General features: G+C 53.1%; 1 protein-coding gene across 1 annotated transcript; it reads left to right on the forward strand.

The window, feature by feature from the left end:
* The first annotated feature begins 61,510 nt into the window (after positions 1 to 61,510).
* On the forward strand, positions 61,511 to 119,938 carry ZFHX3 (zinc finger homeobox 3). Its single transcript, XM_063313282.1, has 9 exons — positions 61,511 to 64,208; positions 68,257 to 68,753; positions 81,414 to 81,645; positions 101,000 to 101,107; positions 104,961 to 105,091; positions 105,326 to 105,526; positions 109,701 to 109,794; positions 110,318 to 115,807; positions 118,060 to 119,938. Exons 1-9 carry the CDS (start codon positions 61,592 to 61,594, stop codon positions 119,511 to 119,513), a joined length of 10,824 nt encoding a protein of 3,607 aa, XP_063169352.1. The 5' UTR covers positions 61,511 to 61,591; the 3' UTR covers positions 119,514 to 119,938.
* The last annotated feature ends 1,958 nt before the right edge of the window (positions 119,939 to 121,896 follow it).

Here is a 121,896-nt window from a genome sequence, read left to right on the forward strand (position 1 = left end):
CTGGAGCGCTGCCGCCGCCAGCCAGAGCAGAAGGCGTTGTGCTCGCTGAGGTAGGAAGCGCGTGCTTTGCTCGAAGCAGCAGCTCAGACCCGAGAAATTGCGAGGCGGCCTTTCTCGTCCTTCCGGGGAAGAGCAAGTCCAGGGACTTCCCTTAAAAATCCCTTGCGAGGAACTGCACAAGAATTGCGGCACTGATTTCAGGGGCCAGTAGTACCCCCCAAGCACACACGTTTCAAATTCTGCTTTGGAAGCAGTTTAACTTTGACCCATTTTTGCTGACCCCCCACCAGGGAGGGGCCAGTCCTGGCCGGGAGAGGCTCCAGCAGACCTCAGCAGCAGGGTGCCCAGAAGCGCCTGCCCAGTAAACAAGGCTTCCTGTTTGTCAGAGCTCCTTCATAGCCCAGCAATGTGCACACGCATACCCACACACCCCGCCTGTGCCTGTTCCACATCATAGTTTGCTATGAGCCAGGAAAAAAGCACTTTTGCATCCAGATCTACAGACGGACCATGCAGTGGACAAAGATGCCTGGCATCTCCTGTCTTTTTGCCCCACATAAGGCAGTGCCTTGCTCCTTGTGGCACTGGGCCAAGACAGACTTGGGCAGAAAATTCCTTTCCCTCTTTATTGGAGAAGGATTGTTTGGCACATAGATCCTGCTCCTTACTTCTCCCTGATTGCTTATTTATTTAGACTGATATCCCAGTCACTTTTTTCCCACCTTTTACCCAGGCGGTCAGGGCAGTGCCCATTGTGCCTCCCACTCCGGTTTTTCCCCACACAGTGAGGTGGGTTGGGCTTCGAGAGAGCAACTGGCCTGTCATCACCAGGGAGCTGACTGGAACCTGGGCAACGCTTGACTACCAACACATCCTGGCTCCTGGTTCTGTTTCTCAGAGGTGCTCGTCTGCCACCAGCTTCCCACATCCCGGGACAGCGGCAAATGTCTGCCCGGCCTAGCTGGCACAGGTTCTTCATGGGGAGCCTTTCCCCCACCAGTGAGAGAGGAGAGATGCCGCAGCTTTGGGGGACTCACTAATTGCTCGCAGGGAGGACGAAGCCATTTGCCAGAACTTGAACGGACATCTGCATGCGGCATCTTTCAAAGATGTTCCAACCAAACGGCCAAGATCATGAAATCAGGCTGAGTGCTACAAGCTGCGGCTTGCCCAGGGCTTTCAGGAAACACAGCTCTGCCAAAGCACAAAAGGCCTTCAGTATGAGGCAATGAGCCACATCTAATTAGCAAGACCTGGTGGGAGAGCACAGCTTGGCTCTCCTTCCTGCTCAGGCCAGTCAGAATCCCAGCCTGCCATCTGGGGAAGTGCAAGGGTTTTCAGGGGCCTGATACAAAACACGGCTGCGATTTTGGTCCTAGCTGCAAAAAAAGCCAAGGATTCCTGCCCGGTCCCCCCACCCTCGGCTGCTCAGAATGGCCCCTTGACGAAAGCCTCCGAGCCGGGCCTGCGCATGGCATCATCAGGCGGAGCTGGAGAAGAAGGTCTGGTTTTCAGGTGATGCCCCTGACCCAGTGGCCCTCGCTGACCCGGGTAGGCAATCTGTGTTCAGGCAGCTGTCCTGCTCCTGACCTGCTGCCAGCCCTGCCTCCTTTGTCCCAGCCACTTACACACGGAAACGTCTCCTCTCACTTTCCCTCGGAAAAGTGGTTTTACCAGACTGTCCAGTTGCAGAGCAGCCTTGCAGCCCCTCACAAGGCCTCCTCCCGCCTGGAGAAACCCTCACCTGGCGGGCGCAGGGCCAGCCCCACACAGAAGCAGAGAGAGCCAAACTGTCGCACTGCTATAAATAACCAGGACACTGGCTATTTTGAGGAATGGTAGCCTGGGAAAGAGGTGGCGTGGCCAAGGATGTGGGAAGAGGGCTTGCTGTGGGGTTGAGCTGGGGAGGGCATTGGGCCAGGCTGGTGTCTGGTGGAAGAGAGGCCCAATGTGAGGGTGCCACCAAAACATGCCTTCCTAGGGAAGATGGTCCTGCCGTTCTGCTGGGTTGGGCATCCTTCAGCAAAACTACCCAGGGCATGCTTCCTACGTGGCCCTGGCACCATGGTCTCAAGCCTGTCCCCCATGGTTCTTGGGCCCCCTGCCCCTTCGCAGTCTGTGTGAAGGAAGCACCAGGAGGGTGTTTGACCAGACAGGCTCTGAGGCCTGTCCCTCTGCTTCCAAAGCCATTGTCCAGGCAAGGAATTTGGCTCCCTGCTTTGGGCACAGAGGACAGAAGGTTTGTGCATACAGGAAGCAGGAGATGTGGGACGACCTCTGCGGGGCCTTTCCCAGACAACACAGTCTTTGGGGGACTAAGGCTGCAACGCCACCCAAGATGGCCAACTCCCAGGCTATGGGTGCTGGGAGACACCACCAGGTTGGAGAAGGCTGGTGTATGTGTGTGTAACTGTGGGGGCAGGGGGGAGATGGTGCCACATTGGGTTGTCTTAGGGTGCAAAGGATAGATTTCCTTCACTGTCAGTGGTGCACTTCCCAGGGGTGGTTGGTTAATCTATTTCGCTTGATCTTTGTAAACAAAAGTCTTCAGAGATACCAGGCTTAAGAGTCCTTAGAGCAGTGAAAAGATAGCACGTACCCCTCAGCCGCACAGAAGCTGAGGCTTAGAGAATCCTAGGGTTGGAAGTCTGGTCCAACCCCCTGCCCAGTGAAGGAAGGCTCATTCCTTCCTGGACCAACAGTTGTCCAGTCTTAAAACCTTCCAGTGATAGAGCACCCACAGGTTTAGGAGGCAGGCTGTTCCGTGGCTTAATAGCCTTCAGAAGCTTCTGCGCATTTTGCTCTGCCAGGGGTATGCCAGCTCCACACTGCACACTCACCCAGGTGTGTATGGATGTGATAAAGCAGGGCGAACTGTCTTGAGAACGAGTGGCGGCTTGCTGGGCTAAGGTTTGCCTACTTCCCTCTCTTCTATCAGCCAGGACCAGAAGGGGGAGATAAGGGGCTCCACTTCTGTTCCTGATTAACTGCGCTTGGCCCTGTGTCCAAGCTGGTCTGTCTTTGCTGTGGTTTACTGAAACAAGCAAACTTCTAGCTTCAGCTTTTGAAGGCTTATTTCAGTGAACCATATTTGAGATTACCCCAGTGGACAGTGGAAATTAAAGCTTTCACCTTGTGACCAGCAGAAGGAGGAGGAAGAGGAGGGAGCATATGATCCTGTGGCTGTTTGCATCTCATTCCTCTTGGGAAGACCCATAGCAGCTCCTTATTCTGAATGCCACTTGTAAATTGCAGCATTGCCGGCTCTCGTGCCTTGGACATCCAATCATGCCAATCGGATACAAGATCCCAAATCAGGAGGCTTACACTGAGCATGAATCTTGGATGTGGGAAACAAGCTGCTACAAAAACGGGAGATGCCCCTCTCTTTCATCAGCATCTGGCTTGATCCCATGACCTGGAGAGCAATTCCCAATGGCTGAAGCTGCTGCGGCACCTCCGATATGTGTCAGTCTGATGACTACAGAAGCAGCGAAACACAGCGGGACCATACTACAGCAGCTCCCTGCCCCCATTCCTGGTAGACTTGGCATCCGCCAATTTGCTTCAGTTGTGCCACTTCCATGCCTACGCCTGGCTCTGAGTGCCAAACCTGGGCCTTCTAGAGGACTGGGACTACTGACCACCCTCAGCCTGTGGTCTGACAATGATGGGACCTGTAGTACAGCAGGTCTGGGGGCTGGAGGTTGGGGAGGCTTTTTTCCTCCATTTGCCCTCATCCTGCCCAGTGCCCAGATGCTGAGGAGCCCTGTCAGGCAAGGGCACAAGGCCTGTTTTGGGACCATGCCCTGGACAGCAGGCAGAAAGAGGGAAGCAGCCACCCATTAGCTTCTGCACCATGAAAAGTCCAAGCATCTGGCCAATTCAAAAGGCCGAGGAGGTTAAAAGACCATCCCATTTCCTTCATCTTAGATATCCCGTAAATATTCAGCCAAGCACTTCATCCCTACACAGTACGCGTATTAACTTCTGCAGTTCTCCTTGCTAAGGATGTAAATTGTTAGTCTATGCCAAATGTGCTGTAATCAAGTTTGACATAAGCACGTGGATTAAATATGGTTTGGGGGACAAATAAATCCCCCCCTTTTTCTTATCGCAGCCAGATCATGGATGGATTTCTAAGTACCTTCTTCTCGTTTCTTACTCTGTTTACATAAGTGGAGTGGCTCGCGTGTTAATCCAGGAGCTGCCACAGTTCCACAAGCCTTGGAGATGGAGGAGCAATCAGTGAGGTATCTGCATTTCTACCAGGGCAGCCTCCGTGTTTCGGCTTCAGCTGCTTAGGAAAGCAGCCACCCTTTCCCCGGTTCTGCCAGGGACGGCTGTCCCGCCCCACCAGGGAGGCAACAGGCGGCAGGCCCAGTGAGGAGGCACGGGCGTTGCGCAAGCAGCTGCCGCATGAGTCTGGCCAGGCCCCTGGGCGTAGCAGCCCTGAGCAAAGAGAGGGTCTCTCTCCTTTACATTGGCTGCTGGAAAGAGGGCCCAGGAGTGGGCTGCAGACGGGGGGGGGGTCCCAGAGTGCAGCCAGAGGGGCATGGGCCCCGTGTTGGCAGAGGATCTCACCCAAGGAGGAGGACGAGCAGAGGGGTGCCCCTATGATGCCGAAGGGCTCTGCCACAGAGGTGGTGGGCACGGTCAGCGCTGCGGTGAAAGTCAAGGCAGGAGGGAAGAGGGCCCGCCAGAAGTGAGCAGGCAGAGGCCTTGACTGCAGACGCCTCCGCTCCACAGGCTGAGTGGGCTTCTGGTCTCAGTAGATTGTCCTGATTCAGTTCATATCCTGCCAGACATTAATGTGACCAGAGATCCACGTTCATACCCACTCTGGATGGGAACTCCAATCCTTCTGGCCCTGATGCCCAAGGAAAAGGCCAGGTTTTGCTCTCTTTCTGGATGCCAATAGGATGGGGATCAACCGTATCTCGGGGGGGAGACTGTTCCAGAGGGTGGGTGCTGCCACAGAAAAGGCACACCTCCTAGGTCCCATCAGACGGCATTGTTTCAGAGAAAGAATGCAAAGCTTGCCCGCCTGATTGGGATGTGTGGGACAGGCAAATAGCATTGGGAGCGGTAGTCCCACAGATAACCCAGTCCTATGCCGTGCAGGATTTTGTAGGTGATAGCCAGCGCCTTGAATTGCACCTGGAAGCCTCCTGGAAACCAGTGCAGCTCGCAAAGTCATGGTGTTATGTGGGCTTTCTGAGATGTGCCCATAAATACCTGTGGCGCTGCATTCTGAACAGTTGTAGCTTCCAGTGATTTTCAAGGGGAGTCTTCAAGTGCTGCAGTAGCCCACCCGGGGGGTGACTAGGGCCTGAGTGACAGTGAGCAGGGAGGCCCCTCTGGCTTCTAGGGCCCTGCATACAGTCCTGGGGTCCGGAATGGGAGGATGACGGGCCCGCCGTTTGCTTTCTGCTCAACGGAATTGGGTTTTGCTCTGGAATTGGGGCTTTGGTGTAGCTGCTGCTGCACCTCCGGATGTCCCTGAAAGTGGGAGGCTGCCCTAGATATTGGGGGGTTCGGGATTAAGTGGGAATTTCTTCGCTTGGGGCTTCCTCCTTGAAATACCTCTGTCACCACTGCTGAACCGAAAGAAGTGCAAGACAGAGCAAGCCAGTTCTTGGCCACAATGCCTCCAGGCAGCCTTGGAGGGTGGCACGGCCACGGCAGTGTGGCCTCCCCCTGGCTCTAGAGGGGCCTTCCTGACCCGGGTGGGGGCTTAAGTGGATCTCTTCTGCTGCTGGGCCCTGTGGAGCAACCAAGCCCTCCCGGGTGGCACTGCGCACCCACCATGCAGGATGTGTGGTTTGGCTCCCCTTGGGATGAATTCTTCCTCAGTCTGCCTTTACAGGTAGCTCAGCGCTGCACTGCGCTGCTCTGCAATCATGCTGGATTCATTCTGGTCTGTACAGCCTAATGGGCTGCGTGATGCACAAGTATTTTAATGGACCCATAAACAACTCTTTTAGCTGGCAGTGGGACCTCGGATCTGTTGCCTGCCTGATCTGCAAGGAACAGATCTCCTTAAGCAGGCTCTGAGAAGAGGAGGAGGGGTGTGGGGGTGGGTGGGTGGGGGTGTTTTCACACTTTATCTTTTAGGAGCAAGACACACCTTACTTGGGAAGGTATCACTTGCAAAAGGGTCATGGCTGACACCACTTGCGAGGCAGTGCAGCACTGTGCCCACTGGGGTTCCCACCGGATAGGACAGTGATAGAGGGGCCAGTAGAAGGGGGGTGACAAGGTCACCACATAATGAAGTGGTCAGCATTGGATTTCTGTCACTCCCGCTGAGCTCAGGCAAGAGGAGTGGCAGCAGCGCAGAACCCAGGGAATCCCTGGCGCCCGGGTCCCAGGTCCCCGGCCGGCGGGAGCTGCCAGCATTTCTGCCCGGCCAGTGTCCACCGCAGCTATACCCAGATCTGCAGGATCAGAGCTTGTGCTTGATTCTAGACGCAGTCTGCTGAAACTGCCCACTAACAAGGCAGCTTTGTCCTTCCTTTGTGAAGAGTTGACTCCCTCGGCTGGGAAGATGGACTTCAGCAGGGGCGAGCGCCAAAGCCACCAGCAGTTCCCCAGGAGGGGTGAGAGCTGAAGGAGGTCGGCTGCACTTCGTTTCCCGGTGCTTGGAGCGAGGGGAGCCCGCTATGGGGGAGAGAAGAGCGGAAAGGAGGTCCTCACTGAAGACTTCAGCAGGTTAATTCATTAAGAAACTTGGTTTCTGGTTTTACCTCTGATATTCTGCATGCCTTGACATGTGAGGTGGATGGCATGAAATTAAGCAGCCCAGCTCTTTGGGAGCTCACTGAGCAAATGCACAGGTGGTCCGCAAAGTCTCTCTTCATTCGGACCCTCCTTCCCAGCTCCATCCATGGCCTCTGTCTCGGGCACCACTGTCTGGCTGTGGTCACCAGCACGCCCACCCATGGTTTCACTTGATCACAGATTCCCAGATTGATCCAGTGACCTGGGGTTGCACAGCATCCTGAGTCCCAGGCTAGCCCCAAAGCCATTTCAGGATGGCCTGTTGGGTGGACCCAACCAATGATGCAGCAGCCTACTTTAGCCTTTGTAGCTGATGCACCATGTAACCGGCTCAGTTTCAGCTTGTTGAAGTCTGTTAAGTCTCTAAACCGCTTATCCAGGTCCTTCTCTCAAGTCGGCTTCCCGTTCGTGGTCGGTGTGTCGGTTTCCCTGTATTTTATTTTATTTATTTGATTTGTATGGCCGCCCATCTCACCAAGTGACTCTGGTGGTGAACAAAATTTAAAAAATAAAAACAATTAAAATAATACAAAACTCCAAATACATGGCAGCCGAAAATAAACCACCCATTATAATGACTAAATTAACCACCGAACAGGGCCCTGCACACACTCGGGGCCCCTTGGCCCTTCTGCCCTGTTTCCGAAGTGTACAGCATCTGAGCCTCTTCCTTCTGGCAGCTCTTTTCCCACTAGCACATTTTATTCCGAGGCATCAACTTAATAAGCTTGTAAGCGAGCTGCAGCTCCCCCCAAAACTGATGCCTTGGTATAAAGTGTGTGAGTAGGAAAAGGTGCTACCAGACTCCTGATTTTTTACCACCACAGACTAAAGTGGCTCCCCTCCTATAAAGAATTTATGGGTCCCCAGGTTCCAGGTCACTTCAGAGCTGATCAAGTGGTTGATTTGAATTTGTTTGCTGCCATGGGGTGTGTATTGTGTTTTTACGGTTTTTAATTCTGTAAGCCACCTGGAGTCACCGTGTGTGACTTGGGCAGCCATATAAATCTGTTTGTTTAATAAATAAATAAATAAATAAATAAATAAATAAAAATGTGTTGGCATGCATTATTCTCCTGCATAAGGGAAGCTGGCCTCAGCCTTGAGGGATAAGGGAAGGGGCTGAACCAGACTGGCAATGGAACAGGGGTTTTTCCCATCTGCAGGCAGTCTGTCTGATTTCTCTCTTTGCTCAGTTGATGTTGAGTTAGTCAGTGATGGCAGAAGATGCGTTCTTTTATGCTTCCATGGAAGGAGGCTGGCATTTCACTTTTCTTTTTTTAAAGTACTTTTATTAAACATTACAGTTAAGATAAAAACTAGTACAAACTAAGAAAAATAAAAGAATAAAAAGAAAAAATACAAAATGCAGAAAAAAGAGAAAGAGAAAGAGAAAAAAAATTAAGGATATAGTAAAGAAAAGAAAAGAAATATATAAAGAAATGATTTCCCTCTTCATCACAAGTATAAACAATTTTAGTAACTTACCACCTTCTCTTAAAATACAACAAATGACCTCCCCATATCTCATCTCTTATCTATAAGCAAATCCATAAAACCTCATCATTCAGTCCTGATTAGCAGAAGTCCATTAAGGGTTACCAGAAATAACAACATATCTATTTTAACCTTGATCAAATAAACCAACTTTAAATTACTTCCTTTTAGCAATCTTGATCTTTAATCACTTCGAATAATGTCCTGGAACTTTATTTCTCTTCATTTTTTCTCTGTCCCTTCTCACAAAATTTTTCAAAGCTTTAACAAGTCTGTTTTGTAAATCCAATATAGGGAAGTTATCCGGGTCACTCTTTCAATTTGTTACTTGTATATCCCTTTCAATTATTAGAACATCAACTGGTTTCACTTGTATATCCAGTGTAGCATCTTTTTCCATATCATTCTTGTAGCCTCTCATTTTTAAATCCACTATCATATCAGTCTCAGTCTTCTCCAGTAAACTTGTTCCTCTTCCATAACATCTTTTAAAGACACTCTTAAAATTATCTTCTGGGTCCATTGTTCACAATTATCCTTCAGTACATCCAGTGTTAAGGTATTTTACTCCATTCCATATTAGTAAGCCAAATTTAAGCATTCTTCTCTTTTAATCATAACCTTTAATTCCTTCTAGTTCTCTCTATATCCAAACTTCAAAATCCCATCCTATTTTTTTAAAGAATTCAAAACAACAGCATTTTCCCATGGGAAGGATTCTGTGAGGTTTCAGCCTGCTTCTGACTCTGAAAACAAAACTCATCAGGAGGTACTTGGAGAAGCTGAAGCAGGAAGTGACTCAGCAGAGTGGGAGAATTTGCAGACGCAGATTGGTCAAACTCTGGAGGGGGATTTGAATTCTCCAATCAGCGCTCAAGACAGGAGAGCAGGGAAGCGCGCGAATCAGAAAGCTTCTCGATTGGCTGCAGGAGAGAAAAGGCACGGAAAGGATTGCCTTAAAAGGCAGACATGCGAAGAGCAAGCTGCCGGAGATAACTGATCCTTCGAGCTCACAGCACTTGAGGAAGAGTCTTTACCTGCGTCAGAAGCCTTGCCTGTAGCCAGCGTGGAACCAGTGCCAGCGACTTCTACCTCCGCGGAACTGCCTTCTGCACAAACTGCTTCAGTCAAGCCTCTCCTTGCCATCCCTGCTGAGCACAGTCTCGTGTTTAGCTCCAGAACTTGTTGCTGCACTTCGGCGTGATCCAGGTGTGCTTCCAGCCTTGCTTCCAGCCTTCAGCCTTGCCTTGACTCTCCAGTCCAGTCCAGCCTTCCCTCCAGAGCCAAGCCTTGTCTAAGGGTTCCAGTCCAGTCTTGCCGAGCCTCCACGTTCCAGAATGATCCCGTCTGCATGCCAGTCTATGGGAACTTGCCTTCAGCTTCTGCCTTGCCACACAATCTAGCATCACCAAGTCTGACAGCTTCGACCAGAGAGTTAGCTGAATTCTGCCTTGCTGTTCTGCCTAAGTCTGACCCTGCAGCCTTGCCTGTTCATCCACCCTTGCCTGGGTGGTCTTGATTGAGATTGCTTGCCTATTTATTCACAGACTTCTACTGTTGTAAATAGTTGTTTTAAATAAAGAGTTTTGTAATACTTCTGTCTGGCCACCTCATAGTCTGAACAGGACAGATTCTTATGATTAATTCCAAAATCTTATTTAAAAACCATCTGGACCCTTAGTCCATTTGTAACTTTCCAAAATCAATGTTCTAATCACCCTTTTGCTGTTTATTAAACAACACAAAAAGAATTTTTAAAAGTTCTTAAACTTATATTTAAAACTTCTTTCACTAAGGATTGAAGGAGACTCACCCAGTACTATAAAACTTGTTGTTCCAAAGATTCCCAATAGCTGAAAAGCAGTTAGGAAGCAAAATCCAAAAGTGCTTAGAAAAGGAGGTATGCAAACCCAAGGTCCTTTTTGAAGGCGCCGACCACGGTTTGAGCAAAGAGATGACTATTCCCTCATCTCCCAGAGCTCTAAGCCTACCAGAGACTGCTGTCTTGCAGTCTCCTTGCGAGAAGCAACTGTCTGGAGCACTTGTGGGCAATCTCTTCCCCTTCTCTGGAGAGAAATGACTAAGAGCCGGTCTACTCGTTGGCTCTTCCTTCCGCCGCGGTCGTCTTCAGTTTGCCATTCCCTCCCCAGAAGTGCTGGCGTTTCCCTGTAAAGCTCCCCAGAGTGAATGTCTGAAGGAGGCTGGAATGGTGGGACTTTTACAGGCTGAGCCAAAAGGCCTTGCCTTCCACCCTTGTGTGTCCTGCTGTTCTTGAACTGCTAGTCTCTTTGAGCATTTTTCTTTCAATATAACACAAGAATTGGGGTTTTACATGCTTACTTTGTGTTCTTTTTAGTCTCAAGGGTGATGGCAAGCATACCACTGGCAGGCTGGAGAGTCGGAAAGGACAGGCAATGAGAGAAAAAAACAAGAGGATTTCTGAAAAAGAGCCTGATCAGAGAACAGATCCCCAAAGTGATTTTAAAAGAGCAGCCTCTGAAAGAACAGACAGTGGAGGAAGCCTGGTTGTTTGTTACACCCTGCAAAAGGTGTATGAGCGAAAGAAGTTGCCAGCTGGCTCAGCCAAAGCTCTCTGTGGTCCGGCACTGGGGTGGCTATGGGGTGCCTCAAGCTGGGCTGGAGGCCGCCTCCCACCCACCACCTGAGCTTTGGGAATGGCTGGTGGCTATTAGGAGAGCTGCCAGCGGCCACCTTGGCCCCTATTAAAGGTGCCTCGAGCAGTGACAATCCGACATCTGCGGCACCCTGTTCCATAGTTCAGCTGTGCTTCGCGTTAACGAGGTATTTCTTCTTTCATTCCTGGACCTCCCCACATCGAGTTTCTGTGTTCCGAGAGGCAGAGAAAAGCTTCAGCATCTCACTGTCTACACCAACATAATTTCACATCCTCCTTTAACTATCACTCTAAGCTAAAAGATTCAAAAGTCTGTAGTCACTCCTCATGGGAGACCTATTCTAGCCCCTAATCATTTTGGCTGCCCTTTTCTGCGTGTTGCACTCAACTTAGAAAATCAATAACCCCCTACCCCTTTGTTTCACCTTCATCGTGGGTTACCAGATCTTAAGCCAATGTCATATCCTCCATTCTTGCCCACTCCTTCTCTGAGAGTTTCAAGTGATTGCCCCAGGTAGGCTTACCAGCCAGACTAACAACTTCATTTGAGATAATGCCTTAATTGATTTTAAGTTTGGTCCAAAAGAGGAAATGTTATCAACTTTAGAATAATTTATTCTGCACTTGGTGACAATAAAAAGCAGTTGAAATAATGACCATCAGGCCAGATGCCCACGTCTGCGAGGACTGAGGTGGTAGAGAAGTTGCAGGAATAAATCCAACGGATGGTGTACACCTGCGGGACGATGCTGCATTTGGGGAACACTCTTAAATAAAGCACCACATCTCTTTTTTTTCTGAAGAGGACACAGCCAGATAGAATGTCCATCCCTGCTTTTTTGATAAAAGTTTGCTTTCCATTTTTCCAGTCCTGCCTCCAGCTGTCGCTTTCTTGCTGCTGCTGCTGCTGCTGCTGCTGCTGCTGCTGCTGCTGCTGCTCCTCCTAACATCTAATCCAACTGCTCCTCTGCTTCTCCAGATAAAAGCCACCGGCCCCCAATATCCCTGGCTCCCTAACACTCCCTGCCCAGGGAATCTGCAGAGTGGCAAACATTAGCAAAGACACCAGGCTGCGCCGGGAAGGAGCCGATGTGCCTCGTTCCCCCTCCCAGCTTCTGTCCCTGGTGTGGCTTGTGTCTTTTTCTCCCTGGCAGCTGTGAATCTTTCTGGGACCCGCTGAAGCCCAGCACGTGCTTGATATCTTACTTCTGAAACTGAAGGAAAGCTCTGCCCCCCAAATATTTGGTTAGCAGCTATTCAGTTAAGTTGAATTGACTTTTTATTGGCTTTCCTCCGCCTGAGTGCCACCAGCAAAGGCTGTTTCCTCTTCTCTGCTTGTCAGTCCCTCTACATTCCTATTGGCAGCTTTTAGCTCGGATCAATACTAAGCACTGTGTAACAGCTCAGGCATGGCTGCTTTACTTTGCATCGATCAGACTGGTTTCCAACAGGTAGCAGCTCTGTGAGGCAGCGGCTTGGGATGACTCCAGGCTAATTCCTGACACAGGGTGGAAAGAGGCTCTGTGTCCTCATCTGGAAAGAGACCAGGACCAACCACCAAAGGGCTGCATTCTCTGGCTCCATTTCTGAATTGCACGCACAACCCAAATGGTGGTGCAAGGTGAAATAAAAAAGAACATTGCTACAGCACTGTGCCTATCCTGGCGCTGTTTCCATTCCTGCCCCTCCCTCTGCGGGTCTCTGAAATTGGCATCCTCCCATTCAGGCCACACGGAGAGGTGTGGCAGGGGCCGGATGGGAGCCAGTCTTCCCAAGCACAGCCCATCGCAGCAGGTCACCTCTCTCACCTTCACAAGGGACAGACACGTTCTTTGAAGGTTCTGCTTTCAGAATTCACTCTTCCTTCAAGGGTTTGTTCTGCAATTTGATCCTCATCCATTCTCTCTGTAGGACCAAACTACCTCAGTGTATTTTTTTTATGTTGGTCACTCACTTTTTCATGTGTGTGCAAGAATGATTTGGCATCCCATCTTAACCTGGAGGGCTATTTGTTGGAAGATCTGGAGCCCCCTGTGAAGCAGTTTGCTGCTAAGAACTCCAGGGGGTGAAGGTGGGGGTACCAATCCCTCAATATCTCTTCTCTCCTTGGGATGCCAAGAGCCTCCCTCTCAGACTCTGAGAAAAATCTGAACCGCGCTTAGTCTGAGAGCGTGGAGTTTTAGTTGGCTCCTCTCTGCGGAACCTAGTGCAAGCCTCCCTTATTCAAACAGTAAAATTATCTACACGTTGGGTATACCCTGACAGAGGTCTCCTTCCCAAGTAAAACTCAGCGAGGTCTTCCCCAATGACCTTCCAGTGGCTGAATGTCTGCCTCTCTTAAGCCCTGTCCTTTTCTTGAGAATGCTGTTGCTGCTTCGCGCCTGGGCTCTAAGTGGTAGCCTCCACCACGGCCTTTTTGCTGGCCTCACTCCTCTACCCTCACTGGTAACCAGGTCTGGCTAACTGGGCCTGCCGGTGGCTGAATTGGGGCTTCTTGTGTGTTTTCACTGTATGCAAAAAGTGACAAATATGTATTCCACCATATTCCTATCAGAACTGGCTGTAGCTTCCTGCTAGTGTGTGCATCAATGTCTGCCAGCTGAAATAGCCCTCAGTTCCAGAATTTATTTTGCTCAGGAGTGTGCAAATGTGTGCAATGTCTGCCTTTTCCTGCTGTCTCCCCCTGACTGCAGGTAATACAACTGTTCTTACCTCTCTACTCAGGTGAGTTTATGTGGCTGGGCAGTTCTAACCCACACTCCAGTCTCACAGGCCCATCCCTGAACTGAGAATAAGAAAACGAAATTTAAATGGAACATGTTTCAGTTAGGAAGCTAAGTAGTAGCTAAGTATATACAGGTAGAGGGTAGGGGCCTGGTAATACAGTAGTAGTTGTAAAATAATGTTGGAAGAGTAATTACTTGCAGGCTGCATGAGTCAGCTGCCCAAAAAGGAAAGGCACTTTTAGGCTGTAGCAACAGAAGTATAATTTTGAAACCACAGGAAGTAGTAGTAATCATTCTTTGTTGGATGGGCCACAGCTCACCTGTTCTGTCCTGTCCTGGGCACCAAGTTTTAAAAAGGATTCAGCCAAACAAGAAAGGATTCTGAGGAAGACAGCCAGGACGATCAGGGCACTAGAAGCCAAATCTTGGGAAGAGCAGGCTGGTCGCTTTTTTGAAAAACTGAAAGGACATTGCACAAAAGAAGGTCAGGGTCTTGTTTCTACCATCCCAGCGTGCAAGACATGGCAGGGAGACTGATCCTGTCCGAATGGAAGAGCAGGGTAACCCATTCCCCAGAGAGGCGTGGCTGCCCTCTCCAGATGTGCTCAGCTAGCAGCAAGCCACCACCTGCCAGGGATGCTGCAGAGCAGAGAGCGGGCTTGACCGCCTGAACGGCTCTTCCAGCTCTGCAGTTCTGGGGAGGAGATGATAGCCAGCCACAGCAATGCGTTTCAGTGCTTAAAAACAAGAGAGAGGTGGCATGTTAAGACAAAGCCCTTTGCTAGAGCAGCACCTGTGGAAGACCAGAGCCTCCTGCCTCTGCTTGTGTCGGCCTGGGAGCACAGGGGGGAGGAATGCGCCCACCCCGACAGATCTTGCGTCACAAACGGGAGTCATATAATGCAGGTAGTTTTGCTTGGCTACGACACTTCATTATTCATCTTTTCTATAAGGCAGCTAACAGATATCCATGGAGACCATTCTCATAGAACAACGCTTATGCATTTATCGTGGTTGAGAACAGTATCTCTGTAGTTGTTTGCATGACATACCAAGCACAGCCAACCACGTTTTAGAGTAGCATCTTGTACCAATCCAGCCAGGATGGTAAATTTACTGTTCAGTGGTATGTGAACCCAGAAAATTCAGTTACTGAATAAACCATGGATCAGTGTGTTGTGTCAAACTAGTAGGAATACGGAGCCCGGAAGAGCTCATGGATGCCCCTTGTACAAGCTGGCATCACGATGCCTTCTTAAAGAGGTTTCCTTTTACCTCTGTCTTGCTTTGGGAGAGCTACCAGATTTGAGCTGCAAAACTCTGGATTCCCACTAGATGGCAGCAAAACATTATGCTGTTTTTAATCTCTTATTTGCTATCTAGTGGTTCAGTCAATTTTTGCAGCCCGGATCTGATAGCCCTTGCTTTAGACTGACACCTGTCAGTTTCTCCAAACTAGCCTTTTCTGCAAGAGCTTTGTATAGAATCTCTTCTGAAAGCATGTTTGTTAAAAATGGTACTACATACAAATATATATGTAAATATATCTCATTTCTCTATCTGCCTATCTATCTATCAATTGATCTATCTATCTATCTAAGCTTATATGTTGCTCTAATTCATAAAGACTGAGGGGCTTAGTAAATCCTCCCCACTAAGAGGTTTAAAAATAATAAATCAAAATAACAAAGGCATAGAAAAAGAAATTACAATAATTTTGTACCAAGAGAATAACCCACCACCAAACGCATGCAAGAGCAGGGCCTCCCTTTTCACAGCATTTCCACACCTTTGCAATAGCTGGCAGCCCCATGCAAGAGCACATTGCAAAGCAATGCCTACAAGGCCCAGCTGTTCTCACTTGGTTTCCCGTGAGGAGCAAGCACGTTCAGTCACGGTCTTGTGGCCAGGGCTGAGGGAGCTCCAGGGGGTGACAAGCTTCTCCCAAGATCTGTTCTTGCTTTGCCTTGGCAGAAGGCGCTTCTTCTGGTGACAATATCAGCTCTTTGGGGCAGGCCGGGAACTGGCTCCACAGGAAGCCTAGGGCTATACTTTTTTGAGGTAGACTATTATAACAGAACCTTGCAAGCCTGACTGTGCTTTGCCTCCCCTCCCTCTCACAACCCAGTAAATCAGGGAAGAGCCTGCCAAATGCAACCTTGTTTCCCAGAACTGAAGGAATGTTTCAGCCCCATTTGCTTATAAAAGGGCCCTTGCCTATTTCCCTCAAGGCCATCTCCCTGACCTCATTCTCTACTAGTAACTATTTTTCACTAATTTGTGCACTAATTTATTTATGTACTTGGCACCTCATGAAATCATAATAATATCCAAAAGGTAAGTAAGTTACCTAAGTCATTGCTTATTTCCATGCAGTTTGTCAAAAATAAAAACAACTGTATAGCAACGAGTATTTATATTTTCTTTAAATGTGCTCATTCGTAATTGTCAGCTCTAAGGCTTCCAATGATGCGATGCCACTGGCTGGCAGGCTGAATATCTGGTCTCACTTAGAAAGTTATTGGCTCAGTCCACTGAATGAACTTGGCCAAAGGGATGCTATGAATTCTCTGTGCAATGACTAGGCAGTGTGAGCAAAACACATTCCAGAAATACAGAAGGTAGGGAAAGAAGAGCACAAGCTTTCATAATATTTGTAGATGTAAATTTATTTAGAGATGCATATTCTAATAGCAATTTGAATGCAATATATTTCACCCCAATTGTCAGCCCCACTAGGTAGATCAGACCAGAAAATGACTCCACAAAGACCAGAAGTACACTTTATTGAGATAGGCTGTAACAACAGAACCTTGCAGGTCTGATCTACCTCCCTCCCCCCACCTTTTTATACTCTTTTTTTAATCCATTCAATCATGTCCGATTCTCAGAGACTGCCTGGACGAGTCCCTGCAGTTTTCTTGGCAAGGTTTTTTGGAAGTGGTTTGCCATTGCCTCCTTCCTAGGGCTGAGAAAAAGTGACTGGCCCAAGGTCACTCAGCTGGCTTTGTCCCCAAGGCAGGACTAGAACTCCCGGTCTCCCAGTTCCTAGCCTGGTGCCTTAACCACTACACCAAACTGGTTCTCATACTCCAATTAGGTGTTTATTACTTATTTATCTATCGAATTTGTATGCTGCCCAACTCCCAATGACTCTGGGCAGCTCACAACAACTGAAACAAGAGAAATACAATTAACAAGTAAAAAATAGGGAAGTGTTGAGAATGACAGACTTGACAGGAGCAAAGGAAAGAGGCTCCCCTCCCCCTCCCCAAAGGCCTGGGCAAAGAGCCAGGTCTTCACAGGACCTTGGGGTGTGGGGAGTTACAAGGCATTTGATATGGATCTGGATCTTTACATGGTTCATAATGTAGCAACTGGAATGCTTAGCAATGCATTCAATTAGGAATATATTATGCTCTTGCTGAAAGATGTGCTCCAGTTCCCAGCTGTTTTCAAACTCATTTGCAGGGCATTGGTTTTAAGCCTCCAAGTGCTCCAAGCCTGACCTGTGAGCTTATCTCCATGACTTTGGCATTAAGCTTGGTAGGAGAGGCAAAAGATTCTGCTAAAGGTGCCCACGGCCGGCCAGGGGTGTGGAGAGGCCTCTCATGCATCGCCCCCCCAGGTGGGGAGTGAGTTTAGCCTCGGCTGTACTCCCCGCTTTCAGGAAAGGAGTTAATACCTTCCCTTTCACCAGCTTCAAAATTAGGATGTGGGTTAGAGTGTTAGCTGTCTTGAATACTCTGTGGGAAGAAAGGCAGGATATAACTCAAAATAACAAACATACACAAGTAAACGGATAAGTACATGCTACCACGAGGCTTATAGCTTGTGCCTGTGGCGTGGCCTCGTTTGACTGAAATGCGTGGCTTCCTCGAGGGTGGAGGTGTGGACAGGTGCTGTTGCGCCAGGCAAGGGACAAGTGGCATGCCCACGTATGGGGCACAGAGGAGGCTACCTCCATTCTCTCTTTTCCTTTTAGGATGAGACAGTCCTAGCAGAACCCCTGCATGGAGTGGTGCACAAGCATGGAGTGTGTGCTGGACAATCACACGCAGAGACAGTTTAACTTCTCAGCTTTAACAAGAACCAAAATACGCTTTGAAGCAGTCAGAGGATTCATCTGACAAACCCTTCAGAGATACACCAAAGAGCCGATTTACAGAAAGCACATAATTCCAATCACTCGACGCCTCTGGATCTTCTCTGGATTTCAAACGGGCATGAAGAGGAGCAGCCGGATGTGGAAGCGCAGGTCATGGGGAGCAGGATCAGGTAGGGACTCCCCTCGGTGCCATTTTCATGGTTCTCTTGCTAAGGTGATTCTGGGCTGTGTCCCGCTTAGTGTGGGGATCCTTGCCGTAGAAGAGCAGGTGCAACACTAGCATAAGCCACTGTTGTGGCAGGCCTTGTACCAACAGCCCAAGCTACCATGTGGTCCCCTAATCCTTGGAAGGGTTGCAGCTGTGGAGACCTGTGAAAAGGCCAGGATCCAGGGTCGGTTGGTTGGTCGGTCAGTCAGGAAGGGATGGTTGTCTGTACTTCTCTGCGATCAGTTCCAGTTCAGTTGAAGGCAGGGCCAGGCAGCCCTGCAGGTTCTGTTCCTCCAGATGGCTGGTCCTGGGGCTGGGACAGTGTGTTACTGGTCAGCAGTGGGCTGGACAAAGGGGGCCCAGGACAAGGTGGCGCCACTGAACTGAGACATGCAGGACGAGGTGAGGTGCTGCAAGACTCTTTGCAGCTCTGAAGGAAGAGAAGTGGGGCGGGAAGTTTGCGAAGGGGCTACTTTACTGATCAGCGCCATTCCTTCTACGGAATATTCCAGTCACTGAGGCCAGAGCACTTCTCTTACGTTAGCCTGTAAAGGCAAAGAGAAGAGGCCCCTCCCCTCCCCCTGGCATTAGCTCTGTCCCAGGCAGGTGGTACCTGCATCCAGTTTGCGGGTCCTCCAGAGTCACCGAGACTTCACTCCACTCTCCTCCCAATCACTGTGCCCAGGCTTTCATTTTCTGCTGCTTGTTTCGAGCCTGAACAGGACTCTGGATCATGCTTTCCTTTCCCACCAGCAGGTGGGGGATTCTCCTGGGAAGGAGCCAAGAAACCCACCCAATGAAGGCGACTCTGGGCGGTCCTCATCGGCGCCACCAGGATGGTTCCGAGGGGCCACCAAAAGGCCTCTGGGCTGAAAGGCCTGGATCCTGCCCTTCCTGAGACTAGAAGCTCCACTGGGGCTGGGGCAGGGACCGGGGGGTGCGTCATTCCAGGTTAGTTGTCAGCACGGTGCAGGGTACCCCCTTCTAGAGTCCACCTCCCTGTCCCCACCAGGCCAGCCAATATCTCTTTAGGAGTAGCCAAAGTGAGTAACTCAGATACCAATGGGCATTAGTGGGGGTTGGAGGGTGGACACAAGCACAAAGGGTCTCAGGATCCCCCCTCCCCTCTCAAAGAACATCCCTACCCCTCAGCGGTGGAGGCCAAGACTTTTGAATGGGACGCCCCGCCTTCTCTCCCCCTTTCCAGAAGAAAAAGCAACACCTTGGACCATCTCCCTTAACTGCCTGTTTGGACTGTGGCCCAAGGAAGACCCTTCAGGCCCTGCTGCAATTTCTTTCCTGCAGGGAGGGCCTTGGGAAGCCCCTGCCTCCTCCTGCAGCTTTTTATTTTCTCCTGGAGCCTCCATATCCCACATCCTGCCAAACTTTCAGGGAAAGGACAAGGCTTAAGGAGGTGGGTGTATCCCTTGGCATGAAAAGGGGGAGCGCCTTGCCGGCACTGCATCAGGGGACATGGGAAGAACTTGGGGCATCCTGTGGGCTGGTCTCTTCTGCAGTTTTGCACCATACTCTCACACGCTCCCCCTATACTGTGGTGAATGGAGAAGCTTGCTGGTTGTGGGCAGGGAGGTAGCCCATTAAACATGGTTTAAAAATAGGTTGTATCACCATAAAGTTGAATGTTAATGTAGCACAGGCACAAGGGGACCGGCATATTGCTACGATTCATTTGGGACCTGTGGAAATGTGAGCCTCCTTCTGCAGAACTGCAGCGATGAAGCTCCTCTTTGTTTGGAGAACCATCCCCTTTCCCAGGACAAATCCTTGGCATCTGAAGCCTGGGGTGATCCTGCCTTTAGGGCACCTGCGCCGCTGTCATCCCACGGACTCTGGAAAGGGGAGGAAAAGCCTTGCTGGGATGGGAAGGCCGGAATGTGCCCCAAGAGCAGAGGGATGATGGTGGGGGAGGTGTGCGCAACATGCAGGGCAGGCTGGAAGGCCTTCCTCTCTGCAGGGGCAGGCAGCCAGTAGGGTTAAGGATGTCGGACGATCACCACAATCTAGTCCTCAGTGCAGAAATGCCTTCTGGCCAGTGGCTCTAGGGGAGCAGGAGCTGGTCTGCAAGGAGGAGGAGAAAGATGTCAGAACCTGTCAGTCAGGCCTAAGAAAGCCAACTGTGTGTAAAAAAAGGTACAGCATCAGCATTTCTTAGGGGAGGAAGGGCTGGCTGAGCACAGGATCCAAGAAGGTGCATGATTTTGGAAAGAGCTGCAGGTTTTCCTGGGAAGAGGCACCACTACTTTGAGGTGCTCTGTTCCTGCCCACATGCTCTGAAGCGGTTTTCTGGGAATGGCCCTCTTTGTATCATTCCAAAGAGAAGGATGTGGAAACATGGATTTAAGCCTTGGGAAGACAGATTGTTTGCCTGCTAGCGAAAACTTACCCAAAGAGCCACCATTCAGCAGTGGGGTGACTGACAAGCGCTGGGCCCCCTTTCCCTGGAGGCTTTCATCCAGCCCAAGGGTTGCTGCAGTCGGATGTGGGAAGTGGCACCCCAGACCCAGAGGCGGGGAAGGAAAAATTTGCCAAGCAGAGGGTGGGGGGGAGGTTATTGACTGGAACCCCATTTTTCCTGGAGTCTGTTGGGATGGGCTCTATCTCTGGCCACAAAGATGGAATGCTTCTTTCTGAGGCTACAAGCCCCTGCGGGCCCCCACTTCTCCACCCTCCTCCTATTTCCACAGCCATTTGGGATAAACAGTTCCGGCCACACCTACTCAGGATTAAGCCCTGCTGCGTCCAGGGGGGCTTATTCCCAGTCAGCCGGGATACAGCTGTTGCCCAAGTCACCACCAGCGATGGTAGCATGAGCAGTCCAGCGGAGGGGCCTTCAGATCCCAGCACACAGCTGGTGCAGATGCTCCCCTTGCCCCCTTCTTGGCCGGTGAAGAAAAGCAGGCCCGCCATCCCTCACTTTGGCAAACACCTCAGGAGTGTTTTAATGCAGCTGCGCAGCCGCAGGGAAAGGAGCAGCAGGGGCACAGGTGGGGGACTCCTCGTCGGATTGGCCCCATGGATACAGAGGGCCACGTCGGAATAAGGTGGCTTTACGGCTCCTCTTATGCAGGGATCCCATGAGGTGGGCATGGATGTGGTGCTCAGAGGGCCTTTCCTCCGTTCTGTGTAAAAATGACCAGCACAAACTATCCCCCAGCAAAGATCCGCTCGCTCCGACGTGCCACAGAAACGCACTCCCCTCTGAGGGTACCCGGCCCAAGATTCCCCACCTGGGGCCATGCTTGTGTGAGACAGACATGTCTGGCCTGTCTTCAGAGAAGTCCACGATGGCCCCAGCATAGGAAGGATCGGACCTCTCTCCAGCCTGGAAAGCCTTGCTGACCAACTCCCTGGTGGGAGGCCCAGCAAGTCCCTGACGCCAGAGCACCCTTGCTCGGGCAGGCTCAGCCAGGACAACTAACTTCCTGGGCCAAGGCCAAGAGGAAAGCAACAGGTTCCCCTTGCTGAGGCGGGCCAGGGAAGCCTCCAGGGACATCTGGTACCTGCAGCCGCCCTCCAGGAGCCAACCTCCCGTGCTTCCAGGCCCCACAGAAACCACCCTCCCCGCCCCCACTGGAGAAGAACAGCTTGTCTCTAGGGCATGTCCCTTTGGCCAGCCCAAGTGGGCCCAAACGGCTGGAGCCCAGAAGTCCTGCCCACTGCCTCACACCCAGCAGTCTGCGCTTCTGCTGAGCCAGAAGTGGGTGCCGTCCCCGCCCCCCGGCTGGCCAAGCATGGCGGTCTTGGCGATGCTGCTCTAGCGTCCAAGCAGAGCCCCTCGGCCCTTTCTGCTGAATCATCCAGAGGTGCCAAAGGAGCCAAGCGCGAAGCTGATTTCTGCTCAGACTAGACCAGGAGCTCAGAACTGAAGCCTTTCTAAGTAGGATGAGAGAGTAAGAAGAGAGTGAGGGGATAGCGGAGAAGGGTGGGTAAAGCAGGGTCTTCCGAGGAGCTCTCAGAGCAGCTCTTACACACTGTCCTTGAAGGCAAAGCAAGTGCCGCACGGAAAGACAAGTCACACGGGACAATCCTTTCTCCCATCTGGAGTAGAAGAACAATGAGAAGGATGGCTGTAGTTTTCCTCATACTTGGATGCAAAAATAGAGAGATGCATGGAGAATACGAAATCTTTCATGCTGGCAGAGGCAGGAATGCATATGGTTTATTTAGGTCTGCAGGCCAACTCTCCTTCTACTGACAACACTCCTATTCTGTGGATAAAGCACACAAAACCATGTTGGACGTTCGTTGTCGGCCTTGAAATGCCCCCCACGTGGTTCAGGATTGAACATTCTGGGTGCATCAGGGTAACGAAGGAACATTCAAGAACGACTATTTTGAACCAGGCACCACCTAACCATGTTAAAAACCCATAATTTGTGTACATTCTGGCAACCCCTGGCTGTGCACTGATTTACCCAAAATGGAGACTACAGAGGATTTCCATCTTCTGCTTCAAAGGTGGAAAAGAACATTGGACATTAAATCCTCAGACTGGTCTACCGGGTGAACCTGCTGTTCCCTTGGGCAGCGGAAAGGTTTCTGCTTTCTTTGTGACAGCTATGATAAACCCTGCAAAAACGCACCAGGCCGAGCTGCCCTAGACATGTTAAATAGCATCACTCCTTGGCCTAATTCAAAGTGCCAGTGGTGTTAAACCAAAACCACGATTTTTAGGCATACCACAAAATCAGAGCTTTTAGTTCCAACGTACTAGAGTTAGAATACAAAGGCCAAACCAGATTGAAGTTCTAATTGTTTAGGTTAGGGTTTAGGTTAGGGTTCTCTCACTCTGGTTTCTATCCAACTTACACTGAGTTATAAATGCTCCCGCAGCCATTTTAATCTGCTGCTTTTCTGGGAGTATTTTCTTCTTGGTCTCCGGGCAGCATCCTTCACCTCTCTCCCCCAGGGCTGTCATGCGAGCAAGGACACCAGCTCGTTCTCAGTGGGCTGCAACCTCGTTGCGGGCCCTCCTCTGCAACAGCCGCTGCTCACCGTGATTTGGGTTGTTGCAAAGCCAACCGAACAGGCTGCGTTCAAGCTGCCCAGACAGGCTAGGGTTCCATCAGGAACCGGCAGGAAGAGCATGCGGTTTTTGCACAGAAGGGCTTCAGGAAGGCTCCAACAAAGCCTGACCACTGCATCCTTCTCTGCAGAAGAAACCTGAAAAGCAGTGCCCAAATGTCACAGAAGGGTTCTGTACTGAAACAAATGCACAAGCAGCTTCTGAGCACTCCTAACGAGCGGTTCCAAATTCTGAAAGCACTGGAGAATTTGCAGAGACGCAGCACCCAGCCAGCACGCAGGGCAGGGCAGCTCCCCACAGCTGCTGCCGGCGTTCCCAGTGTTCTGGTTCAAGTCTCGGCAGGATGAAACACTTCCATTCGGTAGGGCAGATTCCTTCCCTTGAGGGAGGGGACGGACTTGCCAAGAGCGCCAGCAGTCAGTCCCAGACATCTCTGTCCTTCCTCCACTCCCATTTCACAGCCCGGCAGGTCTATGCTGATCTTCCATCTCTTTCACCCAGAGGGGCTTCATTTCTGTCTGACAGCCAGCCGAGGGCAGCGACGTCTCTTCACAGCCACTGTGAAGAGAGGCCGAGGGCTGCACCTCCAAGGCCACAGCAAGCAAGCTGCACAAGCTAGTTCAGACAGACAAGCAGACCTGCTAATTCAGGGGTTTCTGGAAGCTGCAACAGACGTGGTCTCCGTCCCTCCCCACCATTCTCTGCAAGGTCCTCCAAGGCTAGAGGGAAAGCTGGTCCCCAGAAGCCAAGGAGTACCGGGAAAAAGCAATTCGCACCACGGTTCCTCCAGAATAATTTCCTGGAGGCCCCTGCGGTATAGACTGACAAAGCAAGCCACGAACTGTTGGGATTCTGGAAGACTCCCAAGTCTCTGTTAGCCACTTTAGCCCCCCCCAGCACTTCTCCCAAGAGGCTTGCAAGGAGGGGGTGAAGAGCTTCGGACCCCACATCCCTTCCTGCACCATTCAACCATCATTCTCATCTGTTCATCTGCTCTGGAGTATATTGAAATAAACCACCCAGGCAGCCCTTGATTCTGGAGAGGAGCGGGCAGGGCACATGCCCAAAGCTGCCCCGTGTGGCATCCATTTAAGGCGAATCCGCAAAGAGTCCACAGCTCCCTTCGGAAGGAAATGGGGCAGCTTCCGGGAATATAAACGGCCAGCCGGGCAGGCGTTCAGATGTTGCACCTTCCTTTGCATAAGATTAAAGGAGGAGATGCAGTTTGAGCAGAACTGAAATGTACTTTATTAACAAATAATTTGATAGCTAACGGTTATAGGGATAGTTCTATGAAAGAATTACTGTGCTTCCAGCCTGCATTTTAGTTTCAGATTTAGGGCTGAACTTCACTTGCAGCATTGATTTAAAAATCAACCAAAAGCATTCTTAGGGTCAATGACTATATTTATTAGAATAAAATGAAGTTGACATTATACACTCATCCAAGGCATTAGTTCTGAGCCAACAGGAGCTAAATACTAGAGTACCATTAAGCATTTATTGTTGCGTAGAAATAAGTTGCAGGTCATTTATACTTGTAAATTATTAAAATTAAAATTAAAATGTTAGTTAAACATTTTCCATTGTATTATCTTGCACTTTGTCATAGAAAGTCTAATAGCTACAATGCTACCATAAGTGGTTTGTATGAAATTTTGGGGGAAAATCTCCTCTTGCTCTACTGTGAGATATAAAAACAAGTGCCCTTCACTGAAATCCCGTCATGCCCAGTGACTTAAGATATAACTGTTTTCTGATGGGGGGGGGTCCACCAACTGTCGCTAAGGGGGTAGCAGGAGGAAGCCTGGATGCTTTCGGGGGGTGGGTCTCCCTCTTTAGGCAGGAGGTTATGATGGGGGGGCGCTGCCCAAAGCACCCCTTCTGCCCAGGTCGCCAGGGCAGCCCGGGCTCACAGAGACGGGCTGTTCCTGGCGCTAGAAGGCCGCAGCCCTCGAGTTCTTTGCGTCGGGAAGGCTGAATATCGGCCAGCCAGCCGTTTTTACTCAACCCCCGCCATTTCCCCTTTCTTCCTCCGTGCTGTGGACCTGATTTGGCTTAAGCGAGAAGCTTCCTAAATCGAAGCAGTTGGTGCGAAATTGGCCGCAGAAGTAGCGGGCAACGTCCACCCGCTCCCGCTGGCAGGTTTCGGTGTTTCCACGGCCGGCCGCGGAGCCGCGTGAGAAACCAGCCACGCGCCTCTCCAAAGAATCCCCGTCGCTCCGCAGCCTCCCTTCAGGATCACCGCGAGGCGGGAGCCGCACAAAGCACCGGGCATGTGCTGCGCTTCCTCGCCGGGCGCTGGAGCGGACCCCGCGCCCCCAGCCTTCCCTTAGAGGCGGGCGGGCGGGCGAGCGAGGAGAGGAGCAGAACCTACCCGGAGGCGTCTTCGACCCAGGCAGATCGCCACCTGGGGGAGGGCATCGCCAAGGCGCGCGTTCCAGGTCGCAGGGATCCGATCGGCACCGCTCGAGCGCCGAGGCAGAGACGACACGCCGGGAGCTCCGCTTTCAGGGGAGCCCGCCCCCCGCTCCTTCCAGCTGGGCAGCGGCAGCCGCGTCCCCTCCCGAACACGCGGCGCCGCAGCTTCCCCGGCGCTGCTCCGGGGACCGAACTGCCCGAGAGGGCACCTGGGGGTCTCCGTCGGTGGGTCGGGCTGCTTCCGGGAACGCGCACGGCGCCGCCGACAGGGATCCTTCCCGCGCGCAGCAGCTTCAGCCTCGGAGGAGCCTCTCGCTCCGGGCGTCTCTTAATCCGCCCCTCGCCAGTCGCGGCGCTGCCCGGCCGGCTGCGGTTCTCCGGAATCCCCAGCGCCTCGTCGACGAAGGTCGCGGATGAGCCCCGTCGCAGGCAGTCCGGGGGGGCCTCTTTTCCGGCGCCCGGGCAGGCGGTGGCTCCGCCGCGGCAGCGGCTTCTTCCGCAGACGCCCCCCGAAGCCCCCCTGCCGCCCCGGAAAGAACTCGCCGCTTGGGAAGGCGGCCCTCTCCCTGCCCCGAGTCGACTCCGGGCCGCCCCTTCCCGGGCCGGCCGGGGCCCCGCGCCACTCCTTGGCTAAGTCCGAGCCGGACGCCTCCTCCCGGGGCACAAGACGCAGCAGCGCCGCGCCGAGAGGACCCGCGCCTGGCCTTCCGGAAGGAGGCGCCGCCTCTCCCGCCGCGAGGTCGGCTGCCTTGGCAGGGCTGCGCCGAGGACGCCCGGCGGAAGCCGTCCCGGGGCGCAGCGCCGCTGCTAGAAGCCGGGGCTGGCGAAGGATCGGGGCCGCGTCCGGGCGAGGCTCCTCCCGCCGAGCCACAACTTTCCCGGCAACTTCCCAGCCCAGCTCCCAGCCGCCGCGGCGGGGGAGGCGGCGAGGAAGTCGGCTGGAATGAGCAGGGGGAGGCGAGAGTCCACCGGCCCGTCCACCGGCCCGCCCGCCCGCGCCCCCCTCCCCTCCCCCCCCCCTCCCCCCCCCTCCCTCTCTCTCTCTCTCTCTCTCTCTCTCTCTCGCGCTCTCTCCCTCCCCGCCCGCCGCTCCGCTCCTCTCCTCTCCTCTCCTCGCCTCTCCTCGCTCCGCTCCGCCCGCGCGCGCTCCCTCCCTCGCAGCCTGGGCTGAATCTTATTGATCCAGAAGGTGGCTAATTAGCCCTTCCCGTCGTGCCTGGGTAATGAGGCACATGCGCACTGCACTAATCAGCCATTTTTTGCAGGAAACTAATTAGCAGAATAAAGATCCAAAGAGTTTTTTCCCTCCCCAATCAGCAGATCTGAACGCGGGCGCTTCCTGCTCCGGCCGCCCCGCCGCCCGGCTCTTGCCCGCCTGGGCCCCCGCCCGCTCGCTCCGGGGGCGCCCGCCGCTCCCAGCGACGATGCTGCTGCTGCTGCTCCTGCTGCTGGGCAGCGGCGGCGGCGGCGGCGGCGGCAGGGACAGCAGCGGCCCCGGCGGCGTAAGTGGAAGCGGCTCCCGCCCGGTTCCGGCCGCTGCGCCTGCTCCGCGCCTCTCCTCCGCCTCGTCTCGCCGCCGCCGCCGCCGCCGCCGCCAGTCCGGGCTGCAGCTCGGAGCGCGCCGCGCCCGCAGCCTTCATGGGATCCGTCACCACCCCCCCGCCGCCGCCTCCCGGGATTAGCCGTCTCGCCGGAGCTGCCGCAGCAGGAGGGGCCGAGGAGGAAGAAGAGGAGGACGGGCGAAGGAGGAGGGAAGACGCCGCCGCCGCCGCCGCCGCGTAAGTGGCAACTTCGCTGCGCCCCGCCCGGGCTGCTTTGCATGGGGTGGCCCGGCCCCCTCTCGCCGGATCGGGGCCGCTGCTTCGCCTCGCCTCCCCTCCCCCCGGCGGAAACTTTGGGCCGCCTCTCTCCTCGGGCAGGTGCCACAGAGCGGCCCCGGGCAGGTCGGAACAGGCCGGGCAGGGCGCCGGGTAACGGCGCGCGCGGAGAGCAGCCCGGGAGTGCCCCCGCACTCGGCTCGCCCTGACAGCGGGAGTGTCTCGCGGCCCGCCGGCCGCGGCACATTGATCAGCCCATCTGCATAATCGATCTGGCAGCCGCGGAAGTGGCCGGGCCGTGGCTGCGCCGCCCGCCGGCCGATGCTCTCGACTGGCGGCCTTCCCGGGCGCGGGCCGGGCGCGAGCCTCCCCGCTGGCCCGCGGAGCTGCCGCTCTGGAGCCCCAGCCTAGGTCGGGCGGCCTGGGAGCTGCAGAGGGAGCCGCGGCCCGGCCCGCCGCTGGCTGCGGAGTCGCCGCTTTGGGTCGCCTCCGGCCGAGGCCAGAAGGGCCCGGCTAAGCGCGGCTCCGGCTCGGCGCCCGCCGCTTCTTACAGACGAGAAGGTCCAGCCCGCGTAGGCGGCGGTGGCGGCGGCCGTGTTTTGTCTCCCTTCGCCCCGAGCGGCGGTCCCGCGCCACGCCGGAAGCCGCGAAGTTGAGGCGAGCCGCTTCCTCGCCGCGCCGCGTTGCGAAGCCGCTCTACGGCGGCGGCTCAAAGTTCGCCCGGAAGGACTCTCGCCCGCCTTTGCCGGAGCCCGCCCGCTCCCCGCGGGCGACCCTCTCCTGCGAGGAGTTGAGCGGGCTTCTGGCCGGCCGCCGCTGCGGGCGGCCCTCGGCGGATCGCTGGGAGCCACGCTCTTTCTGCTTGCCTCCGCGCCGGGCTGCGGTTTGCAATTGCACAAGATGTTGCCGTGCTTTGAATCACAGCCGTTGCACAGTTGCAGATTTACGCTCTCCGCGGCCGGAGGAGGAGGCCTCGCTGCCTGGAGACGGGCTCGGGGTCTTTGGCGCGGCCTGAGCCGCCCCGGGGCTGGAGCGCGTTGTTTCCGCGCGTGCCTGGCGCCCGGCTCTGGCCCTCGCCAGCTCGCCCGGAGCCCCACGTGCGGGAGCCGCGGCGGCGGCGGCCTCGGCCTCTTCTCGCGCCTTGCCCGATCCAGTCCCTCCCGGCTGCGTTGGGCTCCGCTGCAGGCGGCTGGGCGGTCGGGCGCGGCCTCTGGGGCCGCGGCTGCCTCTTAGGGAACCAGCGTTCGGCGGCACTAAAGACTCTGTTACCAGCCTGGGATGGCCTTGTCTGGGCGTGCCCCGGGGAGACCCGAGAGCGGCTTTGCTCGCACGACGGTGCCGTCGCGGCCTCTCAGAGGCGTCGGTCGGCCGCCCGCCTCGGTGCTCCCTGGTGCTGCGCGTTGGCTCCTGGGACGGCATTTTCCAGCCTTGTTTGGCCGGGCCTCCCTCTGCCAAGGCGCCTCTGTGCCTGCCTGGTTCCGGACAGGCCCCTCAGGTGGCTGGCGGAGACTCCCTCCTTTCTCCCGGCGGCGGCGGCGCCGCCACCGCCACCGGCACCTACAGAGACTGTCGGAATGCAGCGGCAGACCGAGGTCCGGATCGTGACTCTGGGGCGAGAGTCCCACTGAATATTTGGGCTTTTTCTGGGCTGCCACCTTAGGAGACACCGATGCTCCTTTCCTATTGTGTCGTCCTCTCCTCGTGTCTGTAATTTCTTTCAGCGTCCCCTCCCTATCCCCTTTTTTAAGTTCTAAGGCAGCTTCAATTCAATTGCAAATCCGAGGCCAGCCTTGGAGAGGCTCCTGCTGTGGAAAAAAGGCACTGCCCTCCCCCTCCCATTTTTGCTCTCTGTTTCTGGTTGAGCTCACCGTGGCCTTTTCTCACTTCTTTGGGGTCAGTTGGCTTTCCTTGGACAGCAGTGCGCCTGGCCCAGCCCAGCCTAGCCCCTGCCCACAGTGAGTCCTGTGGGCAGGGAAGGAGGGAGGGAGAAGCACGGCCTGCTCAGTGTGGGCTTTGAAAAGTGCCAGGTGTAGCCGGTGCCAAGGAAGGAAAGACAGTGACTGGGACAGTTGCTGAGCAGAGGGAAGAACGAAGGAGCCTCGATGCCGTGATGGGGAAACCTGGTCTGTCTTTCTCGTAGTGCCCTCCTCTTGTTCCAAGGAGCTGTGCCGCTGAGGCTCGGCTTCCCTTGGTGGTGGTGAATGCTCGGTGATCAGGGGCTGCCTGGCGTGGGATCGAAGGCACCGACCTTCGCCCAGGCTTTGAAACTGCTCTTTCTCTCTTGCTGTCCCCCTCCCCAATTCCCAGGTTCCATTCTGGCCGTGGGGTTCTGGGGGGGCCGATGGGATTAATTCCCTTTAAGGAGTGGGGGTGCCGCTGTTCTGGAGCAAGTCCTGGAATTGGGCCCTGGGTCATTGGCTGGTCCTGCCCTGCCTTTTTCCACGAGGAACATCTTGCCTCGCGAAGGCCTGGGCAGGCTGCATCTTGTCTTGGCTGGGTAGAGTCTGTCTCCACCGTAGAGCCCCTCGCTGTGCGCGGATCCCTCGGTTCTGTTGGTCAGCGGCACTGGAGGCATTGCAAAGCCTCTGTTCCCTTGGAATTTGTATGTGGCAGATCCGCCTTGGTTATCACAAATCGGTGTGTTTTCAGAAAGACCATTTGGGAAAAAAACTCAAATCCCATCAGTTTATCAATGGGAAAGCTGGTGCTGCTGGTACAGCGGCTGAGGCCTCAGAGCTAAAGCGGCTCGAGCAGAGCCTGGCCCTGTTCCTTTTTTCTCCCTGCTGGTTCCCTCCACCCACAGCACTGGTGGGGATGGTGCTGACCCCTTCCTTACTGCCCTTTGCACTGGAATTCCCCCTGACTGGGGTGGGGGGAGACAGGGAAGAGAGGCAGGCTTCATGGGCCAGGCTGTTGTTTTGACACGTGGAAAAATGCAGGGCACGCTAGTTAGATAAGCCAAGACCTTGTTTTGAAGACCTGACTTCATGCTCTCTATATTTTGAAGTGTTCTTTTTAAAATTTGTTTCTGTAATTGCAGCCTTCCACATCATGTTTACATTCTGCATTTTTTTTGTTCAGTAGGAAGGAAAAGGGTCAGGTGAGAAATTACTGGGTCAGCCTAAGGTTCCAAAACCTTGTTTTCTTGGTTCCCTGTAAGGATCCCATCTACTGCACAGCTGTTCATATCAGAATGAAAAACATTGCAGTGAAAGCACTTGTGTGTCCCTCTCTTTACTATGTGCTCATGGTTTACTGCAGCTGTGGTCCATTTCCTGGGAAGGCTGGTCACTGGATAGCTTTTGGGTAGACTCGGTGCCCACCCCATCAGGAAGGACTATTTCGGCTCATGGCTGCAGCCTTAAAAGCAAAGAAGGCAGGTGAAATGTTCTAGGAGCAGTGTTTTTAACAATGAAAGGAGAAAATTAGGAGGATGGGTAACTATAGATGTATTGTGCTGGAAAAACAGAGCTAGCACCTCCCTGATGGTAGGTGGCTGATGAGTCTTGTAATTATGGGAGTGCAGAGAGGCCCAGCTGGCGCTGCCAAGGACAAGAGTGGGCCATGCTTTGTGGGCTGCCAAAGGGGCCCTCCCAGCTGAGGAAGGCAGAGATCGAGTGGCCCTCTTGTCCTGATACAGCAGAGGGTTTGAGGAGTTGTCGTGCTTGTTCTGGCCCCAAAGAGAGGCCTCGCCTCAGCCATGGGCACGGGTTTCCAGGTTCCCCCAGGGCAGATGTCTGTGGATGAAGTGGTTATCTCCACAGCAACCACAACTTAAAAGAACGGCGGTGATGGGAGCTTTTCAGGGACTGTTGCGAGATGCAGCTGCGGCATCATTCCCTTTAATTTTTTTCTGCTGTGAGTTTTCAGGTGGGCGAGGGCAAAGGCATGGCAGGGCAGCCGCTGAATAACCTGGTTGCCTCTCATTGTATTTTGCTGGGTACACAGAGGAGCCTGGGCCTGGGGATTTGGAAGTGCACATCTTTTGGGGCCCTCGGTGGGAAACCCGGGTGCACGGCTGCTCTTCAGCTGGGAAATTTCACTAGCTGGCTTCTCAGTTCACTGCTGTAATGAATAATTTTAAGCAGCTCTTTCATAATGTTGGCAAGCTAAAAAACAAGCTGCTCTTGACTAGAAAAGCAGCTCAGCTAGATTTCATATCTCCTTCAATTATGGTGCTGTTGTGATCTTGTTTCAGAAGCCTTTTCAGCTTGCTACACGTATGGAGTATTTTTGGCGGATGGGGTTGTTGAGGGAGCTATTTTTAAAATTCTGGACTGCAGCTTTTCTTCTGGGCGTTTTCTAGACGGTGCTGGCCATGTCCTGGGAAAATCATTCATAGCCAGGGTCCCCCCGCATTGGCTGATCCCATGTGCTCCTGGGTCAGCCCGTCCTTCCCCCACTTGCCTGCTGTCTTGGCCATCTGAGCGGCTTGCGGATGCCTTGGTGAAAGGAGCATGGCATCTGATGATTCTGTCAGCCAGGGATGCTAACAAGTTGCTCTGAGGATTTGCTAGACGGTATCTACCCTTTTCTTCCGGAGCCGAAGGGAATTTCCTTGCAGACCTCCCCTCGCTTTATCCTGTGCAGCAGCCACCCTGTGAGGCAGGCTGGATGAAGAGTGACCAGCCCAAAGCCACCTGGCGTGTTCCCATGGCCAGGAGCAGAACTGAGCCTGCCTTTTCCTGGTCCTGGGCCAACCCCAGTAGCACAGCCCCACACTGGCTCTCGCGGCAGCCCTTCTGGCACCATAGCTCAGTTGGTACACTGATTCCTTTTGAACCCTAAAGCAGCTGTTGCAGCTCCCTGGAGGCCATGCCATGGCATAAGGCCGGTGTATTGCCCATGCACATTTACCTGGAATATGCCAGGCTGCAAGCGTGCACTGTGGTGGATGCTCTGCCTAGGCAGGAGAATTGGTGGAGAGGCCCGCTGGAAGAAAGGGCGCAACATGAAGGGAAATGGCCGCAGGGAGGCCTGAATCGAAGGAGCGTCCTCAGCTTTTTCCGGGGATTCAGTGGTGGTCTCTGGGAGGAGAAGACCTTCCTCCTGGGTGGTGTGAATCCCTCTGAGGAGATGGGTGGCTTGTTGACACTCCTGGCAGACTTCCAGGTAGACTGGGTTGGAATATGGAAGCATGTGGCAGGTGCCCATTGGCGTGGCTGCCTTCCAGGAGGTTCCTTGTTCTTGGCAGGCTGGCTGGGGTGTGCATGCGGGCAGTGCTGGGGAGTACCTGTCGTCATCGCCTGCGAGATCCTGCTTGCTCTAGACAGAACTGCAGATGTCGGTCTTTGTGCAGAAAGCACTTAGGGTGCAGAGAGGAGCTGAGGAGCTCAAGAGCTTCCAATTAACCTCTGGGTCTGCTGATGTCTGATGGGATTTTCTCCCCCATCCCCCTGCCCCCCCCCCCGCAACAGATGCTGACAAACTGGAAGTTCTGAGGAGGAGCAACCGCTTGACGCTGAGGAGGAGCACATCTGTGGGGAGCGCAGACCGCCCGGCAGAAACCCAAGGGCCCCTTCCATGCTGAGGTGGCTTAGCACCCGTCCTTTCAGGCCCTCCCCAACTGCAGCGAGGCTGGTTCTTCTCCTTGGCTCTGGCCTGGGCTGTGTCACTGGTCTTCCTTTGGGACATCCAATGTCTCTAGCTGTGTTGGGCTCCTGGGGGGACCCCCGGAATAGATTTCTTAGCACAAATTTCTTTTATCGTGCTGCTTGTGAAGAATGGCTCACATAAAACCATTCTCCCTCTCAGTTTTTAGTAGTCATTTGTGGCAAGGAGTTCTGTCCAGCAGACAGTAAAAAAGTGTCCCTTTAGTTCCAGCTGCACTCAAAAACTCCAGGGCATCTCCGCCATTATCTCACCAAAGTTCATCCAACCTGTTTTGAAGGTGCTACAAAACTTCAGGGAGGGAAACAGGACTGCTGGGATTAGCAAGGCTGGAGACCTTCTGCTGGGCCCTGGGAACTCTTCGGGGGCTGAGAGATGCAGGCAAACAGTTGTTCTCCCCAAGGCCCAGCCCCTGCTCGAGCTTGAGCCCAAGGCCTTTTCCGGCTAGGAGTTGTGTTCCGTGTTCCTGCCTTGCCTGTAGGTGGAGTTGCTCTGAAGAGGAACGGGCATTTCATTTGGCCGAAGGGTGATTTGGCAATGGACTTCTGCGGAGTCCTTGGTGCTCTCTGGGCTTGGCGGTTCACTTGTAGGCATTTTCTTGCTCAGTTGGGTAACATCGTCAGCACTGATGATGTTACCTAGTTGGGTCATAAAATGTCTGCAGGCAAACCACCAAGCCCAGAGGGCACCAAGGACTCCGCAGTTCGACCCTGGGCCATGGAGACTCTCCTTGGTTGGGACTTCTGTCCTGTTCCTGAGCAAAGTGGGACGGCTTTGGCCTCATTGCTCCAAAGGGTTCCTCTGCTGCATTTCCTTCAGTTGCTTGGAGCACCTGCCACCAAAGCCAGTTGCCTAGGCAGGATGCTGCCCTGCCTGGGACCGGGGTGCCCTGGAAGGGGTGTTCACTGCGGGCTGCTGTTGTGCTATTACAGGCTCAGTGCAGTGGCTCCAGAAGGAGCGTGTCTGCAAAGGTCTGCGCGGTGGTGATTGCTGTTTGGGACCCATGAAACGAAGCTCTCGTAGTCGGAGCCTCTTGGGAGAGGAGCAGGTCGGTGCCAGTGAGCTTGGCAGGACCGTTAGGGCAAGTGGCCAAGGGTGCTCCTTGCTCGGTTTGCTTGCTGCAGGGCCCGTGGGGCAGGGCAGGGCTGCTTTGTTCTGCTGGCACTCGTGTCAGCTGCTGCATTTTGAATATCTTTTCTGAAGCTGGGCTTGCCCATGGCATTCAGCCATGACTTGCATAACCATGATTTATTAAATAAAGCACAAGTGCTTGACTTTGTGGAGCAGGATAACCCATAAACTCTGGGTTCACGCAATGCCGGAATTAAGCAACGCACCTTCTGGCTTGGAGGGAGACCTGAATCTGGTCTGTCTCTCTTGACTTTAAGGCAGACGTGAGGCATAAGGGGTGGGGCAGCTTCCACATGGAGCAGAGCTCTGCTTTCTGCCTCCACGGAGGAGAAGCTTTGTCGATCAGGATCTGTGATGATCAGTCATTCTTGAAGCTGGCTCATTTAGGAAGCCAAGATGGCCACAGTAGGAAGTCTGCATGGAGAGATGGCAGCTCCCTGGAGATTTAATTTCTCTGCAGGGTGCTGTTTTAGGATGGGTGAGTGGTAACAGTACCAGGCAGATGAAAATGGGATTCTCTGACTCTGTAAGGTTTACCTTTGCCAAGGGGAAGACTTGGCACATAACCCTCCGTTCCTCCTTGTCCCCTCCCCTTCCAGGGTTGGGCAGGGAGGCCCAGAGGGAGCAGAAGCTTTGCTGGGGGTGGGGGTGGAGAAGAATCATTGGGTCCCAGCACGGCGGTTCCTGCCTTTCCTGGGCCATGGTCCATGGTTCCAGTCGGAGCTATGAAGAGGTACCTGCGACACGGATGTTAAGTGCTCTGTGTGCTTTCCTCTCTGTGGACCCCTGCCCAGAATAATTGGGTGCCAGGGACGGTTAGCCAACTGGGATGAGTTTGAGGCCATGAAAAGGGAAGGGTAGCCTCTGTCTGCAGGGAAGGGTGGTGGGATTTATTTATTTATTTGATTTCTATAGCGCCCATCTCAGCAAGTGACTCTGGGCGGCTTACAACAATAAAACTATAAAACAGTTAAAACAATTAAAATATAAAATAAATACAAAATAAATATACATGGCTGCCAAGCGAGCAATGCATGAATGTTAATACAGCCAAGAGACGGGACCATCCACACGCTTGAGGCCCCAGGCCCGGGCACACAGCCAGGTCTTCATGGCCTTACAAAAGGCCAACAGGGTTGGGGACATCCTAATTTCTGGAGGGAGAATGTTCCAGAGGGCAGGTGCTATGGAAGAGAAAGCACGTCTTCTAGTTCCTGCCAACCGACACTCCCTGGCTGATGTGACATATAACATACCCAACCTGCTAGATCGAATTGGATGGGTAGAAACAACTGGGAGAAGACTGTCCCTTAGGTAACCTGGTCCCAAGCCATGAAGGGCTTTAAAGGTGACAACCAGCACCTTGAATTGCACCCAGAAGCACACCAGCAACCAATGCAGCTCGTGTAACAATGGTGTTACATGTGTCGAGTATCCGACACCATTTACTATCCGTGCCGCTGCATTCTGCACCAGTTGAAGTTTCCGAATGCTCTTCAAGGGCAGCCCCATGTAGAGTGCATTACAGTAGTGCAGACGGAAGGTCATGAGGGCATGCATGACTGTGAGCAAAGCTGATGCCGATTCCATGTTCCATTCAGCTCGTGTTTGTCTCTGACCTCCGATCCTGCAGTGAAATTGCACGCATACACGCTTGCATTAGCTGCGTGTAGTTGTTGCTCAGACTTTTGTGCTGATAGAGGGGGCCAGCTGGGTGGAAGTAAGCCTGCTGCTGACCGCTGCCCTGAGTACCAGGCCTGAGACGTGGACTAAGCAGGAATTCCTGGATCCTAAGGGACAAATGTCTCCTCCCCACTGGATTACTGCAGTGCACTCTATGTGGGGCTGCCCTTGAAGATCATCTGGCGTGCACTGTTCTGGATCAGCCCACCTGTGTGTGCTGGACGTGTTCCCGGTTGCTTTCTGGAGGCAATTCAAGGTGCTGGTTATAATTTTTAAAGCTCTGCATGACACAGGACCAAGATTTGTGGGACTACTTCCCTCAAGGATATCCCCCTGTTGTACTAGGTCAGAGAGGGTGGGTGCACTCCAGGCCCCCTCCCTTAAATGTTGTCATCTGATGGTACCTGGGAGGTACATCTTCGTAGCTGCTCCGCCCCTTTGGAACAGCCTCCCACCTGAGATTTGAGGCCACCCCGCTATTTTAGTCTTCGGGAAGGCTCCTTCCCGTGGAGGTCTGGATCTTCCCCCAGGCGGTGGGCTAGGCGGGGGCTGAGGCAGGAGGCCAATCATGGGGTGGTCTGGTGCCTGGTGGGAAGGCAGTCTTGCTGCCTTCACAGGGTTGTGAGGCACCTAGGATCGCCGTGTGAAACAGGCGGCTGCATAAGTTCTTTCAATGCATAAAATAAATCTGGGTGCCGAGGTCCAGAGTGCAGTACCAGGAAAACCAGGCTTTATTGAAATGATGATTAGTTAACATAAAGTTAACATTCTTGTTAAAATAGGATGTCTGTGGGTGAAGAGGTGGGTGAGTAGGTGGAGGGAGGCTGGGAGAGCAGAGCCTGCATGTTTGTTTCCCGGTGTCAGTGGCTCTGCTTTTGAGTGTTGCATTCTGTCTTTCAATTAGGACATAGCGTTTAACTGACCTTGAACGATAGCTTGTGTCCAAAGTTTATCGCTGTTGCTGAGGTTCTGTCAAGGGAGAGAAAGCCTAACAGATTTATTATATTGGAGAATGAAAGGAATGCTGCAGAAGGTTGAGTAAGGTGACAGGATGAATGATGGCAAATTGGCCTTATGGGCTGAAGCAGGGTTGATGATACAGAAGGGGATCTAGTGGACCACTGGGCTTGATGTTCTGCAAAAGTTGGATTTGGAGCAATCTGGAGGTAGAGTTGAACCAGCTTTGCCCTGGTCCTGGTGGCGGGGAGCTGGGACTTCCATTTTATTTTAAAAATCCAATTATTACACTCATTGCCATGAGGAGGAGGAGGGGAGCCCATTCAGCTTTGGCATCTGTGATTTCTAAATATATCTCTTTGGAAGGGCCTTCTGAAAGCCTAAATCAAATCAAATCTTCCATTTGATGGTAAATTTCTAGGCTGATTTATAAAAGGACCAAAAATGCAAATCTTCCCAAACAAAAGAAGTGAGAATACAGCAGATGTTAAAAGTTTCTGTCAATCAAAACAAACAATACATTAAAATAATGGTTTGCAGTTGGCAGCGATGGACCTTATGAAAAAATAGAAAGCCTTTCCTGGCCGTGGACTGGGGGTGAAGCTGGTGGGCAAGCAGGCCTCTCTCGAACTGGTGGTGTTCCCCCAGAGCCCTTGCCACCAACAGGACTCCTCTGCCGCCGTTCCCCAGCTTGGACTGGCTAGGGCTCCTGTTTCCAGGGAGCTTTCCAGGCACTGAGGCTGAGCCACCGGAGGATGCCTGGATCGTGGCATCGCCTTTGCGTCTGGGCTTCTGGGAAGGACCTGCTTCGGACCCCTTGCAAGGAGCACCCTGTGGCTGCCCCCTGCTCCTTTCAGAAGCTGACAAAGGCTGCCCTTTTCAGTCTAATTTATATTTCTGATGCTGCTTGATCTCTCTGTTTTGCCTGAGAATTTGCTGTTCCTATGATTGATTGATTGATTGATTGATTGATTGATTGATTGGAGAGTTGCTATTTATATTGTGTGAACCTGTAAATGGCTATGACAGTTGGATTCTCCAGCCTTTTCCATCTGCTTTCAGTAGTCCCTGCTGGACTTCATGTCCATAACTGCTCAGAAGAGTCTGTCCAGGTGTGGACAGAACCAGTGGGCCCATAGGCTAAGGCTGTCAGCATAATAATACCTTGTTCTGTAACCAACAGATCTAAATGCAGAAGGAGGTTAAAGTTTCCCGCCCTTATGAGTGAGATTCCATTAATCAGATTTGGTGTTCTGATGACTATTCTAAGTCAATTAAGAGTGAAAGTAATGGTTTGCTTTCTGTATTGGGAAAAACTGCTAGGCCCTCCCACCTGGTCTGATGTGTGGAAGAGAACCTCTTTCAACAGAAAGCTGAGCGTGTGCAGCCCACTGTCCTTTTAGCGAGGAGCATCTCATGTTCTGAAGTGTCACTTTCTCTTCTTAGATGTTGCTTGCCATGAGATTCAGACAGGCGCCACCCAGGAAGGTTTCTTAGTTCTGTGTTCCTTTGCCTGGGTTGGGAAAATTTTACCTGCTAATATGAAATAAAATTTGCCTGTGTTGTGCAAGTTTTATTTCATATTAGCACACTGTGTCCAGAGTGGCATGAGGTGTCCTTGGATGTGGGTGAGATGGGCAATGGGATGCTTTTGTGCAAGCCTAGGAGCCCCTTCTTTCCTGCTGGGATTAGCACTCTGGCTGCTGAAACACAGTTTGGGTACAATGTGATGTGTCTCTTCCAAGAGAATTACCGTTTCAGGAACTGCAGCACAGAACACGCAAACTTAATAGCTATGGTTTTTGAAGAGGTTGGAACAGTTGCAGCATAGGTGAGGAGGTGCAGCATCTGAGAACAGTGCTTTGGCTCTTGGACCTGCCCAGGTGGGAGACATTGGCGGTTCCAAATCAAGGAATGCTCTTGAGGAACTGTTTGAAGAGCGAAGGGGTTTCATGTTCTCCTGGCAGGGAGAAATCCCTTGTTAGTGAGGATTCATGTAGCTGCCTTTGGGTGTCTTTGAAGAACCAAGTGAGCATCATTAATTGCTTTACGCAGAATTTTCCAGGGGGATAGATCCTGCACTGAGGGCTGGTCTGAGCCTTCTAAGTGACCTTCTGTTGGCTGCCAGGTCCAACAGAAACCCTACCTAGCAGTGAACCAGCATATTTCATGTCTGATTCTGAAGTGAATAGAAGCTGCCGCTGCGTGAGGTAAATAAAGGTCTGCAAAGAGTAGCTGCAGTAGTGCAGCATATTAAAAATATCTCTGATACAGAAACACGCTTGGTAGCATTGGCAAGTATTGCAGTCAGCTCCAGTACAGTGCTTTCACACCCTCTCTTGCAGGAACACCAGAGCATTTTAAGGGTTAACTTGCGTGTTTCGGCATCGTTTTCCTTTCACCCTTGAAGTGGACTGTGCAAGGCCCCTGCCACAATGAACGTGTAGGTCTTCAAAACGCCCCCAGCCCAGCCCAGCCCCACTTGGGCACTCTTTCCGTTCTGATCAGGGGACAGTATCTGCCAGCCTGGGTGAAACTCCCCTGGGTGTGTGGAATTCTTGCCTGGTCTTGCCTTTCCTGTTCCAGTGGAGTAGCCTGGCTAGTTGCAGCCAGCGAGAGAAAGGCGCTGGGGCTCAGCAGGTTCTAGTAAGTGTGCGTGGGGCTCCACTGTGCTTGGCTGGCCTGTGGCTGCTGCCAGCACTTCTGTTTGCATAGACAGGGGCCCTCCTAACTGCTTGGGGAAATTGGCAGACTGCCCCCTTTCAGTGACCCCCCTGAAGCTGCTGTCCAGGGCAGATTTGCATATGTTAATTGCTTGACTTGTCCTAGCTTGTTAGCTGTGATATGTGGCTGCATTTGTATGCAAATACTAGCAACTTGCTGCTGAGTTAATTAGTGCTTTTCACTTTATTTCCTGCAGCTCTGAAGAAAGGGCTGGTTTCTCTTTCTCCCAGCTGGCTCTCCTCCTTCGCGCTTCCTGCCCTTGCGGAGAGTAGAGTAGAAATGGCTAACGAGGGTCCTGAGTCATGTTTTTCAGCAGGGGAAGGGGGTCAGATAGCTCTCCTCCTCATCTCTGTCAAGTTCATGCAGCCACTCAGCCACAGCTGTGGGAGAAATATATGTACATGTGTGCGTCTCTGTATGTGCCCAGATTTTTAGAGGAAGGGCGAAGTCTCCTGGCTGAGGCAGCTTTTCGCACGCCTCTTGCGAGTGAGGCCAGCATGAGGGATGCTGGGAGGTGTGGCTTGACAGCTCTCAGAGGGCCACAGGCCCTCCCTTGGAGCATCGTTCCCTTCTTGTTACCTTAACACTATGTCCTGTTGTTTAGGGGGGAAATGCCTTGTTTAGGTCCTTGGGGAGTATTGGTGCTCTCGTTTCCCTCTGCTGAGGCATTACTGACCGTCAGCTATGCTTTGGACCATCAGTGGTGGCCTTCCAGAGCCAGTTTTGTTGCAGGCTGCCTGGGCGTGTTGTAGAGATGTTTGTAGTCTCAGGCTGCTTTGCAAAATACAAAGGGGGTAGATGAGCTCTTCCATGTTGCTGGTGGAGGTGGCCCTGAGGTTAATCCCTTGGAAGCATCTCCGCTTCACAGACATGCTCTCACCCTGGTGCTGTGTACACAGTACTGGCTGAATGAAGCCAAGCTCCAGCATGGTTAGGAGGTAGTGTTGCCTGTTTTATATCAAGATGCATAAACGCAGCAGGCCAGCCTCTCTCAAGTTGCAGACAAAGACTTTTCTTTCTATTTTCCACAGAGGTATTTTGAGAGGGTTCTGTTTGAAGGATTCGCTAATCAAATGGCAATGTTTGTGATGTTTCCAGGAGAAGTGGGGATGCTTGCTTCTTCCAAATAAAGATGGGCTTACTCGTCTTTCAACTGGCTGCAAATTGCTACTGATTTTCCAAAAATTAACATAAGAGTCATACGTTATTTCTGAAAATCTATTTTTTTATTCTTGTGGCTAGCGTGTAAGAGGAATTTGCTCCTAGTTGGGTTAAGAGAACAGGGATATAACTTTTCTTCTTGTTTTATGTTCCTTTTCATATGCAGAAGAATGGTCCTAAAATACAGGAAAGCCGGTTATTGCTCAGTGCTAGGAAACGCCCCCCACGGTAAGAGACCTTGGGAGTCCTAGCAAGGCTGGGCACGGTCTGCTCTTCACCAGACCAGGGTCGAGGTGAAGCGGGGCAGCCACGTGTGTGCCAGGAAGGCTGCAGCGGGAATGCTGCACCAAGCAAGAGATGGCCCTCCGTGGCCTTAGTGGCCACCTCCAGTCCTCTTTATTGGGAGCTCAGTGGACCACGTGTGGTTTGCAGACTGGGAGGTCTCTCTCTGCAAGCACCCTTTGGCAGGTTGAGCAAAGAGGGCCCATTTCGACCTGAATTCTGGCTCCAGCCTCTGCTCCCCCCCCTGCCCACAGCCCATCTTTTTCAGAGTCAGGGCCTTTGTTTACATTGGCTCTTCTGTGAAGCGCAGGGTGGGCTGTGGCTGTGGGGCTGCAGCTGGGCGGGTGGGTGGGAGCTGCCTGCTCCTCTCCCACGCGTGTGCATTCATGGGTGGAGGTGCTGCCCGGCCTCTGTGTCAGAGGGCTGCAGAAAGCCATGTTGGCAGGGGGACCGCCCTGTCCCCAGACCCAGGGCTTGCTCCTGTTTCTAGGGATCAAGCACCCCTTGGGAGGCCCTCCCTTGGCCATGGCCTCCTTTCGCTTGGGCATTGACTGGATGGAGCATGGCTGAATGGCAACAGAGCGGCTGTGGCTGGCAGGAAGTGGGCACGTGACCAGGAGGTGCTTTTCTCCTGCCTGCCTGCCTGCGTGTGTTGGGAAAGAGCCCTTCTGCCCCCCCCCCCCCGCCCTTTGGCTCTTTCTCTTGTCTTCCAGCCTAAAAGACCAGGGAGACCTGCCCTGCTGCATTCCTCAGCAGTTGGGCCAATTGGATCAATTCCAGGGTGGGGGGGGGTGAGGCTGGCTACCTGGTGGATGGACAGGCGACCCGGGCATGCCTGGGGAGGAGGCCTTTCCAGCCTAGGAGCTCCCCTTCTGGCAGCTGGGCCAAGCAGCAGGAACAGGTCCCCTGGCGGGGTCCCCCTGGTCCTGGCAAGAGTGGGACCCAAAGGTTTGGTGGCTGTCTGCATCTCTAGGCTGCGCAGAGATGCTCTTCTCCTGAACTTTGTCTCCTGCTGGCCACAACTGCCCAGCCCTCAGAGCCTTCACAGCTGCGTCAGAGAACCGCTTCTGGGCCCGTCTGCTGTGCCCGTCTGGCTTGCGTCTTACCTTGAGGGTGCCCGGGCCACACTGGCTTTGATGAGAGGGGGGCAACCCTCTCCAAGCCCTGCAGAAGCCCCCCCAGCCCCAGTGCCCCCCCCCCCCAGTGCAGGCAGGGTCCTGGTGGTTAGGTCTCCTGCAGAGGACCAGAGGGGCCCAGGGTCCTGCTTCTCTGGGTTTCGACATCCCTCCTCACCTGCCGAACCCTTCAAGGGCCCTGAGTGGGCGGGTATCCCATGTCTGGGCTGGCACCAGTTGGCGGTTGGTTGGAGCAGCTCCACTCCACTCTCAAGAGATGAAGATGGAGGAGGCTGGGCTGGTGGCGAAGATAAACGAAGCGCTGTTTACAGCAGCTGCCCCCCCACTTAATCTACTGCTCTGCAGGATCGGGGTTTACTGACCTCCCCCTGCTCAAGTGACTCCTGGTCCCTGACCTTGAGCCTCTGCAAATTCGAGGGGGGCTTCTGGCAGAATGGGAAAAGCCCCCTTGGCTCCAGATCCCTGCTGGGACCAGGGGGGCAGCAGCTGTGGCCATCGGGTGAAAAGTTCAAATCTGCATTTAAAAGAAGGCAGGAGGCCATTGAGGGCTGGGCCAGATGGGGTCAGATTCTTAGGTTTAAACAATCACCCTGCTGCCCGCTTTGCTTTGGGTTTTGGGGGGCCTGGGGGGCCCTGGGCATGTTCTGGAGGGGAACCTGGATAGTGCCAGCTTGGAAGCTATGGACCTTCCTGGGAAGCCCCTTAAATGGCGGTAGTCGTGGCAGCAATACTGCCTCGGTCCTTCTCCAACGGCGAGCTGCCTGCCCGCTTGGTCTCCCCTCTCACATGGCCAGGCAGGCCTACCGGATGAATGAATGCAGCATTGGAGCTCCATGGAAACCGCGCAAGATTGCCCCTTGGCCCGCGGATGGGTGGTGGGAAATCCATGTGCTCTGGACTTCCATCCCCACGGTGAGGAGGGAGAGGGCGGCAAGGGCTTTGCGACTCAGCTCTTGGGTCTGCCCCAGAGCCGGAAGGCAGCCTGCCGCCCCCGCCCTCCCGCCAGAGCTCCCATTCTCTGGTAGCAGCCTTGGAGAGAGGTGGGCTTCCCCTCCCCACTGCTGCTGCCGCCAAAATAGCAGCCACTTCCCATCCACAGCCTCCGAGACCGCTTGTGGACAAACACGTATTCCAGGCCCTCTCTGGGACGGGCGTAACCAAGGCTTGCGGGATCTGCATGGCTTCAAGAATGCTGGGATCGACCAAGGGGGTCCCAGGGCCAAGGGCCTGCCTCTCTGCATCCTGCTCTGAGCTGTCCAAGTCCAGTGGTGCGCCCAGCCCCATTGCTCCCGTTCCCCAAGTTTTGCCCTCAATAATTTAGAGCCCAAGTCCTCTTCTTGCGAGAACCCCTGGCCGCGGGGTGTCTGAGGTCTGACGGTCGCTTGCAAATTATTCAGCCGCCTCACAGCAGCTCCAGAACCACCGCTCCCCTCCCCTGGCCCCGAGGAATGGAGTGGTCTACCGAGGGAGCAGGCCTCCCCCAGTGTCTGAATCCTGGCCAGTCAGGGTTTCTTTCCTGGCGCAGCTGGCCTAGCCTGCCATCCTGGCTGTCGCCTCAGCAGAAACATTTGGACCGGGGCATTTGCCCCTTTTTTGCTGACCCCGTTCCCTTTTGGAAGGGGGCAAAGCTCCTGGTCCTCTGTGGCTGCCAGTTAGCATTTCCTGGGTTGGGAGCTTTGCAGGCTACCTTGCTTGGAGCCGGGGGTGGGGGTGGCTGAGAGACCCAGGGCCCCGGCCGTAGGTGAAGGTTTGTGCCGCTGAGAGGAGCAGTGGTGCTTGTGAGCTTCTTGGCAGCTTAAAATACGGGTGGGTCTGGAAGTGTGGTCTCATCGCCTCGCAGTTATCTTCTTGGGTTCCGAAATTCTGATTTGGCAGACTCAAGTTAATTTTAGAAGGATTTATTTAGCAGTCATTGGGGAGAACTAATTTGGTATTCTGTTGGAGCAGGAAGTGGTGGGTTCAGGCAGGTGACCTCCACTCGGCCATTTGGTCAGTCTGAGGAATGGATGTTTCATCACGGCTGCCTCCTACCCAGGCAGGCTTTCTTTGGGAGGCACCAGCAGCCGTTCTGGAGCCCTGTGTGTGACACAGCTTGGGGCTAGCGTTTGAATGCTGATGCTCACCAACTGGCAGGGGACAGCCAAGTGAGGGAGCCGTTGGAGGAGCCGGGGGGTAGCCAGATAGCTTTGGAAAACGCTCGCAATTTCTGATTTGCTGCCTTGGACACAGCTGCTGTTCGTACTGTGGGGCAAAGGAGTTTTCCTGTCTCAGGAGTTAGAGGGGATGTTTGATCCTCCTCCTCCTCCTCCTCCTCCTCCTCCCCGCGTGTGAGCTGCTCCCCAGTGACCCTTGGGGTGGCTGCTGGGTGGCGGGGCGAGCTGTTCCCTCCCTCGGGCTGTGCCTGAGCAAAGGCCAGCTCTGTGGTTGAGCCTCTCTCGGGCCTTTTGTTAGGGCCCACCACGACTCATCAGATTGCCAGGCAGACAGGAAACGGCCCGCGGTCTTAGCAGGAAAGGCGAGAGCCTGCGGGGCTGCGTCTCTCTCCCTGGTGCCATAGAGAAGACCCCTCTGTGTCCCGCTGGGGGCTGAGGGGTGGCAGCCTGGGAAGGCACTCCTGAGCTGTTGCCCAGTGGGCTTTTCCCCTGGCCTGGAACAGGGATTCTGGAGCTCACGGGACCTGCAGCCTCCCTCTGAGGCCCAGTCCCCCCCCGGGGGGGGGGGCTGTGAAATAGCTTGAAGAAGGGAGCCACTTTCCCTGGTGGGTTGGACCCACTGCCTGTTAGCCCCACCTAGAAGGAATGACTCACCCTTACCCTCAATTTCCAGGATATTGGTGGAAGGAAGGAATGTTGTTCGTCGCAACACGCGATGGGCAGTGAAGAAATATGATAGATGATTGATAGATAGATAGATAGATAGATAGATAGATAGATAGATAGATGGATGTCTTTCACGTGGCGGATCCTTAGTTATCTGGAAATTAGTTGGAGTAGGAATGGGTTTTCTGCGTGGAGAGCAGGTGTGCTCCTGCGCCTCGGTGACGTAAGGGTTCATTCCAGCCCCCAGAACTGGCACACGGGGAGGCCCTCCCTCCCATGATTGTGGCTAGTTCATTACCTTGACAGTGAGGGCATTTACCAGAAAAAGCTTCGTCTTGGGTTGCGGAGAGCAGCCACGTTCCTGCTTTCCTTTTTCTTCAAACAATATCTTCTGGCCTCCAGATTTCTGATAAATTGATAAGAGGAATTGTGGGAGTCAATAGAGTTGTAGACACTTTGCCAATATAACCCTAGTGCTATTGATCTGCCAGTAAATTAAAGTCTTACTTAGAAGCTGCCGATATTCCTAATCGCCTGCCCCGCCAATTACAACCTCCCAGTCACCTGTGAGAGACGGAAGGCAGGAGCCTTGCGCAGGCAGGATTCAACCAGGACTGTGGCATTCGAGGGGGATGACCCTCCCTCTACCCCCAGGGAGGCTTTCAGCTAACCTTCCCATGCCTGGGAATGATTTCGGTGAGGTCTCTGGTCCTGGCCAGAGGGAACCCCCTGGTTCTGGGTGCAGATCAGCATTGCAGGGCACGGGAGGGCTCGGGGCATCCTGGGTGCCAAGCATGCTCCGAGAGTGGGGGAAGGCCCCACTCGAGTCACCCAGCCATCGCCATCCTTGGCTGCCCGTCTTCATATGATTTCTGTGTTTGCGCCATCCCTCTGCATGGAGGGGCCTCGGCCTTAACAGTGGAGAGGAAGCCCCCACCCCAATTTCGGAACTGCTTTTTTTCAAGCAGAACAAAAAGTTGTGTGGCTTGGTGGGATGGCAAAGGTCCCAGTGACAACTTTGCTTGGTGAAGGCTGGAGCAGAGGCTCCCTGAAGTGATGTTCAACAGCAGCTTTAGTGAGGATGCTCCAGTTAAAACCACAATCAGTGGCAACAGAAAGAACCCCCGCTTCCCCATAGGCATTCCTGTGCTGCTGGAATGGGGCCCAGGAGAGAGGGAGCAGCCCAGCTTTCTCAGCCGAGTTTGTCTTCTGGGCTGCCAGCAGGAGGCAGGTAGTGGGGGAAGCCATTGTGGTGGGCTGCGCAGCCGGGCCAGGTGGGTCTCTCCGCAGGGTGTCAGAGCAGCTGGTAGGACCTGATTGTCTTCTCATTTCCCTTTTTCCCACTGAAGCCCATGCAGCTGACGGTGAGCTGCAGCCCAAAGAGATCCATTGGCATATCCGGTTAGGGTGCAGGCGAAGGGGGTCTTCCCTGCTCCCATTCATAGTATCTGCACGATCATTGCTGCAATCTGCAGCTGACTCCCAGGCAGTGAAATAGGTGGGGATCCTCCTCTGGGGATGGGTGGGGTCCCTGACAGCCCTTCTAGATGCGCGGGGCCCTGTGTCCCTCCCTTGTGAGTGTGGCGCAAAAGGGCTTGCAACCGTCCTGGACGTGGCCCGCTCTGCAGTGGACCCTTCACGTTGCTGAGGCACGAAGCTGCCAGCACTGTGCAAGTGAACTCTTCCAACGATAGCATGCAAGAGACCGTCGGCAGTTGACTTCTGGCCTCTGTTTCTGCATCTTGGTGTGCACCCAGTCAAAAGACTGGCTCGTATGTGGGAAGAGGGCCCAGACCACCCCTTGAGAACCACTGCCCAGGACGATTTTGGGGCACTTGCTTATTTTCCTCCCCAGATCCAGCTTCGCTTGCCCTACAGCTGCTTTTCTGCGCTGTCTGGTGGGTTGGACCATCTCAAATTGGTGGGGTTTCTTGGAAGCTTCCCCATTCCGACTCCGAGGCTCCCCTTGCAGCATGAAGAGCGACAGTATCTCTGGAGAAGGACAAACCGTTTCCGATTGTGTTGCTCATTTGGAGATGGACCAGATATTGGGTGGAGGGGTAAGGAAGAGTGACACGGAAGGAGCTGCCTGTGCCGACGCCATCTGACCCCTCATAGCTGAGCTTTGTTCTTCGGGCTGTTGGGGGGCAGCAGGGTGTTAAATCCAGGAGAGCAGCTGATCGGCCAGGAGGGCGAAGCCGATTGGCCGCTCTTCCTGTGGATCGATCAAGGGCGGTGAGATCATCTCTGTGGGAAGAGAGGTGAACCTCCTTTATCCAGCTGTGAACCCTGTCCTGCCTCGAGCGGCCCCAAGATGCCCACCTCGGTGGCCTCAGTGTGGCTCTCCCATCCCTCCCATTTCCAGCCGAGGAGCAGGTCCCTCCCAAGGAGCTGGGCTTCGCCCAGGCCCCCCAAGAGGCCGGGCAGGGTGCCCTCTGGGGCAGAGCGCATTTGCATCCTCAGCTGGCAGAAGAGAGGTGGCAGCAGGGCTTTGGTTCAGCAGGCCCTCAGGTGAAGGCTCTCTGCCAGAGCCACGACTCCTGGAAGGGGGATCCATTCCCAGATGACCTTTGCAGCCCCCTCATCCCCTCCCCAGTTTTGGGCTGAGGTCAAGTGGAGAGTTTGTCTTCCGTGGGGAAGCGCTGCTGAGTGGCTGGGATTACCGCCGTATTGAGCCTGAGCCAGCCTTGGCATGCCCTCCTGCTCACGGAGAAGCCAACAACGGTTTCCTGACTGACGCTTGACATCAGGTTCCTCCTCTTGGGGCCCAGGGCTCCCTCCCACCCCACCCTGAGTGGAAGGCCCCCTTGCCTGGCTGGAGAGGAAGGCCAGCTGGGCCCACCCAGGCCATGGGGTGCGGTCTTCCCCCAGGGCTTCCCCAGGTCCCTAGGACTGGCGAAGCTCTTCTCTGGGCAGTCTGGGGTCTGGACTAACCTAGCCCGCCCACCCCTCCCAGTTTTCTTCCTTGTTGGCATCTAGGGGTTGGTTATTCAGGACCGGGTATTGACTTATCTTGGAAAATTGGAAATTTCCAATTCCCAAGACCATATTTTCAATATTTTCTTTCACTCATGTGGATGGTGGACCTGGCTTAGAGAAATCAAGATTCTTCACCTACTGATTGGCTCTGGGCTGACTTTGCATATGGTATTAATGTGTGGCAGCTATCACAATACCTACATACATCTTAGTGAATGTTTCATTGGGAAAACGGAAGGAAACCCTGACCCAAGTGTTAGTAGGGCCGGTATCAATGGAACGTGGCCAGGACCATCGTCCTACTGGCCCAACTCTCCCCCCGCTTTTTCTTTTCTGGGATTGGTTGGTCCTTGACTCGAGGTGCCCTGCAGGGGTTGTGTTGCGCACTGAATTGGCCAGGCAGAGCTGCCAGCGGGAGTGTTGAAGGAGGGCTGCAGGTGCTCCTGGGAGCGCCAAGCCTATGTCTTGGCGGCCACAAAAGCAGGGCCTTAGACGGGCTGGCTCAAAAGAACAGCGTCCGGAGGGAGCCCTCAGGAGAGCCACGGAGATGCTGCCGCCCAGGGGAAGGGGGAAGCTGGCCCCCTCCTCTTCCTAGGAAGCTGTTCTTCACTTTGAACTTGAGAAGAGCGTTCAGCCACAGGTTCATATTTGCACCCCAATCTTTGGGGGGGGCGGGAGAAGAAACTCATTTACACACACTCCAACTAAACAGTACCCCAAAAGAATGTGCTGGTTTCTAGAGACTGGCTTGGACACACCTCCGCAGGGGACATTCCCAAGCCCAGGAATGATTCATGCCAGTAAAGTTTTGCCCAGTGGAGAAGGAGAGCCGGCTTCTCTTGTGCAGAGAAAGCACCGATCTTACGTCTTAAAGGAAGCTCTCTGGAACAGGCAGCTGTGAGGAGGCTGTGGGTACGGGGAACTCTCCTGCCATCCATGCCAGCCATGCCATAGGGCAGTGCCGTGATGAGGAAGATTGTAGCTGCAGAGGTCTGCCCGTGCCCGTGTCTGCACAAATGTGCGCAGTGCAAGTCATTATGAAAATACGCTAGGCTGTTCTACGAACGAAGCTTTATTGAGCCTAGTTCTTTAAAAGCAGAGTTTTGCAGCATTCCATTATTTTAGTTGGGAATGCAAGGATGGAAGATTTGTATGGGGCAGGGATGGCCTTGGGGGTCGCGCGTTCTCTGCAGAAAAAGACGACAGGCCTTTAATTAGCTGTCTCCTGCTGGAAAGAGGTGCAGAGCCTGTGGCTAAGTATTAACTGCGCTTGGGGCTTTCTTTGTTGGGAGGGGCTGCTCTGCGTTTTGTTTGTATGGATCAAAAATCTTACCCTAAGGAGAGCTGAGTGCATCCACCTGGATAACCAGCAATGTGGAGGTTGATGGGTTGCTACACGTGACATGGAGGTTGCACAAGGCCTTGAAGCCCTGACCTCTGAACAGTGCTGGATTTGCTCCCCATTTCCCCCTCCTTCTCCAGCCAGGTCTTCTTGAATATCCCCAGGTACTGCCCAAAGATGCTGAAATCTTTTGGCTACTTTAAGGGGCATCACCTTGTTTTAAAAATTCCACAAGGACAGCAGGCCTCATAATTACTGGCCTTGTATAATGGCTTTGTGTAATTGCAGGTGGTCAGCCAAGGTAGTTTGCAGTGATTTGTCTCCCCCGTCTAGATTCTGGGGCCTTGTTTGCAGATGAAAGATGGGGGAGCCTGCATCCAGACATGAGTAAGCCTCGAGGCTAGATCAGAATGCTGGCACTCCCTCCCTCCAGCATCAAGATCAGCACCATTTCTTCTCTGTTCCACAAATAGTGGGAGAGAATGCCAGGAACCAAAAGGAATCCGGTGCAGCCAGTGCCTTCAAAACACACATCTGAGCCGAGCACAGTTTTTGGTGGGAAACCTCTTCCACTCACTGCAGACGTTCAAGAAGGAGGCTGCGTGTCTGATTCCCCCCCTTTAACCCCAAGCACAACAGTAGCATTGGGAACAGCCTTTGCCTGTTTAGAGTCGGAGGAAAACTGAGTTCTGAGGAAAGTCATCTGGAACCACTGTTTGTTGAGCCTAGGTGACCCCGGACCGTAGTGGCTGGAGGAGTCTGCTGCTGTCAGGAGAGTGGACCATCTGTGGCATGCGCAAGCAAGGGCCAGCTGGAGTGCTGGCAAGGTGTTGTCTTTTCTCCTGAGTCTTCCCCACTGTTTGGTTGCCTCTCAGAAGGCAGTGGTCCTTGAGGCCTTGTGCAAAGGCCACCCTGGCCTGTTATTGACCCAGACAGGTAGGGTTACTGTTCTTTTCCTTTGCTATGGATTGGAAACATGAAATCACTGTGGAATTTGGAGAAGCTGAAGCGATTGAAAGGAGGCTCAGAAAATCATTGGAGAAAGGGTGATACCACCAACTTCTTGCGCCTAGAAGCTGCAGAAAATGGACGTGGTTCCTAGATCCTCAGGAGAATGGCTGGAGAAGCTGACTCTTTAGGCCAGACCCCCATCCACTCCCAGTTGCTTCTTGCTGCTTCTCTGCTTGCTTGTCTTGGCCTCCTTGGCTATAGAACCAACTGATTGCTTATAAAATAGAGGAACGTTGCCCATTCAGCCTTGGCTGTTGGAGAATCCAAGAGAGGTATTAAAGGGGAAGGACCGAGTTTAAAATCCCAGCTATTCTTATGTCGTTTCCTACTCCATTGCCTTGCTGGCCATCTTGCTCTGAATTCAGTCCTAAGCAAAACAGTGGGCGGCAACCCAAGTCAAAAGTTCTGTACCTTTTGACTGGGAGCTGGTCAGAGCCTCACGTCCTAGCAAGGCTGTGGAGGGCTGAATAGACTGTGTTTTCGAAGGCTTTAGGCGAGGAGCATTTTTTGTGGCAAGCCTGCTTTCTCCATGGAAGGAGAGGGAGAACAGCCCTTCGTTGCAAACCTGTCGCAAGAGTGGAAATCCTCATGTTGATGCTACTCATTTTGAGGGCAGAGAAGGAGCTGTTGGATGGTGCTTCTCTGTAGTCCCTGTTTGGTTTTAGCAAACCACGTGAACTGAACCCCAGAGACTCAAGGGTTAGATTCGTCCATATAACTAGACTGTAACAGCCACGTTCTTCCTGATGCCACCCAAGATGCTGAAAGTTAGGGGTTTCTCATCATCTTCTGTAAATGTCCTCAAGGCACAGGGGCTTGCCTCAACCTTCAGAAGGTTCTTTCCCTGGCACGTGGCCTGGTTTGAGCATTAACTCCGTTTCCTTAGGGTTGTTAGGAATGGGCTTTCTCCTTGTCGTGTTTCCCTCTGATGCCAGGCTAGAGCCAAAAGGAGCAGTGAAAAATACATGGTTCCAGGGTTTCTTCTTCGAGTGGCAACGAGAGGCTTCAAATGATTGCTTCTTTTGGAGAGGTTCTTTGTAAACAGCATTGATTCCAAAGGTCAAATTGAAACCCGTGAGACAAAAAGTGTTCTTTGCAGGAATAAATCTTGGCCTCCCATGTTTGCTGTAGTTCTTTCGGAGTTGTGTGACTGGCTGCCATTGTTCTTTCAGTGAGAGATTGAATGCTAGTGGTGGAGTGGTGGCTTTTACTGGGCCACGTGTGCCGTCAGCTGCAGCTGTGCTGGGCCACAGAGGGTGTCTTCGGCAGCCCCATTGTCCTGCATTCACCAGCATCCTCGTAGGGGATGACTTCGTTTCCGTTTTTTGGTAGCTCTCTGTCTTTGGGCTTCCACTGTCTACTCTGGTGGCTTTACAAAAGAGGGGATGGCCCTGAGTGCCTTCAGAGTTTCCATTTCATCAACTTCCTTTAATTAAATGGTTAGAAAGTGCTAGCGTCTTGCAAAAATGCTGCTGAGTCTATCTTTTCGAATGCCAGTAGATGCCTTGGTATGTGAGAATGGGTCCCCAGCAGAACCTTTGGAGAATGTTTGCTCTCTTGGCCTAGCTTTGTTAGAAGCTGCAATTACTGCTGTGGTGCTAATTGCTTTGCCCAGCATTAGATCACTTTACATGAAAAATTTGAAGATTGCCAGCAAAGGCCAGCCCAGGGCCTCTGCTCAACTGCCCTCCAGTGACAGCTTCCTTGTGAAAAGTTGTTAAAGCCAAGAGCTGGCAGAATTAAATGGGAGCTACACCCAGCTACACAGGCATAAACCTATGTTATTTTACTTGTGGACCACACTCTTCAGGGCAATCTCTTTGGGCGCAGCAAGCAGTGAGTAAGGCCAGAACCAAAAGTAGGGGTGAGCACCCATTTTCTTTCTGATGTACCTTCTCTCTCTTTGTCCTTCTCATCTGCTGTCTCTTTTCTTGCTCTCAAGTCACAGGATTCAGGCATGGACTGATACCTCTTTGTGAGGGTCCGAACTGATCAGTGGCAGAGGGTTTTTGAAATTTTGCCAAGTATTGTAGGTGGCCAAGAGCTGAAGCTTGCCATTCCTGGAGCAGGAGAGGGACAGTGCAGTTCTGTGCAAAGAATCTGGAGAGGTCTTCCAGTTAGAAGCTGGGTCTCTCTTCTGTCAGGGTGGCTCTGGACAGTTACATGATGAAAGGGAAGGCAGTCTGTGTCACGTTCATTAGATTGGGATATGAAAGGAATAGCTCTGTTCAACCCAACTGTAGTATATTCCAATAATGTAACCTGTACCTTACAATTAGTTTTTATTTGGCAACTGAGAACTTTATCCCCTGTACCCTTCATAGTGCTGCCAAATTGCAAATTTCAAATGTGAACTACTTAACATATCACTGTCTAATAACTATAATAATGAGAAATCCTAACAATAATACAGTTTAGTGACTGCCTCATTTAGTGACTGGCTGCAGTTACAACAGTGATGAAAAAGTAACTTTACTTTCTCCTCACATTTACAACCCTCACAGGCCTGTAAAGCAAAGGAAAGCTGAAGTCAGATCATAAGCACAGTGTGCTTAACAACCAAGTTGCCGTTCCCAGTTGTGATCACTAAACGAGGACTCCCGGTACTTAGTAAGCATATCAAGTGCCATCAGCGCAGATCTGCTGCTGCCGCCCGTCATAGCTTTGTCACAGAATCAGAAGTGGAATGAGACCACTGGGGTCCTTGAGCCTGGCCCCTGCTCAGTACAGGAGTCCACATTAAATAGAATCACGGGAGTTGGAAAGGACAGCTGAACAGAAGCTCCCACGCTGGAGCTTGTCACACATCAGAGAAGGAGCCTTGCACCATCTTCATGGCCTCACCCTGACGCCCTTATGTGGAGGCAAAGCCAGAGTTGCTCAGGATCATTGACTCTTAGAGTAAGAATTCAGCGAGCGGTCACCGAAAACAGGCCTTGCAGGTCAAATTACCTCCGCCACACTGGATTGCCGCCCCCCGTTTGAAATGGTAGAAGACGGGACAGAAGGGACGGGAGCAGTCCGTTATCCAGAGAAGAGGAGAGCTGCCCCTGGATTTGGAGCAGGTCTTGTCTCTGGGGAGAGCTGGGGACTGCCTTGGCTCTGCTTGCATGGTGCTGGGGGCAGTGGGGGCTGCTGCACTTTGGCTGCTCCCCCCGTTGCAACCGTCCTTCCAAAGTACCAAGACTCTTCTCAGCTGGCTCTCTTTGGACTGTGCCAGCCACACTCGCTGGAGGGCATAGCTTAAGTCTTTTTTCTTAATTACCATCAGACAGGTTTTTGACCTAGATGAACATTGAGACACCACTTGATACAAAAGTGGGGAATGCAGATGAGTACCAAGTTAACATCCCATTTTACTACTGTCGTTTATGCAAGGTGTTAACCTGAGCAAGATATGTGGAGAAGAGAAGGTGCTCCAGGAGAGCCTCCTTCGTCCAGCCCCGGACACCAGCGAGCCCCGTCCCAAGCGGATGAGAGTTACAGGCAGGGGTTTGGCTGTCTCTTTTAACTTGACTTGGAGAATAGGTGTTCACACAGAGGGTTTCTGTGACATTTGTTAAAGGTACAGATGTATTTGCAGATTGAACCATGATGTAGGAATCTGGTCTATTTCTGAATGTGTAATTTCCCCAGCAGGAAGTGGTTGCTGAGATCAAGGAGTTGGTTTAAGCCACTAGAGATCTCACTCTCAGATGGGAAGCCAGGTCAGCCCTTTCTAGGGAACCCTTGGGAGCTGCTGCGAAAGACCTTTGAAGCAGATAGGAGAGTCGCATCTGAACTGGTTGCTCTGAGAACAAGTGCTTGGACTAAAGCGTGGGGCTTTCGAGATGCAAGCTCGTAGGCTGGATCTTGCAGTGCGAGCCCAGCTCCCTTCTGTCACAATGTGCTCTGGCACTGAGTGGAGAAGGGCTTGGGGGAGAGTCACTCCAGGAGCACATCAAGGGGCCATTGATCCATGGAATGAGACTTCTGGGGGGGAAAGGTCACCGCAGGAGCTGGTCTAGGCAGACTGCAGGATTGGGCTGAGCAGGCTCTGTCAGACACACAGGCACAGACATGCAGATAGCCTGCTGGCTTGATGGTCCTGCTGACCCCTTCCGAGATTCCGAGTGAACCCCCAGTGCAGCCAGGATCGTTCCCCAAGCCAAGAAGGTGGGTCTTTGGCAAGTGGCGCAGCCTCCCTCCACGATGGCCACCCAGGGAGATTTTGGCTCGGAGGAAGCCTCCACCGGCCCCTCTTTGTGCTGACCGAGCACTCTAATCGGGGGCGGGGAGGGAATAGAGTCGGTCTGGTGCAGTTTGCCTTTTTTTGAGGCCTGGCAGCTGGTGCCCAGGGGCGGAGCAAAAGGGGCTGGCAGACAAGGGGCCCTGAAGGGCTTGGCGCATGCCCATGTCCCATCACAGGCAGAGCAATCCCACAGCCCAGGTGAGAGGGCGGGGCCGGCGTGTAATCTCCTGCCAGTCCCTAGAGATCTGCCAGGGCCACCTAATCACCCCTCAGCCCACCCGTGCCCAGCCTTTCAGGGCCTGTCTTGGCCACGTCTGCGCTCGTGCCAGGAGTTCCTCCTCCTTAATTTCTTGCAAGGGGTGCTCTTTCAGGAGATTTGCAATTATCCTTATAAACAGTTTTATCATCTGCTTGGCAATCAATAATGCAGCTTATACTGCTTTAATATCTTGGTGGTATGGATTACCTAACAGCTGTGCCACTGCAGTCAGCTGCTGTTAGCCCTGAGCTTCCTCCGCTGGCAGCGAAAAGAAGGCTGCGTAGGGAGTGCCCGCGGGGCCAGAGGGCCATGGGAAGCCAAAATGAGCCCAGGGTGTGAGGCGCGGCCAAGAAGGAGAGCTGAGGGTGGCATGGACGGGGGTGCTGGGGATGCCAGTTAGTGGCTTGGGTAAGGGCAGACCTTGCACCCTGTGGCATCGTAACCCACTTCCGACTGGGATTTCCTGGAGAAAAAGATCAGACCTGCAGCCCCTTCCTCCCAGGAGGTTCATCCCCCGTTCCAGGCTGGGCTGGAGCTGGTAAAGGAAAGAAGAGCTTTGCTGGGTCACCAAGGCCGGCTTTCTGCTTCTCCCTGCTGCTGTGGTGCTTGTGAACACTGCCCCCCCCACCCATGCAGCTTTCAGGGCTGAGAGGCTGCACTGTCTGTCCTCAGGCCAGGCTTGGTCTGATGCGCCTCGGCTGGGTCACCCCCCCAGCGCCGTTTCTCTCAGCTAAGGGGCCCCAAACTCTCCAGCCATTTTTCACAAAGAGGGTGCTCTCTGCTGGGGCTGGCAGTGCCTCCTTGGTTGTATTTGGCAGGGGCCGCACACTGCCCGCCTTACCCTCCAAAGGGTGTGGGTTGCTGTGCCTGCAGCTCCCCTTTGGGCAGGAGGTGAAGTGTCAAGACGGCCGGTTCCCACTGGGTCAGTCCCTGTGTATCAACTGATCCGGCACCAGCCCAGAGGAATCCCACTCCGCCCAGTGGGACGGTGCCAGTGTCCGTCCCGCCCCCAGCAGAGCAATGTGCAGCAGAGCTTTTGGGGGCTGTGCTGGGGCAAAGTCAGGGGTCCCAGTCTCTCTGGGATTGGGGTGTAACTTGTATTTGGAAAGTTGAGAGAGGTCGTGGTCATGGTCAACAAATGGCTCCTGGGGGGCGGGGGGGTCATGAGGCAACCAGTCACAAAAGTAGCTCTGGCTTGCTCTGGCCGTTTACAAGATTCCTGTGGTCCCAGCTGTGACACTCTCATTTTCTCTTGCTTGCCGATGCCTCCGTTTCCCCCTTGGGGTAGCTCCCTCAGATCTGTTCTCTGCATGGAGCGGTCCCTGGGCAGAAAGCTGGGGTGCAAAGCAAATTAGCAGGAATGGTAGTAATATGTTCTGTGTACAGAGAGGCTGAAAATTAAGTTAATATGTTGTTATAGGAGACAAAATGTGCTGATATACACAAAGTCATTTTTCAAAATCAGTTTTCAGCTCCAAAGGTGCATCTATTTCATAGAAGACAAGCACACGTTTTATTGAAGACACGTTTTGATTTACTTATTGATGGGCTTTTTAGACAGTTTAGACGAGTCATCCGTGGACAGTTCTGCACGGTGGAAGAGCGAGGACAGGCCATCACGGTCTGTGGGAGGAAATCCAGGAACGGAGGGCCGGCACCAGCAGCGCAGCCCATGAACGGCCGTGAGGGCTGTGCTATTCCCAGCTGCCTGGGCGAGAGTGCTGCGGGGCGCCTTCCGTTCTGCTGCTCCTGGAGCTCCGCGGGATCTCCGCGTCCAGTCGAAGCGGGTGACAGGGCGGGATGAGACGCATCTGCCTCGTTGCTTTGAGAGTGTCCGGCAGAGATCCTTTCTGTGTCCGCCGTGTCTCTCGCTTCCTTTCTGCAGTTCAGCAACGGTTCGATTTTAGAATAGCCCTTGACTCAATTCAGATACATCCACATGCCTTTTCTGGGGTAATTATTTTGAGTTTATACCCTGTGTACAAAATGGGTAATAGGCAGATTACCTAAACCATGTCTGAAAATTAAACCAATCACACAGATACTTATCTTAAGACGAGGACAAACTTTAAAATTTTTATAGTTTTACCATTTTTGTTTTCTTGTGAACTGCCCAGAGTCATGGGCAGTTGGGCAGTGCACAAATTGAATAAATAAATAAGTTAGATTGTTTAACGAATTAAACATTAAATAGGTTTATAAAATTTTAAAAAAATTAAACTGGCTGCCTGTTAAGAGCCCATTAAGCTAGAATCCATCACATCATCTCAGGGTCGTGAATTCTGCAGGTTAATTATATATTGTGCCTCAGATTGAGTGGACCAGTGTGATACGGGAAAGAAGTGGTTTGGGCCAGCACCTGCAACTCCAGCCCTCCCTCCCTCTGTTCCTTCCTTCCTTCCTTGCCACCCTGCTGAGTTGGCTTTCTGAGGGACCCTGGGGTGGCGGAGCCTGCAGCTCAGAGGCCTTGGATTCCCTGGCTGGGCTGATTCTACCATGAAGTTTTGCCAGACGTTCATTGATCCTCCCTTTTCCAGTAAAAAGTGCCTGTTTCCTCCAGCCTTTATGAGAGGGATCATTTTCTCTTCAGCCTGGCTGACCTGGATATCTGCTCCTGCCCTGAGAAGCAAATTTTGCCTCCTGCTTTGATCTAGTTCTTGAAGCATCCTTGCCCCATCCTAGCTTGCCTGTGGCCAGGACATCTCTTTTGGCAAGAAAGGGGCGCTGGGCCTGGCTGGGCTGCTCTCCTCTGCTTTACTAACTGCAACCACCAGGTCCGGCTGTTGCAGGCAAACCCCCTTCTGGCTGGAGAGACGCCACTGACGCACCGACACAGGCACAGACCCCCAGCAGCAAGGAGGAGGATGGTGCCTAAACATGGCCCCTGCCCTCCTGAGAGCCTCCCGCTGCCCTCCTGTTCTTCCTTTCAGGATCAACCCTTGGCCCTGTTCTCCTTAGGCATGGCTCACTGTAGCCACCAGCTTAAAGTTCGGCACATTTCCTTGTGCAAATCCTAACCTGCCTTCCTGTATCTGAATCCACTGTTTTATGCCTTGCATCCAGACTGAGAGGGAACAGTCTCGATCCTGCTCGGCATGACGGCCTTTCCGTCTTCCCTTGCCAAGGCTAAACATTCCCGGCTCCCTCAGTCTCTTCCACGGCTTTGTTTTGTTTCCCAACCCCCCTCATTGCCCTTCTCTGGGTCTGCCTTTAAGTTCATCCCAGACATGGACCCAGTGCTAGAAGCTGGGCCTGAAGGAAGCAGAATAAAGTGGAATAATTACTTCCGATGATTTGGACACTTTACTCATAGTGCACCTAAGATTTCATCCCCTGCTAGATTATATTTTACTCAAATGTAAACCTGTTGAGTTACTCCCATGTCCTCCTGCAAGCCAATCCAGTTTCCTGCTGGAGGTAAAGCTGCCGGAAAATGGGAAGCCTTGGGCTCTTGGCTGGGTGTCCCTGGCTGGGTCCCAGGAATCCGCGGCTCTTCCTTTCCCCACAACTGGTATCTTTTCTTGGCGCTCCTTCCTAGCTTTCTGAGCTGTGCAACTCTTGTTTTCTTGTCATCTTCCAAGCAACAAGAATCCTCCTGGTTCCTCTGAATTGAGGCTTTCTCGAGGGGGGGAGGGGGGAGAGCAGGGAGGATAACTGTCCTGTGCAGATTTTGCTGGGTCCACGGTTCCAGATGTTGGTAAACTGGTGGTCCAAGTGGGTACCTTTCGCTGCTTTGGATGGGGGCGGGGCAACACAAACGAATTAAAGCAGCGGCTTCTCAGTTTCCGCCATCTTCTGAGCACAAACCCCTTACGGGTTCCTTGGCGAGGCTGGTATCCTGGTCAGGAAGGAATTCACGTTTCTCTGGAAGGTCTCTTGTTGGCTTACTTGCAACTTCTGTTCGTTCAGTAGATGGTAGGCTTACCGCTTATGAATTACACCAGGTGTCAGCAGGTCACAGCTCCATTCAGGTTGCCTCCAAACGTCTTGTTAATACTGTCTTCTGGAACAAAATGGATGGCTTTACTCAAATCCGGAGGACACTTGAAAAATGCACGGGTGGAAACCAACCCAGATAAGTTTCTCAGTGACGCTGAGACCACAAAAGGGCCACGGCTGTGATGAGGAGGGGCAGGTATTTGTTCTACAGCCTGAGCCATGGTGAGCGGCAGAAGCATCCTCAACCAGAGCCATCCCCGTATGGTCTCTTCCAACAGTGCTGCTTTTGTGGTTTGGGCCTGTTGCTATTTAGTCCTTGATGAGATTTGGAGGAAACTTTAAATAACTTACACTGGCCATATAAAACTGGAGGGCTCATATCTCTTCCAACTTGCGATCTCCCCCAGAGCCAACGTATTGGCTGCTTCCGTAAGCTGAGGTGGAATGCGCAGTGGGATGCACGCTGGGCATTCATTGCTTTGGTCTTGGCCCTCCCTTTAGAGCACTCTGCCCCAAGACTCCCGCATAATATACAACGGGTCTTGCGCCCTTGTCTCTGTTGCAGAACTTGCAGAAAGGAAAGGAAAGGAAAGTTGTCTGCACCATCAGCATTCAAAAGCTGCAACAAATTTTCTTGCATCAGGTATTGGCATGAGAATCAATAATGGCAGCATTATGTCACTATCATGTGGGTGTCATTGCTTTGGAATTACTGCAGTTTGTTGTGGACATTCCTGGCCCCAATGTTTCTAAAACCCTCTTTTCTGCCTGCTCTGAGGAGCAGCTGATGTACCTTACTTGGCCCAAGAGAAAAGCGTGTTTGCTTGGGAACTCTGGGGGTTCTGGGGCAGGGAAGGGGACGCTCTGTGTTCTCTTGAAAGCTGGCTTTGCTCTGCGCTGCTTCTTGGATGTCAGGATGCAGGAGGTTGCCCGCAGGTGCCCCCGTAGCTCTAGGAGGCTCCTATTTTTGGAGAGGAGCAACTGAGCTCAAGTTGCCCATTTCATAATGGCCGCCAGCCCTTTTGTTACACACCAGGGATGGGCTTTGCTGCTGGTCCATGATATGGGTCAGGCTGGGTGGATCAGCCCAACTTCGGCTGGTTTCCTTCTTGACCATTCCACTTTGGTCCTCCCACCTTCGGTGCACCACTGCTTCGGTGCAAAGAAGATCTGCCGGAATTCTGCCCTCTTTGCTGCAGCAGGGGGGATTCGACCGTGCAGGAAGGGACCTTTTGAATTCACATTTGCCAGTCTACTAATTATTAATCTTGATGGTTAGTTATTTTAGCCACTGGCTTTCATTTTAAGGTTCATTTGGACCAAACTGATTTTGCTTAGTGTTATACTGTATATGTATTACTGTAATCTGCCTTGAGTTTGGGGATAAACAGAATGGCAGGGTAGAAATTCAGCACTAAAATCAAATTGCTCGGGTTGCTTGCTGCGCCCGGAGCCGGTGGTTCTCTTCCCAGCTTCTGGTCAGGGCTGTAACCTGCCCTGGGGCTTTAAACGCTGAAGCCCCCTCTCCCCCAAGAATTCGCGACCCGGAGGCAGAACCACCTCGCCCGAGAGAGGAGCTCCTGGTGGGCGGCTCCGGGATAAGAGCAGGAAGGAGCATTCCTGAAGACGGGCCGAAAAGCAGCTGTGGAGGGGGGGCTCCGAGTCCCAGTGTGCTCTAACTGAGCGTCATTGATTTTACGGGAAACACGTTTACAGACAGTGCGCAGATCGACCTGCCTGTCTTGTGGAGGGAGGGCTCTCTTTCCTTCCTGACGAGCTGGGGGGTGCCCGGAAGGCTGTGGTCAGCTGCCACCAGCTGGACCTGGCAATGGAACAGGGCTCCCTTGAGAGACTCGTCCCCCTTAGCGTAGTGCTGGGTGAATCCTGCACCTAGGCCAGGCTGGCAGAGGGCGGCCCTCGCTGGCCACTGGACCGGCACTGAGGAGGAGGGCTCGGCCTGGCCCTCGCTGAGCAGGGAGGGCGGCCAGAGAGCCCCAATTAATTGGAAGGCGCTTGCCGGGTTCTCCGGCCTGGCCCGGCCTGCGGGGGAGATCAGCTTCACTGTCAATAAACAAGTCCCCAGTGCTGCATCAAAGCCGCAGTCCTTTATCAATCGCAGCCTCCTCTTCCCGCTCATTCCTGTAACTTACCAAGCATTTATGACATTGATTTTCCAATCAGGCGGTTAACCCCCTCCCCGCCTCATCGGCCCTGCCAGTCCAGCCTGTTGGTCATGCTTCGGCTATGCTGGTGGGGCTGGCCTGGGCCCTGGCTTCACAGCTCCAGCGCTCCTGAGCTCCAGCATGCCTGTTGGCCAGCCGGCCGCCCCACCAGCGTTTGTTGCCCCCCCCCCCCACTGCCAAGTTCCTCAGAGGCAGGGCACTCAGGAGAGGGGCTGCTGTTCATCCCCTGGAGCAGGGCAGCCTGGGACATGCCTCCCCCAGCCCAGCCAGGATTGCCAGGTGCCTTGGCCCAGAGCCTCCCTCGTGGCCGCTGTGCCCAAGGCGGCTTCGGCCCACGTGGAGGAATCCAGGGGATGCCTTGGCTCCAGGCAACCAGGCAGCTGCCAGGGAAGGGCAGTGAGTAACCAGCGGGCAGGATCCCAAAGGGCAGCAGGGGTGGGGGGTGCCTGGGCATCTTGGGCCAGCACAGGTGGAGGAGCCAAGGCTGGGGCTGAGGAGTTGACCCCGAGATGCTTGGCGTATCCTGGCCTTTGGGGCTTTTTCGGAAGATCACTCTTGGCATGTCCTTCCGACCGACACCTTAGAGCAGCTCTTAGGTCTGCCCTCGAGAGGTTCTGAAGGAGGGCGGGATGCTTCCTGCAGGGAACCGAGAGCTTCGGCTCCCTTCTGCGGCCCCGTGCCTTGCCCTCCCTTTCTGGTTCCCTGACCGTGTGGGGGTCCTGGTGAACTTCTGTCCAGGGTTGGCAATGGGCCAGACAAGCTGCTTTTGGGGTAAGATGGGTTGGGTGCTTGGTGTGGCCGGGCCTGGCTGACAAGTTTCTCTCTCTGTCTCTCCCCTTCCTCTGCCCACTTTCAGGTCCCAGCCGTGCCGGGTGCAATGAACGCTGGCTGCAGGGCTGACGATGGAAGGCTGTGATTTGCCTGTCATCCTGGGAAAGGACCATGGGGGCGCTGTCCCTCAGCACCAGCAGTGGACTGAACGTGGCAGCGCTCACCATCTCCCCGGTGCACCTGGTAATATGGAGTCCTCAGCAGCGGAGAATCTAGGTAAACCGCAGGCGCCCTTCTGCGAGCACTTGCCGGAAAGTGCCGCCTCTGCCTCTGCTTGCAGCACCGAACCCAGCAGCAAGGAGGTCAGCTGCGATGAATGCGCGGCCTCCTTTACCAGCTTGCAGACCTACATGGAGCACCCCTGCCCCAGTGCCCATCCTCTCCTCCCTCTGCAAGAGGACTGTGGGAGCGATGCTGATGAAGAGGAGAGCGACATCGAGAACCTGGCCGGGGAGATCGTCTACCAGCCAGACGGCTCAGCGTACATTGTGGAAAGCCTCAGCCAGCTGGGCCAAGGCAGTGGGGTCTGCAGGGCTGGCAGCAGTAGTGGGGTGCTCCCGCCACTGTGGGGGAGCTCTTCCCCCAGCACGGGAACCAGGCCAGGGGAGGCTGCTGCGGCCACGGCACAGGCCTATCCGCAGATCATCAGCACGTTCCACATCGCCGCCTCTTTGGGGAAGTGGTTTGAGGGCCCAGATCAGGCCTTTCCCAGCACCTCTGCCCTGGTGGGGGTCAGCCCCGTCCTGCACAGCTTCCGTGTCTTTGACGTGCGCCACAGAAGCAACAAGGATTACCTGAACAGCGATGGTTCTGCCAAAAGTTCCTGCGTATCCAAAGATGTTCCCAACAATGTGGACATGTCCAAATTTGATAGCTTTGTACTCTATGGGAAGAGGAAGCCCATCCTGATGTGTTTCTTGTGCAAGTTCTCCTTTGGCTACGTCCGCTCGTTTGTGGCCCACGCGGTGCACGATCATCGGATAACTCTGAGCGAGGAGGAGCGGAAAATTCTTAGCAATAAGAACATCTCCGCCATCATCCAAGGGATAGGCAAAGACAAGGAGCCCCTTGTAAGCTTTCTGGAACCAAAAAGCAAAAACCTTTCACACCCTTTAGTTTCCACAGCTGACCTCATAAGCCCAGGACACAGTTTCTATGGCAAATTCAGTGGGATTCGTGTGGAGGGGGAGGAGGGTTCCCAGACTGGGGCTACCAGTGCAAGTGAACCACCCCGGCCAGACCTCTTAGCCCCCGGGGGCCTCTTAAACCTTGGGGGGCTGACGAGCTCTGCTCTGAAGACCCCGATTACCTCAGTCCCCCTGGCCCCACCTGCTTCCAGCCCCGCAGTATCCTCTGAAGAGAAGGGCCCAGGGGGGGCAGGGTGTGAAACGCAAGGGCTGGCTGCGCCGGCCGGCCTCTTGGAGAAGGCGGAATCAGCTGGTGGGGAGGAGGAGGGGGGGGAGGGGGCGGGGGGCGGGTGTGGCAAAGGGCTGTTCTCGTGCAGGCTGGAGGACGGCCTGGCAGAAAGGCTTCCTGCAGAGCCCGGGGCGGCGGCAAGTGGCGGCAGCAGCCCGAAGGATCTTGCTTGCTCAAACCAAAGTGTATCTCCCTTGATGCCTGACGTGCTTCAGACGGTGTTGAGGGGCACGGCTTCTTCTGGTTCTCATTCTGCTTCTTCCTTTGTCTTTGACGGTGCAAACAGGAGGAATTGTTTAAGCTTTAACAGTGGCGGTAGCGAGGGCAGCCAGAGGCTGGACTTCAGTGACGAAAGTGCCAATAGGGACGATGCTCCGGTCCCAGAACCAAAGGAGGGTCTTGAGGGGGAGGACGGGATCTGCGCCTCCCACCACCAGCACGGGGGGCCCCTCTGTGAGCTTGGGGGTGGGGAGTGCCCTTCGGGGAGCGGGGTGGAGTGCCCAAAGTGCGACACCATCCTGGGGTCCTCGCGCTCCCTGGGCGGCCACGTGACCATGACGCACTCACGGAACTCCTGCAAGACGCTCAAGTGCCCCAAGTGCAACTGGCACTACAAGTACCAGCAGACGCTGGAGGCCCACATGAAGGAGAAGCACCCGGAGCCGGGCGGGGCCTGCTCCTACTGCCGGACTGGGCAGCTGCACCCCCGGCTCGCCCGGGGCGAGAGCTACACCTGTGGCTACAAGCCCTTCCGCTGCGAGGTCTGCAACTACTCAACTACAACCAAAGGCAACCTCAGCATTCACATGCAGTCGGACAAGCACCTCAACAACATGCAGAACCTGCAGAACGGAGGCGGGGAGCAAGCGTTCGGCCACACTGCGGGGGCCGTGGCTGTGGCCACGGCGGCCGCAACCAACCTAAGTAGCGGCTGTGGGGCCCCCTCCCCCACCAAACCAAAAAGCAAACCAACCTGGCGATGCGAGGTGTGTGACTACGAGACCAACGTCGCCAGGAACCTCCGCATCCACATGACCAGCGAGAAGCACATGCACAACATGATGCTGCTGCAGCAGAATGTGAACCAGATGCAGCACAGCCGCCACCTGGGCCTGGGCAGCCTGCCGGCCGAAGCTGAGCTCTACCAGTACTACTTGGCCCAGACTCTGAAGGTGGACGGCAGCAGCACAACCCCCGAGGCCCAGTTCCTGATGGGCGGCAATTTCCAGGTGGATCCCACCAGTACGATCGCCTCAGTGGCCCCACCCCTAGGTGAGAGGACTGCCTTGTCCAGGGTGTTTCTTGGCGGGGCTGAGCTTACTTCCAGCCCGCCGCAAGCAAAAGGGGTGGTGCGCAGCTGGGGCTCTTTACAATGTTCCTCTTCTGCGGGCAGCACGTGCGCATTTTGGGGAGGGGCCCCTGAGGGCACAGCGATTGTGACAAGGGCCCTCTGCTGCCTAGAAAGGCTTCCCTGCGCTCCCCAGGCCGGGGCAGCGTGCGCCCAGCGAGTGGGGCAGTCCTGGAGTTTCAGCTGCTGGGGTTAGGGAAAGGGGGCTGGGCACGTGGAATAGATTCTTCCATGGGTGCGGCAGAGGGGCACTCCCTTACCATAAAGGCTGCAGTGAAAGCAAAAAGCACAACCCCCTTGTGAGTTCGTGCCGTCAGACATTACAGTCACAGGTGCGGGAGTTGATTGTGACGCCGTCTGGATGCCCGGAGACGTAAGGGACCCCCTAGTTTAACAGCCCGTTCAACCTGGCGTTGTTCCTAAATGTTCAGAGCTGCCAGAGTCCGGCTGGTTGCCGTCTTGGCCAGCACGTGCTTCCCCCCAGCCGCTTCTGCGCCGTGTGGCCTCTCGAGGGCAAGGGGGCGGCTTGGTTTGGACTGCCCCAGGCTGGGTTGTCCTCCGGCTTCTGCCCCCAAGAGTGGAGGGAGCAGCCACCGCCACTGCCGCCATCCTCGCACAGGCCTGAGAAGCTGGGCCTGTCCCTCGGCACGAACTTGTTACTGTTGGAAGCACCTGCATTTTAATTTTGTAGTTAAGCATGACAACTGGTTGAGGGAATGCTGTTTCCAGCTCTAGGTGCACTTGTGTAAAGTGCTTTTGGTAGAGTTGGGCAAAAGAGTCCCCCTAATTAAGGGGCTTGTCAGAGTTCTTTAATTTCATGGCTGGTTTGTGAAGAAAATGCGTATTTGTCACTGCGCACATAGCAAGGGCTTTTGTTGAAATTTGAGCACAAAAAGTTTTTCATCAGCAGACGTCGTTGCTTCGGAAGAGACTGAGTGTCTCTTGGAGGATTCCGAGGGTGTCATTTTTCTATGCAAATTGTGCGTGCCGCACACAGCGCCTCCCGTTGGTGCGCAGCTCTGAATCGCTGGACTGCGGAGATGAAGCCACTCAGGCCGTGGGGGAGAACCTCCCCAGGCACGGCCTCCTGATTAGCCGGTGGTTTTGTCTCCTCCTCTCTGGATAAAGTGTGGTCTGGTAGCCGTTGGACTGCTGTGGGGGACAGCACGTGTGCATGTAGGGCGCGCTCATAGCTTTGGCTGACTCCGCCTGGGGAAAGAGGGCTGCCATGCGGTGGTGGGCGACCGGCTGGCATCCCACTATCCTTTTTCTCTCTGCAGCCCCCTGGGAGTCACACTGGGGACGAGGGGACTTGCTCCTCCTGTGTAATGGAATTCCTGCTCTGAAGCATCAGTTCTAATATCTGAGCTTTTTTTTCCCCCTCCTGAGCCTGCCTGAGCTTGGAATTTCAAGATTCCTTCCTTGGAGAATGGAGGCTGTTCAGGAAGCTGCACTGGCCTTTCCTTGAAGGAAGTCCCTTTGGAAAATTCCAGCCCTGTGTCAAGCCCCCCCTTGTCCAGCAGCCCAGCAGAAATCTGCCTCTCTGCAGCTGCTGGTTAGGTGGAGACCGGGTGCCCTGGGAGACAGTTGGCCTTGGGGGAAGGGGCAGAGTGAGGTCCCCACGTTACTCCGGGAAGGAGTGGCAGAGGGCTGGAGAGAAGAAGAAGGGGACTTCCCCCACCCCCCCAATAACTCTGGTGTTAGCTTCCTGGGATGAAAGGGGGATGCGTGCATCAGACCCGAGGACATCTCTAGCGCCAAAGCGTTTAGAGGAAAGCATTGACAAGCACTTCTCCTTGGAGATCCTCTGTCGGGACCCGCTCTTAAACCTCAGGCCATCCATGCACTGGCCAGGGGAGGAGGAGGCTGGCCTGCGGAGAGGCGGGGAGGCAGCTGTGCCCTCCTGGGATCTTGTGGGGTGGGAGGCTGCTGTGGCTGGTTTGCTGCTTCACTTGGGGGCTTTCTCCTGCCTGCCCGGTGCCAAAGAAGTGCAGTGCACCAGCAAGGAGGAGCTGGTGCCCCTTAGTTGGCACTGATCGTGCTTTGGGGCCTTCCAGTCTGTGGCTCACGGCGGCGCCGCTTCCCCTTCTCTGTGCCCCACTCCAAAGAAGCTGCCTTTTCTGCAAAGCAGCAGCCTCTGGAGGCAGTCCCTGCAGTGGCGGCTGGTCAGTTCACATCAAAGCATAGTTCCGCTTCTTTTGCTATGGAAATATCTCTGGCTCAGAGACTGCTGCAACTTTCCCCCAGCGAGGCTGAAAAATATGAAAGGTTTGGGAGAAAATTGCAAGTTGCAGTTCCAGTGAGTGAGTTTTGGAAGACTTCAGGAGTTGTTGTCATATGTGACAAACACAAAGTGTGTTTTGTGCATCTCCTACAGTTGGAAGAGGCCATGGAACCCAGCCCTGCTCATGCTGGGAATCCAGATAAAAGCATCCCCAACAGGCAGCAGCCCAGGCCCTGCTCAGCCCCTTTCCTTGGGGAGGGGTTCCACCGTCAAACTGCTCTTAGCCAAAGCTCTTTTTTTTTCCTAATGTTCAACCAAAACTTGCCTCCCTGTGACTTAAGACTGCCTTTCCCTGCTTTTGCTGCGGGATGGAAGGAGCATGACGCCTCTTCAGATTTTGACAAATGCTGCCATGTCCCCACCACCACCTTTTCCTGTGGCCAAACGTACCCAGTTCCTCACTCTTTCCTCCAGAGAGTGCATAGTTCCCTGAGTGTCTTTGTTGCCCTTCTCTGAAACGGTTTGAATTTCTCTGATGCCACCTTGAAGTGTGGTGCCGAGAACCAGACCGAGGACTCGGGGGGGTGGTTCTGACCAGGGCAGGGTAGTAGAGCTCCCATTTCCCACAATTTGGGAATTAGGGTTCTAGTGTATGCAGTATCAAGAGGATGGGCGCCTGGATACCAGTCCCCAAAGCACTGAGAGTATGTCTGGGGAACAAAACTGCAAATTGTTTCATAATGTGCTTAATCTAGCTTCATCTTTACTAGGTGGGAAAATAGGAATAGAATAAAAACCAGAACAGGAAGCCTGTAGTAAACAAATGGTATTAATTAGACCTGGAAAAGATACATAGATGTTAGTGTGGTCAGACCGAACAAAACAACAAGGCATCCCGTAGTGCGTGGTGTGTGTTTTTGTGGGCCATGGCCGTTCTAGCTCCATGGTGTGGGGGGATGATAATAAAGGGAGAAGATGGGAAAAATGAAACGTAAGGGATTCCAGAGGAAATTATGTATCGCCATTGCCTTAATTAGTCTTGAAGTGCTACACCGCTCCTTGGTGTTTTGGAAATAACATCAGCTATCCTGATTTCACATTTATTTGTGCCCCTTTCTGTCTCAGTAAGTAAACCTTTGGAAACAAACTCTGGCATGATTTACTTGTTAGTCTTAATAAGAATTAATACCTGAGGGATCGCAGCTCCGGATCCCAAGCTGTAACTCAGACCCTGGCGGGATTCAGACAGCCTGCTTCCAAACGAATGTCTTCGGGTGTTGGGGGGCTTGTTTCTTGGCCTGTGGGAGCTGGTGTGTGGTTGAAGGGCTCATGTGCTGCATGGTGGCTGGAGGGCCTGGTCCAGATGGGACCGTGCAACGGCGCTGAGGCCCTGCTCCGGTTGGGTGTGGCTCCTGGGTTAGAGCCGAGAATGGGCAGGCAGCAGTAGAAAGGTGAAAGCACCCCAGGCGGTTTCCTAGGAAGGCCAATTCTTGCCTAGAGATCACCACAACCTGCTCTTGGCGGGGGCACTGCGGGTTGCTTTCCTAGGGCCGTGTTTTGCTCATCCCCAGGAAGAGGAGGCTTCCCCAGGGCCGCTCTTCCGTGCCCCAGGAGTTTCCAGGGTGCACTCCTCCCTCCCCCTTGGCGTTCTGCTCTTCTGTCTCAGTGGCCTGAGGAGGGTCCCTGGGACGTGGGAGTGGGTGGTTGCCCAGAGCCTTTCTGACTGCCTTTCTTCTCTCTCTGTGCAGTAGGTGGAGAGATCCCTCTGGACCCACGCCTTGGGGGTGGGCAACTGGTCTCTGAGGAGCTAATGAACCTGGGGGAGACCTTTGCCCAGACCAGCGACCCCTCGCTGAAGCTTTTCCAATGTGCTGTGTGCAACAAGTTCACCACTGACACCCTGGACCTTCTGGGGCTGCACATGAGTGTGGAGCGTGATCTGCCTGAGGAGGAGTGGAAGGTGGCGATGGGGGACGCCTACCAGTGCCGGCTGTGCCACTACAACACGCAGCTCAAGGCAAACTTCCAGCTCCACTGCAAGACTGATAAGCACGTGCAGAAGCATCAGCTGGTGGCCCACATCAAGGAGGGTGGCAAGGCCAATGAGTGGCGCCTCAAATGTGTGGCCATTGGGAACCCGGTGCACTTGAAGTGCAACGCCTGCGACTATTACACCAACAGCCTGGAGAAGCTGCGCCTTCACACCGGGAACTCCCGGCATGAGGCCAGCCTGAAGCTGTACAAGGTGAGGAGGAAGGGCCTGGGGCTGGCGGGCGAGTGCTCCAGGGGCTGGTGAGGCTTCCGCTTGTTCCTCTTCCCAGAGTTGCCTGCTTAGGCCTTTGCCCTGTCCTGGCTCTGAGCACTGGGCGGGCACAGCAGGTGGTGGTGGAGCCCTTGATTCAGGATCCCTGCAGATCCTTGTGGTTTGACAAAAGGCTGCATGTGTGCTGGCGGGGAGAGGGGCAACGCAGGCCAGATGTGGGCTGCCATTTGCAAGCCTGGGGGGGAGCCACACTTTCCATCTCATGAGTCCTGGCCTGGGCAGCCTTGCCAGCCTGCCCCCAGGTAAGTTCAGCTGCAGAGACAGGGACCATCTCTGGTGAGCATGGCTGTGCCACACTGGCTGTGAGGCAGAGCGGGCGTTCCAGAGTGTCACCATAGGGCTGCTTTTCTCAAGGTGGGGCTGCAAGGCCTCTTTCGGGGTAGGGCACGGGGGTATCAGGAGCGCTGCTGCCTCTGCTCCTGAGGCCGATCAGGGCCATGCTCACCCACATTTGTCTGTCAGAGGGGTAGTGCTCCTTTCCCGTCCGCCGGGTCTGGCTGCAGCTTCCTCTTCCATCTTGCGCCCCCCCGCCGCATACAGTAAAGAGTCCTTTCACTGGTGTGGCAGAATTGCTCCAGACGTTTGTATTGATTTTCCCTGGAGTTGGAGCTTCACCTTTTTCTCTAATCATCCCATAATGGCCTTAGTATGAACAATCGGGAACCACCTGCCATAAATCCAAGCAGCAGCTTTGCTCCCCAGACGCACACATTGCCTTCCATGATTTTGCCCTCTGCGCTCCTGCTTTTCTGGCCCTTCCTCCTCTCCCCCCGCCCCTTAGAACATAGGGGGCGCTGGTTCCCCCCCTCCTGCTGCCTCTGGCTGGAGCTCAGCTCCCCCCCACCCCTCCTCCAGACTGGCCGGCTTCTGAAAGCCAAAGCGGGCACCTTCTTTGAGGAGGGCAAGGATGGGGCCTGGGCAAGTCCTCCCATGAGCAACTGGCCCAGCTGGAGCCAGGGGAGCAAGTCGCCAGCAGCCCCTTCCTCCTGCTGGCGAGGTGCGAGAAGGTTTCATCTGCCTGTTTGTTCCTGCACATGGACTTGAGCAAGGAGGCGGGTCTGGATGAAATTCTCCTTTCCATTTCAGTGTGGCGGCCCTGCCAGGCGCTGTCTGCCGGTGGCCTGTGGAGCAGCAGACCAGCCTAACGTGGAACTGGCCCAGTAGCCAGTGGGCCTGGGGTCCGGCTCACTCACCCAGCCCCAGCCCCATGACCGCGTGCGGGAGCTGTCCGAGAGCTGGCTTCTCACAGGCCCTTGGGGAAGAGATGGCAGGAGGAAGACAGGCGAGATGTTCTTTTCCTCCCACTAGCATGATTCATTGGCCTGGCACTTGCCTAATCAGTTTAGAGTGCAGTTAACTGGATGTAATCAAGTTCTTGCCTCTCTGAGGGAGAAAATCCTCTCCAGATGCTGCCTGGGCGAGAGAGTGCCAGGCTTGCCACAGCGGCAGCCCATCTCCTGCCATCTTCCTCTCCTCCTGTTGCTCCGTGGCTTCTGGGCAGCATGCAGACAGGCCAGCCATGGGAAACGCAGCATGTGCCGTCCTGCCTTCAGCAGCTGGGAGGGCCCCCAAAACTTCCAATGTGGCAGCAAACAGCACTGGGAAGCCCCCCTCCCCTGTTCACTGTTTCAGGTTGGGGAAGAGGCTTTTTTCAGGGTGTGAATCCTGGCTTGGGTGGACTTGTGGCTCCATTCTCAAGGAAGCGGGTCAGTTTGCCTCGCTTTGGCCCTTGTGGCTTTTTTAAAATTAGCTTTATTATTCTACACTAATGAGACAGAAGAAAAGTACAGACACATACAACAGTACTAACAATGTAACCTCAACATTAATAATCATAACATTCAGTGAAAAAGTGCAAGAAGGTCTAGAAAATTATTTTAGAAATAGAACAAATCCAAAAAACCTGACCATTTCCCACCAGATGGAAATTGTTCGAATGTTGACAAGTAACGTGTACCAACAATCTGTTGCTGTGAATCAGGCGTGAACGTCTCTTTCCAGAGTTGTACAGCCAGCCCTCCACCTACAATATCCACAATTCTTGATGTCGTAGAATTGTAGGGTTGGAGTGGGCCTAGAGCTCAGCCTGCTGCTTGATGCCGGTCTGTCCTGATAAATTTTAAGCAGTGGTGATTAGACTATAACAGATTCACCTTTAATGCACAGGGGTCAGTGGGAGACATATTAACAACCCTGTGGTTGGGAGCTCCTGAGTCGCGTCTCCAGATCAGGGCCTTCTGGCTTGCCCACTTGTCATTGCCTGTCTTGAGGGCAACTTTGAGTAACTGGACTTCACCCTGTTCTCTGGAAATTGCCAAAGAGCCTTTCTTGCATCTCCTTCCCCTGCCCTCTTTCTTTTTCACTTCCACTTCAGGGGCTGGGCTGCGATCCTGTATCTTTCCTGGGCCCCTCTTGCTTGGCCTGGGTTCTCATGAGGTCACAGGGCTGGCTCCAAGAATTTCCCAAGGCCTGCCTGATGTGTTCTGGCCGTTGTATTGGCGGTGCTTCAGCTGGTTTAGGCTGCAGAATAAAGATAATGCAAATCTTCAGTGATCTGTTGAACTTGTTAGTTGCATAACTTGTACCTGCTCAGTGAGAATTTGCTTTTTGCTTCCTGAATTTCTCCCAAAGCAAAAGCGAATTCCCTCCTCTGAGAGGGTGCAAGTTATGCAGCTAATGGACCCAACAGATCTTGCTGCATGTGGTCTGGGTGACACCAGTTGAGCAGGCAGTGTTGATCCTTGTCTGGGGAAGAGACCCCCTGTTCAGGCCCTGCCTGTCTCCCCCCACCCACCCCCAGCCTGCACCTCCTCCGGCTGAAAGAGGTGGCATGTTCCCCGGGTGGGACCTTGCCCCAGCCACCTGTGTCTGTTCTGCCAATTTGTGGGTGGCATTTGGGGTGCTGCCGAATAGCCACGATCAGGGTTTTCAATCCAGCATGTCCAAAATGGTGGCTGTCCTCCACTCCCTGCCTCCAGGGAAGGCGTGGGCTTTTGGGTAGAAGATTGACAAAGCTACTAATAGCACAACTTCTTTAAAAAGTAAGCAGCACTAAGGTAGAAAGGCCATTAACCATTCCTACAGGCAGCAGAAATTAAAGCATCTGAATAAAATAGCTGATGGGATAAAAGATGGCTGGAAATGAGATTTTCCCCAGAAAGGGAGCAGGAAACCGAATTCCAGAGCCTGGATGTGGGCACAGGAACGATTTCCTCATCTTTTCTTCAGGCATCCAGGCCAGAGGAGCCTCTTCCTGGCAGATCCTGTGGCCTGGATTGGCTGCCACTGGGGAAGGGAGCTGGCCTTCTGGAGGGGCATTTGGCCCTGACTCTCTTGGCATTTAGAACATCTGCAGAAATGCAGCCCTTTCTTCAGACATTGATATTGTTTGAGTTTAGGCTTCCTTTTATTATAAATTTTAGTACGTATTTTAAACTTGTTGTTTTCCTTTTTACATCTGAGTGCTCAGCCCAGGCTTGCCACTGGGCTCTGAAACAAGACTGCAGGCTGTGTGAGTGCTCTGAGGCTGGTGCCCTTTGGAGCAGCCACCCTCCTCCGGGCAGCACAGTCCTCTGGACAAGCAGCCGTTGGGGCAGGTCTCTCGCCTGGGGAAAGGAGCCATGCCCAAGGTCTCCCAGTGCCAATCTGGGGCGTGAGCGCTCAGTGGTGGCAGAGAGAGGACCCCCCACAGACTGCCATTGCCTTCCCCAGAGAGCCTCCCATGGGCTTGGTGTCCTCGGCTGCCAAGGCCAGGTCAGTCAGGCCTACAAGAGCTGCCTAAAAAGGAGGTGACAAGGGCCCAAGCAGTCTTGGGTAGAAGTGAAGCAGTCTGCAGGGGGAAGGAAAGGGGGGGAGGTCAGCCAGGGAATGGGCAACCCAGTGGTGGCATATGAGCTTTTCTGCATTGGAACCAGCTCCAGGCTGGACCAGCAGTGCCCCAGGCCTTCTCCGAGACTGGCAGTCTAGAAGTGCCCTGTGGGACAGGGCTCACTTAAGGAAGACCACAAGAATCCGGGAATTTTGGATGAGCAACCTGGATTTAGGAAGCCATCACCAAATAATTTTAGCAAGGGGTGTGTTTCAAGAAGAAGTCCTAGATAGAAACAGCACTCAAATCCTTTTGCCCTTCTTTCTCTTCCTCCCACCCCCGTGTCATGGTCTGCCTGGCCCTCCCCTCGCAGCTTGTTTCACAGTGATCTGATTTGCTCTCTTTTTTGTGACCCTGAAATCCACTAGAAGGTCCAGCAGAGATAGTCATTCCCCCCACCTTATTCCTGCCGCATACCCTTCATAAAGTAAGCCTGATCAGCTGGCCAGTAGGTGGTTGATTCTAGATCCCCTGCTTGGTCCAGAACCCAGAAGCAGTTGTGAGACATTTCCTCTTCCCAGAGGATTTCTTAGGATGGCCCTCCGAAATGGCAGAAGTTCCTCAGAGCCAGAGAGACAAGCACACGATGCCGTTCCTCTGCGCTGTCTCCTTTAAGACCAAGCGCCCTGACCTGCAGAGGGACGTTCTTCACGGGGCTTCCCTCCCCTTGACCACCGCCACACCTGGAGGAGAAGGGCTCTCGGGGGTGACTGATTTGTGAGATGGGGGTGGTTTTTTCTAGGCATTCTTTTTCTATTGTGTAGATTGTTTCATTTTAAACTTTGTACTTGTGTTGCCCAGAGTTGTCATGGAGTTGGGTGGCTTGTAAAGGTAACAAAACAGGTAAATTAAATAAATCTGGCCTGGAGGCTGGAAGAGCTGCCCTCTCCACAAGGTCCTGGCCAGGAGAAATGCAGTTTCAGGAACCATTCAGGGTCTTGGGCTCTCTCTAACTCCTGGCAACCGCACCTGATGCAACATGATTTGGAGGTCCCCATGGCCCACAGTTGAGGGGGCTTAGTTCTCTGGCTTCACTGATTTGCTCTTTCCTCCCAGGGAAGCCGTGCTGGTGTGAGCTGAAAGGGAGGGGAAAGCCTTGTCTATGTCCACCACCAAGGTTGATCTGAGGACTTGACGGGCCTTCTAAAACGTCTTCCTCCTTCAGTTCTTGAGGAAGCCCCACTGGGGAGGATGCCCAGGTGGCTTATGGAGGAAACATTGGCTACAAGACTTCCTAGGTGGGGGAAGAGGCTTGGCCTCATGTTCAAGGTAAAAGGCCTGCAACAGGCCTGTATCCTTTCCTTCTCTGTGGGCTTCTAGGAAGAAGAACTGGAAATGATGGCCATCCTGGGGCCTGTGTTGGGTGTCAGGTGGAAAGCTCAGCTTTTTTTCTGAGTAACAGGTAGAAGGTGGGACCCCCCTCCTGTCTTCCATCCTGTTTGGTTTTGAACTGTCTCTGTATAGCTCAGTAGCTTGTCCTTTGTGTCCTGGCTTGGTCAACACAGGCCGCCAGGCCGGTGGTCCTGCAAGGGGGCTGTGTCATGTTTAGGGGGAATTAAACAGTTGCCAGATCTTAGCTCTTCCCCCGTCTGTAGAGTGATCCTGTAAATGGTCAGCTTGCTTTCCTTTAAGGCGATTTCTGCCCTATGGTGTCCCCTTTGATGGTGACACGTCTCTTAGAGGATTATGATTACTCTGGGGCGCAGGTGGGAAGCAAGCCCAAGGAAGGGCTTGTGGAGGCCAAGTGTGGAAGGGCGGGGTGGTCAAACATCCCCTCTTGCAATTGGGAGCTGCAGGGCAGTTTTGCTTTCACAAGACTTCGCAGGCAGAGGTGCACCGTTCTTGTGCTGGCATAGCTGTGAATTTATTTTACTTTATTTATTTTATTTCCCTGTTCGCTGTCCGTGGAGTGGTAGAACATCTGAGTTCGATGCATAGAACATCGTTCCTGAATGAGGTCACACATGCTGTCCTGCTTTTTCACCTATGGTTCTGAGCTGAAACAGAGCCTTCTGAGAATCCAGTTCTGCTTTGGATTATTCGCTGATCATGATTTCAAAGCTCTGGTGGTGATCACATCATCTGGTGGTTAGAAATGCATAATGGAGAAAGCTTTTTAACTGTGATATTCCCTGCCCAGCTCATCTCCATTACAGTGGACAGCATCTTGCATAGCACGGGTACCTTGGCGGAGGTGAGCAAAAATTTCCCCAGATCTAATGGACTACTTGCAGCGGAGGCCCCTCTTTTCTACACTCACCTGCAAATGGCGATCTGTATTCGCTTTGTTTGGACGTTGGAAGCAGCCAGGGAAATTCAGCCCAATTATGTTTCTTCTTATTGACAAATGGAGCATAAGCAAGTACAGATGGTGTCTGTCCAGGAGTTCTCAGCCCACACGGGAATTGCTGATCTTCCTATCCCAGATAAGCACCTTGTCCTTCAGATAAGCCACTATCCTCAAGATGGGGAAGTTTGCTAATTAACACCTGATTTAGGTGAACTGTCACTAAATATTAAAAACACCAGATCTATAGAGAAGGATGAATATTTCTGAAGAAATATACACATAATTTCAAAAAAGGTTGGGTCTGTTTTTCCTGAGCAAGCAGAGGACCAGTTACTAGGTAAAGAACAGGAAAACTAAACATTGGAAGAGACTTGTAGAGTTGGTGATCCCGTCCTTTGAACATAACCAGAGCAAGGAGATAAACCCTCTCTTAGGAACTGATCAAGTTGTACAAAAGAGAGGTTTGTTGCTAATGATCCTCTCCCTCCTGCTGCCACACTTCCAAGGTTCATCTATAGTAGGACTTTTGATTTGTTCATACTTGACTTAAGGTAGGAGCTGTGAGGTGGCCAAATGTACAGACAGCCCCATTATTTAGGGCTTTAAACAAAGTGGGATTAAAGGCTGAACAGATCTCTCCAAGCTGGAGGATGGGCATTAATACAGCAAATGCTATGCAGTCTAAGCATGTATGGCAAAAGGACCTCTTACTTTTGGTTAATTGCTGCCAGTTACATGTGGTGATCAGTTTTAATTGTAAGCATTTTAGATGGTATCAAGTAGTTTATAAAACTAGTTTTGTATGGTATGTAATTCTCCCCTCCCTCCCCAAATTAATGGCCTACCAAACTGGCGATTTCTTAGGCAGTTTGTTGTCTTGGTCTAGGATGAGTTGAATGCTGCATTTGAGTTTCCCAGAGAGCCACGAGTCTTTTGCCTGACCCTATGATGGAACCTGGGCAATTTTTCTTCCATTTCCTTGTGCCCCCCTGTCGTGCTGAAACAAAAGCAGCTCTCATACCATCCCTGGAAAACTCAGGCCTGAGGTGAAGCTGGGAGGCCCAGTGAATCAGTGTGGCGGGCTGTGCTGTCATTTGCAGGCTCCAATGTTGACGGCAGATGGGCGGGAAAGATCCAGCGGAGAGCTGTAGCTCCAAGCCCTCCGTTCATCTCCTCCCTGTTCTGCCTTTCTTCAGGGACCTTGTGCATCAGGCGAAAGGACATAATCTTCCTTTTTCTCTAATTAACGTAAACAGCTCGTGGCAGGCAGTGGCAACCCAGGAAATTGCTTTCTCACTTGGAGTTCCTAGACCTGATCCTATTCAGACAGGAACTGAAAGAGAATAAAGGTCCAGTGCCTTCTGTCTCCACAGTGACCAAGCAGATGTCACTTCAAGCAGATCACGTGAATACCAGCCCTCCCATGTTCTTCTCCAACAGTTGGCGTTGAGAAGCATCTTACTTTGATCCTGGGGGCACCATCATACAGCCAAAGGATCTGGTCAGTGCCAGTTGACACAGGTGTTCAGGTAGTGGCTGCTGCAGTTGATGCTGTTTCAGTGGAGAAAAATGTGCCTGCTGCTTAGAACAACGGGGGGCTGACAGAAGAGGCCTAGGGCTCCGCTGAGGCTAGGACCTGCCTGGGACTGGATTTTTGGTCCATGTATCTCGGCACAGTCTCTTCTCCAAGCTCTTAGGTTCTCATCCTCCCTGGTGCCCTTTTCCTCAGAGATGCTGGGTGTTGAAGCCCAGTCTTTTTGGAGGTGTAAACAAAGCAGAGTATGTACTGCAGGGGCTCTTTGTCCTTCATGTTCAGCCAAAAGGCTTCTGGGTGTTTTTAAATATCATGTGCTTGAGATGCAACCATCCTTTATTTTACTTGCCTTTCTTTATGAAATGTCATACTTCCTTTCACCAAATATTCTCAGGGCTGTTTGATTACGGAACTGCTATATCCTGCCAAAGGCTTTTGCTGTAGGAATTTAGGCAGGAGAGTTCATGTAATTGCGTGTGATTGTAATTGATAATTCTCATTTCATGCAAAGAATTGAGCTGCACACTACAGACTGGTAACCCTGACAAAATAATTGCTATATGGGGATAAATGTCTTTGGAGGAGAGTTGTCCATCCCTAATCGAAGAGAACCTCTGTAGCTCAGGGTTGAACTGTGGCGTCCCTGGTGCTCTCTGAGCTTGGCGGTTGGCTTGCAGACATTTCTTTGCCCAACTAGGCAACCTCATCAGTGCGGGTGAGGGTGGGGTCTGCTCCCTGCTTATCTACAGTAGCTTGCCCTGCCAGTCTTGGTGGGGGTGTGCTTTTCTCCTTGGTAGTTCCTTGATTAGGGTATTGTTTTTTGCTTGATTGTTTGTCTGCTTGGTAGTTCCTTGATTGGGGCATTATTTTCTGCGTGCTTGCTTGCTTGCTTGTCTGGTGTTAATCACCCAGCTTATCTGGGTGTTGGCTGCTGGAGAGGATGTGTTCTGGTCTTTTTGTTTCCTCCTTAAGTTTTTTATTGTCTCTTTTGAATGGTGTGTCACTGGCAGGGCAAGCTACTGTATATTATATAAACAGGGAGCAAACTCCCCATACACTCACACTGAGGATGTTACCTAGCTGGGTAATGAAACGGCCGCAAGCAGACAACCAAGCTCAAGAGCACCAAGGACTCCACAGTTGTCCATCTCTTCCTGAGAGGTTTCTTTTTCACATGTATTTGTGTGCATGGTGGCTTTGCTCAGGTTGATCTTCTGGAGCCTGAGGTGACCACAGCTCTGTTGGCTCTTGTTTCCTGTGAGGTGGGTAGTTTTCTAGCTTGTTCCCTTGCATGTTGACCTACTTGGGCTTGCTTGAGTGAACTCCTGCAGAAGTTGCACTAGCCAACCATCTGGGCACCCATGGCCTTGCTTTCTTGGGGCCCTATGCAAAAGACTCAGTTTTCATGGGTTGTGTGATGTGACTGACTTATAAGAGGCACCTGAACCTCAAGGGGCTATTGGACATGCACACAAAGCTTCCCTAAATTAGAACAAGCTTGGGCCACTCATTATGGGTATCTAAGTGAGGAATTTTGTAAGGTTCCAGGAAAACATTGTGTGTGTGTGTGTGTGTGTGTAGAGAGAGAGAGAGAGAGAGGGAGAGAATAAAGCAAACAGGGTGTGAAATGCTAGGTGTTGAAATGATGCAAAATTAGTGCCGTAGGGTAATCTCTGTTGCTTGACCGTCTGAAGCCAATTTGCAGAAGTTGAGCAAGGATGACCCTGTATCTGGCAAGCCACCTTGAGTTGAAAGAACACTCCATTCATTATTCACAAGGCAAGGCATTAGGGTTTCATAAACAAATAGAAGCCAGAATCTTCATCTTCAGGCAAACTTTTCCAGTTGTATTTTAGTGGCTGCATTCAAATGCCTGCTAAGGCAGAATCCTGAAGAATAGGATGGGCTGTTTTGAGGAGCTGGGGAGGCTGTGGAGGGGGGCACACGTCACAACCAAGCTGTCAGGTCTTCTGTCCCTTGGTGAGACCAGCGTGAAGCACTGGCGAGGGCAGTCTGGCCTGGGTGGGCGGATGCCTTGGTTGGGCTTCTCCCTGTCCCCAGAGAGGGCCCTTCACTGCTCTCTGAAGCTCGCCTACAGGGCAACCTCGTTAAGGGCTGATCTGCTTAGCTGGCCTGCTGAAGCTGGCTCCTGCCTCCCCCTGGGCTTTCGCCCCTCCTCATTAAGCTGGTCGGGGCTATTGATTGGGCATTTGTGTTTGGAAGAGTCTTACTTACTCCATGCATTATCTTGACAGATTGATCAGACCTGATTGAGAACCTCTTAAAGGAACGAACGGCTATAATGGGAAAGTTGGACTCTGTCATCCGTTAGGGTGATTCTGGAGCGAGAGGAACAAGGCTGACATCTTGGAGCAATTGTATTTACAATTAACATGGCTGAAAACGATTGCCTCTATTGATCCCCCCTTCCTGCAATTACAGCCCCATTGTTTACATTCCAGCACTTCAGTTATAAAAAGGAAATTCAATAATTATTGCATTATTTAAAGTTAAAGTGCCACAGAGTTTGCTGGCTGTGCTTGCTGCTTGATTTAACATTCAGTAAAATCTATGCTGAGCTTTCCATCTTGAGGCTGAGCAATATAGGCTTTTAATGAGGCTTAGAGGGTGGAGCAAAATCCCACCAGCCAGTGATCTGTGGGCAAATAGGAGAGGGATTCAAATCCTACTCTGGTTGCATGTGGCTGTTGGAATCGAGCTGTGTTGAACTTGCCCGGCTGCATCATGCTGCGTGGCTTGGAGTGAACAACAGAGAAAGAGTGGCCAGCGCTGATCTGAGAGATGCCCATTATATTTGGGGAAGGGCTTGCCTGTGAGTGCCTTGGTATGCCACCACTCCTATCCAGGGGTCAGCCATTCTGCCTGAGAGCTAGGGGGAAGGGTGTCCTCTAGCTTGCTACCGGTTGCGTACAAAGGGAAACCAAACTTCTGTGGAATTGATGAACTGCCATGTAACAAATGTGCAAACTTTCAATGCCTGCTTCCATAATCTGGGATCCCATCTCCCCTTTTAAGATGGTCACTTGCTAGAGAATGAGGGCAGTAGAGGCTGCCATTGGCCAAACTCTTCTGTCTGCTTCTGGGCTCCAGCCTGAGCAGCCTGCTTGCAGGGTCCCTGGCCCTCCCTTCCTCTGCTTTCTCCTGAGTTACATCGACTGGCACGAGACCACTCTGGTGGTGTGAAAGAGCAAAGGCGCCTTATGCTAAGCAGGCCGTGAATTTGACATCTGATCTGAGGCAGAAAATCACTCTTCCAAGCAGTAAGAATGCAGCCTTCATCCGTGTCCATTTCCAGCTCTTTCATGAAAACCACTATTGCTTTCCTGCAATCACTACTTCCCTCAGCCTCGTAGTAGGGGTGACCTGAGGAGTTGGTAACAACCCTCTATCTCTCCAGGTCTTCGTTTCCTCCAGATTCCACCATCTTTGCCTCTCCTGACATCTTGGGATGCAGCTCAGGGGTTGGGGGGGTAGCCATTTTGATCCCTTCCTTCTGAGAACACCAGGTGCCGTGCCAGAGACTCAAGGAAGTGGCTGGGGCAGGGCTGTTACCGTCACCCTGCACCAGAATCCCTCTTGGCTGAGTGGTCCTCAGGGGTGCAGGGTGGTTTGCAGAAACATCATTCGTATCAGATTGGACTTCGGTCTGATCCAGCGTGGAAGGTGAAGTGATTTTACACTCCATGTGTGGAGAGCCAGCTCTTGCGAACTTCTGACTGGAAGCTTCTCGGGAGAAGCAGCTGTGGCCCTTCCAGATTTAAGGAAGTAATCCGTAGGTCCTGCCAGAATTCGCTTGGAGTTTCCCAGTAACCAGCAGCAGGCATAGATTCTTTGGGGGGGATCCTTTTGTAATGATACTGCAGTGTTAATAGTTTTCAATTAGAGTTTAGTCCAGAGGAACAGGGATGCTATTGTCTAGTGGATAATTGTCGACTTCTTTTTTACTTGCTCACTTCTCCAGAAGACAGCCTGCATAATTTTGTGCATGGTATGTGCACACAAACCACCCAAAACTAGTATTTAATGACAACAAGCCTGCTTCTCACCCTTGCTTCAGAAGAGGGTTGGAGAGGGAGCCTGTGGGCTTAGAAGAACGATGGGCAGAGGAGCCTGGCCTTGGGGACACCAGGCTGCTCTCCTGCAGCAAGCGTCTGGGTCGGAGGAGCAGCACTCGTACCCTGTGAGGCTGGGCACCTGTGCCAGCAAGGGGAGAAGCAAGGAGGCTGGAGCCAGAGAGGGAGAGGCATCTCTTCCTCCCTCCCTCCTCTTCAGTCTGAGCCTTTGCTTCCTTCCATGCTCTTGTGTTTCAGGAGTTTGATCCAAAGATGAAAGGTCTGCCTTGAAAGTGGGTGAATTTGAAACCAACCAGCTTCTTCCCTAGGAACTGGTTGCTTCTTTAGATGAATAAAGTAATCCTGGTCCACAGGCTCCTTTTCTTCAATAAGGTAGCTGTTAAGGTGCCAGGATGCCCTCTTGGCTGCGTTGTAATAGAACGGCGGCATTATCCTGCTGAGAAATCTCAAACGATTAACTCAGATGCATTGGTAAGTATGAGCGTATATGTCACTTCAGTTTGATAAGTTTGAAGGTAAATATCCCAGGAAGTCAGTTGAAATAAGAAGCCTTACCTCTTGCTTGTCTCGAAGATGCCATGCTTCTTCCCGAGACACCCTTGCGGCGCTAAGAGGGGAAAGGGGCGCTGATAAGAGCCGCCTCTGGTCCTTTTTGGCTGTTGGTGGTTCACCTGGGCTTTGGCCCTTAAGGCCAGAGAATTGATTGACGTTCAGATCCAGACTCCAGAAGGTGCTACGCCATTCCGCCGAGCAGCTCCTGTTTCTCACGTCTGCTCTTTCTGATGTCCCTCTGCAGCACCTTCAGAACCATGAGAGCGGAGTGGAGGGGGAAGGCTGCTTTTACCATTGTGTGCTCTGCAACTACTCCACCAAGGCCAAGCTGAATCTCATTCAGCACGTTCGTTCCATGAAGCACCAGCGGAGTGAGAGTTTGCGGAAGTTGCAGCGCTTGCAGAAGAGCCTGCCTGAGGAAGAGGAGGACCTGGGCCAAATCTTCACCATCCAGAAATGCCCAACAACTGACACTGGTGAGTGGCCTTCTTAACCAGTCGGCGTTCCCAGCCCTGGTGGTGGGATTCTAGTGGCTGGTCAGCGTCTGAGGGCAAGGCCCCGGCGTAGCTCCCTTTAGCACTGTGTGTGGCTGAAACCGTGCTTAGGTTTCTGACCTGGCCAAGGCAACAAAACGTCTTCACTGACCTTCCATACTCCTTCCAGGGCCCAAGTTGGTCTGGTGGAGGGAATGTGACTCTCGCGCCCGCTGTCTCCAACGGCCTCACCTGCTCTCTGTGTTTTGGGATTGCACGGGTGCTGCCTCTCTTGCACTTCGCCCTAGTTCTCCCTATGGAAGAAGGGTTGGGTCCTGCCGGAGGCGCTAAATGCCGTCCCTTGGCCATGGGCCCAGCTTGGTGGAGAAAGCTGGTTTTGTGCTGATATGCCTGTGGCGGGCATCGTTGCCGGTGATGATAAGGTTCATTCGTAGAAACTAAAGTATGCATAAGAGGAAGGGCCCGTTGCACCTTAGCCTTCTGAGCAGCTTTTAGGGGAGGTGTATGAGCCCAAAGGCTTTTGAGCCTTTCCCAGGAGAAATCAGATTTCCACATGAGATGCATCAAGGAGTTCAATCCGCGTGAAGACAAAAAGAAGTGGTGAATGGGAATTTGGGAATGCTTTGAGGATTATTTAGGGTCTTGTTATAAAATCAAGGAGAAGCGAGGTTGTCTTGTCAGGGGTGCTTATTTTGAGGCTGCCCTCCTCCTGGCCTCTCCTCTGCCCTGCCTGCCTGCCTGCCCACGTTAAGTAGGAGGGGAAGAAAAAGGTGGAGCTGCGGAGGGAAACAACCTGCCTCCTGAATTTGCGAGTGCGCCGTCCCTGGAGGTTTTCCAGAAAAGGCTGGACAGCCATTGGTCCAGAATAGCATGAGGCGTTCTTTGTTGTCTTGCTGTCTGGATGGGAGCTGTAATGTTCTCCTCTCCCCCACCCCCCCTTTAAGTAGTCTTTTTGCACCACTGTGAACACTTGGGCTGAACTCCTTTCTTTCTCAGCTCTCCCTCTTGCTGCAAAGGATCCAGTCCACTGTAGTGGACATATTCATGGTCGGTTTAACTATGGTGTACTCAGTTGACCCAGTTCCAAGCACACAATTGGGTGTGCCCAACAGATAAGACAATAGGAGGGACGCGGTGGCGCTGCGGGTTAAACCGCTGAGCTGTCGATCGGAAGGTCGGCGGTTCGAAACCGTGCGGCGGGGTGAGCTCCCGTTGCTAGTCCCAGCTCCTGCACACCAAGCAGTTCGAAAACGTGCAAATGTGAGTAGATTAATTGGTACCGCTTCGGCGGGAAGGTAACGGCGTTCCGTGAGTCATGCTGGCCACATGACCCGGAAGTGTCTATGACAACGCCGGCTCTAAGGCTTAGAAACGGAGATGAGCACCGCCCCCTAGAGTCGGACACGACTGGACTTTACGTCAAGGGAAATCTTTACCTTTAACAGATAAGACAAAGGGTGCTTGGGTAGCTGGCTGCTCAGAATGCCATGTGTTCCCTGTTCTGTTTCTCATTCCAGCCCAGTTCTTTGCTGTCCCCTTTTCCACCTGTGGCTTCCTTCCTGCCAGGTCTTTGCATAAGAGCCCCATGTGTACATAAGGGCAACTTCTGTCCAGCCTTCTTATGGGGTATCTGTCTAAGCTCCTTTTGGGCTTTCTGACCCCAGGGGGAAGAGAGTGCTGTTCCTTTCAGGATTACCCAAAACATCAGCCCCCCGCTTTTCAGAAGAGCCGCGCTCTGTTTAGCCCAGGTGGCCTTGTGAACATGAGAGAAGGAGGTGCAGTTGAGAAGCTCCTCCTGCAGGGCCAGAGACAGCCATGCTTGCCGGTGCCCAGCAGCTGAGGAGAGGGGGACCCGCAAGAGCTGCCTCTTGATTACCGAGTTCTCCGCTCTGTCTGTTGACCTATTTTCCCTCCTTTGGGATTCTCTCCCCCCACAGATCTCTGATTTAGCCTTGAAGTTCCTTGATGCAGAGAAACATTGGACAAAGTAAATAGGCTTGAATTATGGAACGCTTTGCGTGAATATGGATTTGAAAGGTGATTGCTGCATGTGGTAAGAATGGCCTGTGGTGGAAGTAAAATATGCATGAAAACAAATGGGATGCTCAGCAAATGGTCCAGGACTGAGCAGGCAGTGGACAAGCATAGGTGATGGTTCCCATTTGTTGTTTATTATATTTATGGATGTGTATAAGGGATACTTTTGGTGATGTTACTTTTGAATGTGGACAATGCCATGTTGGTGGTTGAAAACCCAAACGTTCTGCAGCGTATGTTAGAAAGGCCATTTGATGCAGCATGGAGAATCAATTTGAAAGTTAACCTATCAAAGACCAGGATATTTGTGCTTAAGAGGAAAATATTTGTGTATGTTGGTAGAATATTTACTAAAGAGGGAAAATGGATGGACAAATTTTAAGACATAGACATGCTGGTAGAAAACTAGTTGGTGGTATGCGATTGTTTGCAAGGAATTAATGTTTGTAAGTGAAGGTGCCTGGGTTTAGGAGCCCACTCTTTCCCCCTTGGTCACGCAGAAGTGAGAACTGGACGTATCCGGAAGACTCAAGAAGTTCAGTGCAGTGGAAACAGGGTCCTTAAGAAGCATGTGTGTAACACAAGAAGACAAAGGACCAACCTATAAGGATGCCAAATGAATGCAAAAGTGAGTGACCAGGAGGAGGGGATTAGAGTCTGGTCATGCGGAGAAAATGAATGGAGATCAAACTGCAAAACAGCCATGGAAAGAATGAGTGGGTTGGGCGGAAGGTGAGGACCCAGAAAGTTTAGGTCGGGGTGAAGCAGAAGAGATCCTAAAAAGGCGAAAAGTTAAACCTTTACAGAACCAAAGACAGCGTATGAACTGGTCAAGGCAAGGATGGTTTGCAAAGACAGAAAAGGTACAGAGAGATAAAGGGAAAATGGTGTTCACGTAAGATCATTTTGGGTGTCTGCTTTCCCTGTCCTGCTGTTTTTTACTCCTTTTCTGTGATCATGTAAACATGGTTTACCCCAAAAGGCTTGGTGTGGTGGGTATGTATGCATGTGTGTTATTTGACACTGTTAAGCATCTTTAGCTGTTTTCTTTCCATTTCGAACTTGCTGAGCAGTACACTCAGGTCGTATTGTGACTCACAGCTCCATGGGCCATGCAAACCAGGTTTCTCTGCAGGAGTCTTCACCTGAGGCCAGTCTTTAGGAGCTGGCATTGCCTGCTGGAGCAGGAGGGACGTGCTTCCACGGGAGACTCTCTGCTGACAGCAGCTGTGCCCACACCTGGCCCTTGCCCAGGCTGGGGTTCCTTTTTGTCTTGTGGGCTGTGCAGAAGTCTCCCCAGGAACCCAGGGAAGGTGGTGGTGGCTTCCCTGTGCTGCATGCTTGGAGCAAGACTGGGAAAGTGAAGGAACTTCACTAGGTGAATCCCCAAATTTGTTGGCCAGCTGGTTGGAGCTCTGCACGCCCCATCAAATTGCCACCTGCCAGGAGGAAATGTCCAGAGAGCTCCTCCCTTATCTGCTGTCTGCTGGATGTAGAATTGGGGGGGGAGGGGAAGAGAGAGGTGGGAGTGGAAGCAGGATTCTGCCTGCCTGGCGCTTCCTCTCCTCCCTGCGTGCTGAGTGCTTCCTCCTCACAGCCCTTTCTTGCTGGGGGAGAGTGGAGTTCTGCTGCCGGGAAGTCTTGGTTCTCCAAGGCATTCACTTTCTCTGCTTATTTGGGTGAACTTCCTTTGTCCTCAGAGTCCGGCTGTGCTTCTAGGCTGGGCGAGAAGGTCGCTGGGCAGCCACAGCCTCGGGTCCTCTTGAGCAGGTTCCACCGGCCAGGTGAAGGAGGCACCCGCTCTTCCTCCCTCGGGCTGAGCGGAGGTAGCAAGGCGGGGTCTGCTGGAGAGCAGCCATAGCGTCCCAGACCCAGGGAGGGGTTATCTGGGCAGGGGATGGGGGGGCCACCAGCCTGAGATGCGGCAATGCCAGCTCGCCCCACCAGACACTTGTCCTCGGCAGCTCCTGGCTCCCATTAAGCGTCAAGAGAGGAAGCAGAGCTGTTGGCTTGCTCCAGAAGGTTTTCCTTGTTCAGCTGAATCTGCCACCCAGTTGGAAAGCCAGCTGCCCGGTTTCAGGGCTGGAAAACCTGGCGGTGGGTGGGGGGTCCCTCTGCTGGCCGCTGCAGCACAGTTCTTTGCCCAGGTGGGTTGCACTCTCTGTTGGGCTTGGGCTGAAACAGGCAGACAAGCCAGGAAGGTGAGGAAGGTTGCCCACTCCTTTGTATTTAGGGAGCTGTTCCCCATTCGGTTCATTGCCTACCTTTCTGCCAGGCAATGCCCAGGAAATAACACGAATAGTAGCCTGGGGCGGGGGGGGGGGGAGTCTAGCAATAGAATGGGACCTTTCCAAAGAAAAGAATAAGGAGGGCATTGTGTTTGTTGAGACGACTACTTAATTGGAACCCCTGCATAATTACAGTATCTGACTCTCTAAATACTGCATGCCCTTCTAGCACTGTCCGGGTAGAACAGCTGATGAAACGGGCCATGATCACCCAGGGGGAAGCACAGAAGGACACCGGGATGGTGGGGTTTCCAGGATGCAGCTGAGGCCACAGTGGGGAGGAAAAGCTTGTGGGTGCAGAATTATTAACTGCCATGGCTGGCTGCTTTGAGTGAGGCCGGGCCTTAAAAACTGGGCAGGAAAAACCAAAGAGAGCCATTTGGGGTGATTTAAGTCATGGATGGTTCATCCTGTGAGCCTCTGTAATTTCTGCCTGCCAGGAGATCAGGGCACCCAGAGGACATTCATACAGAGCAGTATGTGCTGCACCAAAGGAGCCCCCCCACCGCATTGATCATATGCTCGGGACAGATTTATTGATTTATTTATCAAATTTGTCACCGCCCATCTCCTCCCACCAGAGGGACTCTGGGCAGTTTACAACAAAATAATCACAAAGACAACAAATATATAAAAATGCACTATAAAATTACACATCACTAATAAATATAAATAAGAGTAAAATCCAGATGACTGTGATCTTGTTCCGTCTTTGTGTGGAAGGGGTCCTTCAAGGCACTAGCCAACCCAAACATGATGTTCTCCTCCCTGCCCCAGGCCAGGCGGCAGATGGGGCGTGGTTTTCAAGTTCCTCCGGAAGGCCAGGAGTGATGGGGCTAACCTCACCTCCAGGGGCAAGTCGTTCCATCCTCCAATTTACTGGGATTGCAGCTGGGGAAAGAGAGTATAGGGTTGCCATCCCCTTTAAGCTCCTGCCAGGAAGGTCTGACCACCTCTCTCCTCCTCTTTCCCACTCAGAAGGGTTGGCTGCGGCTTCCGGCCCTTCCTCCCTGGCCGGCCGCCGCACCTGATTTCTCTGCTCTCGGCCACTGGCTGGGCTGCGGCCTTCGTGGCCAGACTAGCCTTAATTCCCACCTGCTTTTGCAGGAGGTGGTGGGCTGCTCCATCCCGCTGGCACAGCCACCTCTGTCTTCCAGGCCGTTGCCCAGACCCGGCATGGGTGAGAGAGCCGGTCCCCTTGGCCATGCCTGGGAGGAGTGGTGTGGAGGGAGAGGAGGACCTGGGGGCTTGGGCCAGAGCCAGGGGCCGGGCCTCTATGGGGGTGGGAAGGGGGTGCACCACAACTGAGGCTGTGCCCGCTCCTCACAGCACGCATCTAAAGGGGCGTTTGGCTAGTCTTTCCTCAAGTGGGCATGAAGGCCACCGGGATGGGAAAGGGCGGTAGTGCACATCAGCCGCTAGCGGGGGAGACCTTAAGGCTGCCCCTGCTGTAGAGGCCCTCTGGGGAGTCCCATTGGGCTAGCTGGCTGACTCAGCGACTTTGGGTGAATTCTGCTGATCTGGCTGTGCAGGAAGCAGGAAGGGCTGCACGCCTGTGTTCGCATGATGGGAAAGGAGAAGTCCTCCTGAAGGATCCAGAAGACGTGCTCCTGCTTGGATGTGCTGGTACACTTGACTCCTTCTGTGGCATGTGGGGAAGTGACAGAAGGTGCTCCTGCAAAAGCTTTACTTTGATAGTATGTGGGGACTGTCTTCAGGCTTCATCATCAGCTGCGTAAGGGGTGGGAGGACGTGAGGGAGCACGAGGGGTTGGAATCCCCTGTGGTGTTCTAGGCAATGATGCAGTCATGAAGGGGCTTCAAGAAAGGGATGTGGGGTGCTGCCATAATTCCCCCAAAAAACATTCTGTTTCCCTAAAATGAATTAGTAATGAACTAAACAGTTCCGTGTTTTGGGTGACCCCAGCCCCTTCTCTCCTGTCCACCTTCGATTGCCCTGTGGAAGCGCGGTGGTCACAGCTGCTGGCCCCCTCCCCGACCCTTCTGTGGGTCTCCAGCTTCCCCACCTGTGGGATCTGTGCACATCAACACCCCCCCCCCAATCTCTGCAGCACACATCTGGGTACATCTACAATCAATACATGGAGAGGAAACAGATGTGTCGATTGTAGATGTACCCAGATTGTAAGAAGAGGGTTTGGACCTAAAAAATATCTAATGCTCAGAGTCTTATTTCTAAACATGTTTCGGATTGCAAGCGAAGTGTATTTTACTATTCTTGTTTTCCTCATCATTAACAGACAAATCAGTTTAGAATATTGAAATAGGGAAAACTTCTGATAACTTTTTTTTCCTGAAAAAATTCATTGTATAAATTACATACACATTTTATCTTTAAAACGTGAAAAATGTGTTTTTAGGAATCACTTCTTTCAAAGTAGAGGGATCTATATTGTCACCTTTATAAAACTAGCTTTATCATCTTCATGTGTTTACATAAAAGATAGAGATCCTGGTGGTGATTCTTCAGTAAGGGAAAATGGAATTTCAGTTGATGTTTCCAGAAAACGTAAACCTAGGAATGTGCAGGGGGACACTCTTGGGATTTGTTCTGGCTGCAGCACAGCCAGTTCCAGAATGCGTTACAGTTTGGGTTGAAGAAAGCAGCCTGCTGCTCCTTTGAGGCTGCTCCAGAGGGAAGGGGAGGAGCAGCAGTCCACAACTCTGGCCGTCCTATGCTGGGGGGAGCTGCTGCCTTAGAGCCAGGCCACCCTGGAGGTGGGAAGTCCTCTGGGTTAGTCAGATCAAGTAGGGTTCCAGGATTGGGACTCTGTTTTCTTAGTGCAGGAGGCCATGGTTGTACGCACACGCCCCATGCACAAGATGCACATCCATGGTGACCCTTTTTTTAGCTTATGTAAACCAGCAGATTCTGCTGAGCGTCCCACTTTTGAGGTGTCATCATGCAGGCCTAACTTCAGAAAGTTGCAAATCTCTGAGCAATTTTGTGAGCATTAAAAATGTCCTCTTTGCCAGAAAGGTCATTCATAACTTGGCTGCACTGCTGATGTACAGTCAGTGATATTGATTGATTAATGTATAAAAAGCACCAAATGCATTTGCTTCTATGAAAGAGAATAAAGTGCAGGCGAGTCCCTCTTTATTTTCACCTCATCCTTTTGTCTGAAGGACATCCACCCCCCACCCTTTTTTTGTGTGTTGCCGGCTTCGTTTAAGGGGGATACAAAAAGCCAGTTTCTGCCAAGTAATGCGTTCACAAAAGGAACATTGATTCACATCAGTGTCGCTGAGCTACCCTTGCAATGAAGGGCCTCTCGCGTTAACCCTTCGGTTCATCACAGACAAACCAAGACACACCAGCTGCTCCAGCTGGCTCGTCTTGGAATGGGCTGCGGAAGAGGAGTTGCTGCTGCTCCTGCTGTTAATTGCTGCAAAAACTGTGCTCCTGCTTCTCTCCTGGATTTCCTTTGCCAGGGATGGCAGTTGGGTTTCCCAGCAGTGAGGGACTGACCCGCTTTCTTCCACGCTGGAGAACCATTGGGACATGGAGGCAATGGACTTGGATGCCCTCTTCCTCCTCCCACCAGCTGGGGTTGGGTTGGCCAACTGAGCACATCTGGGCTGGATATCCCAGGCTCGCTTGAGGTCGTCAGAAGCACGTTGGGTAACACAGCCCCTGGGTGCTCCTTGTGGTTGCCAGCTTGGCTCAAGGCGGCTGTGGCGCCTTCGAATGAACAGGACAGAGCAGGGAAAACTGACAGCTCTGCCTTTGCAATGGGCTGCAGGAGGAGCAATGGGTTCCTTGTTCCTGAAGGGGCCTTGAGGTGGGACCTGCCACGTGTATGTCTGCAGATGTCCCTGCAAGGTCAGCCACTGATCCTGCAGCCACCACTTTTGTGGGCTTAAGAGTAGAGGTCCCTCCTACCAAGAAGAGCTCAGCTCCCCATAGCTGCCAGAAATGACCCCATCCAAGGGTTGACAAGGGCCCAAGGCTGTCCTTTTCTCACCTTCTGCTCTACTATAATGAAGAAAGTGGGTGGGGTTGTTTCCCTGTGGATGTTGAATACCGCGTGGCTTGTTTCCCATTTACAGCACTGAGCATGTTGGGACTGCTTGCTCCTGAGAGGGTTCTGGGCGGATTAAAGCTCCTAAAGCAGACTGAAGAACTCTGTCCTGGTAAGGCCTGAGCAAACTGTCCTTTGCTGCTTTCTGCAGATTTCATTATCTTGTTTCCAGATTTGACTTTCAGTTGCCGTGAAGCAGTTTTTCTGGCTCCTGTGCTTGCTCAATGTTCTCTTCTACCCACTGGTACTCTGGATATAGGCGGGGGGGCCAACCCCCCTCCCCCATATCAGAGAAGTGCTCCTGCCAAAGTACGCTAAGTGGTTGCATTAATCCAATTAATACTAAATTATGCAATTTTGTGCAATATTTTAGATAGTGTATATTTTGAGAATATATAATTCATGGGTTCCTGTTAGTAAGAGAAAACATTGCACTATGAGATGAGTCCATTAAAGAGGAGAGAGAGAGAGAGTATGTGTGAAAGAAATGCAAAGGAATGCATCGCACAGGCACCCTTTAATGGTTTGACCTGGAACTAATACAGAGGGCCAAGGAAACTGAAATTCCCTGTCCAAAAGTACATTGGTCAGATCAGTACTCTCAACACATCTGTGATGCTCTGCCTCGATTCCAAACTTCTTAAGTATATTCAGGTTTTTGTTTTTTAATTAAAGGACAGAAGGGAAAGTTGGGCCAAGTGATGAGAAAGGGAAGTGAGTGTGAAGTTCACTGCAACTGCCTGGCAGTGCCAATGAGCTGTGGCAGTTTTAGGAGATGCAAGCAAAGCTTCTCTTTCTGAACTCTGGAACATTTTGGCAGTGCGTGCTTGTTCACATGGGTGGCTCTGATAGAGAAATGGAGGTCCCCTGAATGTAATACTAGCTGTCAAATTCCAGGAGTGCCAGAGTCCAAGAGATTTGTGCTTGGTGCCGCCTGGTCTGTCCTTTTGTAGAGAATTGCACTCCACTGTGCAGGGCATCAGCGTTTGTTGTGGAGGAGTAGCCAAGGGTAGAGCTGGATTGGTGTCTCAGCTTGTCTCCCCCCCCAACCCCCCAGCCCACCTCCACATCTGTGAATGCATAGAGGAGAGAGTTGATCTTTGTGCTGCTACCTTTATAACAGAGAAGAAAATTCTGGAAGCCATCAGCATGAAGTGCCTAATTGCTTTGCTTGCTTCTGTTCCCTTGGTAGGATTCTACAAATGCAGGGGTTGCTGGCTCCTCACTGCCTAACCTCCTGTACTATTTTTAACTGCTGCTGTGCTTTGCAAAGATGCAGCCAGCATCCCTCCCTGGATGCAGCTGGAGAGGAGGACGAGGAGGAGGAAAATGTCGGGAGCTCCTCAGGGCAACTAAAGGGGCCTCTTGCTTTTGCCAGGGATGTGCAGCTGCTCTGCTTGGCTTGACTGCTGCTCCTGGTTTCCCCGTTGCTGTGTCCTTCGTTCTCCAGTAGCCCTTAGCGTGGTCCAAGTGCCTGGTCTCCCCTCCCTAACTTAGATGCGTTTCTTCCTTTTTGAGTTTCCAGCGTGTGTCTCAAGAGAACCTGAAATCCATGAACTGGATCTCCGAGATTTCAGAATAAAATAAAAGTAAACTCTGCTTGAAAACACTTCAGTAGGAAAGCCAGGCTAATTGTAAATCAATGAGTCTTAAAATGCAGCATTGATCTCCAGTTAGAAGTCTGAAAGGGAAAGTGGTAATTACTGTGCTCCAAAGGTACCTTTTTCAGTCATAAGTTCTGGGTAGAGAGAAGGGTCATTATGGGTGGCAATGTGGAATCAGAATAATTAACTTAGAAACTGCTTTTGGGGTGTTACAAGGACTAGAGTCTCCCCTGTTTTATAAGCCAGCTTCAGTAAGATTTGGTTGTATTGCTGGGTATTTGAGAATCCCATCCCATTGGAGAGCTGAGTGTGAGCTAAGAGAAGTAAGATTTCTAGCCTTTTCTGCTTGCAGTATTGCCGTGAGGCGCACTGGTACAGGTAGCTGTTCTTGGAGAGGAATGCTGCAGAGTGGCTTCTCTGCCCAAGTCGCTGCCATCACTTGACCTGTACCAAGCCTCAGAAACCAGCTTTGTTGCATCAACTCCTCTCTGGCATGGCAGAAAAACTAGCAACAGCCACCTGGTAGGGCTTCTCCAAGCATCAACTTTGCTCCTGAGGTTACAGGAGCCAGACTGGGTTTGGTGCGTTGGCTCAATCCAAGATGGCTTAACTCTCCTCTGAAAGCCTTGAAGATCAAGATCAGTGTTTCTCAAACTTGGCACTTTAAGATGTGTGGACTTCCACTTCCAGAACTCTCCAGCTGGTTGCCAAGTTTGAGAAACACTGATCTAAAGGAGCCAGCATCTTCGGGCCAGGGCAGCCCAGCCCTCATCAGGTCAGACTGTGCAAAGCCAAAACTACCCTGGGTCTTTCGGTGCAAGACAATGGAAGAGCTGGTTCCCCCGACCCCACTGGCTTGCAAGGCTTCTGGCTCTCTCTCTCCGCTCTGCCTGGCTCATCCTGTTTCCAGCCCTGTGCTTCTGTGGGGAGTGGGGGAGGCATGTGGTGCACCTGCCAGACCAAGAATCAGTGAGGACAGAGTTTCAGGGCATCTTGGGCAGCAGGAAGGAGATGTGGCCTCTTAGCACTGGGGAGCTGTGGATCACTGCCTCTCCTCACCCTTGTGTGCAAAAAGATCCCCTTGTTCTGCAGGAGAAAAAGGGGTTTGACCTGGGATTTGTGTAAGATGTATAGGAATGAGGCACTCCTGGAAAAATACTGCTTTGCTCTGGTTTCAGCTCCTGCCTCCTAACAAGCAGGAAGGCGAATGGCAGCCGCTGGCCAGGAATTGATTATGCTAATTGATATGCCAATAAGAGAACTTGTTACATCTGCCATTGGTTAAGCTGGCTAACAAGCCCTGCTGATCAATGAAACCAATAAAGATTTCATCCATTAATGAAAAACATGGTAATTAACATTATCTGTAGACCAATTGGCTGGGGTAGCTAATGGACCAATTAGGCAGAGGTCCGTGGTGAAGGTTAGTCTCAGCTGCCCCAGGCCTCTTGCTGTACATCCATGTCGTTGTAGGAATGCGGGTTGGCCACTTGCAAAAGATGGTGTGGAAGGCCTGCTCAGAAGAGAAGGGCCCCTTTTCTCACCCCATGGAGAGAGAGAAGGAACAGTCACCCTTTAAAAAACGCTAAAAAAGCAAAATGAGAGGAAGATCCAATAAGTGTTGCATAAAAGTTGATTTAAGGTTCCCCCACTGCCTCTTCAATATTAATAGAATCTTTATCAGGATCAGGCTGGTCAAACGTGACAACAGGAAGCCGACACCATTATAGTCCATAACAGGGCAAATAGCATAGGTGCACAGCCTCTGGGTGGAATATGTCACAGAGGTACAGGTATAAAAAATTTCCTTAAACCCCACTCATCTTCCACTTTATGCTAACATATCAAATGAGCTTAAGACTTAGACCATTAGTACTCTGCCTTTTGTACCAGAAGTTCCATCACGTCAAGCCCTTGGCAGCCACGTAAAACCAAAAAAATAAGATTTTCAGAGTCATCTTGAACCAGATTTATTGAAAGGGAAAATATTCTGCCTTTGTAACATTTTGCAAACTGCCTGTCTCAAGAACCCCATTACACACCAATCACTCTATCGAAGAATCTGGGTGCTACCATGCAAGGAAGAAAAAGGCCAATTTTCTTGAGAAGGAGAGTTATGGCAGTTTCCCCGTTTGTGACTTGTAGCGTCTTATGTCATCAGCCATTGCTGAGGTGTTGTAAAGCTTGTTCTAATTAATTTTATAACAGCATAATGATAGTTGTATAACTTGAGAAGACACCAGGACACTGGCTTATATTTTATAGGCATGTTGTTACAATTAATTTCTGGCAGAGAAATTTAATAAATAAATAAATAAATAATCATTTATAGTGAGTTTTAAAGACTTTATTGAAGCTTTAATGTTTTACACTGTGTTCCACTGTAAGGTATTTGACCTGCTATTTGTTGAAAAGCAGTCATTGTCACACATGGGAGTACTGATAGATGCCTTCCTTTGAAACAAGAAGGGCATCAACTTTGGGGTGAGCTTCAGCTTTGGGGCCGCCATTAGGACAGTTTGCCACCTCCCACCACTGGGTGTCCTGACACAGCTGTAGATAAAGGTCTGTGAGTGGGTGCTGGGCTCCACCCTTAAGCTACCAACTCTCCTACTTAAGGGTGTTTGGGATCATAAGCTGGTGGTTTCCATGGGGCCAGTGAGTCAAAACAGGTTCAAAACATCCTCCAATCTTTGGGATTCAGGCACAGAAAGTAAAATATCACTCTGAGAGGGGCAGGCGTGAGCAATGCCATCTGCCTTTACCAGAAACAAGATAGTGAAACTGCAGAAGAACACTCAAACCTAGTGAGAGAGGGAGGAAGCATTTCAGTGGCTGCTCCTAGAGACATACAGTGTGGCTTTTCCAGGAGGAAGGTAGGAGGGTGGATATCACCAGAAGAGAGCATGCAGAAAACTGTAGAAGTGCCTCTGAACACCAACTCGGATATTTCATCCTGGCACTTCCTTTCCATTGTTAGGTATTGACCCTGGGAGACCCCTTGTGGATTCCTTAATTGAAAATTAATATTAGATCAATGCTAGGAGCAATTTGCATATTGATTATAAACAACTTTGAAGGCACCGTGTGTGTGTGTTAGATCAATAGGGCTCTCTACAGGCTGTAATGGAAATGCCTTCTGTCATCTCAGTCTGCACTCTGGAAAATCTGTAAGCACGGGAGTAAAGAACCATCTTGACATGAGGTGTCGCAGAGATGGAGGAGAGAGTAAAATGTTGTGTGGCTCAAGATTTGACAGCCTTTGATGGACACTCCCTGCATGAGGAGGGTTGTGAGTTGCACTCAGCCTACTTTCTGGCTTAAGCCCATTAAAGAAGATGGAATGGTGATTGCATCCCACATGCCCCTCTCTCAACACATGCAGCTAGCCCCAAGTGTATCCATCAGTGCCTCACCTGGGCTTCACCCGCAGCCTTTGTGTATCTGATTGCTTCCTTAGAGGGCCTTTCCTTAACGGGGCTGAGTTCTGCTGATGTGCTGCCACTGGCCACTAGAATGGGTCAGCGAGAGAGCGTCAGGTTCTTCTGCATGCACAGCATGCCAGGTCACGTGCACAGCATGCCAGGGAGATGAGTCGAACAAGGGGTCTCCAGCAGGGAAGCCCTCCCTGCCCTGGGGCTCTTTCCTGGCGGCATGTAATGCTTTAGAATAGCTGGGGGTCATGCTTGGGCTAGAGCAAGACTATATCCATTCGGAACCAGTGCGGAACCTGGGGGTCCTCCTGGACTCGCGATTCCTGCTCGAAGAGCAGGTGGAAGTTGCAGCCAGGAGGGCCTTTGCGCAACTTCGTGTTGTGCGCCAGCTACGCCCATTCCTGGACTGAGATGCCCTCCGAACAGTCACTCATGCCCTTGTCATCTCCCACATAGACTATTGCAACGTGCTCTACATGGGGCTACCCTTGAACAGTATTCGGAAGCTTCAGCTGGTCCAGAATGCAGCTGCGCGGACAGTCGTCGGTGCTGCAAAATCAGCCCATGTGACACCACTGTTACGTGAGCTGCATTGGGTACCAGTTTGCTTCCGGGTCCAATTCAAGGTGTTGGTTATGACCTTTAAAGCCCTACATGGCATGGGACCAGAGTACTTGAGGGACTATCTCATGCCCATAACATTGACCTGCCCCACCTGGTCAGGCAGAGAGGGCATGCTACGGACCCCGTCAGCAAAGGAATTTCATCTAGCAGGGTCCAGGAGGTGAGCCTTCTCTGCAGTGGTGCCTGACCTTTGGATTATCTTGCCCCCGGAGTTGAGACGGGTCTCCTCGCTCCCGGACTTCCGGAAGAAATTGAAGACCTGGTTCTGCCACCTTGCTTGGGATGGGGAGAGTGATAGTTCCACCTGGGGGTGGCTGGTGCCATAGCACCCCTTATTGATTATGGTTCCACCTCTGCTTGGATTTTATATTTATTTTCTTATTTATATTTTTAACTATAACTTAGGTGGATATGTTTTTATCTCTATTTTATTGTAAACCGCCCAGTCCCCCATCAGGGGAGATGGGCGGTGATATAAATTTAATTAAATAAAACTAAATAAAAAATATCCAGTCTGCTGGCAGCCCTCACCAAAGTCAGTCAGGTGCTCTGAAGTGTGTGCTAGCTGAAAGAAAAAACTGGTGTATGATTTGTCTCTGGGTACGTGTGATTTATTTATTTTTCTTTAAAAAAGCACCACAGCCATTGCATTTGAAATGGAAGCAAGGGGAACACGCCTCTTCTGGCTTTTTGGAAACTGGATTTTCTTTCCCATGGAGTTTCTTGGGAATCCTGAGAACCATTGGCTGGTAGATAAAGGGGCCCAAGAAAGGAAGTAGCAGAGCTGTTAAGGCCACCTGCTGGTGGCCCTGTTACTTTTCTGCTCTGGTTCCTGATTGCCCAGGAATCCTTCAGCTCATCAAAGTGAAAGTCCTTGGCTAGGCCACCCACTGCCTGCAGGATGTGGGGAAAGCAGGAGAAGAGGCTGGCTGGAATCTGCTCCATGCATATAGCCTCGTCAAATATCCCTTCTCCACCCCCACCCCAAGTTAGTGCCCAATTGTTTGCAATTGACCCAAGAGCTGTGGCTCTTCTTTTGGAGACCATTAATATTTCCTGTCTCTGGCTACTCCAGAGAGGTTGCCATTGGAGAATTAGCAGGGTCTGTAAGTAGTCTTTCTCTGTGTCTTGTAAGCCTTTCTTTCTGTTCCATTCAGTGGAGCTTCTACTCTGTGCCAACCCAGACCATAGCTGGTATGAAAAAGGCAAATGCCAGGTTGAGAATAAAATCATTTCAAAATTGCTAATACCCTAATGCCTAAATACATAACGCACTTGAACCCAGCTGAATCCGAAGATGGTCTCTGTTCATCTCTGGGTGGGGTCATGCTCGCTTAGGTATTGCTGGCTTGAAGTTTGGGGTCTTCCTGGTCTCAGACTTCTGCCCGAACAGCAGGTAGAGGCCATGGCCAGGAAGGCCTTTGCACAACTACATGTGGTGTGCCAATTGTGGTCTTTCTGGGGACATGAATCCCTGCTTGCTGTTGTTGATGCATTTGTCACCTTGCAGCTGGACTGTTGTAATATATGTACATGAGGCTGACTTCGGAGACTTAACTGGAAGCTTCAGCTGGTGCCATAGGAGACAGCCTAGGTTGTTTGGGTCCAACCTGGGTTCATCCCTCTAACCCCACTATTACAGGAGCAGCACTTTTGGATGCAATTCAAGGTGTTGGTTGTCACCTTTGAAGCCCTCCATGGCTCTGGGTCTGGATATCTTCAAGACGGCCTGCTCCAGGCTGAGTCTGCTTGTTCAGCAAGAGCTAGGAGGAGTGGTTTGTTAATGCCATCTTTAGGGACCCTGTGGTTGAGCCTTTGTTGCAGAGGCCTCCCTTCTGTGGTACAATGTGTTCTTTGATATCTAGCCTGATACCTTGTTGGGCTTTTGAAGCATTTCAGGAAAGCCTTTGGGGTGTCACTGTTGGGGGATGCTGTTCTTTGGGTTACTACGCTTTGTTGAAAGGTTTCTGTGATTTGATTATTAGAGTGAAGGGGCCTTGAGGATATCTTAGAAGTCTGGGCAGTGAGGATAGTAAGGCACCTGTGGATAAGGGCATTGTTCTTCCTCCCACAATACTAGAAACCGAAATGAAAAACCCAATGAAGTGAAAAGGAGGAGGAGGGCAAGGTGGACCAGACCGAACCACTGCTGCTGTAGGTGCAGATGCCGCGTAAGGAGATGGATGTTCAGGGAGCCGGGTCATTGGAGAAGTGGTGGAAGAGGCGGAGGGAGGCAGAAATAATCCCTTGCCTGAGGCCCTGACGGAGGCTGGGACTCAAGCGCAAATATTACATCTCCAAAGGAGAATAGGGGTGAAGACAGCTCTTCCTCACGAGCTGTGCAGTAAACCAGGAATTCCCGTGGTTACCAGTGGATTGAAGTGCCCTGGAGTGCCTTTCTTAGATACTTGCAGGCAGAGTCCGTGTCTTAAGAGAAAAGGGGGAAGCTTAGCCATGGCAAGCCTCCATTCCTCGTAAAGGTTCGTACTCCCTGTTTTTCTGTCAAGACCTTCTACAGGTTTGTGCAAAGGGTGACCATCACGCTTGCAGCAGCTCATTTTCCCCTGCCCTTCCTTGCCCTGCCATGGCATAGCATTGTTATCCTGCCTTTGCACACACAAGGTGACCACGCTCTGCTCTGAGGATCAGTGTGTCCTGAGCTCAGCCAGCCAGCTTTCTTCCACTGCTGCGCTGGATCCTGCCCCTTCCACTGGCCAAGGGAGGGAGGGCTATTTCTGGTGAGCTGGGATGGGAGATGGTTCTGTGTTTCGAAGAAGCAGTCTGTGCACAATTAAAACTTGTTTCTGGTAAACCTCATTCCAGGAAGATGAGCTTTTAACAAAAGGCTTTTGACAGCTGTGGGGTATTTCAATTTTTTTTTAATGCTGAAAGAAAAATCAATACGTTTTTCTGGGTTATACATATTCAGAACAGGCTGGATATTTCCATTATAATGGAAAATGGTGTCTGTACCCATCTCGCCTGTCAGAGCTGCACCATTGCATTTTCCAAGCCACTGCTAAATATTTCAGACCCAATTTGATTGTGGTTTGTGACAGCTAATGTTTCTCGGCTGTTGAATCTACTGGAATGGGATGCAGGAGATGGGGGGAAGCAAGCACATTCCACTTCCCTCTTCCTGCCTTATCACTCCCCCCTCCCCCCCACCACGCTAGCCTTACAGTGTTGGTAAGGACTGTCATTTTGTTAAGCAAATGTCTGTGAGAATGAATCCCAAAGAGAGATTCTCAGTGGGAGTGGGTGAGAATTGGCTCTGTGCTGCCTAAAATCTGGGTATCTGCCAACATGAAGGGCAAGAGATGTGGAGAGGTATTCCAGCGTGGAAATATGACCCTGCCGCTCTGTGCTCTTCCGTTCAAGGCCTGGAGGTGCCCTTGCTGGGGAGATGTGAGGGACACTTTGTAGTGAAATTCTGTAGATTCCCAGCCTGAAAGCAGCATTACTGATGCTTTAATGCCAGTCTCCCCTCTCACCCCCTGTTGGATAGCAACATCCTGGAATATGGCAAGCAGTGGGCCGTGCGGAATTCAATAATCCCTGATAGCTCTGCTTCTCATCATCATTTTAGTTTTAAAGAGAAAATGTATCTTCAGATTAGCAATATGGCCTTCGCCTGAGCTCATGGCATGCCAACATTTATAGCTAGTTTAGAAGAAGACTTCTTGAGTTCTTGTACCCAGTTGTCTCTTCTCTAAGATACATAATTCTGGACTCCAGTTCACAAAAGCTTCTGCCGTAATGAATGTGGTTGTCTAGCTTACCACGTGGATCTGCCAGGAAATCTATGGAGAGCCCCCAAAGCAGGCCTTTGCATGGCTGAACTCCGTCTGTCTCCCAAACTTCCCTTCCTCCCCTCTTGGAGCTCTCGGCTTCTGCAGGGACTGTCACCCTCGTCTTTGCTGCCACCGCTGAGTCCTGACGGGCAGCTTCTGTGCATGAGGGGCTGTCAAACAAGGGCATGGAGGAGAGAATGTGCCAGGAATATCCAGGTTTATTGATAATCCCCCCTCCCCCCTTTATTGGTATTCATAGCTCACAGTTTTGTGGCTTTTAGGCATCTTAACAAGCTGTTTCCCCTCTTCTTGTTGAGGATAACCTCAAGACGGTGGGGCATCTCCCCTTGATTTCCTCTGCCCCAGACTAGCAGCCCTTTGCTCACAGGGCGGGGACGATGTCTGTGAGTGGCTGCAGAACATCACCAGCACAGTTGACCTCCTGGGAGGCAGCGCCCTCTGGCCAAGTCTCTCAAACCGCAGAGGTGGAAAGGCTGGTCCGGGGTTGTCATTTTGTTAAAATGGAAGGCGGGGCGGGTGAGCCTAATCCAGCCCCTGCTCCCCACCCCTGTGCTCACAGGGGCTGTTGGGCAGAGAGGGGGAAGCAGGACATTCTGCCTCCCAAATTGCCCTCCTTACTGCAATGTGTGGTGATGGCCGTTGGGCTGCCCCCGTTGGACTCCCTTCCCTCGGTTCCCAGGGCTGGGGTCAAGGTTGCCCTGTGCCTTTCCTTGCTGGGGGAAGGGGGAGCCTTGTGGACCGTGCTGGTTAGCTCTGGTGTGCCTCTTCCCCTGCCTCACTTCCACCTTCTGTTTTGGGGGTTCTCCCCTCCCTTTCTGAGGTATCAGACAGGAACTGGCAACCCCCAGATTCCTTCTAGGGTCTGGGATCACGGGCTTCCCCTGTGGGTGAGCAGCCCCTGCCTTCCACCCTTCCTTTTTCTTTTGATGTCCTGGAATGACCTGTTGAATTTCCATAGATAGTCCTGACTCTCAGCTTTTTTGACTTTTTGGTTTTGTGGCCGGGAAGCAAGCCCTGTCTTCCCCTTCCCCTGCTCCCCACTGACTCTGTGCTGATTGTGTGGATTGATGAATGTCTGTGTGTTTCATTACTTCCCTACTTTGCAATCTGGGGCTCAGCCTGCAGTTAGGGCCTGGGCTTCTCCCTTCCCTTTCAGGAAATGGTCTCTCTGCTGAGGCTGAGCTTCAGGGGCCTCATCGGTGGTCCTTCCCAGGAGATGGCACAGGACATTGGATTTTAATGACCGGTGGTTCTCTCTGGCTAAGGGGTAGCCTAACCTCTTGAGGGTTGGGAGCAGGGGAAGCTGACCACCAGGCCCCCAGAAGGTTGGGGAAAGCCAGGGCTGCTTAGAGCACCTCTGAATGGGGCTTGCGTGGTGACACTCACTGTGCCTGAGGCTGACAGCCTGCTGGAGGACTCCCCGGGAGGCCAAGTGGGCAAGGAAGCCAGCTGAGGTCTCAGCGTGCACTCCCTCTCTCGTCCCCTGCAGAGGAGCTCATTGGCGATGCGGAAGGACCCGGCGAGGTGGCAGCGCACCCAGAGGAACCAGCCAAGGAGGCAGAGAGTGTGGCCGACAAGGACCAGGCCAGGAGGGCAGGTGAGCAGGGGCGGGATGAGCTGTTCATACTCCTGGCCACTTGCAAAACTGAGATTTTTTCCATAGCCCTTTGAGTCAGCTGATGGGTTGCTGCTTTGAGGGTGGATATCCCCCATCATCTATCCTTCCTTATAAAATTGACCAGTGAGGAACAGGGATGCTGAATCCCCCTTCTGGGTCTGTTCCCAAGACCATATCCATACTCTTTGGGCCAAGCTTCCACCAGTACGCTAACTGGTGAAGTAAATAGGCTTCGTGGGCTGGCCGACGTCGGACCCTATTTTCTGTAGTCTAGTCTGGCCTCCGGGTGTGGGAATGGCCTCCTTACAGGCCTCTGAGGCTTCTTCCCCTGCAGTGCATCCACTGAAGAGGCAGACTCCTTGGTCTCCCGCCCTTCCAAGCCACTCCGCCTCTCCGTGGGCCTGCCTGCCGAGCAAAGAGAGCTGCCCATCTGCAGCTGGCCACTGAGCTGGCCTGTGGAGGAGAGCACCAATGTTCAAGAGTCCCAGGACCAAACTCTTCTATGTAATGTAAAGTGCAGAGAACCCCAGGTTACGGAAAGTAGCATGAATTAATAATCACTTAATAGGCTCCTCTGTTATGTTGCTGGATTAGTTGATGAGGTTTAGCTGAAGGGGCTGTCAGTAAGATTTTATTTTCAACAGCATAAAAACAGTACAAATTTTTGAATTGAAAAAGAATAGGGAAAAGTAAAAAGAAAGTGAAAAAAAGTAATAAAGAAGTAGCTTCCGATCTTCTTAACAGCGGTAAGAAGTACATTTATATTTTACCCTCTCTCTCTAAGGTTACATCATAATTTCCTTCTTTCCATAATCTACCTTCTAATCCTCAAATCCATAAATCACCATTTTTTTCTTTTTTCAGCAAAACATCCATAAGGGGTTTCTAGTCACTAATAAACATAGTCAATCTTTCTTTAAGCAAACAAGTTAATTTTGCCATCTCTGCTAGTTCAGTCATCTTCATCCACCATTACTCTGTTGTGGGTATTTCTGAGTCTTTCAATTTTTGCACATACAATCATCTCACAGCAGTGATCATATATAAAAATAATTTTCTGTGGCTCTTTTCTAATTGTCTGTCTATTAGGCCCAGCAAAAAAGGTCCTGGCTTTAACATTCTTTGTATCGTTGTATGTATTTGAACCCAAAATTTTCTGGCTTTTTACAAGTCCACCAGGCATGATAAAAAGATCCTTCAGGTTGTCCACATTTCCAACATAAATCTGAAGTACCTTTATACATTCTAGATAACTTTTCTGGAGTCATATACCAAGAGTACACCATTTTGTAAAAAAATCTCTTTTTAAATTATAACTCTGTGAATTTCAATCCTTTCAACCCCACGTTTTCATCAGTAACATTTTAGTGAAGGGAAACTGGTGACTGTTCCCAGGAGGAGCAAGATTTAGTCAGGTATTTGAAACTATTCAGATTGGAAGGGTTCACTGAGGCCGTGCAACCATGCGGATAAAAGCCCCCCAGAGAGATGGCTGTCCAGCCTCTGCTGGAACATACCCAGCAAAAGGGAACCCCCCCCCCCCCCTAGGCTCTACTCTCAAGCTCTCTTCCTGTCAGGCCATTTCTCCCAACATTCGATGGGAATCTGCCTTCTTGTATCTGAAACTTACTATTCTTTGTCCTCTGAGATTATAAAGAAGGAGTCTTGGCAGTCTTCGGCGTGATCTTTTGGGCAGTGCACATGTCCTGACAGCACAGTCATATATCCCCTTTCCTCAGGGCTAAACATTCTCAATTCCTTCAGTCCCTTTCTCCTCACAGTTTAGTTTTTAGCCTCCTGATTATTCGTGTTGCCTTTTTGTTGTATTTTAATCCTTCTGACAACATTGGACAGAAATGGAATCACTACTTCATATAATTTAGATACTATTTCTGTTGATGCAGCCTAAAATTATTTTTTGCAACTGCATCATGCTCTTGCTTTGTATTGTATTTGTAATCAACCACTATTTTCTTTCTTTCTTTCTTTCTTTCTTTCTTTCTTTCTTTCTTTCTTTCTTTCTTTCTTTCTTTCTTTCTTTCTTTCTTTCTATTCTGCCTTTATTATTTTTATAAATAACTCAAGGTGGTGACCATGCCTAATACTCTTTCCTTGTCAGTATTATTACCAAGCCAGGTACCTCCCATTTTATACCCTGCCCTTTTTGTTTATGTTTAATGAAGAACTTTGCATTTTTCTCTTTCAATTTTTATTTCTGTTATTCCACCAGTTTCTCTAATCTGTTAAGACAGTGTGGAATTTTGTGTCTTTCTTCTATGGTATTAAAATTTTGTGTTGTTTGCAGATTTAAGAAGCATTCCCTCCACATCCTCATCCAAGTCATTGATAACAATAGTGATGCACACAGAACTCACTGAGCATGTTTTATAGCCATCTCTGTGACCACTTCATTTTCACGCCATCTCGCATATTCTTAACTGTCTTGCTAATTGGAATATCATGGGCTGCTTTGTGAAATGTAGTTCTGGAATCAGGGTTTTATGATATCTACAGCATTTCCAGTCACCAGATTGAAAAACTTAGTCTGGTAAGACTTATTCTTAGCCTGTCCAATGTGACCTCTGGTAATTATTGCAATACTTTGGGTATTTTCAAATTTAATTGCTTTATTATCTGTCTAGGATTTTCCCAGCTATCATTGTCAAACAGGTTGGTCTCTAGTTCCTTGGAACTCTTCTTCCCCCCTCTTTGAAGATAGGGATATTTGCCTCTTCCAGTGAACTGACATTTCACCCATTCTCCAAGATGTCTGAAAGTTTATTATTATTAAATTTAATTTATGTTCCGCCCGATTCCCAGCAACTCTGGGCAGTTTACAAATAGTTAAAAACATTTTAAACAAGAAAACAACACAAAACAAAAAGGAGCAGAGACGGCAGAGGTAACAAACCCAGATGGGAACAAAGAAAGAGAAGGAAAGGGGACTTCAGTCCCACTTGCCAAAGACTGGGGGGAAGACCCAGGTCTTCGGGGCCCTTTGAAACACCAGTGGGATGGGGGCCATTTGAATCTCGGGGGGACCTCATTTCCGAGGGCAAGCGCTGCGGCAGAGAAGGGGTGTACGCATGGAGCTTCAACAAGCAGGCTCCTTTGGTTCCCCAGAACGCAGCTTGTCTGGGCCTAGAGATCAAGCACCAAAGGCAATCCCTCCTGGCCTGCCCCCTTCCTGTGGCCAGCGCGTAGGAGAGTCCCTAGAGCAGCCCTGCAAGCCTAGGCATTCCATCTTGCGCTTCATTTTGATTTTCACCCCCTCCCCACCACCACCATAGGGTGTTTCCACCAGAGGCAGAAAGGGAAGGGTGGTGAGAGGGTAGCCTTTGGGGGCTCAGCCCCCAGCGGGTGAGACTGCTGCCAGCCTGGTCACCTGGGGGGGACAGCCAGGATGCCTCTGTTGTTCGGATGCTGCTCCTGCTTTGCTTGTGGGAGGACCAGGCTGCCTCTCTGGCAGGACCCTGAACGGGGAACGGCCCCCTGCCTGCCTTTTGGCCCTACACAAATGGTTCTTGGGCCGCAGCTGGTTGGGAGCCTCCTTGCGGCTCAGGCGGGCGGCAGCTTCAGCCCCAACTTCCCTTCGCAATCTCCCCTCTTCTTGTCATGCAGCCCTGTGGGCAAGACTACGCCGTGATGCTGCCGAGAACAAGCAGCGCTCCTTCGGGGCGATCCGGCTTGGGTTGGGTGGGAGCAAGGTGCTCTGGGGGTGCTCTGGGCCGAAGACCTCACCCCCTGCAGGCTCTCCCTGTGCTGCCTCCATGGGCCCCCTGAAGCCACAGGATCCCGTGTTCCTGGATTAGCGTCTTTCTCTCTTTTGCAGCTCAAGGCCCCCAGGCCAAGAAGGAGCCGGCAGACCCCCCGCTCTCCTCCAAACATGCTTCATTCTCAAGACACTCAGAGTCACCTGTCCCCAAATGGCCAACGTCATCTGATGAGGCAAGGTTGGAGCAGGTGAGATGCTGGGATGGCACTGGCCCCTAAGAAGCCTCACCTCGCTCTTGGGCTGAAGCCGGAAGGATCTGCCTTTGGGTCTCCGGGCGGCCCAGCGCCAGCATGCAAAGCATGAGAGGGAGAGTGCGTCCCGAGAAAAGTTGGCCAGGTGTGACAATGGGCCGGTGGGGTGCGCCTCGCTGCCGCCTGGCCACCTCTCAATCCCTGAGGGCACATGCTTCCTCTTGCCCTCAGATGTACCAGTGCCCATACTGCAAGTACAGCAATGCCGATGTCAACCGGCTGCGGGTACATGCTGTGACCCAGCACTCCATCCAGCCGATGCTCCGCTGCCCGCTCTGTCAGGACCTGCTCAGCAACAAGCTCCACCTTCAGCTGCACCTCACCCACCTGCACAGCGTGTCTCCGGACTGCGTGGAAAAACTCCTCTTGACGGTGAGTCCCTGGGGGAGGCTTTCATGTCCCTCTGCAGCAGATCCGTTCAGCGCCCTGAGGAGAGTGTCTGATGCGAGAAGGGTGGGTCGGGGTAGGAGCAGCTAAGGCAGGGCTTTCCCTGGCACTGGGACGTGGAGGTGCAAAGGGAAGGGCCAGCTTAGGCCGCCGGGTTTCCGAGGACTGCCTGGAGGGCCTGCCCACCCTCCCTGCCTTCTGCGGCCTGGCCTGGGATGGGGAGGCCTCCTCCAGCTGCCACAGAGGGCACTGATCGATGTGGCATCCACCATGGATCCTCCCTGCCAAGCTGCCTTCTCTGCGGCCTGCTTTCACCTCGCTCCTCCCGGCTCAAGCAGATACCGCAAAGCCCCAAACTTCTCTGACTTGACCGTCATCTCTCGGGCCTTGACTTTGGCAATACAGCTCTTTCTGAGCAGTGCCAAGCCGGGCCCTTGAGACAGGGTCCCCTCTGTCTTACGCATTGCCTTTCCTGGCAGGAGGACCCTCTCCAGCACTGTGATGCTGAGGATGGGCAGGAGTTTCCCACCCAGGGCTGCCTTCTTGCAAATGAAAGGGGTTTAGGCTGCAGTGCTTGCCAGTGATGGAGGACAGAGCCTGGGTGGAGGATGAGCAAGGCTGCCCCTTTTCTCTTTTTCGGGCACCCCTTGTCTGTTTCTCTCTTTCCATGAGAATGCCTTGGTTCTGTATCCTTCCCCCATGCTGTTGGGGAAGGAAGCGCTTATCTCCTGCCAGCAGTCTCAGCTGTTGATGGCCAAGGGAATTTGCAACTGGGCTGAGGGCTGTGGATGGTCTTGGGGCCGGGGGCTGCTGCTGGTGCTACAGAGGAAGGGGGGGGAGCTCTGGCCACAGCTGGAGCAGCTGGCTGCGGCATATCAGGGTGTCCGCTTGGCTTTGATTTTCACAGAATGCCACCCTCCTGGATGCTTGAAACAAGTTTCCTGCCTGACATGAGAAATTCTCCTTACAATAGCATCAGCTCTGAGGAACTGATGTGGACACGGGTCCCTTGCAGGCTGCACTGGAGCAGCAAGGAGCCTTCTGTGGATCAGGGCCCTGCAAGTGTCTGCTGTGGTAAAAGGGGCTGCTCCCATAGCACAGTGCTTGCTTCTGCTGTGTGTCTCACCTCTGGGTTCCAGAATTCCTGCGTGACTCACCCAGCCAAGAGGCACCAGAACAGCCCAGCCCCCATGGGTGCTGGAGGGGTGCGCCATGCCACTCTCTGCTGGGTGGTGGGGCAGATGCAGCCTGCCAGCGGTCACCCCACGGGGCTGTTGTGGGGGTTGGCAGCCCTGCTGATTGGCAACCAAGAGGATTCCAGGTTCTGGGTCAGGCCAACCGAAGGCGCCAGTGGCGCCTCGGGTGGGTCAGGCCGGCCTTTGGTTTTGTCTCAGGGCTGACGCTCCTTTGGCCAGGCGGGGAGCAGATGGTGGCTTGGCAGGAGGGCCCGGGCGGTCCGGCCCTCCCCTTTCCCTGCTCCCATTGTTTGCCTCCCCTGCCAGCTGTCCTCCCCCTTTTCTCCCTTGCCCAGCCCACTTCCTGCCAGTCTTCTTCCCCATCTTGGACGAAGGTAATGAAAATAATCGGCCATCATTAATCTGGATCCCTTGGAGATGATGGCTGCGTTGGCCAATTAGATGGACTAAATTAGAAGTGACCTTGATGGTGTGTGTGCCTAATGAAGCTTTCTTCCTCTTGGCCGACTCCCCCTCTCGGTCTTTGTGATGGAAATCGCCTCTTTTGCCGACTCCCCATAGTAACGCCCCTCCCCCGCCAGGCCACAGAATTTATTTGGGGCCAATTATATTCTGAAGGGCAGGTGGGAAACCAAGAGAGCAGGTCCCCGCACCCTTTGAGAGGAGGCCTTGGGCTGGAGGGGGGCTCCTGGCTGTGGGGGGGCGGACGGGGGGTCCTAAGCTGGGGGCAGCAAAAGCTCCTGAGCAGCACTGGGTCAGGTGGGGCCAGGTGGGGGTCTGAGGGCCCTGGAAAGAAGGTGCCCCCAGGGGCCCCACTGCCTCTTTACCTGCCCCCCCTCCGTCCTGGGAAAGAAAGAGCAGCACATTGAGATGCGAAGGAGCTGCCCGCACGGTGGGGCCGATGATTATATTTCAGGGAGAGTTAATTGACGGAAGGTGAAGGCAGACAAAAGACACCGTTGCCTGCTGCCTTCCAGAATCCCAATCAGGAATTACGATTAAAGGTGCCGTGAGACAACAGACGCCGGATGAATCGGTGTCTCCCTCTCTTTCTCTTTCTGGGGTTGCCATCATTCACACTCGACTGACTTCAATCTTTCAATGGCGAAAGCCTCTTTCCATTATTATTTGAAGCCACCTGAATTTTTCTAATTGAAGTTTATGGAAACAATTACAGATCCATCGCACCCGGTGTCTGCCTGGACTGCTGGCAAAAGACCAGGCTCGGCCGGAATGATGGTTTTGGAAAACCCTTGGCATCCATTTAATAATTTTGGTGCCCTGCTGGCAGCACCCAGAGGCCCCTGAGTTTGGCCCCTTTCCGTTGGAGGCTGAAGGGGAAGGGTTAGGAAACAAGTGGGTGCAGCCTTCTCATCCTGTTGCGCCTCCATCTGCTGGCCTTTGGGTCTGGATGCCGGGAAGGGCTGTGTCTCGTGGGCTGGGCCTCTGTGTGCCATGGGTTGAAGGGCATTGCTCCTAGAGAGACAGACGTGCAGGGCATTTGCGAGGGCCTAGAGAGGAAGAATTGGAGCTTGCGGTTTGTTTGGCGGGTCGGCTGAAAAGCAAGCTGTGCTGGCCAGAGGCCGGGGTGCTTCCCCCCTTGCCCTAGGACAGTGTCACGGTTGGGAGGTGGGCTGTGCTGAGGCAAAACAGGTGCCCCAGGTTCCCAGGACACATGGCACATTTCCCAGGTTTGGAAAGGAAGACCAGGATGGGTGTCAGAGCCCAGGGCAGTGCTTCTGTTTCCCAGCATGGTTCTGCCACCTGCTGCGGTTGGCTCGGCGTTGGTGAGGAGTCAGTTGTGGGCAGTCGGGGAGGTGCCAGCAGAAGTCCCTTTGCCCTGTCCCCACTTCCCCCTCTGACTCCATTGCAGGGCTGCCGTGCACCCCAAGTGCTGTGGGGTCGCCCTGGCTCGGGCTCCTTCCCTGCTTGCCTGTGAAAGGTGCTGGAGTGTCTTGTGGCAGTGATGCCATAAGCGGTATCTCCGGTTCTGGGAGATATCCTCCTAGTTCTGAACTTTGGCAACCATTCTGGAGGGGTGACCCAGAGACCTAGCTTTCCAAGAATGTAAGTGTGTCTATGGAGTTTATATCAAGGTTGCCCGACGAGTCAACCTTTTTCCTTCCAGCCTAGAAGCTTACTGGAGGAAGATCTTCTGATCCTGGGCTTGAAAATGGCCCCTTGGAGCTAAAGCCCAAGACCGTTCCTAGCGTCTTCTCCTCAGCCACAGCCTGGGCCCATCGGCAGTGCTGGAGGGAGTCCCTTGAGTGGGGGGCCAGGGCCTGCTTTCTGGAAACGGGGTGGAGAGCGACAAAGCAGCAGAAACTAAATTGGATTTAACGTGGAACTTAAAGTGTATTGACCTTCAATTAACTAAGTGCTTCATTTGGGAGAGGGTCTGAGTGTCCCAGCCAAACAGTTTGCCTATCGGGCAGAGGGGGGCAAAGGGAGCAGCCCCTGCTCTTTTTGTTCCTGAGTCCGGAACACGGGGCTGAAGCCTTCCCCTTTTCTGACCTGCCCAGCACTCCTTTCTTCGATCCCTCTTCCTTTCCTCGCTGGAGCTCTGCCTGGGTGTCAAGCCACACTGAAGCAAGGGTGCAGCCTGTCATCATTCAGGACTGTTGTGCTCTTTCACAGCTCGGCTCAGTTAAGGGCCTTTTTGCATTCTCGGCTGTTCAACCTAACTTCCTCACAGGCGGCCCAACAGTTGTGAGCAAACACAGTTGCTAATTCAAGTCTGAATCGTGCAGAGGGGAGAAATATAAGCAATGCTTTTCTTTGAGAGGATACCACTAATTATGTCCAAATGTAATAGCAGGAACATGCTTGAACAACTTGGACTTTGTCTAAGAAATAGAAGGGGCTGAAGAGCAAAACCCCAGGAGTTTGCTGGGGCTGAAAGGCTTTCTGCCTTGCAAAAGATTTTAAGGCCCATCTCCTTGTTTCCTTTTGGGCTTTGGCAGGTGACCACACCAGAGGTGATGATGCCCAGCAACATGTTCCTCCCAGTAGCAGCACCGGATCAAGACGGGAATGAGGAATCCCTCAAGCAGCCTGGTCAGTCCCATTTTGTCCTGGACCCGAAAGAAAACTCTTGCCACCAGTCTCCCTGAGAGGGAACTGCCAGGGCCCTGGACATGGCCTTGGCCTCGGGTCCCCAGGTTGGCCCCGTGAACTGTGGAAGCTCAGAGCTGGCCTTGGGCAGTGTGTTTGGCATCCACAGGGCCAAAAAGACCTTTCGTGGTCACCCCCACAGCTCTGGCATGCTCATTCCAGGAAGGGTGTGAAGGAAAAGCCACAAAGATGGCAGGAGGTGGGGAATGGGAAGGGAAGTGAAGTACGCACATGCGCGCGCACACACGCACACACACACACCCACCCATGGATAACATTAGGGAGAGGGAATGAGAGCTGGGCTTCGAAAGGGGAGAGAACTTCAGTTGGGCCAGGCCTGAGATGAAAGGAATGGGAACTGGACTGTGGGCGAGAGCAGACAAGGTCCAAAGCCAGGGGACACCCAGTGCCAAGCTGCTGACACGCCCTCGGCCTCACTGCCTCCTTTCTGGTTCCACTTTCACAGAGACCGCTGAGGAAGCGGGCAAGAGCCTGATGTCATTGCCAGAGAGTGTGGAGCACGGTGGCAACGGAGGGAAGCCTGCAGCCTCTGAGCAGCAAATTGCCAAGGATGAGGCTGGATTCTTTTGCTGGAAGAAGGGGTGCGGCCAGGGCTTCAGGAGTTCTGCTGCCCTCCAGGCACATTTCAGTGAGACTCATGCCAAGCGCCCACAACTTCCGGTTTCCGATCGCCATGTCTACAAATACCGCTGCAGCCAGTGCAGCCTGGCCTTCAAAACCATTGAGAAGCTTCAGCTGCACTCCCAGTACCACGTCATCCGGGCAGCCACCATGTGCTGCCTTTGCCAACGGAGCTTCCGCACCTTTCAGGCCCTAAAGAGGCACCTGGAGACGAGCCATCTGGATCTGAGTGAAGCCGACGTCCAGCAACTGTACAGCGGGCTCCTGGTCAATGGGGATCTGTTCACCGTGGGTGACCCTTCACTGACTGAGGACCACACCATCGTTGGCGAGGAGGATAAGGAGGAGGAGGCCAGCGACCAGGAAGACAAGCAGAGCCCTGCGGGAAGTGACGCTGGGTCCTTGCAGGAGGATGCTGGCTTGGAACCCAAACGGGCTCTTCCCTTCCGGAAGGGCCCGAACTTCACCCTGGAAAAGTTCCTGGACCCGTCCCGCCCGTACAAGTGCACAGTTTGCAAAGAATCCTTCACCCAGAAGAACATCCTTCTGGTCCACTACAACTCAGTTTCTCACCTGCACAAGCTGAAACGGGCCCTCCAGGAGTCTTCCGCCGGCCAGTCCGAGCCCACCAGCAGCCCGGACCACAAGCCCTTCAAGTGCAGCATCTGCAGCGTGGCCTACAGCCAAAGCTCCACCCTGGAGATCCACATGCGCTCTGTCCTGCACCAGACCAAGGCTCGAGCAGTGAAGCTGGAGGCTGTCGGGGGCAGCGGCAGCAGCAATAGCAGTGTTTCCCTGGGCTCATCCGTGCCCAGCCCCGTGGGCGTCTGCGCCACCAGCACCAGCAGCATGAGCCTCTCCTCCTCCTCCTTTTCATCGTCGTCGTCCTCCTCTTTTGCCCAGAGCAACACAAGCACAGGCAGCACAGCCTCTGCCTCCAGCCTTCTCGCCCAGGCCCCCTGTGACAGCACTGGGCCCCCTCCTCTGAACCTACCCGTCACCCCAGCTGCAGCTCCCGCGAGCCCTTCCGAACCTAAAGGGGCCACTTGTAAGAAGCCAGGAGATGCGGTGGCTGGTCACCAACAGCAGCCGCAGCAACCGCCGCTGCCACCACCGCCACACTCTTTGGTGCAGGCCCAGATGCAGCAAGAGCTGCAGCAACAAGCAGCGCTTCTGCAGTCCCAGCTTTTCAACCCTGCACTCCTGCCCCACTTCCCAATGGCCCCAGAAGCCCTCTTGCAGCTGCAGCAGCAGCAGCAGCAGCAGCTGCTCTTCCCATTCTACCTTCCCAGCACGGAATTCCAGCTGAACGCTGAGCTCAGCTTGCCACTGACCAGTGGCACGCTGGCGCTGGCGGGGAGTGGGCCTGGCCTGCCGGAGGACCTGAAAGCACAGCTCCCTCAGCTGAGCCACCCGCAGATCCCACAGATGCCGCAGCCGCCACAGCTTGCATTGCCCCAGCCTGCTTGCGTCCTCCTCCAGCCAAGCCTGCCCCCAGACAAGAAGACCAAGCCGGTGGGGAAGGAGTCTGAGGCCCCAAGGGTGCAGGAGGGCCTGGGGCAGGGGCAGAGAGCCCCTGCCTGCCAGGCGCTCGTGCCTGAGACCAGCGAGGCCCAAGACCAGGCTGACCGGGTGAGGGTGGGGGTCGCAGAAGCTGTGGGAAGTGGCTTATGGGGGGCTCTCTTGCCACCTCCCCGAATTGCTGCCGATGCCCGTGGGAATGCCACCAAAGCCTTGCTGGAGAACTTTGGGTTTGAGCTGGTCATCCAGTACAACGAGAACAAGCAGAAGAAGGCTGGGAGGGCCGAGCCGGCGGATGGTGTGGACAGGCTGGCATGCGGGACTTGCAGCAAGTCCTTCTCCAATGTCCTCATCCTGAAAAGCCACCAGGAGCACGTCCACCAGCATGCCCTTCCCTTCCAGCAGCTGGAGAGGTTTGCCAGGCAGTACCGGGAACACTATGACAAACTCTACCCACTGCGGCCTCCGACCCCTGAGCCGCCCCCGCCACCCCCTCCTGCCTCCGCCCCCTCCCTGCCCACTGTGCCACCCCCGCAGTCTTCCACGCCCACCCTCCAGGCTCCCACCCCATCCATGCCCTCTCCCTCCATTGCCCCCGCCCAGCCGTCCCTGCCCCTCGCGCAGCTAGCCATGCCCATGGAGCTGCCTCTTTTCTCCCCGCTCATGATGCCAACCATGCCTTTGCAAGCCCTGCCAGCCCAACTGCCACCCCAGCTTGCCCCTGTGGACCCTTTACCAGCAGAGTTGGCCCAGCTGTACCAGCACCAGCTCAATCCAGGCCTTTTGCAGCAGCCGCCACAGCAGCAGCAGCAGCAGCAGCAGAATAAAAGGCCGCGGACACGGATCACCGATGACCAGCTCCGGGTCTTGAGGCAATACTTTGACATCAACAATTCCCCCAGCGAGGAGCAGATCAAGGAGATGGCGGATAAATCCGGCTTGCCCCAGAAGGTGATCAAGCACTGGTTTCGGAACACGCTCTTCAAGGAGCGCCAGCGCAACAAAGACTCGCCCTACAACTTCAGCAACCCTCCTATTACCAGCCTGGAGGACCTGAAAGTAGACTCCCGGCCCCCCTCCCCGGAGCCCCAGAAGCATGAGTACTGGGGGAGCAAGCGGTCCTCCCGGACCCGCTTCACCGACTACCAGCTCCGGGTGCTGCAGGACTTCTTTGACGCCAATGCATATCCGAAGGATGACGAGTTCGAGCAGCTGTCTGGCCTGCTGAGCCTCCCCACCCGCGTGATTGTGGTGTGGTTCCAGAATGCTCGCCAGAAGGCCAGGAAGAATTACGAGAATCAGGGGGAAGGCAGAGATGGGGAACGGCGGGAGCTGACAAATGACCGGTACATCCGGACAAGCAACCTGAATTACCAGTGCAAGAAGTGCAGCCTCGTCTTCCAGCGCATCTTCGACCTTATCAAGCATCAGAAGAAGCTCTGCTACAAGGACGAGGACGAGGACGGGCAGGAGGATAGTCAGAACGAGGACTCGATGGACGCCACAGAGCTCCTGACACCCAGCAGCTCCTCCTGCAGCACCCCGATGCCTCCCCAGGCTTGTGGCACCCCTGTCTCCTCTGCAAGCGCGGCCGGTCTGCCGCAGATGCCCCCTGAGGCAGGCGAGGACAGCTCTGCTGCAGGCCGATCTAAAGCAAACGCTACTGATGAGAAACCAAAGCACCCCGAACCTCCAAGTATGCAACAGAACCAAACTTCAGAGAAGCAAGCGCAGCCAAAGCAGGGCGGGCAGCAGCTGCTGCAGGGCCGGGGAGAGCCAAAGCCCACCCCGGTGCACCCGAAGGCCTCCCCGCCCGCCCAGCAGCAGCCGGGCCAGCCACCACAGGGTGGCCTGCCCCGGCCGAGTCCGTCCCCCTCCCCGCTTTCCCACCTGCCTCTCAAGCCCCTCCCTGCGTCTGGTCCCCAGCCACTGGCCAGCCTGCCGCCTCAGCTCGTCCCGTACCAGTGTGACCAGTGCAAGCTGGCCTTTCCCTCCTTCGAGCACTGGCAGGAGCACCAGCAGCTGCACTTCCTGAGTGCCCAGAGCCAGTTCCTGCACCCTCCGTTCCTGGAGAGGGCACTTGACCTTCCCTTCATGCTCTTCGACCCCGGCAGCCCCCTGCTGGCCAGCCAGCTGCTGTCTGGGACGCTCCCCCAGCTGCCCATGAGCTCGGCTGCCTCGCCCTCTGCCCCAACCTCAGCCACAGGCCCCCTGAAGAGGAAGCTGGAGGAGGGAGCCAGCGCGAGCCCTCTCGGGCACGACGGCAACGTGGGCGGGGAGGAGCCACAGCGGGACAAGCGCCTCCGGACCACAATCACCCCTGAGCAGCTGGAAGTCCTGTACCAGAAGTACCTGCTGGACTCCAATCCCACGCGGAAGATGCTCGACCACATTGCCCACGAAGTGGGCCTGAAGAAGCGCGTGGTACAGGTTTGGTTCCAGAACACGCGGGCCCGGGAGAGGAAGGGGCAGTTCAGAGCAGTGGGCCCCGCCCAGGCCCATCGGCGGTGCCCTTTCTGCCGGGCCCTCTTCAAAGCCAAGACAGCTCTGGAAGCGCACGTCCGATCCCGGCACTGGCATGAAGCTAAGCGGGCAGGGTACAACCTGACCTTGTCCGCCATGCTTTTGGACTGTGAAGGGGGAGGGCTCGTGGGGAGGGGAGACCTCTTGGATGGGGCCAGCTTCACACACCTGCCCGCCCCTGGCAGTAGCGGCGACAGCCAGGGTATCCCCCTCTCCCCCACAAGCAGATCTTTGGAGCTGTCTCCTCGGGCCCTCCTGAGCCCATCCTCCATCAAAGTGGAAGGGGTGGAAGACCTTGAGAGCCCCTCAATGTCTGCTGTCCACCTGAGCTTTGACCAGGCCAAGCTGGACAATGACGACTGCTCCTCTGTCAACACAGCCATCACGGACACCACTACGGGCGATGAGGGCAACGCAGACGACAGCGCCACAGCTAGATGCGCCTCAGGGCCAAGCGAGGGTCTGACCAAGGCGGCCATGCTGGCCATGTCGGAGTATGACGACGGGCTCTCTTCGGGCCTGGTGAGCCCAGCGCCCAGCTTCTATAGCCGGGAGTATGACAACGAGGGCACCGTGGATTACAGCGAGACATCGAGCCTGGCAGACCCTGGTTCTCCTAGCCCAGGCACAAGCGGCTCAGCAGGCAAACCAGGGGACAGTGGGGATCGGCCAGGACAGAAGCGCTTCCGGACACAGATGACCAACCTCCAGCTGAAAGTCCTGAAGACCTGCTTTAGCGATTACAGGACGCCGACCATGTTGGAGTGTGAGGTTCTGGGCAACGATATTGGGCTCCCCAAGAGGGTGGTTCAGGTCTGGTTCCAGAATGCCCGAGCCAAAGAGAAGAAGTCCAAGCTCAACATGGCCAAGCATTTTGGCATTAATCAAGCCAGCTACGAGGGGCCCAAAACAGAGTGCACTTTGTGTGGCATCAAATACAGTGCCCGTCTGTCTGTTCGTGACCATATCTTCTCCCAGCAGCACATCTCCAAAGTGAAGGAGACTATTGGGAGCCAGCTGGACAAAGAGAAGGAGTACTTTGACCCAGCCACCGTCCGTCAGCTGATGGCACAGCAAGAGCTGGACCGAATCAAGAAGGCCAATGAAGTTCTTGGCTTGGCCACCCAGCAGCAAGGCCTGTTTGACAGTCCCCCTCTGCAGGCTTTGAACATTCCTGCCAACTACCCAGCAGCCCTTCAGAGCATCCCTCCTGTCCTGTTGCCAGGCTTGAACAGCCCATCATTGCCTGGCTTCACCCCTTCCAATACAGGTGAGTTGCACCTGTCTCAAGAACTTCCCCTGCTTTGGCAGTCCAAAATGGGGGGGTGGAACATGGATGAAGCATGGCCCCTGAGTGAGGAATGAAAGGGATAACTGGGAGCAGAAGGAATCCCTTCTACAGGCACCTCCTTTTCAGGTGGGTGGGCCTCATTGACTTGAGAGCCAACGGCCTCTTCCAGCAGAGCCCAGAGAACGGGAGAAGCTGATGATGGGGGGGGATGGATCCTGCTCCCCCAATCAGCTTTCTGCCTGTGGAGTGAGGTGGGCTTGGAAAAGGGGATGGGGATCTCGTTGATGGGGATATTACTTGCAGGGAAGATTGGCCCACTTCTTATTGTCCCTTTAGACCAGGATAACCTCTGCTGGTATGGATGGGAGAGGCCAGTTTGCCTGCACCTCAGCCCCACTGCCAGCCACTTCATCCATCAACTGCTGCTGGGTGCATCTTTGGTCTCGCTTGCACCCACAGTCATTTTGGGAAGATATGACATCTCCCAGATGTGTCTTGTGGCAGTCTTTCCTCGCCAAGGGCATGTTGCCCAGGCTGCTTTCTTAAGTAGCTTCTGTCTGGGGGGGATAGAACCCCATGTTCCCAGCCCCATTTTCTGGCAGTGACCCCCAGCTATGCCTGGTATTTCAGTATAGAAGCAAATTTCCGTAAGAGTTTAATGATATTTATTATCAGTTCGTTTTCTGTCAAAACTTGCCTCTTTCGTGGCAGCTTCACTTCCCTAACCTCCCCGTAGCAGTTCCCCCATCCGTGCATCACTTCGGTTGTCACACTAGCATCCGTTGTTCCAGGCTCACCCTCCTGATCTGACAAGGGCTTTGGAACCTTTCAGACCGGCTTCTGCAGTTCCGAGGCCCCCAGAGGGGACTGCTCTGAGGTGGGGCTGGTGGGCCCCTTCTGCTCCCCTCAGGGATGAAGGGACAGTGGAGAACCTCAAGAAGGCCTGGGGAGAGTAGAGGGCTGCCCTTGGATTATTTATTTATTTACTTACCCAATTTGTATAGCCCCCCCATCTCAAACCAGTGACTCTGGGCGGTAAGCAATCATAAAAACAATTAAAACAGTTATTACAAAAAAGAAATTAAATGCAAATAGCAGGCAAGAGATATTATAATCTGTTGGTGTCGATATAGCCAGAAAACAGGGCCCTTCACAGGGGACCCCTTCACCCAGGACCTCAGGCCCAGGCACATAGCCAGTCTTCAAAGCTTTCCGAAAGGCTGGCAGGGTTGGGGCCACCCTACTCTCCGGAGGGAGGATGTTCCCGAGGGCAGGCGCTACGGCAGAAAAAGCAGGTCCCCTGGTTGCCACGCCAGCCAACATTCCCAGGCTGATGGGACCTGGAGCATGCCCATCCTGCCAGATTGGATGGGTAGAAACACCTGGGAGAAGACGGTCCCTCTTCTAATATAGCTGTTTACTGAACAAAAAAAAATCAAGACAATTTTAAAATTACAGAATTTTAAAAGAAACAAAAGCAAATTAAAAAAATGGAGCTGGAGGTGTTTGTTCACAGAGGAGGTGAGGGAGTATACACATGTGACATGTGAACACTTGATCTGTATTCTGTGTTTTGACCCAGAATGATATTTGTACATTGAAAGGAATTGGTTAGGAAAACTTGTCATATTTAAGCAAACCTATGGGGGGGAGTATCTTTTTTCTGCATTAGGAGAGGGCTAGGGCTAGGGTCATCCTGCCCGCCTCCCTCTAGTGCCCTGCCTGGCATCTAATCAGCCCCTCCTACCAGTTGGCAGGCAGGCAATGGCCCTTGCAGTGCCTAACCTTGAGAGCGTATTCCGGGAGGGGGGAATCCAGGCCTGCTCCCCACTCATTGGTTGCAGCTCAGACTGATGGGTTGCTGAAGTCCTGTTAGCCAGCCGGATGGGCTCGTCTTGGCAGAAACGATGTCTGAAGGCAGAGCCAGCTTCGTCTGCTGGGTGGGTACGGGAGTGTTTTGTGTCTGAATTTACATGCTGAGGTGGAAGGATTTTCAGTTCAGCCTCTTCCTGGTGGCTTGCAGACTTTCGGGGACCACTCTTGGAACTGGGTCTGCCCCGGCCAGTTGCCCCTTGTCCAGTGGGACGTGGAGGTGGGCCACAGGTGCTCCCCCAGGGGCTGTGCTGACTGCTTAGGCCCATGCTGCTCAGGCCAGGGCCCTTTGACCCCACCCCCGAGGCAAAACCCTGCTTTTCCTCCCCCACTGAGCCTACACGTCTCCTTTCTTCCAGCTTTAACGTCTCCCAAACCCAGCCTGATGGGTCTCCCGGGCACAAGCATTCCCTCGCCTGGCCTTCCCACCTCGGGATCACCAAATAAGACGCCGTCAGCCCCCCTGAGCTCCCCCCCGCCAGCACAAGCATCGGTGGCCGTGGTCTCTGCAACACCCCTCCCGCTGCGGAAGGACAAGGAGAGCGAGAAGGTGAAGGAGAAGGACCGCGTGTCCAAGGGGAAGGGGGAGGCCCTGCTGGGGCCCAGGAAGGACAAGGGGGAGGTACCTGCCCCCAGCCTGGCCCTCTCTGCCCCGCTGCCTGCGGTGGAGCACTCTGTGGAGCCCACCCAGCTCCAGGCCCTGCAGGCGGCCCTCAGCTCAGACCCCACAGCCTTGCTGACCAGCCCGTTCCTCCCATGCTTCGTCCCCGGCTTCTCTCCGTACTACGCCCCACAGCTCCCAGGGGCTCTGCAGAGTGGATACTTCCAGCCCATGTACGGCATGGACGGCCTCTTCCCCTACAGCCCGGCCCTGTCGCAGGCCCTGCTCAGCTTGTCCCCAGGCGCCCTGTTGCAGCACTACCAGCAATATCAGCAGAGCCTCCAGGAGGCGTTGCAACGGCAGGCGCAGCCACCCCTGCCCAAAGGAAGCCAGCCCCCCATCCCTGGGGAGGGTGCCGCCCCAGAAAAACGCCCTGCCAAAGAATCCCCACAGCCGGACAAGCAGAAGAGCGCGCCCCGCGAGGGCTCCCCCCAAGGAGAGCCTGCCGCAGGAAGCAGCAGCAGCCGCGCCCTGGACTCCCTCTGCGACCCCTTCATTGTCCCCCCGGTGCAGTACAGGCTGGTCTGCCAGGAGTGCCAGGCCGGCTTTGGGACCCGGGAGGCAGCTGACGACCACCTGAAGTCCCTCTGCTGCTTTGGCCGGTCGGCGGGGAGCCTGCCTGAGATGGCGCTTCAGGTGCTCGCTGGCGGCGGCGGCTCCTACCAGTGTGTGGCATGCGAGAGCACGGTGTGCGGGGAAGAGGCCCTCCAGCAGCACCTCGAGTCTGCCCCCCACAGACACCGAACGATCCCCCGAGCAGCCAGAAACGCCAAAGAGCCCCCCAGTCGATTACCTCACTCCGCCCGCCCCCCCGACCCGAGCACCGCATCTACCTCGCAGCCTGCCGCTCGCCCCAAGGACGGCCCTGGCCCCCCACCCGCCGCTCCCCTCCACGCCTCCAGAGAGCCCTGGCCTCCGGCGGCGCCCCCCCCGGGGACCCCCCCCGGGAAGCCCCCACCTCTCTCCTCATCTTCAACGGTTACCTCAAGCTCATGCAGCACCTCAGGGGTTCAGCCCTCTCTGATGCCAAGGAAAGACGGTTCGGAGGAGTCTGACTCGGACCGTGGCCCGGAGGCCGGGGGGCCAGCAGACCCCAGCCGCCCCGGGGACGGCGGCCTCCCCGGCGTGGACGCGGACGCCTTTCAGTTGTAAGCTTTGAAGACGAACCCTCGCAAAGTGAACCTAGAAAATAACAAACCAGTTTCAGAAACAGACTAACTGCAATTCCAAAGCTTCTAACCAAAAAAGAAAACAGAAGAGAGACGCCTGGGTGGTTTTCCCATCAGCCCGTGCCAGCAGATCGGCTTGCCCTCGGGCAGCTGAAGGGTTCGCTGCGGCTCTCCCGAAGGTGGGCTCTCCCCCCCGCCTGAGAGCGCAGCGGAGGCCGGCATCACCGTGTGGGAAAGCGGGCCACCCGGGGACCATTTTAATTCCATGCTATCTTAGCATTCAGATACCAATGGCTTGCTTGCTAAAAGGAAAAAAAGAAATGTAACGTCTTTTTATTCTCAGGTCAATCGCTCACACTTTGTTCGGTTTTCAGAATCATTGTTTTATATAAATATATATATAATTTCTTTTTTTGGTTTTGATTTTTTTCCAAGGAAAGGATTTTTGTTGTTGTTGTTGTTAATTTAAAAATGGGCAGAAAGTATTCAAGAGACAAACAATGTGAACTGAGTTAGCTTTCTGGGGATTTTAAGGGTATCTTTTCTGCTGAAGCCAATTTCGAGGGGAACAGTTCAGTCCTCCCCTTTTCAGAAAAGAAAAACACGCAAAGAGTGTTAAGGACTTGGAGTTTTAAAGCAACTGACTTTCTGTATTTATGATAGATATGACCATTTTTGGTGTTGAGTAGATTGTTGCATTGGAAATGAACTGAAGCAGTATGGTAGATTTAAAAGACACCCCCCCCCTTTGTGTACGTTTAGCTTTTGTATATGATCCGGCTGACGGCTTCTCATTCGATGTTGTCTCGTCCATTCCTAGCCAGATAGAGCCCAGTCTGACCCACCGCAGCTTCTCCGTCAGATCTCCGCCGCCCCTCAGTCCCTCGGCTGTCCTGTAATAATCTTCCACTGACCAGTCACTGCCTTCATTTCTTAGAGGGTGGCTGCAAGATTATTTTATAAAAAGTAAAGGAAAAAACTCAAAGGGTTCAGAGGGGTCCGTGGGATCCCTTTCAGAATATTTTAGTCAGGGGCTCAAAACTTTCGGCCGTGTATTCCTGTTGGCTAACCTTGTGCACTGAATTCTCTCTTCTTTTGGCTTCCTTTCCTCCTTGTGTCAAGGCTCCATCTTGGAAGGGTCAGCCATTGTCATTTCTCTCTCCACCTTTAGGGCGCCCATGTTCCTTTTCCGAGGACTTTTTGAGATGGGGTGGGGGGGTTGGGGGGGTTGCTGTTTTTGCCATTTGTTTATTTTGTTTCTTTCCTCCAAAAGGAATTCATGCTTTAAATAAAATCCAAAGACAAACCCTTTCAACCACTGGTGCAGAACGAGCAGAAAGTCTTCTTTTGAGGATTTGTTCCTGATTTTAGCCACTAGATTCAGCTTAACAAACACACCCGGACAAATAAGGCCTCGTGCTTCTCCCACCGAGAGAGGCGCCACCAGCCCCGGAGCTTTGACAGGCAAGAGGGGTGTTTGAATGGCCTGTCTCTGCTCCAAAGCGAGGAATGTGCAGCAGCGGGGCCCTTGGGGCATTGCTTGGCTCTCCTTTGGGGGCAGCTGCTCAGCCCCCTCCCCCCGGAAAGGGAAATGTGGTGCTGCTGCCTGGCTGAGTTTGCGGTCAAGTGCTTGTCGTTGTGGTCCAATGGCCACCATGTCTGCCCCCCCACCAATAGGACATCTCTCCCTGCCACCGTCCTCCTGTTTCAAAAGGGAATGCAGACCATGAAGAGGGAGCTGTGCCATTTTCCTCTTCCAGCTGGCCCTGGCCTCTCCCCCACCACCTACAGAAGGGGGCCCAGGGTGAGGGGCAGGTGCCCCCCAGAGCAGTGCCCTCCCCCTGCGCCGCCTGTCTCTCTCTCAGCCAGGATTTCAGCTGTTGGAGGCTTGCTGCAGGACCCGCCCCTGCCTGGCTGCACCCATTTCTAGTGGGGAAAGACCCATCCTTAGTTGCCCTCTGCCCAGTTGTGGCCCGGGGTGCCCCATACAGCCCAGCTGGCATGGGGCTGCTTCCTTTGACACCCTGAATACCCAGACATAGTTTTCCCTCACTCACGAGGAATGCTTTTTAGATCTAAACGTGGACAGGTGGGGTTCCCATTGTCTTAGCCTGTGTGTAATGGTTGAATGTTACTTTGCATCATAGGGGCTTTTTGTTTTATTTTTGGTTCTTTTTGTGGTATGCGCTGCTAGTTTAAGACTGGCGTTTCCTGGCCAGTGTGGTGGTCTGCCTGCTTTGACATCTTTTGCCCCTTTTCCTTTCTATCCTGGTGCCCCCCCCCCCCCCCGCTCTTAGACCTTTTCTCCCACCCTGGCTCTCCTCTGCCTGCACACAGTGTTCCCACGTATTTCCCAGGCTCCTCCT

The sequence above is a fragment of the Candoia aspera genome, chromosome 11 (assembly GCF_035149785.1).
Source record: "Candoia aspera isolate rCanAsp1 chromosome 11, rCanAsp1.hap2, whole genome shotgun sequence".
NCBI classification, from domain to species: domain Eukaryota; kingdom Metazoa; phylum Chordata; class Lepidosauria; order Squamata; family Boidae; genus Candoia; species Candoia aspera.

What these genes read in the sequence shown, in the direction of transcription:
- ZFHX3 (XM_063313282.1), top strand. Translation starts at nt 61,592, where the DNA reads ATGGAAGGCTGTGATTTGCCTGTCATCCTGGGAAAGGACCATGGGGGC. An exon ending in CCAGCCTGAAGCTGTACAAG is followed by an intron (nt 68,754 to 81,413) that starts GTGAGGAGGAAG and finishes GTCCCTCTGCAG; the next exon opens with CACCTTCAGAACCATGAGAG. An exon ending in ATGAGGCAAGGTTGGAGCAG is followed by an intron (nt 105,092 to 105,325) that starts GTGAGATGCTGG and finishes TCTTGCCCTCAG; the next exon opens with ATGTACCAGTGCCCATACTG.